This window comes from Bufo bufo, chromosome 3 (genome assembly GCF_905171765.1).
Source record: "Bufo bufo chromosome 3, aBufBuf1.1, whole genome shotgun sequence".
Classification (NCBI taxonomy): domain Eukaryota; kingdom Metazoa; phylum Chordata; class Amphibia; order Anura; family Bufonidae; genus Bufo; species Bufo bufo.
Window position 1 is genome coordinate 685,318,945 of NC_053391.1, and position 144,179 is coordinate 685,463,123.

The 144,179-nt window shown below is 45.1% G+C and overlaps 1 protein-coding gene across 1 annotated transcript; it reads left to right on the forward strand.

Moving 5' to 3' along the window:
- Positions 1 to 43,463: 43,463 nt before the first annotated feature.
- On the forward strand, positions 43,464 to 86,847 carry LOC120996528 (P2Y purinoceptor 2-like). Its single transcript, XM_040426487.1, has 2 exons — positions 43,464 to 43,672; positions 84,390 to 86,847. Exon 2 carries the CDS (start codon positions 84,413 to 84,415, stop codon positions 85,460 to 85,462), a length of 1,050 nt encoding a protein of 349 aa, XP_040282421.1. The 5' UTR covers positions 43,464 to 43,672; positions 84,390 to 84,412; the 3' UTR covers positions 85,463 to 86,847.
- The last annotated feature ends 57,332 nt before the right edge of the window (positions 86,848 to 144,179 follow it).

Below are 144,179 nucleotides of genomic sequence, written 5' to 3' on the forward strand. Positions count from 1 at the left end.
AATGTGCATGTGTCTGCTCAAACAGTCAGAAACAGACTCCATGAGGGTGATATGAGGGCCCGACGTCCACAGGTGGGGGTTGTGCTTACAGCCCAACACCGTGCAGGACGTTTGGCATTTGCCAGAAAACACCAAGATTGGCAAATTCGCCACTGGCGCTCTGTGCTCTTCACAGATGAAAGCAGGTTCACACTGAGCACATGTGACAGACGTGACAGAGTCTGGAGACGCCGTGGAGAACGTTCTGCTGCCTGCAACATCCTCCAGCATGACCGGTTTGGCATTGGGTCAGTAATGGTGTGGGGTGGCATTTCGTTGGAGGGCCGCACAGCCCTCCATGTGCTCGCCAGAGGTAGCCTGACTGCCATTAGGTACCGAGATGAAATCCTCAGACCCCTTGTGAGACCATATGCTGGTGCGGTTGGCCCTGGGTTCCTCCTAATGCAAGACAATGCTAGACCTCATGTGGCTGGAGTGTGTCAGCAGTTCCTGCAAGACGAAGGCATTGATGCTATGGACTGGCCCGCCCGTTCCCCAGACCTGAATCCAATTGAGCACATCTGGGACATCACATCTCGCTCTATCCACCAACGTCACGTTGCACCACAGACTGTCCAGGAGTTGGCAGATGCTTTAGTCCAGGTCTGGGAGGAAATCCCTCAGGAGACCGTCCGCCACCTCATCAGGAGCATGCACAGGCGTTGTAGGGAGGTCATACAGGCACGTGGAGGCCACACACACTACTGAGCCTCATTTTGACTTGTTTTAAGGACATTACATCAAAGTTGGATCAGCCTGTAGTGTGTTTTTCCACTTTAATTTTGAGGGTGACTCCAAATCCAGACCTCCATGGGTTAAAAAATTTGATTTCCATATTTTTTTTTTTTGTGTGATTTTGTTGTCAGCACATTCAACTATGTAAAGAACAAAGTATTTCAGAAGAATATTTAATTAATTCAGATCTAGGAAGTGTTATTTTTGTGTTCCCTTTATTTTTTTGAGCATTGTATATATATTGCAGTTGCCTGCCCGTGTGTGAGAGGCCACAGGCCCACAGACTGTACTGTGTGCACACCACTCACATAGGGTGTCACAGTACCTTGCAGATAAAAAAAAGTCCAATATATATATATATTTTTATATAATCGCAGTTGCCAGACAGTGAGAGGCTGCAGGCTTACAGACTGTACTGTGTGCACATCATTCATACAGGGTGTCACAATACCTTGCAGATAAAACTAAAGTCAATTTATTTTTTCTCTGTAATAAATATAATCGCAGTTGCAAGCCAGTGAGTGTCTGGCCCACAGACTGTACTGTGGCCACTGGCCAGGCCACCACTCATACCGTTACAGGGTGTCACAATACCTTGCAGATAAAACTAAAGTCTATTTATTTTTTATCTGTGATATAATCTGTCAGGCCCACACAGACTGTACAGTGCCCACTGCCCACCACTTATATAGGGTGGCACAGTACCTTGCACGCATAGTACCACTTATCTAAAAAAAAATGACAGGCAGAGGCAGGCCACCCCGCAGGGGCCGTCGTGGTCGTGGTGCTGTGATTTCCACTGGCCCTGGAATAATGCCCAGTGTTCAGAGGCCACGTACCCTGAACCCGAAAAACTCTGAGGACATAGTTGACTGGCTTACACAGGACACCCAATCTTCAACAGCTTCCGCTAAGAACCTTGACGCACCATCCTCCTCCAGCTCAGCTTCGGTCACCTGCTCTCAAGTTACCACTCTTCCGCCCGCCGCCACCACCACCACTACCACCACAGCCACCACAGCCGCTTCACTTGATCCCTCAGAGGAGTTATTTACACATCAGTTGGATGAAATTAGTGATGTGCAACCATTATTGCCATAGGATGGAGATAACGGGGATATGTCTCAGTCAGACAGCATTACACACATGGACGTACAGTGTGATGATGATGATGATGTTGTACCCGCTGCTGCTTCCTTTGCTGAGGTGTCAGATACAAGTGAAGTGGTTGATGATGACGATGTGTCCGTGGATGCCACGTGGGTGCCCGCTCGAAGAGAAGAAGAAGAGGGGGAAAGTTCAGAAGGGGAGACAGAAAGAAGGAGGAGACGAGTTGGAAGCAGGGGGAGGTCATCGCAAGGAGCTAGTGGCACAGTCAGACAGCATGTATCGGCACCCGGGGTCAGCCAGACAGCACGCCAATCAACACATGCTGTTGCCACCACCAGAATGCCGTCATTACAAAGCTCAGCAGTGTGGCATTTTTTTGTGTGTTTGCCTCTGATAACAGCAATGCCATTTGCAACCTGTGCCAAAAGAAACTGAGTCGTTGGAAGTCCAACACCCACCTAGGTACAACTGCTTTGCGAAGGCACATGATCTCACATCACAAACGCCAATGGGATCAACACATGAGTACAAGCGGCACACAAACTCAAAGCCACCATCCTCCTCCTGGTCCAGCATCTTCAGCCACGTCAACCACTGCTGTCCTCTTTGCCCCCTCTCAACCACCCGCCACTCCACCTCTCACCTTCAGCAGTTCCATCTCATCTGCCCACAGTCAGGTGTCTGTCAAGGAAATGTTTGAGCGTAAGAAGCCAATGTCACAGAGTCACCCCCTTGCCTGGCGTCTGACAGCTGGCTTGACGGAAGTCTTAGCCCGCCAGCTTTTACCATACCAGCTGGTGGAGTCTGAGGCCTTCAAAAAATTTGTCGCTATTGGGACACCACAGTGGAAGGTACCCGTACGAATTTTTTTTTCAAAAAAGGCAATCCCAAACCTCTACTCTGTTATTAAAAAGGAAGTCATGGCATCTCTGGCATACAGTGTTGGGGCAAGGGTCCATCTGACCACTGATACCTGGTCTGCAAAGCACGGTCAGGGCAGGTATATCACGTACACTGCGCATTGGGTCAGCCTACTGACGGCTGACAAGCATGGAATGCGTGGCTCTGCAGCGGCTTGCAGGCAGGCCTACTGCCACCTCCTCTACTCCTCCTACTCCATCCTCTTTGATAACCTCCTCGGCTGAGTCCTCTTCTGCTGCGGCGTCTGGCTGCACATCAACTGAATCCCTCCAGCTCCCCAGGGGCTATTCCACATCCCGGATACGACAGTGTCACGCTGTCTTGGGGTTGACTTGCCTGAAAGCAGAGAGCCACACCGGACCAGCACTCCTGTCCGCCACCCTGAACGCACAGGTGGATCAGTGGCTGACCCCGCACCAACTGGAGATCGGCAAAGTGGTGTGTGACAATGGAAGCAATTTGTTGGCAGCATTGAATTTGGGCAAGTTGTCACATGTGCCGTGCATGGCACACGTGTTGAATCTCATCGTACAACGCTTTTTTTCTAAGTACCCAGGCTTACAGGACATCCTCCTGCGGCAACGCTGGAAGAGGAGTGTGAGGAAGAAGAGTCAGAGGAGGAATGTGGCTTTGAGGAGGAGGAAGACCAACCACAGCAGGAATCCCAGGGTGCTCGTTGTTGTCACGTATCTGGGACCCGTGGTGTTGTACGTGGCTGGGGGGGAAGAACAGACCGTCAATGACATCAGTGAGGACGAGGAACGGGAAATGAGTAGCTCGGCATCCAACCTTGTGCAAATGGGGTCTTTCATGCTGTCATGTCTGTTGAGGGACCCTCATATAAAAAGGATGAAGGAGAACGACCTGTACTGGGTGGCCACGCTACTAGACCCCCGTATAAGCAGAAAGTGGCGGAAATGTTACCAAATTACCAAAAGTCGGAAAGGATGCAGCAGTTCAAAATCAAACTAAAAAATATGCTTTACACAGCTTATAAGGGGGATGTCACAGCACAACGGGAATCTAACTGGGGAAGAGGTGAAAGTAATCCTCCTCCTACCACGGCAGCAAGGACAGGACACTTTACAGATGTGTTGTTGATGGAGGACATGCAGAGCTTTTTCAGTCCTACACATCGCCACAGCCCTTTGGGATCCAGCCTTAGAGAACGACTTGACCGACAGGTAGCAGACTACCTTGCCTTAACTGCAGATATCGACACTCTGAGGAGCGATGAACCCCTTGACTACTGGGTGTGCAGGCTTGACCTGTGGCCTGAGCTATCCCAGTTTGTGATAGAACTTCTGGCCTGCCCCGCTTCAAGTGTCCTGTCAGAAAGGACCTTCAGCGCAGCAGGAGGCATTGTCACTGACAAGAGAAGTCGCCTTGGTCAAAAAAGTGTTGATTACCTCACCTTCATTAAGATGAATGAGGCATGGATCCCGAAGGGACTGACAGTGGGGATACGTTTGACTAACAAAAGGCCTGATGACATGCCTTGGCCTCAAAATGGTCCCCATGCTGCTGTATTTAATGTCTGCATACCGGATGACTTTCGTGAATTCTCCGCCACCAACTAGGGTTCAAGCCGCAATGTTTTAGTCACCTTTCTGCCTGGAAAACATCAATTTTTCCGGCCGCTGCTACAACAGCGGCTGCAACAATAACATTATTTTTCAGGCATGTGTACATGCCTAATTTTTCTGGCCTCTGGTGCTGCACTGTGGCTGCAAAAACAAAACAAAACAAAAAAGGCACATACATGTGTCAATTCCCCTTCGTGATCGTTACCTTGTTGTGGTGAAGGGGCTTGCGTATCACAATGAAGCGATCATCACCTCTATGAGTGTGTTGGCAATGTTGCCACACCCCAGATGATAAGGCCGTTGCTTCATTATGATCAGACCAAAAGCGATCGGCTGGATAATTTTTCATAGAAAAAACATAAATTTCTTTATTTTTTAATTTTTTAAGTTGTATGGGTTTTTAATACATAAAATAAAAAAATCATAATAAAGTCTCTTAATAGTTTATTAGAAATAATGCAGACAATTTAAAAAATCCCCATCAATTCCAATACAAAGCAAGTACAGAGCTCAGAACAAAATTATTTCAGGATGTCGTAATGGTTCGTTAATTCGACAATGGTTAATCAATTCGACACACGTCCCCGTACAGGGGACGTAACAGGGATTAAACTGATAGGAATAGTACTAGTTAAGACACCACTCATATAGGGTGTCACAGCACATTGCTCTGTGCACGCGCAGTGCCCCAACTTGGAAGTAAGAGGACCGACCAAGCTGCTTTTTCCATCTCCCGGTTCCTAAAATCAATTCAGTTTGGTGTATCAGAGTTTGGTCTGTCACTGTGAAGGCAGTCGAAGGTACCCGGCCTAAAAATTTTTTCACAAAAGGCAATCCCTGCTATGGGACGTAACAGGGATTAAACTGATAGGAATAGTACTAGTTAAGACACCTCTCATATAGGGTGTCACAGCACATTGCTCTGTGCACGCGCAGTGCCCCAACTTGGGAGTAAGAGGACCGACCAAGCGGCTTTTTCCATCTCCCGGTTGCTAAAATCAATTCAACACAAGTCCCTGGATAGGGGACGTAACAGGGATTAAACTGATAAGAATAGTACTAGTTAACACACCACTCATACCGTGTGGCAGAGTACATTGCACGGCGCACGCGCAGTGCCCCAAATTGGAAGTAACAAGAAGGACGCACACAGATAAATCACATTTCTGCAAGGAGTTTGTCAACTTTTGAGAACTGTTTGCGGTAGTCTAAAATCCATTCAATACACGTCCTGATAGGGGACGTAACAGGGATTAAACTGATGAGAATAGTACTACAGAAAATACCACTCATATCGGGTGTGAGAGTAAATTTCACGGTGCAGACGCAGTGACCGTGGATTCAAGCAAAGGGGAGGGAGCCAGCGTTTTTTTAACCATCTCCCCGTTCGAAAAATCAATTTAATAAATGGACCCCAGATTGGGGACGTAACAGGGATCAAACTGATGAGAAGAGAACTACAGAAAATAACACTCATATCGGGTGTGACAGTAAATTTAGGATTGTTAGGTGATTTATGCCCTTTATGGATTAAAACCCAACTCTGCGTCAACTATGTAATTTTCCATGGGAGTTTTGCCATGGATCCCCCTCCGGCATGCCACAGTCCAGGTGTTAGTCCCCTTGAAACAAATTTTCCATCACTACTGTGGCTAGAAAGAGTCCCTGTGGGTTTTAAAATTCGCCTGCCTATTGAAGTCTATGGCGGTTCGCCCGTTCGCGAACATTTGAGGAAATTCGCGTTCGCCGTTTGCGAACTGAAAATTTTATGTTCGCGACATCTCTACCTGTGGTCCCTATGTACTATTGCATAGGGACTGCAGGTAGTATAAGTACATAGGGGATGCTAGGAGTTTCAGCACCTAGGACTGCTACTCCTAGCATCCCCTATGTACCTATACTACAAGCAGTCCCTATGAACTATTGTATTGGGACTGCAGGTAGAATAAGTACATAGGGGATAGTTTAACAACAAATGTATTTTCATTGTCGTTGTGGCTAGATCAATTAAATAGTGAACCATTTTTGATGTCTCAAAAATCATGTATTTTAACCCCTTCCTGACCAGCGCCGTAATTGTACGGTGCAGCGGGACGTGACTTGCCACCCAGCGCCGCACTATTACGCCACGCTGATCGGAGCTGCGCCTGCCCGATCTGCGGCGAGGTCCAGCAGTCACTGATAGCCGGAACCCTGCTGTGTGCGCCGGCATGGTGAAAACACTGATGCCGGCGCATTAACCCTTGATGTGCCACGGTCAACGCTGACCGCGGCACGTGCGATGTCCAGCGCGGGGATCGGAGCAGCCATCGGGTCCCCGCGCTGCTGTGACGGGGACCCAATGGCAGGGAAGACAGCACGATGCCTTCCTTAGGCATCGTGGCTGCCTTCCCTGACAGCCTGTGAGACCCAGCCCCCTGTATTACAGTCTATAATACACTTACAGGCAATGCATCACAATATAGAAGTATTGTCATGCATTGTAAAGGGGATCAGACCCCCAAAAGGTGAAGTCCCAGAGTGGGACAAAAAATAAAGTGAAAAAAGAAGTAAAAAAGAATAAAGTAAAAAAAAAAAAATTCAAGTTCAAGTAAAAAAAAAAGCTCAGTGGGTGAGGAACAATCATCTCCCATGCCTAAAGTATGCAAGACTTCAGCCAAAGACAAAATGGAGAAGGTGAGGATTGATAGTAAGCAGCTGTTGGTGGGCGATTCCATCATAAGAGGTGTGAAGTTTGAGGAAAATGGTTTTGTGAGATGTCTCCCTGGTGCTACTGCTAGCAGGGACAGACAACGAATCCTTAATATTGTTAGGCAAGCAAAGCAGGAAAGGGAGGTGTCCATCTTGGGACAAATGATCTGGCTTGCAATGAGGTTTCAAAGGTGAAGGAAGCTTTTCACACACTTGGAAATTATATACGGGAGGTTGCATCAACTGTTTTATTCTCTGCAGTTTTTCCTGTGCATAACCTTCAGCATGACAGGAAGATGCGCATTAAGGAATTCAATGTATGGCTTGGTGAACCAAGGGTTTGGCTTTGTGTCTCATGTTAGCTCTCGTTGGAATGGAAAAGGACTGTACAAGAAAGATGGTTTGCATCTTTCTCTCAAGGGAACGAATGTCCTCACTGAACAGTTCAAAGTTTTGTTGCTAAGGAGCATTTAAACTAGGAAAGGGGGGCAAAAGAGTGATAATCCAGCAGTCTGACTGCCCCCCGAACAATGCCAGAAGATACCAGTAGCACATAGGTTAAGAAATTACAAGCTCAGAGTCTTGTCTACAAATGCTCGCAGTTTAGGGAATAAGATCAATAAACTTGAGTCTATAATGGCATCTGAGAATATAGATTTACTGGCTGTTACTGAGATATGGTTCAATGGGAGTAATGACTGGGATATAACAATACCAGGGTTCTCTCTATATAGGAAAGACAGAGAAGGCAAGAAAGGGGGAGGGATGGCCCTGTATGTGAAAGATATCATAAAATCGAATTTAATACAAGTTAGCGAGACCAATTTAGAGTCAGTTTGGGTTACGTTGCAGCTTGATAATCATAAGGTAACTCGTGTAGGTGTGATATATAGACCACCTAGCCAAGTCAAAGAATTAGATGATCTACTAGTTGAAGAAATAGCTAAAATGACATTGAAAGGGGAAGTTATCATTATGGGAGACTTTAATCTTCCTGATGTAAACTGGAAAACCAAAATAGCTAGTTCTGCCAGGAGTACAGATATTCTAAATTCCCTACTGGGATTATCTCTACAGCAAGTAGTTGAGGAGCCAACCCGGAAGGAGGTCATTTTAGATTTAGTATTCACAAATGGGAATTTGGAATCTGATATTACTGTAGGGGTAAGCTTGGGATCTAGTGATCACCAGTCAGTGTGGTTTACTATAAGTACAGTGACTGAGTCACACCACACAAAAAGAAAAGTTTTAGATTTGAGAAAAACTGACTTTTCTAAAATTAGATTAGTGATATACAAGTCCCTATCAGATTGGAACAGTTTCAATGGAGTCCAGGAGAAATGGGACTACTTAAAAGTGGCAGTATTGAAGGCAACAGATAGTTGCATTAGGCTTGTCAGTAAAAGCAAAAAAAGGAAGAGACCACTGTGGTACTCAGCAGAAGTGGCCAAAATCATTAAAAACAAAAAGATAGCATTTAGTAATTTATATATATATATATATAAAAAAAAAAAAATAGGATGACAGGCAAATTTATAAGATTAGGCAGAGAGAGGCCAAACAAGTTATAGGACCTTCTAAAGCACAGGCAGAAGAGAAATTAGCTCAGTCAGGGAAAAAAGGCGATAAGACATTCTTCAGATACATAACTGAAAAAAGGAAACTAAAACAAGGAATTACAAAATTACAAACAAAAGAAGGAAGGTATATGGAAGAAGATAAAGAACTAGCTGACTGCCTCAAAGAATACTTCTGTTCAGTTTTTACAAAGGAAAATGAAGGAAAAAGACCTCAGTTGGGAAAGAAGACTAATGAATCCTTTGATGCATGTGTCTTTACAGAGGAAGAGGAAGTCAGCTGTCTAAAGTTAATACAAATAAGTCACAGGGGCTTGATGGGATACACCCAAAGCTATTAAAAGAGCTCAGCGGTGAACTAGCAAAACCATTAACAGATTTATTTAACCAAATCACTGGCAACAGGAGTCGTCCCAGAAGATTGGAAATTAGCAAATGTTGTGCCCATTCACAAGAAAGGTAGTAAGGAGGAATCGGGCAACTATAGGCCAGTAAGCCTGACATCAATAGTGGGGAAATTAATGGAAACCATACTTAAGGAGAGAATTGTGGAACATCTAAAATCCCATGGATTGAAAGATGAAAAACAGCATGGGTTTACTTCAGGGAGATCATGTCAAACTAATCTTATAGATTTTTTGATTGGGTGGCTAAAATAATAGATGGCGGAGGTGCAGTAGACATATGCAGTAGACATCGCTTATCTGGACTTTAGTAAGGCTTTTGATACTGTCCCACATAGAAGGCTTATCAATAAATTGCAGTCTTTGGGCTTGGACTCCCATATTGTTGAATGGATTAGGCAGTGGCTGAGGGACAGACAACAGAGGGTTGTAGTCAATGGAGTATATTCAGACCATGGTCTTGTTACCAGTGAGATACCTCAGGGATCTGTTCTGGGACCCATATTGTTTAATATCTTTATCAGCGAAATTGCAGAAAGCCTCAATGGTAAGGTGAGTCTTTTTGCTGATAACACAAAAAGATTTGTAACAGGGTTGATGTTCCTGGAGGGATACACCAAATGGAAAAGGATTTAGGAAAACTAGAGGAATAGTCAAAAATTGATAAGTGCAAGATAATGCACCTGGGGCGTAAAAAACCCAAGAGCAGAATATACAATCAGTGATGCAGTCCTAACCTCAGTATCTGAGGAAAGGGATTTAGGGGTCATTAGTTCAGAAGACTTAAAGGTAGGCAGACAGTGTCATAGAGCAGCAGGAGATGCTAGCAGAATGCTTGGGTGTATAGGGAGAGGCATTACCAGTAGACAGAGGGAGGCGCTCATGCCGCTCTACAGAGCACTAGTGAGACCTCATTTGGAGTATTGTGCGCAGTACTGGAGACCATATCTCCAGAAGGATATTGATACTTTGGAGAGAGTTCAGAGAAGAGCTACTAAACTGGTACATGGATTGCAGGACAAAACTTACCAGGAAAGATTAAAGGACCTTAACATGTATAGCTTGGAAGAAAGACGAGACAGAAAGGATATGATAGAAACTTTTAAATACATAAAGGGAATCAACAAGGTAAAAGAGTAGAGAATATTTAGAAGAAGAAAAACTGCTACAAGAGGACATATACAAACTGAAAAGAATGGCGTGGTATTAAACAGGCAGGAAGTGCTCAAACCCACATGCAGTTGTGCATATATATACAGGGGAGCCAATCCTGCACTTGTGGCCCGTTGCTAATGACGATCCCCAGCAAAAATGCATACGGTGGAGGATGCCTGCAGCGAACCACAAGTACCACAATAGACATCCTACACAAGATAGCAATTATGTGGATGTGATAATCAATATAACAATATAACAAAATAACAAAGACAGGTGCACTCTGCGGTCTCACTAAACCCTCAAACTGATTTTAAAATTTAGAGATTAGCCAACATGTCCTACGGTGTAGAACATGTCTGAGCCCGAGCACCGCGCCAAGGTTTCTCAAGTAGCTCAAGAGGACATAGTTTTAAATTAGAAGGGCAAAGGTTTAAAAGTAATATCAGGAAGTATTACTTTACTGAGAGAGTAGTGGATGCATGGAATAGCCTTCCTGCAGAAGTGGTAGCTGCAAATACAGTGAAGGGGTTTAAGCATGCATGGGATAGGCATAAGGCCATCCTTCATATAAGATAGGGCCAGGGGCTATTCATAGTATTCAGTATATTGGGCAGACTAGATGGGCCAAATGGTTCTTATCTGCCGACACATTCTGTGTTTCTGTTTCTCAAAATAAAGTTAAGAGAAATTGGAAAAAATAGGGAAAAAAAGAAAAGTAGACATTTTGGGTATCGCGGCGTCTGTATAGACCGGCTCTATAAAAATATCACATGACCTGAACGCCGTCAAAAAAATAAAATAAAAACTGTGCTAAAAAAAAATCTTTTTTTTGTTACCTTACATCACTAAAAGTGCAACACCAAGCGATCAAAAAGGCGTATGCTGTTAAAGGAAATATTAATTATTCATATTTATGCAAATCTCAATAATTAATATTCATAAATAGGCGTGAGTCGTCTAGTAATACCTCAGCCTATTTATACCAAATAATCAAACACTACTGATTACCTTACTCTACACTGAACTACCTGCGGCTATTGCTGAGGCGCCTTACTACTACAAAAGACTACACACTGTGCTTAAAAGGTATTTATGACACACTACACGTTACAGTCTAATATTTGCTTATAATTATATATATCTATATCAATGGAATAGATATATATATATTTAGAGCAGCACACAGCAATATAAGTAAACACACTATAACAACACACTAATACGGTCCTAACTACGCTAACACAGTCCCAAGTCCTCCCCAGGATCTAACTACAATTACACTTATATACACATCAACAGCCCACCCAACGTGGCTCTAAGCTGTCCCTAATGGAGTAACGAGGGGTTAACACACACTCACTGCTGCTGGGGCAGGCAGAGCAGCAGTGAAGGGGTATCAAGGGATACCAGGGGATCAGGGGTAGATGACGGGGAGATATAGCAGGGGATGCCAGGGGAGGTATTACAGGGGTTAAACAGGGGAGAATTCAGGGGAGCAGCGGTTAACTGTGCAGGGGGTACCAGGGAGATGCAGGGGTGAATTAGGGTAAATACAGGGGTGTTGGTGGTATAGGGTAGGGGAATGATAAGGGTTAAATGCAGGGGAATAATGCAGGAGAATCATTGGTGGTATGGAGGGAATAATAAGGGTTAATGCAGGGGAATCGTTGGTGGTATAGGGGGAATAATAAGGGTTAATGCAGGGGAATACAACGTTGGTGGTATAGGGATATGGGGACCAAAAGGGTTAATACAACGTTGGTGGTATAGGGATATGGGGACCAAAAGGGGTTAATAATACTCAGCCGATATTAATGCTCGTTGTCCAGGGGATGCTCGTTTCTCCAGGGGCTGATCCTCTCCGGCTGGCACATAATGGGGAGGCTGATATTACTGGCACATAATGGGGGGGGGGGGGGGGGGTCTGTTATTACTGGCACATAATGGGGAGGCTGTTATTACTGGCACATAATGGGGGGGCTGTTATTACTGGCACATAATGGGGGGGGCTATTATTACTGACACATAATGGGGAGGATGTTATTACTGGCACATAATGGGGGGCTGTTATTACTGGCACATAATGGGGGGGATGTTATTACTGGCACATAATGGGGAGGCTGTTATTACTGGCACATAATGGGGGGAGGCTGTTATTACTGGCACATAATGGGGGGGCTGTTATTACTGTCACATAATGGGGGGGCTGTTATTACTGGCACATAATGGGGAGGCTGTTTTTACTGGCACATAATGGGAGGGGCTGTTATTACTGGCACATAATGGGGGGGCTGCTATTACTGGCACATAATGGGGGGGCTGTTATTACTGGCACATAATGGGGAGGCTGTTATTACTGGCACATAATGGGGGGGGCTGTTATTATTGGCACATAATGGGGCGCTGTTATTACTGGCATATAATGGGGGGCTGTTATTACTAGGGGGCTGTTATTACTGGCACATGATTGGGGGGGTTGCTCTTGTTACTGGCACATTATTGGGGGCACTATAGGGGCATCTACTGAGGCCACAAAGAAGGGGTATTTTATATGGGGGGCTCTGTACAGTAGAATTTTATACTGGGACACATTATGGTGGGTACTATGGGAAAGGGGGGAGAGGAGTACTATGGGGTCATCTACGGGGGGCACTAAAAAGGGGTATTTTATACTTGCAAATTATGGGGGACACTGAGGGCATCTACTGGGGCATTTTATACTGGTACATTATGGGGGGCACTAGGAGGAAGGGGGGAGAGGAGCACTATGGGGGCATTTACTGGGGCACTATATAGGGGTATTTTATACTGGGACATAATGGGGGCACTATGGGGACATTAGCTCAACTGGGGGCATTACAAGGGGGTATTTTTTTCACTGTCACATTATAAGGATAATTATTTCTACTGGGGGGGCATTATGGTGGGCTTTATTACTCCCCCATGGTATGACCCCCTAGTAGCAGCACCAGCCTCTCCCCGCTCTGCTATCCCTCTGCCCCTTCTCCAAATCCTTATTATGAAATCTTTCTCATTAGGATAAAACACAACATCAGCTCCGCCGAGCCCCCGGCCAAAGTGTGGAAGTGGTGTCTGAGATCCCAAGGGCCAAGACAAGTAATTGTAAGTTTTCATATGAAATATGTTTATGTTATACACATATAGCATATAGAGATGTCGCGAACATAAAATTTTCCATTCGCGAAAGGTGAACGCGAATTTCCGCAAATGCTCGCGAACGGGAGAACCGGGCGAACCGCCATAGACTTCAATAGACAGGCAAATTTTAAAACCCACAGGGACTCTTTCTGGCCACAATAGTGATGGAAAAGTTGTTTCAAGGGGACTAACACCTGGACTGTGGCATGCCGGAGGGGGATCCATGGCAAAACTCCCATGGAAAATTACGTAGTTGACGCAGAGTGTGGTAAGTTAAATTCGCAATGCAATTAATATAACCTGTATTAATCGCATTGCGTTTACAACTTAGATCCAGTGGCGTTGCGAGGGGGGTGCGGTGGGTATGGGCCGCACCGGGTGACACCAGTCTGATGGGGAGTCACCCCCGCCCCGCCGGCGCAGGAGTTCTCACTCACAAGTTCAACTTCTAAACTTCGCAAGCAAGGAAGCACGTCGCGCCGTCACGTGGTAAAGGGGGAAGGGGGGTGTGACTCAATGAAGCCTGGTGAGTGGTGGGGCGCCGCGGCAGCTGCCCTGCAGGAGTCTCTGGTGCCGGGAGGAGGAGGTAGGTAGAGCGGCTCTGACTTTATAGACCAAATTATTTTAATAATACCCCAATAATAATAAATTAATAACCTAACTCCATTCATAAATTACTGTGGATTATTATAGAGACGGCCCCAGGCCAGGAGACATAAGGGGTTGGGTTGAACTGTGGGCTGGGGCCACCCGGCCACATTTACTAATCTTTGCTCAGGGGGGCCCTCATAAATATAGACCCACATGGTGTGGACTGGTCATTTTTACTAAGGAACATACAAACCGGATTCCAAAAAAGTTGGGACACTAAACAAATTGTGAATAAAAACTGAATGCAATGATGTGGAGATGGCAAATGTCAATATTTTATTTGTAATAGAACGTAGATGACAGATCAAACGTTTAATCCGAGTAAATGTATCATTTTAAAGGAAAAATACGTTGATTCCAATTTTCACGGTGTCAACAAATCCCCAAAAAGTTGGGACAAGTAGCAATAAGAGGCTGGAAAAAGTACATTTGAACATAACGAAGAGCTGGAAGACCAATTAACACTAATTAGGTCAATTGGCAACATGATTGGGTATAAAAAGAGCTTCTCAGAGTGGCAGTGTCTCTCAGAAGCCAAGATGGGTAGAGGATCACCAATTCCCACAATGTTGCGCAGAAAGATAGTGGAGCAATATCAGAAAGGTGTTACCCAGCGAAAAATTGCAAAGACTTTGCATCTATCATCATCAACTGTGCATAACATCATCCGAAGATTCAGAGAATCTGGAACAATCTCTGTGCGTAAGGGTCAAGGCCGTAAAACCATACTGGATGCCCGTGATCTCCGGGCCCTTAAACGACACTGCACCACAAACAGGAATGCTACTGTAAAGGAAATCACAGAATGGGCTCAGGAATACTTCCAGAAACCATTGTCAGTGAACACAATCCACCGTGCCATCCGCCGTTGCCAGCTGAAACTCTACAGTGCAAAGAAGAAGCCATTTCTAAGCAAGATCCACAAGCTCAGGCGTTTTCACTGGGCCAGGGATCATTTAAAATGGAGTGTGGCAAAATGGAAGACTGTTCTGTGGTCAGACGAGTCACGATTCGAAGTTCTTTTTGGAAATCTGGGACGCCATGTCATCCGGACCAAAGAGGACAAGGACAACCCAAGTTTTACAGCAAGACACGGAGGCTCCTATTGCTATCTCCTTCTTTACTTTTCCACCAATAGCAGCAAAGAAGAAATTTACATAATCATAACAATAAAGGCCCCTCCCCTGACAGATCCTATAATAAGCAGTGTCCTCTTCAGTATCTTCCTCTTTCTTTGCTGCTTCCACCAAGATAAGTAACATCTATTCAGTATATTTTTGTGGCATGATTGCTGTGATTTAAGGGTTAAGCTCTGAGCTTCTGCTTGCTCAGACTGCTGTATGTCAGACTGTGTCTCTTAATTGAATTTATTCCCCTTATATATATTTGTATATTGTTTCTAGGCCTTCATATCTTAGGGATTCATTCTAGGCCCCTTTTACCTTGCTTGGGGGTTCTTCCCCCCCTTTTTCTTATTGTTACCCGATTTGTTTTTCCCTGTATTATTTTCCGTTTGCGATTATGGGCTTCCGATTCCCACCCTTATTCTGTCCGTTACCTGCGGTCTGCTCCTGCGTCCGGAGGTGTTCCTCCACTCTTTTCTCTCTTCTCCTTGATGCCCCGTTCACCATCTCTCTCCGGCGCCGGCTCTGCTTATTTCCCGCGGGTCGCGAGATCTCGCGAGATCTCGGCAGCCATTTTGGGAGCTCCTGCGCGTGTTCTCGCGGGATTTCGGCACTGCCTCTACACCGGCCGGTCTCGGCTCCTTCTCTGCGGCTCCTGGGGTGATTAACCCCTCGTTTTGGTTAGTTGGGGGGTTGTTAGGCTAGCACTTGCCATTTTAGCTCCCCCTTACCTGCAGCTGTAGACCTGATTTATTATTTACCATTATTACCTGAATAGACCAAGCATGTCATCCGACCGATCCCCATCTGGGACTACCCCCCTCCATCTGGGGAGCCCAGAAGGTCTGAGATGAACGCACAGGCCCTGGAGTTGCAGTGCTCAGTATCTAGCGCAATAATTGAAGCCATGGTATCCATGTCTTCCATGATATCCCAGACCATCTCCCAGGCTTTGTCTGCCCATGCCCCTGGCCCCTCTAGTCAGACGCCTGCTATACCTCATCTGCAGCCTGCCGTTTATGATACTCCTAATATACAGGAGAACCTGACTGGTGTGATTTCAGCCACCCTTGATAGCGTGCATAGATCATGCAAAAGAGCCTTACCGCGCCAGGCAGAAAGGGCGCGCACGTGGAAATGTGCTAGAGCACAAACTAGCGATGTGGAATCAGAATTGGATTCTGATACGGAGGCTAATGCGGAGGCGAGCTGCCATTCCGAGGAGGAGATGGAATATGATATTCCAGGCACTACTGGCCCTGTGCCTTTCACCTCTGGGTCTATGGGTCCTGCCTCCACCGCCCCTAATGCGGCATCTGCCCTGGTGGATCCCTCTGGCACCCCCTTATTCGACCCTGATGCCCTCCACCACCCTAGGTCAGCGGAGTGGCTGCCGATAGCTCATGTGAGCGATTATTTAGAGCATTGGGTGCGCCGTCCTCTGAGCAAAGAGGCGCGCAGCAAGCTCAGATCTGAGTGCCAAAGACCATTGATCCCCAACAAGGTCTGTGAAACGCCGGCAGTTGATCCCAAGATCACACAGTTCTTGGCGAAATCCGGCTGAAACCCCCGTAAGGGGTTGGATTCGGCAATTAAGAGCTGCCAGGACAAGCTCCTTGACATTTTTGGCCCCCTTGCCAAAATATTTGAAATGGCCGAATCGGCCAGAGCGGACGGCTCTCCGATAGATCCGGAGGAGCTTACTGGCTGGATACAGAGAGCCATTTGTATTGTGGGCAGAACCAACTCCTCCCTGGCCATTGAACGGCGTAAAGCCATACTATTCAAAATAGATCCTAAATTGGCCAACCTGGCACTTACTGAGGCAGGTAAGGATGCACAGGGTCTGCTTTTCGGGGATTCCTTTATCAAGGACCTCAGCAGATATGTGGGAGCATTTACTGCCCTGGACAAGGCCCAGTCCTCTATGCGTAGGGTTTTTCAGGGACGGGTCTCCACTAGGGCTGGCAGTAGTAGGGGCCGTCTGTCCGGCCGTTCCAGTTTCCAGGCCCGCAGCTCGGGCAGAGGCTCCTTCACCCAAAGACCTCCCTTCCTGGACCAAAGGAATCCTCCTCCATTCTTCCCGGCCAGAGGCGGCCAATGGCGTTCAAGATCCGTTAGAGGGAATCCGAATTTCCGAAAATCCTTCGGTAAGTCTTTCCCCAGTGGGGACTTCTTTGGTTCCTTGTGTCGGGGGCAGACTCCGTCTTTGTTCCCACGTTTGGTCCAACATTACATCAGACCCATGGGTGCTGACCACTGTGCAGGGGTTCCACATAGAACTTACGGAATCGCCAGATCTTATCCCTTCTACGCCACCACTTCCTCTGGCATTACCAGACAGGGAGCTCGTGGATCTAGAACTGTATTCCCTTTTTCAAAAAAGGGCGATAGAAAGGGCCCCTCCTACTCCGGAGGGTGTACTCAGCAACATTTTTCTAGTGCAGAAAAAGGGTGGACAGATGCGTCCGGTGATAAATCTCCGTGCCCTGAACGCTGTGGTGCGCTATCGCCACTTCAAGATGGAGGGAATTCACCTCCTTCGGGACTTGCTGATTCCGGGGGACTGGATGGTGAAGCTGGACCTCAAAGATGCCTATCTGACGGTCCCAATTGCCTCCTCGTCCAGGGATCTCCTGCGCTTCCTGTGGAGGGGCAAAGTGTGGCGCTTCACTTGCCTGCCGTTCGGCCTTTCTTCGGCGCCTTGGTGCTTTACCAAGCTTCTGCGCCCGGTCATGGCCTGGTTACGGAGTCGAGGTGTGCGTCTAGTCATCTATCTAGACGACATCCTCATTATGCATCAATGTCAGTCGACGCTGCTACAACACCTTCAGTGGACCTCGAACCTCCTTACGGCTCTTGGTTTTCTGCTCAACCCCGAGAAATTCTGCCTCACGCCGTCTCGACGGATGGAGTTCCTGGGCTTCACGGTGGACTCTGTTGCGGAATCTCTCAGTCTTCCGTCAGAGAAGTTGCGGACGATACGCAAGGAATTGAGACATGCCCTCTCAGCTACCTCCCTATCCCTACACCACCTGGCTCGCATCATTGGCCTGCTGGCCTCCTCTATACAGGCGGTGTTCCCCGCTCCTCTCCATTATCGGGCCCTACAGCGCCTGAAGATTGCCCACCTTCGTGCCGGGGCCTCGTTCGCGGACGCGGTGGTTCTGGACCAGGAAGCGCGGGAGGAACTTCGTTGGTGGATATGCAACTTGGAAGCCTGGAACGGCAGAGCAATCTTCGGATTTCAACCGGAATTCACGGTGGAGTCGGACGCGAGTCTCCAAGGCTGGGGTGCCCACTGCGAGGGTATTTCCACAGGGGGTCGATGGTCGGAGGCCGAGACCCAACTTCACATCAACGCTCTGGAACTCCTGGCGGGCTCGTTTGCCATCCGGAGTTTTACCAATGGCATCGCACATGCATGCATCCGATTACACATGGACAATGTGTCGGCGGTCCGCTATGTCAATCACCTGGGCGGCACCCAATCGGCTACCTTGGCCCGACTGGCGAAAGAGTTCTGGTCCTACTGTCTTTCCAGGGACATCATGATACAAGCGGAGTACCTTCCGGGTCTACACAACTACCGAGCGGATCGGAGTTCCAGATGCTTCACGGACGGCAGCGACTGGAGGCTCGCACCAGAGATGTTCTCCATGATCTCGGACACCTGGGGTCCTTGCGCCATAGACCTCTTTGCGTCACGGCTCAATACTCACCTTCCCAGGTTCTTCAGCTGGCGCCCAGATCCGGAGGCGGAGGCGGTGGACGCGTTTCTCCAGGACTGGTCATCAGCTCTACATTACGCGTTTCCACCTTTTACCATGATCCCGAGGATGCTGCTACAGACTCGTCGTCAGGATGCGGAATTGGTGGTGGTGATCCCCTTCTGGGGGACTCAAGCCTGGTGCCCGATCCTCCTGGAACTCCTGGTGGATGTACCGCTCCTTCTTCCGGATCGAACGGATCTCCTCCAGGACCCTCTGGGTGCTCCACATCCCCTGCTGGTCGACGGCTCCCTTCAACTTCTGGCGTGCCGAATCTCAGGACTCCCGGAGAGGTCGAGGGAATTTCGGAGGCAACTAGACGCCTCCTGGACAACGCTTGGGCTCCCGGCACCCGAAAGTCTTACCGGGCAGCTTGGGGATCTTGGGTTAGCTTGTGCGTGGAACGGGACCTGGATCCCATTTCGGCGCCTGTGACCCATTTGTTACAATTCCTTACGTCTCTTTTTAAAGCAGGAAAATCTTATCGGACCATTAATTTCTTCCGTTCAGCGATTTCTTCTACTCATCAGGGTTTTGATGGTGTTCCGGCGGGTCAACACCCTTCGGTATCACGCCTTCTACGTGGCTCACGCTTGGCTCGGCCTCCTCGGCCACGCTTCACCACTACGTGGGATGTTTCCCTGGTCCTGTCTTTCCTCTCTGCTTGGCCGGAAAACGCGGCTCTTTCCCTCCGTCAGCTTTCAGCCAAGTTGCTGACCCTCTTTTGCCTCATTTCCTGTAAGAGGGTTTCCGATGTCAGGGCTCTGGATCATGATGCGAGATCCTTTTCTCCCGAAGGCGTCACATTTAACATTACGCGGCGCACCAAGACCAATATTCGGTCCGTGTCTTATCCCTGTTTCCCGTCTTCTCCGGCGCTCTGTCCCGTAGCCTGCTTGCGGGAGTATGAGTTGCGTACTCGGACTCACCGCTCTGCGGACATCCCACAGCTGTTCCTCTCTATTCGCCATCCTTTTGGCCTGGTGACTAGTCCCACTTTGGCGCGTTGGAGGAAGTGGGTCATGTCCCTTTCGGGGATTGATACGGCGGTCTTTACCGCTCATTCGGCCAGGGGCGCGGCTGCCACTGCCCTGGCTGTTTCGGGGGCTCGTTTGGAAGACATTTTGCGTTTGGCTGACTAGTCTAGAGCCACGACGTTCAGAGAATTTTATTTTCGTCCGCCCCCTCATGTGTTTTCATCTATTATTGATCAGCTTTGAACTTGCAATATGAGCCTCCGTGTCTTGCTGTAAAACTAAATGATTTTCCTATTCCATGACGTAAAGTCATAGTTTTATTAAAGACACGGAGGCGAGTATTGCCCGCCCTGGGTTTTTCCTGCCCGCCCTTTTACTGTGTGATTATTATTGGACTGTTTACATTGTCTTTTATTGTTATTTATTACGTATATTTATATTACTGAATATTTATGGTTCTGTTTATCAGCGACCTTACAGTGTACGACCGTTTCCAGGGTCGATCTTGTTCAGTTTCTGCCTGATTCTTACACTGGCTATATTATTTGCTCTGTTTCAGGTTGAAGTTTCCACGGCGTATGGAATTCTACGTTGTTCCAGGTTTCCTGAAGTGTTAGCCAAGTTGGCTTGAATTCTACAGTTTGATGGACCAGAATGGTTGTCGTTTCTCGGGTCCAGTTCCAGTTTCCGGTTACGGTTCCAGTTACGGTTATGCGGTTGGTGTCGCGGATACAAAGAAAGAGGAAGTTACTGAAGAGGACACTGCTTATTATAGGATCTGTCAGGGGAGGGTCCTTTATTGTTATGATTATGTAAATTTCTTCTTTGCTGCTATTGGTGGAAAAGTAAAGAAGGAGATAGCAATACTCGCCTCCGTGTCTTTAATAAAACTATGACTTTACGTCATGGAATAGGAAAATCATTTAGTTGTTATCAACGCTCAGTTCAGAAGCCTACATCTCTGATAGTATGGGGTTGCATGAGTGCGTGTGGCATGGGCAGCTGGCATGTCTGGAAAGGCACCATCAATGCAAAAAAATATATTCAGGTTCTAGAACAACATATGCTCCCACCCTGACGTCATCTCTTTCAGGGAAGACCCTGCATTTTTCAACAAGATAATGCCAGACCACATTCTGCATCAATCACAACATCATGGCTGCGTAGGAGAAGGATCCGGGTACTGAAATGGCCAGTCTGCAGTCCAGATCTTTCACCTATAGAGAACATTTGGCGCATCATAAAGAGGAAGGTGCAACAAAGAAGGCCCAAGACGATTGAACAGTTAGAGGCCTGTATTAGACAAGAATGGGAGAGCATTCCTATTTCTAAACTTGAGAAACTGGTCTCCTCGGTCCCCAGACGTCTGTTGAGTGTTGTAAGAAGAAGGGGAGATGCCACACAGTGGTGAAAATGGCCTTGTCCCAACTTTTTGGGGATTTGTTGACATCATGAAATTCTGATTCAACATATTTTTCCCTTGAAATGGTACATTTTCTCAGTTTAAACTTTTGTTCCGTGATTTATGTTCTATTCTGAATAAAATATTAGAAGTTGGCACCTCCACATCATTGCATTCAGTTTTTATTCACGATTTGTATAGTGTTCCAACTTTTTTGGAATCCGGTTTGTAGTTTAAACGTTTATGTGCAAAAGAGAAAATAAGAAGTCCGCTCCAATCAGACGAAGACTCTGGGTCTATGCAGATATCTGATTGGAGCTGACTTAGTGACTTCTTTTTTCCCCTCTTTATCTCTTTATTATGGCTTGGGGGGGGGAGGGGCAGGGGTGACACCATTTTCTTCCGCACCGGGTGACACCAGCCATGGCAACGCCAACCATTAGGAACCCAGCTCTAAGTTGAATTCTCAATGCAATTAATATAGCCTGTATTATTCGCAATGCGATTACAACTTAGTCAAATTTGTGACACAGCAGCTTCAGAATGAATCGAAGATGGATGCTGTCCAGGAGGTGGGAGGGTCTGGGAGGGAGGGTCTGCTGCTGATTGGCTGGAATGTGTCTGCTGACTGTGAGGTACAGGGTCAAAGTTTGCACAATGATCATGTATAGGGGGGCGGACCAAACATCGCATATGTTTGCCCGCCGTGGCGAACGCAAACAAGCTATGTTCACCGGGAACTGTTCGCCGGCGAATAGTTCGGGACATCTCTAATAGCATACACTGTGCCACACAATATACAGTATACCTCTACACTGTGCCCCACAATATACAGTATACCTCTACACTGTGACCACACAATATACAGTATACCTCTACACTGTGCCCACACAATATACAGTATACCGCTACACTGTGCCACACAATATACAGTATACCTCTACACTGTGCCCCACAATATACAGTATACCTCTACACTGTGCCACACAATATACAGTATACCTCTACACTGTCCCACGCAATATACAGTATACCTCTACACTGTGCCACACAATATACAGTATACCTCTACACTGTGCCCCACAATATACAGTATACCTCTACACTGTGCCCCACAATATACAGTATACCTCTACACTGTGCGACACAATATACAGTATACCTCTACACTGTGCCCCACAATATACAGTATACCTCTACACTGTGCCCCACAATATACAGTATACCTCTACACTGTGCCACACAATATACAGTATACCTCTACACTGTGCCCCACAATATACAGTATACCTCTACACTGTGCCCCACAATATACAGTATACCTCTACACTGCCACACAATATACAGTATACCGCTACACTGTGCCACACAATATACAGTATACCTCTACACTGTGCCCCACAATATATAGTTTACCTCTACACTGTGCCCCACAATATACAGTATACCGCTACACTGTGCCCCACAATATACAGTATACCGCTACACTGTGCCACACAATATACAGTATACCTCTACACTGTGCCACACAATATACAGTATACCGCTACACTGTGCCACACAATATACAGTATACCTCTACACTGTGCCCCACAATATACAGTATACCTCTACACTGTGCCCCACAATATACAGTATACCGCTACACTGTGACCACACAATATACAGTATACCGCTACACTGTGCCACACAATATACAGTATACCTCTACACTGTGCGACACAATATACCTCTACACTGTGCCCCACAATATACAGTATACCTCTACACTGTGCCCCACAATATACAGTATACCTCTACACTGTGCCACACAATATACAGTATACCTCTACATTGTGCCCCACAATATACAGTATATCTCTACACTGTGCCCCACTATATACAGTATACCTCTACACTGTGCCCCACAATATACAGTATACCTCTACACTGTGCCCCACAATATACAGTATACCGCTACACTGTGCCACACAATATACAGTATACCTCTACACTGTGCCCCACAATATACAGTATACCTCTACACTGTGCTCCACAATATACAGTATACCTCTACACTGTGCCACACAATATACAGTATACCTCTACACTGTGCTCCACAATATACAGTATACCTCTACACTGTGCCCCACAATATACAGTATACCTCTACACTGTGCCCCACAATATACAGTATACCTCTACACTGTGCCCCACAATATACAGTATACCTTTACACTGTGCCACACAATGTACAGTATATCTCTACACTGTGCCACACAATATACAGTATACCTCTACACTGTGCCACACAATATACAGTATACCGCTACACTGTGTAGTCTGTTCTATAAGCACCATAGTTTTGTGGCGGCGGACAGAAAATAATCTGGAAGTGCCCCTCCCGAGAGCAGGCTCTGGATCCGCTACTGTACCCAAGATGGTCAGATCACAAGTGAGTAAGGATACTTTACTCTTAGTAGATGCGGGCCGCTGATCCAGTGATCTGTATCTAACCTCCCAGTGATCTGTATCTAACCTCCCAGTGATCTGTATCTAACCTACATCAATGGGAGGTTAGATACAGATCACTGGATCAGCGGCCCGCAGAGTGGAGTAACCTTACTCACTGGTGATCTGACCATCTTGGGTAGAATTCCGGGCACGCAAGTATCACTGATATGATTATTAATACAATGCGAGGCATGCAAGATATGGATGTAATACAGTGTATCTGAATTGTTGACACACGCAATTGAACTGATGTGATGCGTGGAATACACTGGATTTATTATTCTTTGTGTATCTAGATTAGGCCACATTATCAACTATAGGCCACCCCAAAAGGGTGCGCCGGTATCATCTGGTTTCAGGGCCTTCCTAGGGTATATAGGAGGTTCCTAGGGTATATAGGAGGTTCCTGAATACGGGGCGACCATTCCGTTTTGTAGGAAGGGACCCAAGTTTAGGGTGAATAGTAGGGAGAGAGCCCCAAGTTAAGACCGCCTATGAAATTGCCCCTTCCTATATCACGGAAGACTGACGACCATAGAGTCCCGACTATATGTATTATTTGTTGTTTTGTTCAATATGTGCTATATGTGGGGTTATTTTAATATAATAGTATAATAAAGGATACGTTTTATACTATAGTGGTACTCTGTAATAGTGATACTTATAATTACACCACTATAAGGATATTTCCCCTTTGACGGGTTACTGTCCTAGCTGTGATTTTGGCTCAAATTTATGACTATCATGAAGTACAATGTGTCACGAGAAAACAATCTCTGAATGGCCTGGATAAGTAAAAGTGTTCCAAAGTCATTACCACGTAAAGTGACACATGTCAGATTTGCAAAAAATGGCCTGGGCAGGAAGATGAAAACTGCCCTGGGATAGAAAGGGTAAACCGCTTGCCGTCACACTAACGCCGATAAGCGTCAGTGCGGCGGCAATCTCAGGTCTCAGCGACGCCTATTGGCGTCATCTCGTGAGACCCGAGATTTCCTGTGAACGCGCGCTCACAGGAGCGCACGTTCACAGGATCGCGCAGTTCACAAGTTTAACTACAGCCTGCCGGCGCTGATCATTGGCTGGAAGACTGTATATTTTTTAAATAACCAATCAAAGAGGTATGTCAGACGCTATTTTGTAAATAGCGTCTAATATACCTGCTACCTGGTCCTCTGGTGGTCCCTTTTGCTTGGATCGACCACCAGAGGACACAGGCAGCTCTGTAAGTAGCACCAAGCACCACACTACACTACACCCCCCCTGTCACTTATTAACCCCTTTTTAACCCCTGATCACCCCATATAGACTCCCTGATCCCCCCCCTGTCACCCCCCTGTCATTGATCACCCCCCTGTAAGGGTCCCTTATCACCGCCAGTTCGTTAGCCACTTGTTAGGTAGTTAGCGCCCACCGCACCGCAGTCACTGATTAGTCGCTGATTAGCGTCATCGCTGTCGCTAATCAGCACTAGTACTATATAGTATCTGTAAGTGATCAAGACTGATCGCAATCAGATCTATATCAGTACATTAGGGTCACCTTAGGCTCTACAAAAAACGCAGTGTTTGCCCGATCAGGCTTGATCTTGTGTGCACACTTGCGTTCAGTCCGCCCCACCGCAGTGCCAGAATTTTTTTTTTTCTGATCACTGCAAAAACACCGTAAAATCGCTGCGGCGCTATAAAGATCACTTTTGAGCTTTTTGGATCTTTATTAACGATCGCAGCTTTACTTCGCAAGCACTCCTTTTTACTAGGCAGGTGTGCTCTTTTTCCTGGGTAGTCTCAGAGGAATACCCCCTAAATTTAGTTAGTCCAAAATGTCAAAAAAGGGGCATTTTTATGCATTTGGATTCCAAACTACTTCTCACGCTTTAGGGCCCCTAAAATGCCAGGGCAGTATAAATATCCCACAAGTGACCCCATTTTGGAAAGAAGACACCCCAAGGTATTCCGTGAGGGGCATGACGAGTTCATAGAAGATCAGTTTTTTTGGCACAAGTTAGCGGAAATTGATTTTTTTTTCTTTTTTTTTCTTACAAAGTCTCATGTTGCACTAACTTGTGACAATTTATTTTTCTTATATGAACTCACCATACCCCTCACGGAATACCTTGGGGTGTCTTCTTTCTAAAATGGGGTCACTTGTGGGGTATTTATACTGCCCTGGCATTTTAGGGGCCCTAAAGCGTGAGAAGTGCCTGTGAAATCCTAAAAGTACTCATTGGAATTTGGGCCCCTTTGCGCACCTAGGCTGCAAAAAAGTGGTCACACATGTGGTCACACATTTTTGCAGCCTAGATGCGCAAAGGGGCCCAAATTCCAATGAGTACTTTTAGGATTTCACAGGGCATTTTTTACGCATTTGGATTCCAAACTACTTCTCACGCTTTAGGGCCCCTAAAATGCCAGGGCAGTATAAATACCCCACAAGTGACCCCATTTTAGAAAGAAGACACCCCAAGGTATTCCGTGAGGGGTATGGTGAGTACATGTAAAATTTTATTTTTTGTCACAAGTTAGTGGAATATGAGACTTTGTAAAAAAAAAAAAAAAAAATCAATTTCCGCTAACTTGTGCCAAAAAAATAAATCTTCTATGAACTCGCCATGCCCCTCACGAAATACCTTGGGGTGTCTTCTTTCCAAAATGGGGTCACTTGTGGGGTATTTATACTGCCCTGGAATTTTAGGGGCCCTAAAGCGTGAGAAGTATTTTGGAATCCAAATGCGTAAAAATGCCCTGTGAAATCCTAAAGGTACTCATTGGAATTTGGGCCCCTTTGCGCACCTAGGCTGCAAAAAAGTGTCACACATGTGGTATCGCGGTACTCAGGAGAAGTAGGGCAATGTGTTTTGGTGTGTATTTTTACATATACCCATGCTGGGTGAGAGAAATATCTCTGTAAATGACAATTTTTTAATTTTTTTTATACAAAGTTGTCAATTTACAGAGATATTTCTCTCACCCAGCATGGGTATATGTAAAAATACACCCCAAAACACATTGCCCTACTTCTCCTGAGTACGGCAATACCACATGTGTGACACTTTTTTGCAGCCTAGGTCCGCAAAGGGGCCGAAGGTCCAACGAGTACCTTTAGGCTTTACAGGGTTGCTCACAATTTAGCCCCGCCCAAAATGCCAGAACAGTAAACACACCCCACAAATGACCCCATTTCGGAAAGTAGACACCCCAAGGTATTTGCTGAGGGGCATAGTGAGTCCGTGGGAGATTTTTTTTTTTTGCCAGAAGCTAGCAGAAATGGAAACTTTATTATTTATTTATTTTTCTCAGAAAGTGTCATTTTCCGTTAACTTGTGAAAAAAAATTAAATCCTACATAAACTCACCATGCCCCTCCGCGAATACTTTGGGGTGTTTTCTTTCTAAAATGGGGTCATTTGGGGGGTATTTATACTATCCTGGCATTCTAGCACCTCAGGAAACATGACAGGTGCTCAGAAAGTCAGAGCTGCTTCAAAATGCGGAAATTCACATTTTTGTACCATAGTTTGTAAACGCTATAACTTTTGCGCAAACCAATAAATATACACTTATTGGATTTTTTTTTATCAAAGACATGTAGCACAATAAATTCTGACACAAACTTGTATAGAAATGTAATTATATTTGAACAATTTTACCAGAAAAAGTTAAAAATACACTTTTTTTGAGAAAATTGCGGTCTATTTTGATTAATATCAGAAAAACGAAAAATCTCGGCAGCAATCAAATACCACCAAAAGAAAGCTGTATTTGTGAGAAGAAAAGGAGGTAAAATTAATTTGGGTGCCAAGTTGCATGACCGAGCAATAAACCGTTAAAGTTGTGAAGTGCCGATTTGTAAAAAAAGGCCTGGTCACTAGGGGGGTATAAACCTGTGGTCCTTAAGTGGTTAAAGACTAACCTTTATTTATTTATTTAGTTTGTTTTCCAGGGGTAACAATCATGGTTCGGTGGCGGTCCATCAGGGACTGCTACAAGAAAGATTACAACTAGGAACTTCAGGCCCCGAGTGGTTCGTGAGCAAACTCAAGGCTGGACTATCGCTATCATTCCGCCTTGGGGTTCCTACGAAGAACCCTAGAGCTGCGAAGGTAAGAGATTATGTTTATAGAGATTCTGAATTATGTTCTACAATCTATGTGTATGGCCCAGGCAGACTGTCATTTGGTACTCTGTCTTGGACATCCACATAGTATTTTATGGAGTAGAGATGAGCAAAGCGTGCTTTAGATTATACATCTGAAGTTGCTTTCCAAAAAAAAAAGGCCTTACTGTTTTACATAGACACTTCTCTGTACACTAATATAATGTATGGGCTCTATTTATGTACACTATTTGTATGAAATTTTTTTGCAATGCAACTTCCTATGTAGCATCAGAAGTCGCTTTGCTCACCTCTATCCAGAAGTTCTCCACCAAAATCCTATTGCTAATTTCTGTTATTTTTTTTCTTTGCTTTACAGAACATCAAGCATTAGTCAGGCGCCCGAGGTTCCTCAGGAGGCGGTCCGTGATGAGTCGGCCACCGCGGGTCCCTCTCGTCCTGCTCAATCAACTGGTCAGGACTCCGATGTTCCCCTACCTCCGCCCTCTGGCGACGCAACGATGGACCGATTAGCCCCATTATTTGAGGCCATCATGCATCGCCAGAGGTCAGGTAGGCAGTGGCGTCTCTAGCTTTCAAATTTTGGGGGGGCACACTGGGGGCCAGGACAAAAGTAGGGGGGGCAGCTATAACAACGATACATTTACACAAGTACGCTTAGAAATGCTGCGATACTTTACCCAATACCTAAAACCGCAACAGGGAAGAAAAGTCCAGCTGTCTGTGGATGACACTTTTATAGAGAGGGGGATCTGTGGATGACACTGCTATGGGGGGGATCTGTGGATGCCACATACCGTATATAGCATCTTATGCTATATGTGTCATCCACAGATCCACCCCATGACAGTGTCATCCCCATTTCCCCCTCCATAACAGTGTCATCCACAGATCTCCCTCCCTATAACAGTGTCATCCACAGATCTCCCTCCCCGCCTCTCACAGGAGTGTACAGATATAAAATAAACATATTTCACATGAACACTTACAGTTACTTGGCTTGGCCCTTGGGGATCTCAGACGCCACTTCAACACTTTGGCCGGGGGCTCTGCGGAGCTGATGTTGTGTTTTATCCTAATGAGAAAGATTTCATAATAAGGATTTGGAGAAGGGGCAGAGGGATAGCAGAGCAGGGAGAGGCTGGTGCTGCTACTAGGGGGTCATACCATGGGGGAGTAATAAAACCCACCATAATGCCCCCCCAGTAGAAATAATTCTCCTTATAATGTGTAAAACATACCCCCTTATGCCCCCAGTTGAGCTAATGTCCCCCATAATGTGCCAGTATAAAATACCCCTATATAGTGCACCAGTAAATGCCTCCATAGTGCTCCTCTCCCCCCCTCCTGCTAGTGCCCCCCATAATGTACCAGTATAAAATGTCCCATATATCGTGCCCCAGTAGATGCCGTCAGTGTCCCTCATAATTTGCAAGTATAAAATACCCCTTCTTAGTGCCCCCCGTAGATGACTCCATAGTACTCCTTGTGGCGAAACCAACCTCGCCACTGGGTTTTGGAGAGGCAGTCGGTCTCCCCCTCCAACAACCAGACTCTAAGCCAGGGAGCAACACAGAGACCGGGAGTACTAGCTTCCAACATAACCTTGGTGGACTCACTGGACAGAGACAGGCTACCAAATGCAACAGGTCCAGTATTGGGTTGTGGGTGGGCTGCCAGACTAACTCAGGTAACGACCAGCGTGAGGTCAGGTATCTGGTTAGTCTTCCCTGGGGGGGGGAGATGTGTGGCGAAACCAACCTCGCCACTGGGTTTTGGAGAGGCCTGTTTATCAGCCTCTTGCCTCAGGATTATGGCCCATACTAACTTTTAAACCCCTGAACCTATTCAAGTGAATTTTGGATAGGTTTGTCCCCAAGTTATACTGTTTAAATTGATGTAAGTTATATGTATGGCCAATGTAAACTCACAAAGTTGTAACAATTTATAATAAGTGTAACTTGTCAGCTTGGGAGGAATATGCTGGGTGTGTTTCTATTGTGCCATTGTCCCATTGTGTGTTTAAATGGTGATGTCTGTCCTGTTATATCCACATGTGTATTGGTGATTTCTCTTTGTCTTGAGAGACAATTGGATTACGCCTCGGGTGTCTCCAGGGCAGAGAGGAGGAAACCATGATGCATTGTGGGGATGTATTGTCTCTGTGTATCCTACAGTGCTGCATATCTGTCCTATGTCACAGTCTTCATTCTGGTCCCCTAGGGGCGTGTACACCAGATGGGCTTGGTTGTTTTATACCTCCCTGTGGGCGGACCTGTATTTGCAAACAACTGTAATAAAAACCAGGCTGGGTGTGCCAGCACCTCAGACCACTGCTTGACCCTCAACACGGAGCCTTGTCTCGTTATTGGGGGGATCCGCTGTATGCTGTTAGAGACTGATTGCCAGGAGTGTAAGCTGATTCCTGTTCGTCTGCTAGCAGCTATTCGTGAGGTTCCAGTTTGGAGTGCTACTTTGTATCCAGTTCGGGAGTTTGGTGTTCTGCAGTAGCTGTGCCTGTCTCTCAGAAAGGGGCACATCGCCTAAATGGATTTTAACCCCTTGTCTGCTGAAACGGTCCTTTACACTCCTCTCTCCCCTTCTCCATAGTACCCACCATAATGTGTCCCAGTATAAAATGCTACTGTACAGAGCCCCCCATATAAAACACCCCTTCTTTGTGGCCTCAGTAGATGCCCCTATAGTGCCCACCAATAATGTGCCAGTAATAAGTGCCCTCAATAACGTGCCAGTAACAAGAGCCCCCCAATGTGCCAGTAATAAGCCCCCATCACGTGCCAGTAACAAGAGCCCCCATCATGTGCCAGTAATAAGCCCCCCATCACGTGCCAGTAATAAGCCCCCATCATGTGCCAGTAATAAGCCCCCCATCACGTGCCAGTAATAAGCCCCCCATCACGTGCCAGTATTAAGCCCCCCCATGTTCCAGTATTAAGTCCCCCCATCATCATGTGCCAGTATTAAGTCCCCCCATCATCATGTGCCAGTATTAAGTCCCCCATCATCATGTGCCAGTATTAAGTCCCCCCCCATCATCATGTGCCAGTATTAAGTCCCCCCATCATGTGCCAGTATTAAGTCCCCCCCAACATGTGCCAGTATTAAGTCCCCCCCCATCATGTGCCAGTATTAAGTCCCCCCATCATCATGTGCCAGTATTAAGTCCCCCCATCATCATGTGCCAGTATTAAGTCCCCCCCATCATGTGCCAGTATTAAGTCCCCTCCATCATGTGCCAGTATTAAGTCCCCCCATCATGTGCCAGTATTAAGTCCCCCCATCATCATGTGCCAGTATTAAGTCCCCCCCATCATCATGTGCCAGTATTAAGTCCCCCCATCATCATGTGCCAGTATTAAGTCCCCCCATCATCATGTGCCAGTATTAAGTCCCCCCCATCATCATGTGCCAGTATTAAGTCCCCCCCATCATCATGTGCCAGTATTAAGTCCCCCCATGATCATGTGCCAGTATTAAGTCCCCCCATCATCATGTGCCAGTATTAAGTCCCCCCATCATCATGTGCCAGTATTAAGTCCCCCCATCATCATGTGCCAGTATTAAGTCCCCCCCATCATCATGTGCCAGTATTAAGTCCCCCCCATCATCATGTGCCAGTATTAAGTCCCCCCATCATCATGTACCAGTATTAAGTCCCCCCCATCATCATGTGCCAGTATAAAGTCCCCCCCATCATCATGTGCCAGTATTGTAATAAGCCCCCCAATGTGCCAGTAACACTATTGTAAAAAACAACAACAACAAAAAAAACGTATACTTACCTCAGTGTCAGCGATGCGATGCAGCCTCTTCCTGTGTCCCACGCTGTAATGTAAGGCTCAGGCGGCGCGATGACGTCATTGCGCCGGCCTTTGATAGGCTGCCGGCCTAGTGCCTGCAGCCAGGGGCGTACATAAAAATCACTGGGCCCCATAGCAGGAATCTAAATTGGGCCCCCATTCCCCTTTTATAGCCCCTCCCTTTGTTCCATGAACTATTCTTGCTGCTGCGTTTTATAATTTATGCCATCAGGGCCGGATTGGGATTACAAAACAGCCCTGGCACACAAAAGAGGTATAATAGATGCAGATGTATATTATATACAGCAGTGTACAGTTATGTGAGGTACGCGGTATAATATATGCAGTGTGTACAGGTATATAGTATATTCCCTAGTGTTCTGATATGTGAGGTACAGGGTATAATAGATGCAGTGTGTACAGGTATACAGTATATATAGCAGTGTACTGATATGTGAGGTACGGGGTATAATATATGCAGTGTATACAGTAGTGTAATATGTGAGGTACGAGGTATAATAGATGCAGTGTGTACAGGTATATAGTATATACAGCAATGTACTGATATGTGAGGTACGGGGTATAATATATGCAGTGTATACAGTAGTGTAATATGTGAGGTACGAGGTATAATAGATGCAGTGTGTACAGGTATATAGTAAATACAGCAGTGTATTGACACCTCGTACCTCAGATATCAGTACTCCGCTGTATATACTATATATCTGTACACACTGCATCTATTATACCTCGTACCTCACATATATAGTATATACAGCAGTGTACTGATATCTGTACACACTGCATCTATTATACCTCGTACCTCACATATCAGTGCACTGCTGTATATATTATATATCTGTACACACTGCATCTATTATACCTCATACCTCACATATATAGTATATACAGAAGTGTACTGATATCTGTACATATTGCATGTATAATACTGTGTAATATATGCAGTGTGTGTGCATGTATGTGTGTGTATCTATATATATATATATTACACACAGAGCAGTGTAGTGATGTGACACATAGAAGGTATAATACTGTAGATGCAGTGTTTACAGAAATATGTGGTCAGTTATACATTATGGTCACTGTGTGTGTGAGGTACATGAGGTAGTGGTCACTGTAACTGTCTGAAGTATTATACATGAGTGAGCAATGAGTAAAAACAGGGCATGGAGGGGGGGGGGGTAAATGATGAGAAGTGGAGGACCTCCTCTTACCTCTCCATTCCAGTCTGTATGGATCAATGCAGAGTTGCTTGTGAACTTCTAATACTTGCTGTTAGGGGTTGAAGGACCTGTGATGATGTCATCACAGGTCCTGGCAGATATACCTTTGAAACCTAGGAACTACACCATTTTTGGTGCAGTTCCTTTGCTAGATTCTGCAGGACCTGTGATGTTGAAGATGATGTCATCACAGGTCCTGGCAGATGCACTGTTCTAACCTGGGAACTACACTTTACACTGTGCAGTTCCCTTACAGGACCTGTGATGACATCATCAAAGGTCCTTTAGCTTTAGAAAGATAAACAGGAGCAATTAGGGGGCGGGGCCTCTCCTCCAGTTTGGGGCCTGCCTGCAGCCTATCAGAGGAAGGGGAAGGGACACGCCTCTCCCTCCCTTGCACCTCCGCTGGCACAGGCAGTTTACAATGGAGATGAGCGCAATGGAAGCGCTCATCTCCCTGTGCCCGGCGGCGGCGGCTCACTTGGGGGGGGCATTTTAGTTGGGGGGGCACATGGGGGGGCACAGCATGATGTAGGGGGGGCCGTGGCCCCCTCTGGACCCCCCCTGGCGACGCCACTGCAGGTAGGAGCCGTCAGGCGGACTACGAGGATCTCACGAGGCTCGTTTACGAGTCCTTGATGGGATTCACAAATAGAGTTGCCAGATTGGAGGATAATTTGTGTCGTCTTCAGGAGGGGGTGGTGTTGACGTCGCAAATGAGTCCGATGCAACTTGATTTGAATTCGTTAGTCCCCGTGATGGAACAGTTTGCGCCTGACCAATTGTTTGAGGCCAGAAGACAAGTGGACTGCGCCTGGTGGCAAGTTCAACACCTACCCACATCCTTTCCCCCGCCGCCCCAGCCCTATCCCCATCCCACACCTTTGCTCCGCTTTAATCCGCTGCTGCAATAAGGTTTAATTAGATTGCCACACATCTGAAACGCTTCGTCACCAAACAACACGAAGGGCATGGGGGGAGCATCAGAACCTGGTAGAGGTTGAGGTGGTGGGAAATCAAATCGTCTCTTGTATAGCCTTCGCCCCATGTCAGAATTTTTTAAGACCATGGAATCATTGGTTCGGCCATAAGCCCCAACATCGATTGCCACAAAATGGTACTGGACATCAGCGATGGCCATTAATATAATTGAAAAATATTTTTTGTAGTTAAAGTACTCTGAACCAGTGCCTTGGGGCTTGATAATACGTACAGTACAGACCAAAAGTTTGGACACACCTTCTCATTCAAAGAGTTTTCTTTATTTTCATGACTATGAAAATTGTAGATTCACACTGAAGGCATCAAAACTATGAATTAACACATGTGGAATTATATACATAACAAACAAGTGTGAAACAACTGAAAATATGTCATATTCTAGGTTCTTCAAAGTAGCCACCTTTTGCTTTGATTACTGCTTTGCACACTCTTGGCATTCTCTTGATGAGATTCAAGAGGTAGTCCCCTGAAATGGTCTTCAAACAGTCTTGAAGGAGTTCCCAGAGATGCTTAGCACTTGTTGGCCCTTTTGCCTTCACTCTGCAGTCCAGCTCACCCGAAACCATCTCGATTGGGTTCAGGTCCGGTGACTGTGGAGGCCAGGTCATCTGGCGCAGCACCCCATCACTCTCCTTCATGGTCAAATAGCCCTTACTTTCAAAGTTTTCCCAATTTTTCGGCTGACTGACTGACCTTCATTTCTTAAAGTAATCATGGCCACTCGTTTTTCTTTACTTAGCTGCTTTTTTCTTGCCATAATACAAATTCTAACAGTCTATTCAGTAGGACTATCAGCTGTGTATCCACCTGACTTCTCCTCAACGCAACTGATGGTCCCAACCCCATTTATAAGGCAAGAAATCCCACTTATTAAACCTGACAGAGCACACCTGTGAAGTGAAAACCATTTCAGGGGACTACCTCTTGAAGCTCATCAAGAGAATGCCAAGAGTGTGCAAAGGAGTAATTAAAGCAAAAGGTGGCTACTTTGAAGAACCTAGAATATGACATATTTTCAGTTGTTTCACACTTGTTTGTTATGTATATAATTCCACATGTGTTAATTCATAGTTTTGATGCCTTCATAGTCATGAAAATAAAGAAAACTCTTTGAATGAGAAGGTGTGTCCAAACTTTTGGTCTGTACTGTATATGTTTCCAGTCCACTGCCCCAAGACAGTTAAGAAACTGGCACGCCTCCCAAAATTTTGGGAAGTTTCGACCCACTATTGCCTACTTGGATGTGGTATAAATTCTGCTCCCACAAAGCATGGCACGTATCCTTAATCAAGGAAACTGTGGATATTCCTAGATGAAACTGATAATGGAGGGACGTCAAACTTTCTCCTGTTGCCAGAAATCTATCAGAAGAAAATTAAAGAAGAGTGTAAATGAAAATGAGCAAATATGTAAAAAAAAAAAAAATCACAAAAAACAATACAAGCTATATCATTTGGCTGGTCTTGTTTGAGACCTTAAACTGGCCATGGCACTGTTAAATGCTCCAATGCTTTCCTTTGTTCTATGGTCATTCTCACAGGGCAAAGGACATTCTTTGGAAATCCAGTGATGGAACGGGCTCTCCATGGAGAACGATCTGCGTACGCTTCTTGCTAGCATTGCTCACGGTGAAGTCAACGTCTCTAATGGTCGAGATAAGGGGTAGAGCCTGACCATAGGCGCCGGTGAAGTCACAGTGAACAATACTAATGCAGCACCTCCATAGCACTTGGCCTGCGCAATCAAGAGCTGCGCTAGGTAGAGTACAGTATCAAATACAGAAAATCTTCGTACCATGGGGTAGGGAAATATGTCTGGGTTCAGCTTTGAACCCGGAAAAGCTATGCTAAAAAATTATACAAACAGTTACTAGCAAAATATAAACATTTTAAAAAATGAATAATTACCTTATGGTAAGCGTTAACCGTTCTGCAGGTGAAATACTTTGACGGAAAGTGGTGTCCTGTCTTTCGATACGATGTAGCAGATCGTCCAAACTGCAGACACTCATCCGTAGGTAGTTAAGAAACTTGTCCGGATAATTCCGCAGTTCGGGAAACCGAACTTCAAATGCTCCCCTTCTCATTCTGGCAGAAGTGATCGGATGCACCCAATAGCGACGGCGCCGTCCGGCTCGAAAGGCGTCTCCTCCAGCGGGAAACAAGGATTAGAGCCTGAAATCCAAACCGAATGTGGTCCGGCATCATCTTTGCTATCTTCTGAGGGCAGCATCTGAGGGGTAAGTGACCTTCGGTTGTCTTTTATAGCCACTGTACAATTTGCATCTGAAATTGGTTCTTTTGATCTTTGAAAAATTTTAATACATTCCGTATGTGTTTCGTTTTTTTGCGGACCCATTGACTTGAATGGAGCCATGGAACGTGATTTGCGGGCAATAATAGGACATGTTCTATCTTTCAAAGGAACGGAAAAAAGGAAATACAGAAAACGGAATGCATACGGAGGACAGTTTTTTTTTTGCGGAACCATTGAAATGAATGGTTCCGTATATGGAACGCAAAAAACGATTGTGTGCATGAGCCCTTAGCCATTTTGTTTTCCGAAGCTCTGGATGCTGCTTGCAGTGTAAAGAATGGAGGTCCTGTCCTATGGATACACACTTTATCCTCCTGTACACATTAGATATACTACGAAAAACATAGGCTATATTCATGTATGAAAAGTCTGATAGCCTATACATAGTAACCAGAATGAAAACCTCCATTCTTTACACTACTGGCTGCATCCAGAACACTGGCTTAGTAGGTTTCCATTGTCATATCTGTAGGGGGGTCCAGTTGCCGGACATTGGGTTGTGTCTGGCCTTGCAGCTCAGCTCTATTTACATGAATGTGGTTGTGGACAGGTTTGTCACCATTTATGGATGAAAGCAGCTGTTTTTCTCATCCTGGAGAGTCTTCTAGAGGAGTTATCATATTTGTCATTTTTTACACTAAAAGTGATGAAATACTGCTAATTTGTCGTAATTTTAACATTAGCATAAAAAAAAATCTGAATCATTTGGTTTTAAACATCCTCTTTGGTGCTGCTGGAGCCTGACTCTGGGCTGAATCAGTCTTCTTCCCCTTCTGACAGCTGACAATAGCTCCTTTTTGCTTCCACTGCAGAACGTCTCTTCCCAGCTATAATAGCACGCTCCTGCAGAGGTTTTGCTCCTCTTCTGAGCGGACAGCTATTTCTGTTGGTCCTTCTGAAGTCTTCTTCTCTCTGGAGGCAAATTTGTGATCAGTGGGTGAACATTTAAAGGAACACTAGACCTAGAAGTGAAGAATAAAAGTAAACAAGAGACCTAGTTACAGTTTTGTCAGTCTGTCCAAAGGTTAATCTCCAGCTGATCTGTCTTCGGCTGGTGGCCAGATGTAGGGTGGGGCTTAGTAAAGGTGGCAGGTCTCAACAATATTTTTGTTTTCCTGCAGACAAGGCAGAGGGATGGGAGAGGTTTCTGCTGCAGCCAGTTGTTTTACAGCCAGACCAGGACAGTGGGAGGAGGAGGGAGGATATGGCTGTTAGGTGGAGAAAGAGGCAATTGTTCTTACATATCAGTTTTACTACTGATTCATGAAAAGTTGTTTATAATCAGAGATACACTTTAAAGGGGTGTCACAGGTTGAAAATGTCTTACCAAAGGCTCAGAATGGTTTAAAAAAGTAAGAATGTTCCCACGCTGCTCCCATTCTGACATTTTTCAGGTCCCTGCTGGTCTCTCATTCTCATCCCCCTCGACACACATCACCACTGTTTTCTCTTTCTGGTCCCCCTCAATAGACAGGTCCCTACTGGTCTCTCCTCCTTGTCCTCCTTGATAGTCAGGTCACCACCGGTCTCTTCTACTAGTCCCCCTCAATGACAGGTCCCCACCTGTCTATCCTTCTGGTCCCCCTCAACAGTAAGGTTCCCACCTCCCTCTCCTCCTGGTTTTCCTCGACACACGTCTCCATTGCTTTCACTAACTGGCCCCCTTTAATAGAAAGGTCCCCACAGGTCTCTTCTTCTGGTCCCCCTCAACAGTCAGGATCCCACTGGTCTCTCCTCCTGGTCTCACAGGTCTCTCCTCCTGGTCCCTCTCAACAGACAGGTGCCTACTGGTCTCTCCTCCTGGCCTCCCTTGACACACAGGTCCCTAGTGGTTTCACCTTCTGGCCCCCTGTAAATAAAAAGGTCCAGTGACGTAACTACAAATGACTGTGCCCCACAGTACATTTTTGAACGGTGCTCCCACCCTGCAACTTCTTTGCAACTGCCACTCCCATGGCTAGTCAAGATCACATTCTCAGATCAGGCCGGGCAGCCGCTCTGTCCATTTCCTCCTCCTGCTCTCACTTGATAGACAGGTGCCCACTGGTGTCTCCTTCTGGTTCCATTCAACAGACAGGTCCCCAATAGTATTTCTTCCTGGTCCCCACTGATAGCCAGGTGCCCACTGGTATCTCCTTCTGATTCCCCTCAACAGACAGGTCCCCAATAGTATTTCTTCGTGGTCCCCCTTGATAGACAGGTGCCCACTGGTATCTCCTTCTGGTTCCCCTCAACAGAGAGGTCCCCAATAGTATTTCTTCCTGGTCCCCCTTGATAGACAGGTGCCCACTGGTATCTCCTTCTGGTTCCCCTCAAAAGACTGGTTCTCGATGGTTTCTCTTCCTGGTCCCCCTTGATAGACAGGTGCCCACTGGTATCTCCTTCTGGTTCCCCTCAAAAGACTGGTTCTCGAGGGTTTCTCTTCCTGGATAGACAGGAAATGACTACCTAGCCAATCACTGGCTGCAATGGTGGCCTACCTCCTTAGTCACTGATTGGCCGGGCAGGCAATTGCTGTTTGTTAAGAGGGACCAGGAAAACCAGTAAAGTAAAATTCCATTCTGTAACCTCGTCAGCAGGTAATAGCAAAAGGAGCCCTGGCCAGGCATGTGAAGACGACAATTAGAAGAGGAGACAAAAAGTCTCTGAGTAGAAAAAACTCATAGCAGAAGCTTTGTAAGGGTTGTCTAATTTACAAGACCTTCACATGTACGACAATGACATCATCGGCACAAGGATTTAAAGGGTCAGTTCATCATTCTTCTAGCCAGAGTATTAACGTTAAGACCCAGTGAAGATGGAGAAGAAGGCAAAATCACCGCAACCCAGTGAGACAGACTGCGTAATTCGGAAAGGCTTTTAATGTCAGCGGTCTGCTGTGCCTATCAGTGCACGTCCTCGTCTATCTGGTGTAATGGGTCTGCATATTTGTTAAGTACATGTTCAAATACAGCATCACAAAGGGGGGAGGAAGGGCGTTAAACCGATTCCATTTGTACATTTCTTTTCTTTGTTTTTATGTTTGTTTTCAGTATATTTTATCGCTCTCATCTAGAAGAACAAAAAACAAATGTGAGAAACCTGCAAAGTGTGAATACAAGTGTATAAACATATGTAAATAATAAAGAATTTAACCACTTCACATCTGGGCCATTTGCCCCCTTCCTGACCAGGCCTAATTTTGCAAATCTGACCTATCTCACTTTATGTGGTAATAACTTTGGAACGCTTTTACTTATCCAAGCCATTCAGAGATTGTTTTCTCGTGACACATTGTACTTCATGGTAGTCATAAATTTGAGTCAATATATTTCACCTTTATTTATGAAAAAATCTCAAATTTACCAAAAATTGTGAAAAATTTGCAATTTTCTAAATTTACATTTCTCTGCTTTTAAAACAGAAATTGATACCTCATAAAATATTTATTACTTAACATTCCCCATATATCTACTTTATGTTGGCATCAATTTGTAAATGTCATTTTATTTTTTTAGGACGTTAGAAGGCTTAGAAGTTTAGAAGCAAATTTTTAAATCTTTAAGAAAATTGCCAAAACCCACTTTTTAAGGACCAGTTCAGGTCTGAAGTCACTTTGTGGGGCCTACATAGTGGATACCCCCATAAATGACTCCATTGTAGACATTACACCCCTCAAGTTACTTAAAACCGATTTTACAAACTTTGTTAACCCTTTAGGCGTTACACAAGAATTAAAGGAAATTGGAGATCAAATTTTTAAATTTCACTTTTTTGGCAGATTTTCCATTTTAATCCAATTTTTTATTTAACACATTGATGGTTAACAGCCAAACAAAACTCAATATTTATTACCCAGATTCTGCGGTTTACAGAAACACCCCACATGTGGTCATAAACTGCTGTATGGGCACACGGCAGGGCGCAGAAGAAAAGGAGCGCCACATGGTTTTTAGATGCCATGTCCTATTTGAAGCCCCCCTGATGCACTCTTACAGAAGAAACTCCCAAGAAGTGACCCCATTTTGGAAACTAGGGGATAAGCACAGTTTTTATTTATTTATTTTTACAGCATTCACCTGAGGGGTTCAGTCATGTGACATTTTTATAGAGCAGATCGTTACGGACGTGGCTATACCTAATATGTATACTTTTTCTTATGTATTAAAGTTTTACACAATAATAGCATTTTTGAAACAAAAAAATTATGTTTTAATGTGTCCATGTTCTGAGAGCTATATTTATTTATATTTTTGAACGATTTTCTTATGTAGGGGCTCATTTTTTCCTGGGATAAGGTGACGGTTTTATTGGTACTATTTTGTGGGACATCCGCCTTTTTGATCACTTGGTGTTTCACTTTTTGTAATGTAAGGTGACAAAAATTGCTTTTTTTGACACCGTTTTTTTTTTTTATGGTGTTTATCGAACTGGGTCGATTATGTGATATATTTATAAAGCCGACCGTCACGGATGCGGCAATACCAAATATGTCTATTTTTTATTTTTTTTATATATTTTTACATTAAATTTTTTATTCCTTACTTGTATTTTTTTTGTTTACATGTGAAACTTTTTATTTTTTTAACACTTTTTATTTTTTATTTTTTTATTTCACACTTTTCATCCCCCATAAGGTCATACAAGACCTCTGGGGGACATTTAACTTCACTTTATTTTTTAAAGTAGTTATATTCTTGCACATAGAAGACAGTATTATAGTAGTTATATTCTTGTACATAGGAGGCAGTATTATAGTAGTTATATTCTTGTACATAGGAGGCAGTATTATAGTAGTTATATTCTTGTACATAGGAGCAGTATTATAGTAGTTATATTCTTGCACATAGGAGGCAGTATTATAGTAGTTATATTCTTGTATATAGGAGGCAGTATTATAGTAGTTATATTCTTGTACATAAGGGGCAGTATTATAGTAGTTATATTCTTGTACATAGGAGCAGTATTATAGTAGTTATATTCTTGTACATAGGAGGCAGTATTATAGTAGTTATATTCTTGTACATAGGAGCAGTATTATAGTAGTTATATTCTTGTATATAGGAGACAGTATTAAAGTAGTTATATTCTTGTATTTAGGAGCAGTATTATAGTAGTTATATTCTTGTACATAAGGGGCAGTATTATAGTAGTTATATTCTTGTACATAGGAGGCAGTATTATAGTAGTTATATTCTTTTATTTAGGAGCAGTATTATAGTAGTTATGTTCTTGTACATAAGGGGCAGTATTATAGTAGTTATATTCTTGTACATAGGAGCAGTATTATAGTAGTTATATTCTTGTACATAGTGAGCAGTATTATAGTAGTTATATTCTTGTACATAGGAGGCAGTATTATAGTAGTTATATTCTTGTATATAGGAGGCAGTATTATAGTAGTTATATTCTTGTATTTAGGAGCAGTATTATAGTAGTTATATTCTTGTACATAAGGGGCAGTATTATAGTAGTTATATTCTTGTACATAGGAGGCAGTATTATAGTAGTTATATTCTTTTATTTAGGAGCAGTATTATAGTAGTTATGTTCTTGTACACAAGGGGCAATATTATAGTAGTTATATTCTTGTACATAGGAGCAGTATTATAGTAGATATATTCTTGTACATAGGAGCAGTATTATAGTAGTTATATTCTTGTACATAGGAGCAGTATTATAGTAGTTATATTCTTGTACATAGGAGCAGTATTATAGTAGTTATATTCTTGTACATAGGAGCAGTACTATAGTAGTTATATTCTTGTACATAGGAGCAGTATTATAGTAGTTATATTCTTGTACATAGGAGCAGTATTATAGTAGTTATATTCTTGTACATAGGGAGCATTATTATAGTAGTTATATTCTTGTACATAGGGAGCAGTATTATAGTAGTTATATTCTTGTACATAGGAGGCAGTATTATAGTAGTTGTATTCTTGTACATAGGAGCAGTATTATAGTAGTTATATTCTTGTACATGGATGGCAGTATTATAGTAGTTATATTCTTGTACATAGGTCAGTATTATAGTAGTTATATACTTGTACATAGGAGCAGTATTATAGTAGTTATATTCTTGTACATAGTGAGCAGTATTATAGTAGTTATATTCTTGTACATAGGAGGCAGTATTATAGTAGTTATATTCTTGTATATAGGAGGCAGTATTATAGTAGTTATATTCTTGTATTTAGGAGCAGTATTATAGTAGTTATATTCTTGTACATAAGGGGCAGTATTATAGTAGTTATATTCTTGTACATAGGAGGCAGTATTATAGTAGTTATATTCTTTTATTTAGGAGCAGTATTATAGTAGTTATGTTCTTGTACACAAGGGGCAATATTATAGTAGTTATATTCTTGTACATAGGAGCAGTATTATAGTAGATATATTCTTGTACATAGGAGCAGTATTATAGTAGTTATATTCTTGTACATAGGAGCAGTATTATAGTAGTTATATTCTTGTACATAGGAGCAGTATTATAGTAGTTATATTCTTGTACATAGGAGCAGTACTATAGTAGTTATATTCTTGTACATAGGAGCAGTATTATAGTAGTTATATTCTTGTACATAGGAGCAGTATTATAGTAGTTATATTCTTGTACATAGGGAGCATTATTATAGTAGTTATATTCTTGTACATAGGGAGCAGTATTATAGTAGTTATATTCTTGTACATAGGAGGCAGTATTATAGTAGTTGTATTCTTGTACATAGGAGCAGTATTATAGTAGTTATATTCTTGTACATGGATGGCAGTATTATAGTAGTTATATTCTTGTACATAGGTCAGTATTATAGTAGTTATATACTTGTACATAGGAGCAGTATTATAGTAGTTATATTCTTGTACATAGGAGAAGTATTATAGTACTTTTATTCTTGTACATAGGAGCAGTATTATAGTAGTTTTATTCTTGTACATAGGAGCAGTATTATAGTAGTTATATTCTTGTACATGGATGGCAGTATTATGGTATTATCTCTCATGTTTTTGTGCTGTCATCTTATAATGAAGTCAATGAACGTGACTAATCTAATCCTGAATCAGATCTGAAATGTAACATTGACTATTGACTTTGATCGTGCACACATTCTGTCCCTTGCCCTGGCTAGCTATCCTGAGCACTGTGCGGTGCTGTACATGTTTATTGCGTGCCTGGTGAATAGTGAGTCTCACCCAGTCACTCCCAGCTCCTCTTCCTCCCTCCTACAGACTTTTACTAGGTATTCAGCTCTAGTGAGAGGAGGGGATTGAGCCTGGGCTTCTGGTGAAGTCTATGCTTCTCCTGTAGACTTTGTATGCTGGGCTTAGTCACACTTCCCTGTGAAGACATGTCTTCTACTGAGGTCTAGTCCTCAACGCTTCCTGGATCAAACTTGGGTGAGTCTTTGCCCTGTGTACTCTATATATCAGGGTCTCTGATAGAAGTTGGAGTGGGGGGTTCTTGTTATTTCATGTATTTTTAGGTGTTTTTAATAAGGGACTACTCTTCTCATCATGCAGTACTACTACTACTACTCTCAAAGTTATATGTGTGTCCAACTGTGATTTTCATTGTATTAATGGTTAATACATTTCCACTATTTTTCTGAGTTTTTGCTGGAAACAGAACTTTTTACAACTGCAGTGCCATGAGTTTCCCATGCGCTGTATCTGGCTGGAAAGAATTGCTGGGACTTGTAGTCCCACTGCTGATTCATAACCTTTTCCTATGGGTTGGACAGTCTGAGAAATTAGCTGTTTGCTGAGTGTAAATCGGTATGTGCGCCTTTATTTGCTTTTCATGGGATCAAGAGATCAGAGTGAGTTTGGCGCATTCAGGAGATATTGTGCTCAGGAGCTTACAATCTAGAAGGCGACCCAGGCTGGACCGCAGGGCTAAAAGGGTCACTTTCCTCAAGTGTGCACCATTGAGTGACCTCCATCTCCTCTCTGCAACTCCACATTCAGTCTACTCCATCTAGGCTCCAGATATTGTTCATATGGGCACTATATAGCAATTGTGTTTGTGGACTGTAGGATTATGATAGGACTTCAGTGTATGACTGTATTATGTATAGCAGCATTACACAAGCACTGTATGGCGGTACAGTTTATGTACAGTATAACTGTCTTTAATTGGCATTGCGTATTTTTCATACAGTGTGGCAGCATTACATGAGCATTGTATAGTGGCATAATTAACCAACTGTACGGCAGCATACATTGTATAATGGTATAATTTAAATACAGTGTGGCAGTATTACATGGCATTGTATGGCGGTATAATAAAATACAGTGTGGCAGTATTACATGGCATTGTATGGTGGTATAATAAAATACAGTGTGGCAGTATAACATGGCATTGTATGGTGGTATATTAAAATACAGTGTGACAGTATAACATGGCATTGTATGGCGGTATAATAAAATACAGTGTGGCAGTATAACATGGCATTGTATGGCAGTATAATAAAATACAGTGTGGCAGTATTACATGGCATTGTATGGCGGTATAATAAAATACAGTGTGGCAGTATAACATGGCATTGTATGGCGGTATAATAAAATACAGTGTGGCAGTATAACAGGGCATTGTCTGGCGGTATATTAAAATACAGTGTGGCAGTATTACATGGCATTGTATGGCGGTATAATAAAATAGTGTGGCAGTATAACATGGCATTGTATGGCGGTATAATAAAATACAGTGTGGCAGTATAACATGGCATTGTCTGGCGGTATATTAAAATACAGTGTGGCAGTATAACATGGCATTGTATGGTGGTATAATAAAATACAGTGTGGCAGTATTACATGGCATTGTATGGTGGTATAATAAAATACAGTGTGGCAGTATAACATAGCATTGTATGGTGGTATAATAAAATACAATGTGGCAGTATAACATGGCATTGTATGGCGGTATGATTTATGTACAGTATGACAGATATTTTACTGGTATTGTGTAACGGTATAATTTACATGCAGTGTGGAAGCAATGTATACTGGTTTAATTTACCTATAATATGGCATTGCATAGTGGTATAATTTACCTGCTGATTGGTAGTATAACATGGCATTGTATAAATGTACATCATGGCAGTATTACATTTCCATTGTGAAGTATTATAATTTACATACAGTATGGCAGTATTACATTACAGTATAATTTATTTATCAGAGTTGTCAGGAAGCAGTTGTTGCTCACATTGGTGACCGATTGAGTGCTTGACATGAATTAATGTTTTTTTTTTTTACTGGGCCTAATGACGTCACTGGTTCCAGTCTGGGGGACCAGTTCGGATAGCAGCCCCCTTCTCTTATTAAACCTGCAGGACTTGCCAAGATTACACAAACTGACGCCCAGTCCGCATGTAATCATTATAATGTCCTGTAGGAAAATAGAGGCTGCCTCATTGTTGATTGGCTGCTTAGTGATAATTAATTGTATGCCCTCCTGTGTCAGTCTAGACTGCAATTGTGGCATGCTATTCAGACAGTGATCTGAAAAGAGATGTATGTACTTCCCAAATAGAGTCCTTCAGTGTAAGGAATAGTGGGCAAAAGATGAATGAAAATAATATAATGGCTACATTATATAAAACACACGTTAATAGCATCAAGTGACCAGTCCTGGGTAGTGACATGTTGTGTTGTCTGGGTGGATGTTTGTTTTGTAGTCAATACCTGAGAAATCCAATTATTTCTGATTCTGATGAGATGTGTATTATAACACCAGGATTTATGATCTTCTGGGCGGCTGTTTGGGGATAATATAGGATGAATGGTGGAGATTATCATAGAGCATGGCCAAACCTGCAAGACAATGAGGGTCAAAGGAGGTCACTGTTTACAAAACAAATCCAGTCTTCCCACCATTAATACCGTCTGCTGCTCCGGCTGGATTTACTGTACATTCTCCACAGGTGACCTCCCTGATACTGTAAGACCTGAAGAAGGAGGAGGCCACCATAGGATTATCTATCTATCTCCTATCTATTGTCTATCTATCTATTATCTATCTATTATCTATCTATTATCTATTATCTATCTATCTTTATATCTATCTATCTGGAAGTATTTAGAGATGAAGACACATATCGTCCTGTCATTCCTATGTCCTGCCACATATCACGCCTCAAATGTGCTGAGTTTTCTGCAGGATCCATCCCAAACCATTATTATTTATTATTCTCTAAGGATGATTATGATGAAGCTTCTTTATAGCAATTGAGGAAGTCTCTCTAAGGATACTTTCACACTAGCAAACGGATACCATTTGTTTCCGGATCCGGTTGCGGATCCGTTTGACAAATGCATTGTAATACCGGATCCGTCACTCCGGTGTCATACCGGATCCGTTTTTCCCGAACACTTGGTACTGGATCCGGCATTAATACATTTCAATGGAAAATAATGCCGGCATTCCGGCAAATGTTCTGGAATTTTGGCCGGAGAAAATACCGCAGCATGCTGCAGTATTTTCTCCGGCCAAATACCGTAAAAGTGACTGAACTGAAGACATCCTGATGCATACTGAACGGAATGATTTCCATTCAGAATGCATTAAGACAAAACTGAAGTGTTTTTTTCCTGGTATAGAGCCCCTAGGACGAAATTCAATACCAGTAAAAACTTTAACGCTAGTGTGAAATTACCTAATCTACAAAAATGTCACCTGAATAGTAATGTAAATTGTATGGCCCAGCAAGAGCAGCAGGGATAAGGAGGTGACAAACAGCTACATATACAGTACAGACAAAAGTTTGGACACACCTTCTCATTCAAAGAGTTTTCTTTATTTTCATGACTATGAAGGCATCAAAACTATGAATTAACACATGTGGAATTATATACATAACAAACAAGTGTGAAACAACTGAAAATATGTCATATTCTAGGTTCTTCAAAGTAGCCACCTTTTGCTTTGATTACTGCTTTGCACACTCTTGGCATTCTCTTGATGAGCTTCAAGAGGTAGTCCCCTGAAATGGTCTTCCAACAGTCTTGAAGGAGTTCCCAGAGATGCTTAGCACTTGTTGGCCCTTTTGCCTTAATTCTGCGGTCCAGCTCACCCCAAACCATCTCGATTGGGTTCAGGTCCGGTGACTGTGGAGGCCAGGTCATCTGGCACAGCACCCCATCACTCTCCTTCATGGTCAAATAACCCTTACTTTCAAAGTTTTCCCAATTTTTCGGCTGACTGACTAACCTTCATTTCTTAAAGTAATGATGGCCACTCGTTTTTCTTTACTTAGCTGCTTTTTTCAGTCTATTCAGTAGGACTATCAGATGTGTATCCACCTGACTTCTCCTCAACGCAACTGATGGTCCCAACCCCATTTATAAGGCAAGAAATCCCACTTATTAAACCTTACAGGGCACACCTGTGAAGTGAAAACCATTTCAGGGGACTACCTCTTGAAGCTCATCAAGAGAATGCCAGGAATATAACTACTATAATACTGCTCCTATGTACAAGAATATAACTACTATAATACTGCCTCCTATGTACAAGAATATAACTACTGTAATACTGCTCCTATGTACAAGAATATAACTACTATAATACTGTATCCTATGTACAAGAATATAACTACTATAATACTGCTCCTATGTACAAGAATATAACTGCTATAATACTGCTCCTATATACAAGAATATAACTACTATAATACTGCCCCTCTGTACAAGAATATAACTGCTATAATACTGCTCCTATATACAAGAATATAACTGCAATAATACTGCCTCCTATTTACTGGAATATAACTACTATAATACTGCCTCCTATGTACAAGAATATAACTACTATAACACTGCTCCTATGTACAAGAATATAACTACTATAATACTGCTCCTATGTACAAGAATATAACTACTATAATACTGCTCCTATGTACAAGAATATAACTACTATAATACTGCTCCTATGTACAAGAATATAACTACTATAATACTGCCTCCTATGTACAAGAATATAACTACTATAATACTGCTCCTATGTACAAGAATATAACTACTATAATACTGCTCCTATGTACAAGAATATAACTACTATAATACTGCCTCCTATGTACAAGAATATAACTACTATAATACTGCCTCCTATGTACAAGAATATAACTACTATAATACTGCCCCCTATGTACAAGAATATAACTACTATAATACTGCTCCTATGTACAAGAATATAACTACTATAATACTGCCTCCTATGTACAAGAATATAACTACTATAATACTGCCTCCTATGTGCAAGAATATAACTACTATAATACTGCTCCTAAGTACAAGAATATAACTACTATAATACTGCTCCTATGTACAAGAATATAACTACTATAATACTGCCTCCTATGTACAAGAATATAACTACTATAATACTGCCTCCTATGTACAAGAATATAACTACTATAATACTGCCTCCTATGTACAAGAATATAACTACTATAATACTGCCTCCTATGTACAAGAATATAACTACTATAATACTGCCTCCAATGTACAAGAATATAACTACTATAATACTGCTCCTATGTACAAGAATATAACTACTATAATACTGCTCCTATGTACAAGAATATAACTACTATAATACTGCTCCTATGTACAAGAATATAACTACTATAATACTGCTCCTAAGTACAAGAATATAACTACTATAATACTGCCCCTATGTACAAGAATATAACTACTATAATACTCCCTCCTATGTACAAGAATATAACTACTATAAGGCTACTTTCATACTAGCGGCATTCTGTTCCGGCGGGTGAACAGCCTGCTGGATCTGTGCTGCCGCTAGTGCACGCGTGCCTCCGGAGGTCTGCTCCGGTTCCATTGACTGTAATGGGGGCTGGCTGGAGTCTCGGCGGCAGCACGGAAAACATGTCAAGAGGCGGCCGGAATAAAACTACGACATGAGAGTGAATATATGTCGCCAAAACAACCCCATTCAGAAACTGCAACACAATCTGCTACAAGTGAAGGCACCTTAAGACAATCACTGGTGCTCCCCCCCCCCCCACAGCATGCTGCCTTACAGTCAGATCCTGCAGCAGCATCTCCCTCCTCTCCCCTCTTCATTATTCTTTACTGTTGTACTGATATAATAAAATACAGTGTGGCAGTATAACATGGCATTGTATGGTGGTATAATTTATGTACAGTATGACAGATATTTTACTGGCATTGTGTAACGGTATAATTTACATGCAGTATGGAAGCAATGAATACTGGGTAAGGCTGTGTTCACATCTCTGTTTTGGTATTTCGGCATTCTGTTCCAGCAGAGTAGCCGGCTGTGCCATATCTGGTATAGCCGGACAACGCTTGAACCCCATTCAGTATAATGGGCTCCAGCAGTTATCTGGCGGGTTTCAGCAGTATTTTTTCCAGTAGAAAGCCAGTATTTATGTTGGATCTCATTGTAGTGAATGGGAGTCCGGCGGTGTCCAGAATTTCAAAACGTAGATGTTACCCTAGCCTTAAACTGAAAAGCACTTAAGAATTTTAGCAATCGGTGCCAGGCAGATGCTGCCAAGGGGCAATAAGATCTTGGGGCGCATTAAAAGGGGCATAGGGGGGCGTGAATAAAACATGGTTCTGCCACTTTACAAATCCTTAAACCGCACATGGACTACATGCAATAATGATTGCGCAGCATCTTTTGCTAGAACTCTATGTCATGACATTGCTCTATTATTCCTTCTATAAATTTATGAAGAAATCTGCAGCTCAGCGTATCCAGTCTCACACTGTACAACCAGACCATGCAGGGAAACACCCTACTAGTAGCAGTTGGTTATAATCTTCTAGTAGGAAGTATAGAGGAATGGCGCCGCAAGATGCTCCAAAATTGTTATTACATGTGAAATGCAATTATTTCCTACAGATACATGTGAGGAGAGGAGGGGGTCCACCGATCCTGAGAATGGGGTCTGATGGGGCTGCAGGTCCATCCATTCTCTGTGGGACTGCTGGTGCTCGCCCCCGCCATTCTCTGCTTTCAGATGGGGTGGTGCCATGTGTCTCCTGGGCCCTGGTGCCCACAGCTCTGTATCTAATGGCTGGGATGAGATGTGATCCATGATTCATCCTCCTGGAATGTGCAGCCGGAATAATCACTTTTGTGGGAATACGATCCTCTGCTCGGCTTTGTTGGGACAAGAGTGTAAACCGTATAGACCTACACATACGATCTACAGTTTGTATCACGCTTTATCCTCCAATCACACCCAAAGCTGCATTCCAAACCCTGCGGACTTCCTGTTAGAATATTCAACAACGCAATGTACGGTAGGTGGCCGTCCCAAAAAATGATAGACTTTGCTAAATCGTACATATGAGTGCACTTGGCCCTTTAATGATCAGCGTCCCGTGAAAGGACGGCGCCGCTGATCTCCTCAGCTGCTTTCGCCTTTATCTAAATAAGTTGCTCATCGCCCGTAGACGAGTTTGGACCATCTGCCAGTCCTATAGATAAGTGTCCCGATGACGTACCGCGCCCCCTGGACGCCGCTTCTCACACCTGTCGGCCCTCGGGTTAATGCGGATCTGGAAGGATGTGAGCGAAGCAGAGGTGGCGATTGCCTCCCACACACAGAGGATGTCCGCGAAGCAGAGGTGGCGATTGCCTCCCACACACAGAGGATGTCCGCGAAGCAGAGGTGGCGATTGCCTCCCACACACAGAGGATGTCCGCGAAGCAGAGGTGGCGATTGCCTCCCACACACAGAGGATGTCCGCGAAGCAGAGGTGGCGATTGCCTCCCACACACAGAGGAAATTGCGGTATTTAGAATTTATCACCAGGAAGAAATTACAGAATGGGTTTTATGGAGAAGTCCACCTTAAGAGAATCGAGCATTTCCACCTTAAAAGAAGACGCGCTACGAGTCGTGTGTGCGAGGTCTATGCCCGGTGACAACCACTGGTGGCCGCCATTACCAGCCCCACTGGGCTTGTCATCTAAACCACAGTGGCTTCTCCCCTCTCTTATCCTGCACATAGGACTATAGGGGCCCCTGAAGCACTAGGGGCCCATACACTTCTACTTACAGCTCCTCTCCAAGATGCCTAACTGAAAGTCTGACAACTCCTGCTGGGATGTGTTCCTGACTCCTGCGGAACACTTCTTGTTACAATGTATCAGTCTGCAGTCCAGGCTGGTGGCTTCACAGAGGATCGTCTGGACCTGATACAATTGTATCCACTTCCCAGGTGAGAAGTATCAGGTTATAAACCAGTTCCCGCTTATTGACAGCAAGCAGAGATCTGTAAATGGGGGAAGAATTCAAGCACAGAACAGATTGGAAAGCTGCGGAACTTCATTCTACAATCATTAAAGGGCTATTTGGTGACATATATACCGCTAGGAGATGCCCTCAGTGTCAGATAGGTGGGAACGGGCCCCTCAGAGTGAAGGGGCCCCTCAGCCCATTGTGATGCCCCGCTCGTTCTCTATTGTCCAGTCACCACGGCTATTTTCGGAACTCGCATAGCGGTGAGTGGAGGGTGGCGACCCATGTGCGGCTGCTCTCCCTGCACATCAGGAGCCTTGTGTTGGAGATAGGTGCAGGTCCTACTTCTGGGACGTCGTGCCCCTTGTAAACACATCTTACAGAAGATCACCCATCTCACCGGACTTAGGATACCTGCGTTGTTGTTTGCCGGATCTCAATACCGGGGAAAAAAACGTTTCCGCTTAGTCCTCGTGCATTGTGAATGGAAAGAGATCGGTTCAGGATGCACCAAGAAGTCTTCTGTTCCATTAGTATTCCGTTTTGTGTCTAGTCATAAAAAAGGAAAAAAATGGATCCGTTTTTTTCCCCATTTGATTTAACACAACCGCATCCTAACGGAACGGACGCATCCTGATGTGCAAAATCAAAATGGATCTGTTTAATTCCGGTGTTGAGATCCTCTGCCAGATCTCAATACCGGAATTACAAACACAAGTGTGAAAGTAGCACCTCAATACACGGGCACCGTTCCGTTGTCTTTCCGCATCACGGATGCGGACCCATTCATTTCAATGGGTCCGAAAAATCCGGAGATGCGGAATGGAAGCATGGAACGAAACACTACGGAGTGCTTTCTGGGGTTCCGTTTCTTGCCTCTGCACCGCAAAAAGATAGAACATGCTCTATCTTTTTGTGGAACGGAGGGATCGCGGACCCCATTCAAGTGAATGGGTCTGCGATCCCCATGCTCCTGCCAGACGGAAGGTGCCCGTGCATTGCGGATCGCAATTTGCGGTTCACAGCACGGGCACGGGACACCCACGGTCGTGTGAACGAGTCCTAACTCTGTCCCATAAATATCTATACACGCCCAATTCCACCCAGTCCCCTTAGTGCCCTCTCACAGTAGTAATGTCCACACTGTGCCCCCTCACAATAGTTATGCCCACTTTATGCCCCCCTTTCAGTAGTGCCACCTACATTAATAAAATAAAAAAAAAACACTAAATACTCACCTAGGCCGTACCCCTGATAATCGGGCACATCCTGCGCTCACCAGCAGGCATGTAGCGGTCACGCATTGCGATGCGGGGCTGTGTAGGAGTAACAGAGGCTGATTCCCCGGGCCGATAGCACAATGTATGTGTGACCGCTATGTGCCTGCTGGGGTGCGCCCGTAGCTGAGCTGCATGGTGAAGTGGGGAGCGGACATCTCTCCACCAACATTTCAATCAACTGTCTCCGCGCCCTCAGTATAGGTCATCACTATCAGTTCGGCGGGGGTCCGACTTCCAGAAACCCCACCGATCAGCTGTTGAAGAGATAATGGAGCTCCTGTGAGCGCTGCAGCGTCCAAGAAGCTTACCAAGCACAGCGCCGTCCCTTGGATAGTGGCTGCGGAACGGACTGAGCTGGGCCTAGACTCCTAGACAGCCCCTTTAAGAAACAAACTTTCTTCTTGAAGGTTCTTTCAACTTTGCTTGATGTGCAAAATCAAAACTGATCCGTTTAATTCTGGTATTGAGATCCTCTGAAGGATCAGAAATGTCAGTGACCGGAGGAACATTCACACTGCTCAGTACAATGGCTGACGTGAGGAGGACTCCACTCCTGGCGGAAACGTCAGCGCCATCTCTGGACAGTAAATGTTTACTTCTGATATCTGAACTCCAGGACTGAGCAAACAGGGAAATGTTCCCTCACATATCTATCTACTTATATCTATCTATCTATCTATCTATTTATCTATCTATCTCTATCTATCTATCTATTTATATCTATCTATCTATCTATTATCTATCTATTATCTATTATCTATCTATCTATCTATCATCTATCTCCTATCTATCTATCTATTATCTATCTATTATCTATCTATCTATCTATTATCTATCTATCTATTATCTATCTATTATCTATCTATCTATCTATCTATTATCTATCTATCTATTATCTATCTATTATCTATCTATCTATTATCTATCTATTATCTATCTATCTATCTATTATCTATCTATCTATTATCTATCTATTATCTATCTATCTGTCATCTATCTATCTATCTATCTATCTATCTATTATCTATCTATCTATTATCTATCTATCTATCTATTATCTATCTATTATCTATCTATCTATTATCTATCTATTATCTATCTATCTATTATCTATCTATTATCTATCTATTATCTATCTATATCTATCTATTATCTATCTATCTATTATCTATCTATTATCTATCTATCTATTATCTATCTATCTATTATCTATCTATTATCTATCTATCTATTATCTATCTATCTATTATCTATCTATTATCTATCTATCTATTATCTATCTATCTATTTATCTATCTATTATCTATCTATCTATCTATCTATCTATCTATCTATTATCTATCTATCTATTTATCTATCTATCTATCTATATCTATCTATTATCTATCTATCTATCTCCTATCTATCTATTATCTATCTATCTATCTATCTATCTATTATCTATCTATCTATTATCTATTATCTATCTATCTATTATCTATCTATTATCTATCTATCTATCTATCATCTATCTCCTATCTATCTATCTATCTATCTATCTATTTATCTATCTATCTATTATCTATCTATTATCTATCTATTATCTATCTATCTATTTATCTATCTATCTATTATCTATCTATTATCTATCTATCTATTATCTCTCTATCTATATCTATTATCTATTATCTATCTATCTATCTATCTATCTATCTATTATCTATCTATCTATTATCTATCTATTATCTATTTATCTATCATCTATCTATCTATTATCTATCTTCTATCTATTATCTATCTATCTATCTATTATCTATCTTCTATCTATCTATCTATCTCCTATCTATCTATTATCTATCTGTCTATATCTATCTATTATCTATCTATTATCTATCTATTATCTATCTATTATCTATCTATCTATTATCTATCTATCTATCTATTATCTATCTATCTATTATCTATCTATCTATTATCTATCTATTATCTATCTATTATCTATCTATCTATCTATTATCTATCTATCTATTATCTATCTATTATCTATCTATATCTATCTATTATCTATCTATCTATTATCTATCTATCTATTATCTATCTATCTATTATCTATCTATTATCTATCTATATCTATCTATTATCTATCTATCTATTATCTATCTATCTATTATCTATCTATCTATTATCTATCTATCTATCTATCTATCTATCTATCTATCTATCTATCTATCTCTTATATTTCCTTCACACACAGTATGTCACCTGCTGTTCGCGGTGAATCTTCATATAACCCGAGGGAATTCACCTGAACAGTACGTTGCTTATTTCCATCGTTTCCGCATGTTTCTAGTTCCCATCGATCTGTTCTATTCATCTAGGAACTTTCTATGCTCATCAGCCGCAGTTATTGTGAACCACACAATTCTTCCATCCAGTAACTGGAGAATGGAGATCCGATGTCACTTTCTCTTCTCCTTTCAGATCACATCGTGAGGACATTTGTTCTTGTAGTTATGAAAAGACTTTACCTAAAATAACTCGATCTTCCTGTTACTTCACCATTTTTACAGTTTGACAATGAAACTAATTGTATAGAAATGCCTTCCCTAGAGATGAGCGAATTTTTCAAAAATTCGATTCGGACGGTTCGCCGAATTTAAAAAAATTATTTGATCCGAATTTGTTTGCGGCGAATCGCGTTAAAAACAGCTATTTACCCGACAGAGTGGAGAGGGGGTCAGCAGTAAGTTCGTGTTAGGTCACTGATTATTTTGCCCTTCCTCTGATCCGTCAGAACAATAACCCAATAATAACGGATCCTGTCTGTGGAGCATCCGCCTTCACTCGGTCAGCATTTGCTCAATAATCCATCAATATTGCTAAAGGCAAAAAAAAAAACAGGAGTGGATCCAAAACAGAGTTGACACATGAATGGAATATTTTCATGTCTTCTGTGTTTTGTACCCACTCCTGCTTTTAGCTACCAAATCACAAGCCAATTCTGATGGGACCATACAGGCCTTACAGCTGCTACACAGACAGGATACGTTGTGCGTCTCATTTTTCCTTCCTTCTGACAGATCAGTAGGGTCAAATAAATGGTGATGTCAACCAGGCCGAAAGGCAAAATAGTGGCCCAGTCATGAAGTGGGAAGGGGGGGCACAGCATGAGAAGTAGGGCTGCCACCTTTCCCAACAAAAAATACTGGGCAAGTTAAGCCACACCCCAAAGGGGGTGTGGTTGTGGGGGCGTGGCTTAGCACGGGGTGTGAAGTTGCTTTCATAATGTGGATCCCCAGGAATATTAAAGCCCCCATTAGCGCCCCCGGTAATAGTAATGCACCCAGTAATAGTAATGCCCCCTCAGTAATAGTAATGCCCTAATTAATGTGCCCCAGTAAGAGTAATGGCCCTATTAGTGCGCCCCAGAATGAATAATGCCCCCCAGTAAGAGTAATGCCCCCCTTAGTGCCACCCATTAAGAATAATGCCCCCATTAGTGACCCCCAGTTACCGTAAAGTGGCCCTCATCCCCCTGGAACCGTCACTCGGGGTCGGCACACTGACTGTAGAGTGTTGTGTGAGAGTTCGGCAGCTTTCCTGGGCCTGGTAACGGAGACTGGGGGAGAGGGGAGGTGTTGTGATAGGAAAGGAGCGCAGCAGAAGAGCCTGGGACGGGGGGAGCGCAGGCCCGCGGCTCGTCTCATTGTTATCTGGCCTGATCTGGGAGTGAGAGCAGCTCAGTCCCGGCGCGGCCGCCATTCTGTGGGGCGAGGGTTTGCTGCTCTTCTTCAGCAGCATCTTCGTGCTCCTGACCACCCGCAGCACCCAGCTCTCCGGCTTCCAATCCATCCTGACCGGCGGCTTCGTCCTCTTCAGGTTCGAGCAGGTCCCGGAGGGCCGGCCGCTCACAGCTCGCCGCCGCTCACTCAACGCCAGCTGTCAGGACCGTGAGCGAGCAAGTCAGAGTCTGCACTGCAGTTTGAAATTAATCCTGTGTCCGGGTCTGAGAAAGGCTTGTACCCAGGCACAGGATTACAAACCCGGACTGTCCGGGTCAATCCCGTACAGGTGGCAACCCTAATGAGAAGTCCACTGAGTGGCCTTTTGACATAGTGGTGAGGTGGAAGCAGCATGAGGAGACCACAGAGTGGCCCAATGACAGGGTCTGGAGGTGGAAGCAGCATCAGGAGGAGGCCACAGAGTGACCTGGTGACAGAGTGGGGAGGTGGGTGGCAATAACAGTACCCGCTGACGATGGTGGGTGTAAGAAGGAGCACTTGGCATCAGATTTGTGGCATCAGGCAGGTGGCAGCATCAGAATAGTAGCTGAGGCAGGTAGCCAGAAGAAACAAGTCTCTTTTGTCAAAGTGTTGGTGTGGCACCATGGATGATCTAGTCTGATGCATTAGGCATTGGTGAGTGGAAATCCTGGATGATCCACGCCTGATTCATCTTGACAAAGGTCAGTCTCTCCACATCTTGGGTGTACAGGCGAGTTCTCCTTGGGGTAACTATGGCCCCTGCCGCACTAAACACCCACTCTGATGCCACACTACTGGCCGGGAAGGACAGCTTTTCCAGGGCAAACTCGACCAGTTGAGGCCACAAATCCAGTTTGGCTGCCCAGTAGTCCAGCGGATCTTCGATGATGGGTGGCAGGGTGCACTCCAAGTATGCCACCACCTGCTGGGTCAGGTCCTGCTCCAGGTCTACCTGCTGCTGCTGGTGAGTAGTTTCTTCACTATGCGGGTGAAGAAAGCTACTCATTAGCGACTCTAGACTCAGGCTGCTGCTGATGGAGCTATAACGGCTCCAGCCACCCCCCCCCTCAGCAGCCATGACAGAGGAACGTGAGCGCAGAGGGCCCCCTGGTCATACCTGCGAGAGGATGGACGATAGCGCAGATAGGCAGTGGCCAACTGACTACATAGGATGTCTCTATAGTAGTTCAGTTTGTCCTCCCTCTCAGCGGGTGTAAAAAAGGCCCCCATTTTGGACCGGTAGCGAGGGTCTAACAAGGTGGAGAGCCAGAAATCATTCCTCTGCCGAATGGTGAAAATTCGGCTGTCACTACGCAAGCAATGAGCATGCATCGGGCCACTTGTGCAAGTGACTCGGAGGGACTCCCTGCCTCCATCTCCACTGCATACTGCCATGGTGTGCCTGGGTCATCTGCCTCGTCTTCTTCATCTCCCTCTTGCTCCTCTTGCTGCTCCTGCTGCTCCTCTCCTGTCACCTGTGTAGAAAAACCACCCTTTTCGCTACACATTGCTTGTACTCCAATGTCCTCCTTCCCCTCCTCCTCCTCCTCTTCCAGTTCAGCCCCCACAGGGCTCATGTGGCCTTGAGATGTAGACGCCACATCTCCAGTCCCCTGACCAGCCAGATTTATCAGCATCTGTTCCAGGACATGAATCAGTGGAATGACGTTGTTCATCCCGTAGTCCTGGCGACTGAAAAATAAAGTGGCCTCCTCAAAGGGCCTGAGCAAACAACAGGTGTCACACATGAGCTGCCACTGGCTGACATCAAAGTTACACAGGGGAGTACCTCTGTCCACCTGTATCATCAAGAAATTGTTTATGGCCTCTCTCTGTTCATACAGTCGGTCCAACATATGGAGGGTGGAATTCCAACGGGTGGAAACGTTGCATATCAGCCTATGTTGGAGGATGCTGTTCTGCTGCTGCAGCTCAAGCAGGGTGTGGTTGGCGGTGTACGAGTAGCTGAAGTGCATGCAAAGTTTCCTGCCCATTTTTATGATGTCTTGCAGATGGGTGTAAGACTTCAGGAACCGCTTGACAACCAGATTGAACACGTGCGCCATGCAGCACGCATGGCTCAGCCCTCCTTGACGCACCGCCGACACCATGTTCTTCCCGTTGTCGGTCATCGTGTTTCTGATTTTGAGTTGTCGCGGAGAAAGCCAGGATTCGATTTCTTGATGAAGGACACGGAGCAGTTCCTCCCCTGTGTGACTCCATTCACCCAGGCAAACGAGGTGTAGAACAGCGTGACACCGCCGTGCCCTGCACATGTGGTATGCTGGAGGGGCACTGTGAATTGTCCCTGCACTGGAGGCTGAGGACACAGTGGTGGATGAGGAGGCAGAGGCGAACATTGTTGCAGGACAACGATGTGAGAACGTGGAGGCGGAAGCGGCGTCACCTGGCCAAGTTGCTGGTGTGGCTGTGCAGGAACCACATTCAGCCAGTGGGCCGTAAAGGACATGTATTGTCCCTGACCGTAGGTACAGCTACCGACCAATTTTCCCAAAAAAGGCTGTATCACAAACAAATTTCACCACTAAATGGCTAATCGACGCAATTACTCAGTCCCTACAGAAGAAAGTCTACATTCACCGACCAATTTTCCCAAAAAAGGCTGTATCACAAAAAAAATTACCACTGAATGACAATGTAAATTCACCGCAGAACGGCTAATAACACCTACTTATTTTTCCCATTAATACCACCCAACAATGGCTGTATAACAATGTCGGTTTACTATAGACCGGTTAATAAGACGTATTCTTTTTCCTATTAATACACCCCAAAAATATAAATATAACAATCACAATTCACCGCAGAACGTCTAATAGGACGTACGTATCTATCCTATTAATACACCCCTTAACGTCTGTAGTACAATGGAACTTCGCCGCTGAGCGGCAAATAACATTTTTTTGGCACTAATACACACCAAAAAGGGCTGTAATTTTCGCACTTCACCACACAAAAGCTAATAAGCCCTTTTTTCCCACTAATACATGCCAAAAAAGCTTTAGAAACATATAACTGCACCGCTGAATGGCAAATATTTTTCTTTTGCCAGAAAATCTATCTATCTATCTATCTATCTCATATCCAGTGGCGTAGCAATAGGGGTCACAGTGGTCGCAATTGTGACAGGGCTCTAAGCCCACAGGGACCCCTTGCCAGAAATGCACTGCCACATTGCACAGTGCATCTTATAAAGCGAATACTAGTGAGCGCTTCCATTAGTTAAGCACTGTAGTAATCATAGGCAATGTTAAATTATAGAATTCCTCTCCAATCCAGGCTTTAGTACTTACTACTAACTTCCATAGCAGACAGGAGGCCGTGCGCTGGCAGCGTAACTCACTACGTCACGCGCCGCCTGCTTCATTCATAAAGTGGGAGGAGCAGGCGCGTGACGTAGAGAGTTACGCTGCCGCCTCGCACCCACCCGCCCGCCCAGCCTCCTGCCTGCTACGGAAGATTGTAGTAAGTACTACAGGCTGGATTGGAGAGTAATTCTACAGTTTAACATTGCCTATATGATTACTACAGTGAGCGGGGCCCAGTGTAATAGAACACAGTGACTGCATCGGGCCCCGCTGCCATTACAAAACAGCAGCGCGGCGGCGGTGTATCAGTGTAAATTGCAGCATTCGCCCCATAAGATGCAGTGCTATTTTCCCCCCACTTTTGGGGGGTAAAAAAATGCGTCTTATAGGGTGAAAAATACGGTATCTATCTATCTATTATCTATCTATCTATCTATCTATCTATCTATCTATTATCTATCTATCTGATTTATCGACTAGTGGGGTCTTAGCACCTGGACTCAAAACTTCTGACATGTCAAAAATGTTATAAAATGACAGATACACTGTATCATAAATCATCTGCAGGGAGGTCGTACAAGTAGATTTTCCAGTTTCAGACATAATAAGACGTTGATCAGTGTTTATGTATTGTTGCTAGGTGTAGTAAGAGCTTGTGTATACTCTGTTGTATATATGGTATTATATACTGTTTACTTACAGCAGTAGTGTGACCCAGGGCGGCACTACATACACATAATAAAACACCCATACTGTACCCCTAACGGGATGGGGAGTATAATACAGGATGTAACTCAGGATCAGTACAGGATAAGTAATGTATGTACACAGTGACTGCACCAGCAGAATAGTGAGTGCAGCTCTGGAGTATAATACAGGATGTAACTCAGGATCAGTACAGGATAAGTAATGTATGTACACAGTGACTGCACCAGCAGAATAGTGAGTGCAGCTCTGGAGTATAATACAGGATGTAACTCAGGATCAGTACAGGATAAGTAATGTATGTACACAGTGACTGCACCAGCAGAATAGTGAGTGCAGCTCTGGAGTATAATACAGGATGTAACTCAGGATCAGTACAGGATAAGTAATGTATGTACACAGTGACTGCACCAGCAAAATAGTGAGTGCAGCTCTGGAGTATAATACAGGATGTAACTCAGGATCAGTACAGGATAAATAATGTATGTACACAGTGACTGCACCAGCAGAATAGTGAGTGCAGCTCTGGAGTATAATACAGGATGTAACTCAGGATCAGTACAGGATAAGTAATGTATGTACACAGTGACTGCACCAGCAGAATAGTGAGTGCAGCTCTGGAGTATAATACAGGATGTAACTCAGGATCAGTACAGGATAAATAATGTATGTACACAGTGACTGCACCAGCAGAATAGTGAGTGCAGCTCTGGAGTATAATACAGGATGTAACTCAGGATCAGTACAGGATAAGTAATGTATGTACACAGTGACTGCACCAGCAGAATAGTGAGTGCAGCTCTGGAGTATAATACAGGATGTAACTCAGGATCAGTACAGGATAAGTAATGTAATGTATGTACACAGTGACTGCACCAGCAGAATAGTGAGTGCAGCTCTGGAGTATAATACAGGATGTAACTCAGGATTAGTACAGGATAAGTAATGTAATGTGTGTACACAGTGACTGCACCAGCAGAATAGTGAGTGCAGCTCTGGAGTATAATACAGGATGTAACTCAGGATCAGTACAGGATAAGTAATGTATGTACACAGTGACTGCACCAGCAGAATAGTGAGTGCAGCTCTGGAGTATAATACAGGATGTAACTCAGGATCAGTACAGGATAAGTAATGTATGTACACAGTGACTGCACCAGCAAAATAGTGAGTGCAGCTCTGGAGTATAATACAGGATGTAACTCAGGATCAGTACAGGATAAATAATGTATGTACACAGTGACTGCACCAGCAGAATAGTGAGTGCAGCTCTGGAGTATAATACAGGATGTAACTCAGGATCAGTACAGGATAAGTAATGTATGTACACAGTGACTGCACCAGCAGAATAGTGAGTGCAGCTCTGGAGTATAATACAGGATGTAACTCAGGATCAGTACAGGATAAATAATGTATGTACACAGTGACTGCACCAGCAGAATAGTGAGTGCAGCTCTGGAGTATAATACAGGATGTAACTCAGGATCAGTACAGGATAAGTAATGTATGTACACAGTGACTGCACCAGCAGAATAGTGAGTGCAGCTCTGGAGTATAATACAGGATGTAACTCAGGATCAGTACAGGATAAGTAATGTAATGTATGTACACAGTGACTGCACCAGCAGAATAGTGAGTGCAGCTCTGGAGTATAATACAGGATGTAACTCAGGATTAGTACAGGATAAGTAATGTAATGTGTGTACACAGTGACTGCACCAGCAGAATAGTGAGTGCAGCTCTGGAGTATAATACAGGATGTAACTCAGGATCAGTACAGGATAAGTAATGTATGTACACAGTGACTGCACCAGCAGAATAGTGAGTGCAGCTCTGGAGTATAATACAGGATGTAACTCAGGATCAGTACAGGATAAGTAATGTATGTACACAGTGACTGCACCAGCAAAATAGTGAGTGCAGCTCTGGAGTATAATACAGGATGTAACTCAGGATCAGTACAGGATAAATAATGTATGTACACAGTGACTGCACCAGCAGAATAGTGAGTGCAGCTCTGGAGTATAATACAGGATGTAACTCAGGATCAGTACAGGATAAGTAATGTATGTACACAGTGACTGCACCAGCAGAATAGTGAGTGCAGCTCTGGAGTATAATACAGGATGTAACTCAGGATCAGTACAGGATAAATAATGTATGTACACAGTGACTGCACCAGCAGAATAGTGAGTGCAGCTCTGGAGTATAATACAGGATGTAACTCAGGATCAGTACAGGATAAGTAATGTATGTACACAGTGACTGCACCAGCAGAATAGTGAGTGCAGCTCTGGAGTATAATACAGGATGTAACTCAGGATCAGTACAGGATAAGTAATGTAATGTATGTACACAGTGACTGCACCAGCAGAATAGTGAGTGCAGCTCTGGAGTATAATACAGGATGTAACTCAGGATTAGTACAGGATAAGTAATGTAATGTGTGTACACAGTGACTGCACCAGCAGAATAGTGAGTGCAGCTCTGGAGTATAATACAGGATGTAACTCAGGATCAGTACAGGATAAGTAATGTATGTACACAGTGACTGCACCAGCAGAATAGTGAGTGCAGCTCTGGAGTATAATACAGGATGTAACTCAGGATCAGTACAGGATAAGTAATGTATGTACACAGTGACTGCACCAGCAAAATAGTGAGTGCAGCTCTGGAGTATAATACAGGATGTAACTCAGGATCAGTACAGGATAAATAATGTATGTACACAGTGACTGCACCAGCAGAATAGTGAGTGCAGCTCTGGAGTATAATACAGGATGTAACTCAGGATCAGTACAGGATAAGTAATGTATGTACACAGTGACTGCACCAGCAGAATAGTGAGTGCAGCTCTGGAGTATAATACAGGATGTAACTCAGGATCAGTACAGGATAAATAATGTATGTACACAGTGACTGCACCAGCAGAATAGTGAGTGCAGCTCTGGAGTATAATACAGGATGTAACTCAGGATCAGTACAGGATAAGTAATGTATGTACACAGTGACTGCACCAGCAGAATAGTGAGTGCAGCTCTGGAGTATAATACAGGATGTAACTCAGGATCAGTACAGGATAAGTAATGTAATGTATGTACACAGTGACTGCACCAGCAGAATAGTGAGTGCAGCTCTGGAGTATAATACAGGATGTAACTCAGGATTAGTACAGGATAAGTAATGTAATGTGTGTACACAGTGACTGCACCAGCAGAATAGTGAGTGCAGCTCTGGAGTATAATACAGGATGTAACTCAGCATCAGTACAGGATAAGTAATGTATGTACACAGTGACTGCACCAGCAGAATAGTGAGTGCAGCTCTGGAGTATAATACAGGATGTAACTCAGCATCAGTACAGGATAAGAAATGTATGTACACAGTGACTGCACCAGCAGAATAGTGAGTGCAGCTCTGGAGTATAATACAGGATGTAACTCAGGATCAGTACAGGATAAGTAATGTAATGTATGTACACAGTGACTGCACCAGCAGAATAGTGAGTGCAGCTCTGGAGTATAATACAGGATGTAACTCAGGATCAGTACAGGATAAGTAATGTAATGTATGTACACAGTGACTCCACCAGCAGAATAGTGAGTGCAGCTCTGGAGTATAATACAGGATGTAACTCAGGATCAGTACAGGATAAGTAATGTAATGTATGTACACAGTGACTGCACCAGCAGAATAGTGAGTGCAGCTCTGGAGTATAATACAGGATGTAACTCAGGATCAGTACAGGATAAGTAATGTATGTACACAGTGACCGCACCAGCAGAATAGTGAGTGCAGCTCTGGAGTATAATACAGGATGTAACTCAGGATCAGTACAGGATAAGTAATGTCTGTACACAGTGACTGCACCAGCAGAAGAGTGAGTGCAGCTCTGGAGTATAATACAGGATGTAACTCAGGATCAGTACAGGATAAGTAATGTATGTACACAGTGACTGCACCAGCAGAATAGTGAGTACAGCTCTCGAGTATAATACAGGATGTAACTCAGGATCAGTACAGGATAAGTAATGTAATGTATGTACACAGTGACTGCACCAGCAGAATAGTGAGTGCAGCTCTGGAGTATAATACAGGATGTAACTCAGGATCAGTACAGGATAAGTAATGTATGTACACAGTGACTCCACCAGCAGAATAGTGAGTGCAGCTCTGGAGTATAATACAGGATGTAACTCAGGATCAGTACAGGATAAGTAATGTATGTACATAGTGACTGCACCAGCAGAATAGTGAGTGCAGCTCTGGAGTATAATACAGGATGTAACTCAGGATCAGTACAGGATAAGTAATGTATGTACACAGTGACTGCACCAGCGGAATAGTGAGTGCAGCTCTGGAGGATAATACAGATAATAATGTCATATATATATATTATAAAGTCACAGTGTAATAACCATATACTGCTAGTTATGTGACACAAATAATGTGTTTTACATGTCCTTCTCGTGGTGATAAGCTCCTCTTGTTGGTTGCACGATCATTAAGTCTTTTTCTGTGAATGGAACAATGAAAAATGCTCTTATGTCATGAGGCTAATCAGTAATGTGATGTTACTAAGGCCGGACTGGTTGCTCAAGTCTTACTGGTTGTTGGTCAAGAATTGTAACCAGGAATTTTTGCCCTAAGGTCCCGGCAGAACTACACTGAGCAAAAATATAAACTCAACACTTTCGGTTTTGCTCTCATTTTGCATGAGCTGAACTCAAAGATCTGAAACATTTTCTACAGACACAAAAGACCCATTACTCTCAAATATCGTTCACAAATCTGTCTAGATCTGTGTTAGTGAGCACTTCTCCTTTGCTGAGATAATCCATGCCACCTCACAGGTGTGGCATATCAAGGTGCTGATTAGACAGCATGAATATTGCACAGGTGTGCCTTAGACTGTCCACAATAAAAGGCCACTCTGAAATGTGCAGTTTGATCGCACAGCACAATGTCACAGATGTTGCAATGTTTGAGGGAGCGTGCAGTTGCATGCTGACTGCAGGAATGTCTACCAGAGCTGTTGCCCGTGCAATGAATGTTCATTTCTCTACCATAAACCGTCTCCAAAGGCGTTTCAGAGAATTTGGCAGTACATCCAACCGGCCTCACAACCGCAGACCACGTGTAACCACACCAGCCCAGGACCTCCACATCCAGCATGTTCACCTCCACGATCGTCTGAGACCAGCCACCCGGACAGCTGCAGCAACAATCGGTTTCCATAACCAAAGAAAACTGTCAGACACCGTCTCAGGGAAGCTCATCTGCATGATCGTCGTCCTCATCGGGGTCTGGACCTGACTGCAGTTCGTCGTAGTGGGCAAATGCTCACATTCAATGGCGTCTGGCACGTTGCAGAGGCGTTCTGATTACGGATGAGTCCCGGTTTTCACTGTTCAGTGCAGATGGCAGACGGCGTGTGTGGCGTCGTGTGGGTGAGCGGTTTGCTGACGCCAACGTTGTGGATGGAGTGGCCCATGGTGGCGGTGGGGTTATGGTATGGGCAGGCGTATGTTATGGACAACGAACACAGGTGCATTTTATTGATGGCATTTTGAATGCACAGAGACACTGTGACGAGATCCTGAGGCCCATGTGTCATCCACGACCATCACCTCATGTTGCAGCAGGATAATGCACAGCCCCAGATTGCAAGGATCTGGACGCAATCCCTGGAAGCTGAAAACATCCCAGTTCTTGCATGGCCAGCATACTCACCGGACATGTCACCCATGGAGCATGTTTGGGATGCTCTGGATCGGCGTATACGACAGCGCGTTCCAGTTCCTGACAATATTCTGCAACTTCGCACAGAAGAAGAGGAGTCGGCCAACATCCCACAGGCCACAATCAACAACCTGATCAACTCTATGCCACGGAGATGTGTTACACTGCATGAGGCAAATGGTGGCCACACCAGATACTGACTGGTTTTCTGCCCCCCCCCCCCTTCCCCAGTAAGGCAAAACTGTGCACATTTCAGAGTGGCCTTTTATTGTGGGCAGTCTAAGGCACACCTGTGCAATATTCATGCTGTCTAATCAGCACCTACTGCAGCTTAGTCCTATTTGAATTGATGGGACTGATCTATAGTACCAAGTACGAACACTTGGTAAGGCCCCTTTCACACTTGCGTTGTTGGATTCCGGCAGGCAGTTCCGTTGCCGGAGATCATGCAAACGGATATCATTTGTTTACGGATCTGGATCCGTCTGACAAATGCTTTGAAATACCGGATCCGTCTCTCCGGTGTCATCCAGAAAAACGGATCTGCTTTTTATTTTTTTCACATATTTTAAGGTCTGCACATGCGCAGACCGGAAGACCGGATCCGTCAATGCGGAGATTTTAATGCCGGATCCGGCACTAATACATTTTTATGGAAATTAATGCCGGCATTCCGGCAAGTGTTCTGTGGTATTCTGCGGTATTTTCTCCGGACAAATACCGTAAGAGGGACGGAACGGAAGACATCCTGATGCATACTGAACGGATTGCTTTCCATTCAGAATGCATTCTGATGCGGTTTTTTTTTCCGATATTGAGCCCCTATGACGGAACTCAATACCGGAAAACGTTAACGCTAGTGTGAAAGTACCCTAAAGTGGAAGGAGGCACAGCAAGCACTAAACACCGCTCCCCCTTCATAATGTAGCTCAGCGGTGCATCGAGCCCATCCTTTCCAGATCAGACATTTATCCTAAGGACAGGCCATCAATTTTCTAGTCTTTGAAAGCCTCTCTAATGTTGACACTTGTATAATATCTATTTTTTTTCAGGATCTCTGCTTGCTGTCAGTGTACTCTTGCTTCCTTTCAGAGGCTTTAAACCTGTCCACAGCTCGTCCTGCTCTCAGCTGAGAAGTGGATACAATTGTATCCAGTCCAGACAATGCTCTGTGAGCTAACAGCCTCCAGACTGATACATTGTAGCAAACCTGCAGAGAGATCTGTGAAGCTGCTGCTGATGGGTTCAGGCTACTTTCACACTGGCGTTTTTACTGGATCCGGCAGGGTTCAGCAAAAACGCTTCCGTTACTGATAATACAACCGTCTGCACCCGTTATGAACGGATCCGGTTGTATTATCTTTAACATTGCCAAGACGGATCCGTTTTATATTGTGTCACATTGTGTCAAAGAAAACGGATCCAACCCCATTGACTTGCATTGTGGATCATGACGTCTTGCTCCGCATCCCAGGACGGAAAGCAAACCGCAGCATGGTGCTGCTCTCCGGTATAAGAACGGAACGGAATACATTTCGGAGCGCTCCGTTCTGTTCAGTTGCGTTTTCTCCCCATTGACAATGAATGCGGACAAAACGGAAGCGTTTTTTTTCCCCAGTATTGAGACCGTATGACGGATCTCAATGCCGGAACATATTAACGCTAGTGTGAAAGTAGCCTCTGCTCACAGAGCGTTGTTTGGAGTGTGAGTACTTTTTCGCCACACCATCTGGGTGGTTCCTTCAAATTAGGACTTTTCGCAAGTCCTTGACGTCTGTATGAAGATCTGTCATCGTATAAGATTCTTTATGATCAATTCTTTTTTTTCATCATGGACAATCCTTGTGTTCTCGGTGGCGGCCGCTCTTATCGCGAGTCATGTGCCCTCAGCAGCGTGATAAAACCGCACGCCTAATCCTCTCCTGCGACGTTGATTACTAATGGCCGCCCAATCTGCTGCGTCTTTTGTACAGTTTTCCGTGCTGGTGATGGATCACTTGTCAGCAGTGTAAACAGGAGAACGACTTGTAGGAAGAACCCGGACGGCGAGTGTCAATAAGACAGCGCCACGTAAACTGGCGGAGGCCAAGTCCGACCAAGCCCTCTGTACTCAGGTCACCCCTTTGTGCCCTGTTGTTGTTTTTTCCCAATACACCCTGCTCCTTAAAAACAGACCACACCCCCTAGTAACATATCAAGTGCCTCCAATAACAGTGCCAGTGAGTGCCCTCAAAAACAGTGCCCTCCCAGCACGCTGCCCCACAAAGTGATGTCAGTGCCCATCAACAACAGCAAGGTAATTTAAGAGCAAGAGTGGGTTAATCCTGCTGATCAAGATGATCAAGCATTCCCTAAAAAAAAAATATATATATATATATTTTTATGCCAGTGAGGGCTTCTGTGCACTGAAGGGTGGGCCAGCACAATACAGGTGTCATTGTAATCACCAGGATCAACCCTACCAGGTGATAAGGCAGGTCTAATAAGGTTGACAGTGCTGACGGGTCCTTTTTAATAAAGAAGTTTGGCTGCCTACACCCGCCACTAGGTGGAGCTCACTAAACACTGTCAATGGAAGCAATGTAAACACATTTGCTGAGTGTAACTTAGGACCCCCGGGGCCCCCCAATGTAGTATGTACTATGTATAATACTGGTCTCTTCTCTTGACGCATCAAAGTCCTGGAAGGACAGCTCCCTCTGCATCCTGCGCCTAGACGGTGCTCCATCAGTCCCATAGAAGTGAATAGAGCGGTGGACCAACTGTGTACACTAGTGCTCCGTTCAGAGAGGTGACTTGGGGACCAGGATCACTGGGGGTCAAGTGGTCCTTTGTATGGGACTTTCATGGGATAATCCCTTAATTGCTCACTGGGAGGAGCAAAAACAAGTCTGTGAAGGCCGGAGAGGCGGTCTGACGTACAACATTCCTTTAAACTCTACATGGTCTAAATGATGGTCACTCAGGTCATAAGTCAAGTGGCCGTCATACAGCCTATAATAACGTACAAGCAGATCACACCAAAGAGGTGGAGCTAGTGGAGAAGGAAAGTCCCGCTGAAGACTACACCATCTTTTTGGATTTGACCATCACTTTGGCCTCCTGATAGGCCCTTTTCGCTTCCCATGTGGCATCTATATCCTAGAATACCTTAGTTCCACATCTGGGCAGTACTAGGACATGAACAATTCAGACCTGGTCACCAAAACATTTGGGGTTATTTTACGGTCAGCTTATATGGCAATTCTTGGCTGGTGACCAAAAAAGTCAAGCTGGCTCCTAAAGTGTCTGCCTTGTCCAAAAAACCCACCCAGTCATGTTTCCTGCACCCAAGTGGCCTCTGAAGTCACTTCCATCGCTGTGTCCTGTGGGAACGTGTGGTGTCTCACAGAATTCCCGACCCTTATAAGGACAGCCTTGTGCCGGTACAGTCAGAACTTCAGCAGACACGAATTATGACCTGTACGTAACCCTACTGATTGGGAAATTTCCTCCATGGTCTTTTCAAGATGTCTTTGAAATTTTTAGCTCTCACGATGAATCGCATCACTCATCTTGAAAACACATTTTTTGGTCTTGTCTTTTGGTTGGTGCTGATGTCATTACTTCTCTTAACCACGTTCGTATCTTTCCTCAAATTGGATTTAGCATTTTATTTGCTTTTTGTTTTGCATTGGGTGCCTTAAGATTTTTTTTGCTTTTATACTGTTTTATTAGGTTGGTGCTGATAGGGTATGGATTTTGTATTCTTGACTTTTTTTTATTGTAGGGTAAGGATTACCTTTCTATGCTTTTGCTTTTATTGGGTTGATGGGATGAGGAACAGATTTTGAAGTTGGCTTCGTTCTGGGTTATTTTTTGTGTGTGTTTTTACTTTTTATTGGGTTGAGTGGGTAAGGATCAGAGTTTGTGTTGTTTTTTTGTTGGATTGTTGTTGTACATTGATGTTTTTTGTTGTCCTGGGTCAGGATTTTCTTACATATTTTGTTTTTTTATTTATTTTTTTCTTGTTTGGGGTTTGTGTGGGTCAGGGTTATTTATTTATATTTGCTGCTGTTTTTTTTTTATATAGGGTTGGGCTTAAAGGTTTTTTGGAGTAGAGCGTTGATGAGTTAGGGCTCATGCACACGAACGTATTTTCTTTTCGTGTCCTTTCCGTTTTTTTTTTGTGGAACCATTCACTTCAATGTGTCCACAAAAAAAAAAAACAGAAGTTACTCCGTGTGCATTCCATTTCCGTATATTCGTATTTCCATTCCGCAAAAAAATTGAACATGTCCTATTATTGTCCACATTATGGACAAGGATAGTACTGTTCTATTAGGTTAAACATATTCCTTTTTAGATTTTTTTTTAAAAATGTCCTTATTATTCACTGCTCAAAAAAATAAAGGGAACACAAAAATAACACATCCTAGATCTGAGTTAATTAAATATTCTTCTGAAATACTTTGTTCTTTACATAGTTGAATGTGCTGACAACAAAATCACACAAAAATTTTAAAATAGAAATCAAATTTTTCAACCCATGGAGGTCTGGATTTGGAGTCACACTCAAAATTAAAGTGGAAAAACACACTACAGGCTGATCCAACTTTGATGTAATGTCCTTAAACCAAGTCAAAATGAGGCTCAGTAGTGTGTGTGGCCTCCACATGCCTGTATGACCTCCCTACAACGCCTGTGCATGCTCCTGATGAGGTGGCGGACGGTCTCCTGAGGGATCTCCTCCCAGACCTGGACTAAAGCATCTGCCAACTCCTGGACAGTCTGTGGTGCAACGTGACGTTGGTGGATAGAGCGAGACATGATGTCCCAGATGTGCTCAATTGGATTCAGGTCTGGGGAACGGGCGGGCCAGTCCATAGCATCAATTCCTTCGTCTTGCAGGAACTGCTGACACACTCTAGCCACATGAGGTCTAGCATTGTCTTGCATTAGGAGGAACCCAGGGCCAACCGCACCTGCATATGGTCTCACAAGGGGTCTGAGGATCTCATCTCGGTACCTAATGGCAGTCAGGCTACCTCTGGCGAGCACATGGAGGGCTGTGCGGCCCTCCAAAGAAATGCCACCCCACACCATTACTGACCTAATGCCAAACCGGTCATGCTGGAGGATGTTGCAGGCAGCAGAACGTTCTCCACGGCGTCTCCAGACTCTGTCACGTCTGTCACATGTGCTCAGTGTGAACCTGCTTTCATCTGTGAAGAGCACAGGGCGCCAGTGGCGAATTTGCCAATCTTGGTGTTCTCTGGCAAATGCCAAACGTCCTGCACGGTGTTGGGCTGTAAGCACAACCCCCACCTGTGGACGTCAGGCCCTCATATCACCCTCATGGAGTCTGTTTCTGACCGTTTGAGCAGACACATGCACATTTGTGGCCTGCTGGAGGTCATTTTGCAGGGCTCTGGCAGTGCTCCTCCTGTTCCTCCTTGCACAAATGCGGAGGTAGCGGTCCTGCTGGTGGGTTGTTGCCCTCCTACGGCCTCCTCCACGTCTCCTGATGTACTGGCCTGTCTCCTGGTAGCGCCTCCATGCTCTGGACACTACGCTGACAGACACAGCAAACCTTCTTGCCACAGCTCGCATTGATGTGCCATCCTGGATAAGCTGCACTACCTGAGCCACTTGTGTGGGTTGTAGACTCCGTCTCATGCTACCACTAGAGTGAAAGCACCGCCAGCATTCAAAAGTGACCAAAACATCAGCCAGGAAGCATAGGAACTGAGAAGTGGTCTGGGGTCACCACCTGCAGAACCACTCCTTTATTGGGGGTGTCTTGCTAATTGCCTATAATTTCCACCTGTTGTCTATCCCATTTGCCCAACAGCATGTGAAATTGATTGTCAATCAGTGTTGCTTCCTAAGTGGACAGTTTGATTTCACAGAAGTGTGATTGACTTGGAGTTACATTGTGTTGTTTAAGTGTTCCCTTTATTTTTTTGAGCAGTGTATTTTAAAAATTTAAATCATGAAATTCTGCAATTTTCACAATGGCCACTAAACCTAATAATTTGTCGAGACTTCCTGTTCTGTTAAAAATCACTTCTTAGCAGTCTTCTCATTATCATCACAGGCAGAATTCCAATGACAGGTAACATAACACAGGATCCACCATTTACAATAGGCGAGGTTACATCTTATCTATTTCCCCTCCCTGCATGATGACCTATGCAGAGGTCACAGAGCATGCCCACAACACTCTCCCATTAGAAGTCAATGAGTTCTCTTCAGACTGCAGATTCTTTTGGGCCAAGTGGATGCTGTAAAGCAAATCTCTAAATGCGGTTTCGCTGTTCAGGCAAGAAAGTGTACCCCCCCCCAACATCAAGCGCATACACAAAAAAAAAATTATTTTTTAAAAAGTTTTAAAAAAACTACAATCAGAAAATAAAAACAGATTAGGAATGTGAATATATATCAGCACCTGATTTTAATTTTTGAAAACATTAAAGGTGGTAGTTGCACTTTAAAGGGGTTGTCCATGGATGCCCTGGTCCCGGACCCGCTACTGGGTGACTGGCACCGGCTCCTCATGGCATTTAACAGCCGAATAACTTGCATAACTGCAGTCAGGTCTGTAGCTGGGATCAAGGACAGTCTCGCTAGATTGTGATCTCACTTTACGAGGCCGGTATCAGTGTCACATGATTAATAATTTATGGGGTTTACACCGCCGTTTTCTTGTGTTTGTCACATAGGTCCACCACCTCACTGCCGGCCTCTCCCTCCAGTACAAGTAGAGGCATTGCTGACTGTCACCATAGTCTAGTTAAATCCTTAAGATCAGTCCGACTCTGAGTCCAGCGTACATCAACATAACTGGGAATCCTAATGAAATCCGTGTAATCTAGACAACAACCCTAGAGATTTTGATCAGTTTCGGACATGGAAACCATCAGCAAGCAGGCTTCATGATGTTGTTGGATTCTTTCTTTATGTCCTGGCTCTAGAAACAAAACCATGCGGATAATCTAATCGATATATATATGTTTGTGCTGTGTATTCATATGGGGTGGGGGGGGGGGGTATTAAGGGGTTAATGGGGCTGCGCATAATTGTGCTATAGAAAGGTACCTAATTTTGACTATGCACATTTGGAAAGTTGTTGGGATTCACCAGAACATTGATGTGAATAGGGACAGTCTGTCTCCCGACATCTGTCCTCAGCAGCAGCTTGCTGATGGTTTCTACCAGTTTAAAGTATTGGGACGAAAGAAATTAAATGCGTAATTGGTTATGGGGGAACCATGACACCACCGAGCCGGAGTCTGATCAGAGGCTGTGTAGGTGTCTCAAACACATATTAGCTTTCTAGAGATAAGCGTCGTAAAGTGGGGCGCGTCCGGGATCACGAGGCGCTTTATCACACACGGTCAACACAAGTCTTTCTCCTTTGTAAATATGGGTAAAATAAACAGCTTAATTATTTGTGTGCGGAGGAGCAGATGTGACCCCAGGGCGATTATCCGGCTATAAAGTTTCATGTGAATGTCAGAAAGTGGCGGCATGGAGTCGTGTACAATCCGGCGCGGGTTTTTGCAAGCCCTCTGCCAGCACATGGCATTCCGCCCCATGACAAACCTTCTGGAACATCTCTATATGGCTGCGCGGCAGGGGTCGCCCCCATCAGTCCTACATAAATATATAGACAATGAAAAGTTATGCACAGTTCTATACAAAAACAAAAACATTGTGTTCCAGTTCCTCACCATTGTCAAGATCACTGCTTGATGTCAGTGAATAGGGGCATTCAGAGGCTAAGAATCTGTCCTGATCAATTTCAACTAACGCAAATGCAGGGCACTGGTATGTGATATGGTGAATGTGATTGTTATGGGGGCACTGTGGATGTCACTGTTATGGGGGCTCTGTGGATGTCACTCTTATGGGGGCACTGTGGATGTCACTGTTATGGGGGCACTGTGGATGCCACTGTTATGGGAGCGCCGTGGATGTCACTGTTATGGGGGCACTGTGGATGTCACTGTGGCGAAACCAACCTCGCCACTGGGTTTTGGAGAGGACTGGCTGCTGGCCTCTTGCCCCTGGATTATGGGCCATATACTAACTTTTAAACCCCTGAACCTATTCAAGTGAATTTTGGATAGGTTTGTCCCAAAGTTATACTGTTTAAATTGATGTAAGTTATATGTATGACCACTGTTTGACCCTTAACACGGAGCCTTGTCTCGTTATTGGGGGGATTCACTGTATGCTGTTAGAAGACCGATTGCCAGAAGTGTAAGCTGATCCCTGTTCGTCTGCTAGCAGCTATTCGTGAGGTTCCAGTTTGGAGTGCTATTTTGTATCCAGTTCGGGAGTTTGGTGTCCTACAGTAGCTGTGCCTGTCTCTCAGAAAGGGGCTTATCGCCTAAACGGATTTTAACCCCTGGTCTGCTGAAACGGTCCGTTACATTGGTGGCAAGCAGCGGGATCGTTCCTACAGCCAGAAGGACAGCTACAGGAGACACCATTTCTGTGGATTCTACAATTTAAGGACAACGCATGTCCCAGTACAGCGTCCCTGACAGCAGCAGGATGGAACCAGCAGTGTTATACGAGGAGGAGGACCTGGATGGCCGGGATGCATTAAGGAAAGGCATCTGGTACCAGGCCCTGGATAATCTACAATACCAGCGGGGTGAGAGTCTCCCCAGTGAAGAGCAGCGGTTGCAGAAGCAAGTGGCCCTGTGGATGCCCTTCCTGGGAGAGCAGCCCCTGGAGGAATGGGTGAAGGAACTAGAGCACCGGGTATGGCAGGAGCTATGGCTGGAGGATGCCTACCAGGCGCTTTGGTGGTATATGGCACAGTATATACCCTGGACAGCCGAACATGACAAGCCAGAGGGAGAGGAGTTTTATGGTCCTGGCTTGTTATGGGAGTCCTTTGCAGAGCCTGACTTCGGGAGCCCTGTACAGTCCAGACTTCAGGACATTTTCTATGAGAGGGAGGCTAGGCATGAGTGGGATGACCCCCATGAGGTAGAGCAAGACCTGGCTCACCTAGCAACCCTGGAGTGGGAACTGGAGCAGGACTACCGAGATCTCTTCCACTCCATTGAGAAGGCTCAGCAGGACGGTAAGGTGACAGACCCAGATCCAGACCCATTCAGCTGGGCAGATATTGTAGAGTGTTACTGGGAAGGACCCCAGGTGGCCGGTAGAGATGGGACCGAGGTCGCTCCACCGGTCCAGCAGGGAATTGGGAGCCCCGTCTCCATTCCCCAGCGGCAGGCGGAGTTACAGGGGGCAGAGGTAGTTGTTCCTGCCCCCCAGCAGCAGAGTGATATGCCAGGAAGGCAGTGTGAAATGCAGGGAGAGGAGAGCAGTGTCCTCCCTCCCCAGCGGCAGTGTGAAGTGCAGGGAGAGGAGAGCAGCGTCCTCCCTCCCCAGCGGCAGGCTGAGTTACAGGGGGCAGAGGTAGTTGTTCCTGCCCCCCAGCAGCAGAGTGATATGCCGGGAAGGCAGTGTGAAATGCAGGGAGAGGAGAGCAGCGTCCTCCCTCCCCAGCGGCAGGCTGAGTTACAGGGGGCAGAGACAGTCGGTCCTGTCCCCCAGCGGCAGAATGTCCAGCAGGGAATAGAGAGCCCAGTCTCCTTTCCCCAGCAGCAGGATACTGTATTGGGAGCGGAGACGGTCGGTCGCCCTCCCCAGCGGCTAGAAGTATGTATGGGAGAGGAGCTTGTTACCCCCTCTCCCCAGCGGCAGCTTAACGCACCAGGGGGAGACAGTAACCCCCACAACAATGCAGATGGGACCGTGGTCTCTGCACTTACAGCACAGGGGGTAGAGACAGTCGGTCTACCCCTCCAACAACCAGGCTCCAACGAGGCTTCTTCCGTGGTAGCGCTGGCACCAGGGCAGAGTACCGCTGATACCTGCCCACAAAGCAACCTCCACTCCAAGCCAGGGAGCAATACAGAGACCGGGAGTACCAGCTTCCAACATAACCTTGGTGGACTCACTGGACAGAGACAGGCTACTAAAGTCAACAGGTCCAGTATTTGGTTGTGGGTGGGCTGCCAGACTAACTCAGGTACCGACCGGCGTGAGGTCAGGTATCTGGTTAGTCTTCCCTGGGGGAAGGGGAGATGTGTGGCGAAACCAACCTCGCCACTGGGTTTTGGAGAGGACTGGCTGCTGGCCTATTGCCCAGGATTATGGGCCATATACTAACTTTTAAACCCCTGAACCTATTCAAGTGAATTTTGGATAGGTTTGTCCCAAAGTTATACTGTTTAAATTGATGTAAGTTATATGTATGACCACTGTTTGACCCTTAACACGGAGCCTTGTTTCGTTATTGGGGGGATTCACTGTATGCTGTTAGAAGACCGATTGCCAGAAGTGTAAGCTGATCCCTGTTCGTCTGCTAGCAGCTATTCGTGAGGTTCCAGTTTGGAGTGCTATTTTGTATCCAGTTCGGGAGTTTGGTGTCCTACAGTAGCTGTGCCTGTCTCTCAGAAAGGGGCTTATCGCCTAAACGGATTTTAACCCCTGGTCTGCTGAAACGGTCCGTTACAGTCACTGTTATGGGGACACTGTGGATGTCACTGTTATGGGGGCACTGTGGATGTCACTCTTATGGGGGCTCTATGGATGTCACTGTTATGGGAGCACTGTGGATGTCACTCTTATGGGGGCACTGTGGATGTCACTGTTATGGGAGCGCCGTGGATGTCACTGTTATGGGGGTCACTATGGATGTCACTGTTATGAGAGCACTGTGGATGTCACTCTTGTGGGGGCACTGTGGATGTCACTGTTATAAGGGCACTGTGGATGTCACTGTTTTGGGGGCACTGTGGATGTCACTGTTATGGGGGCACTGTGGATGTCACTGTTATAAGGGCACTGTGGATGTCACTGTTTTGGGGGCACTGTGGATGTCACTGTTATGGGGGCACTGTGAATGTCACTCATATGGGGGGTACTGTAGATGTTACTGGTATGGGGGCACTGTAGATGTCACTATTATGGGGGGCACTGTAGATGTCACTGTTATGTGGGCACTGCAGATGTCACTGTTATGGGGCACTGTAGATGTCACTGTTATGGGGGCACTGTGGATGTCACTGTTATGGGGGCTCTGTGGATGTCACTCTTGTAGGGGCACTGTGGATGACACTGTTACAGGGCACTGTAGATGTCACTGTTATGGGGGTTCTGTGGATGTCACTGTTATGGGGGCACTGTGGATGTCACTGTTATGGGAGTGTCGTGGATGTCACTGTTATGGGGGCTCTGTGGATGTCACTCTTGTGGGGGCACTGTGGATGTCACTGTTATGGGGGCTCTTTGGGTGTAACTCTTATGGGGGCTCTGTGGATGTCACTCTTGTAGGGGCACTGTGGATGACACTGTTACAGGGCACTGTGGATTTCACTGTTATGGGGGCTCTGTGGATGACACTGTTACAGGGCACTGTGGATTTCACTGTTATGGGGGCTCTGTGGATGTCACTGTTATGGGGGCACTGTGGATGACACTGTTACAGGGCACTGTGGATTTCACTGTTATGGGGGCTCTGTGGATGTCACTGTTATGGGGGCTCTGTGGATGTCACTCTTGTAGGGGCACTGTGGATGTCACTGTTGTGGGGGCTCTTTGGGTGTCACTGTTATGGGGGCTCTGTGGATGTCACTCTTGTGGGGGCATTGTGGATGTCACTATTATGGGGCACTGTGGATGTAACTCTTGTGGGGGCACTGTGGATGTCACTGTTATGGGGGCACTCTGGATGTCACTGTTATGGGGGCACTGTGGTTGTCATTCATATGGGGGGCACTGTGGATGTCACTGGTATGGGGGCACTGTAGATGTCACTGTTATGGGAGCACTGTGGATGTCACTGTTATTGGGGGCACTGTAGATGTCACTGTTATGGGAGCAATGCGGATGTCACTGTTATGGGGACACTGTGGATGTCACTGTTGTGGGGGCACTGTGGATTTCACTGTTATGGGGGCACTGTGGATGTCACTCTTATGGGGGCACTGTGGATGTCACTTTTATGGGGGCACGGTGGATGTCACTGTTATGGGGTCACTGTGGATGTCACTGTTATATGGGGCACTGTGGATGTCACTGTTATGGGGGCACTGTGGATGTCACTGTTATATGGGCACTGTGGATGTCACTGTTATGGGAGCAATGTGGATGTCACTGTTTTGGGGGCACTGTGGATGTCACTCCTATGGGGGGCACTGTCGGTGTCACTGTTATGGGGGCACTGTGGATATCACTGTTATGGGGGCAATGTGGATGTCACTGTTATGGGGCACTGTGGATGTCATTGTTATGGGGGCACTGTGGACGTCACTGTTATGGGGGCACTGTGGACGTCACTGTTATGGGGGGCACTGTGGACGTCACTGTTATGGGGGCACTGTGGACGTCACTGTTATAGGGGGCACTGTGGACGTCACTGTTATGGGGCACTGTGGACGTCACTGTTATGGGGGCACTGTGGATGTCACTGTTATGGGGGCACTGTGGATGTCACTGTTATGGGAGCAATGTGGATGTCACTGTTATGAGGAACTGTGAATGTCACTGTTATGGGAGCGTTGTGGATGTCACTGTTATTGGGGGCACTGTAGATGTCACTGTTATGGGAGCAATGCGGATGTCACTGTTATGGGGACACTGTGGATGTCACTGTTGTGGGGGCACTGTGGATTTCACTGTTATGGGGGCACTGTGGATGTCACTCTTATGGGGGCACTGTGGATGTCACTTTTATGGGGGCACGGTGGATGTCACTGTTATGGGGTCACTGTGGATGTCACTGTTATATGGGGCACTGTGGATGTCACTGTTATGGGGGCACTGTGGATGTCACTGTTATATGGGCACTGTGGATGTCACTGTTATGGGAGCAATGTGGATGTCACTGTTTTGGGGGCACTGTGGATGTCACTCCTATGGGGGGCACTGTCGGTGTCACTGTTATGGGGGCACTGTGGATATCACTGTTATGGGGGCAATGTGGATGTCACTGTTATGGGGCACTGTGGATGTCATTGTTATGGGGGCACTGTGGACGTCACTGTTATGGGGGCACTGTGGACGTCACTGTTATGGGGGGCACTGTGGACGTCACTGTTATGGGGGCACTGTGGACGTCACTGTTATAGGGGGCACTGTGGACGTCACTGTTATGGGGCACTGTGGACGTCACTGTTATGGGGGCACTGTGGATGTCACTGTTATGGGGGCACTGTGGATGTCACTGTTATGGGAGCAATGTGGATGTCACTGTTATGAGGAACTGTGAATGTCACTGTTATGGGAGCGTTGTGGATGTCACTGTTATGGGGGTCACTATGGATTTCACTCTTGTGGGGGCACTGTGGATGTCACTGTTATGGGGGCACTGTGGATGTCACTGTTATGGGACACTGTGGATGTCACTGGTATGGGGCACTGTGGATGTCACTGTTTTGGGGGCACTATGGATGTCATTGTTATGTGGGCACTGTAAACGTCACTCATATGGGGGGCACTGTAGATGTCACTGTTATGGGGGCTCTGTGGATGTCACTCTTGTAGGGGCACTTTGGATGTCACTGTTATGGGTGCACTGTGGATGTCACTGTTATGGGGGCACTGTGGATGTCACTGTTATGGGAGTGTCGTGGATGTCACTGTTATGGGGGCTCTGTGGATGTCACTGTTTTGGGGGCACTGTGGATGTCACTGTTATGGGGCACTTCGGATGTCACTCATATGGGGGGCACTGTGGATGTCACTCATATGGGGGGCACTGTGAATGTCACTGTTATTGGGGGAACTTAGATGTCACTGTTATGGGGGCACTGTGGATGTCACTGTTATGGGGGCACTGTTGATGTCACTGTTATGGGGGCACTGTGGATGTCACTATTTTGGGGGCACTGTGGATGTCACTATTTGGGGGGCACTGTGGTGTTATAAGGATGCTATGGAGGTTAATGTGAGGCACCATGGCTGTGACTTATGTGAACTTACTGTGGGGCAACTAACACTCATGGGAAAATCAAAAGCATGGGGGTGTGGCCAGATATGAGGGTGGGGCTTATACAGGGAATTTGCACCGCCCACTCTCACATTCTTTCTTATAAGTAAGCAGCAGTTGATGAAATGTCAGTAAAGCGCCCCCTACACACACATGATATCGGTCATTTCCAGACAGGCGGCAGGTAGTAACAATTTATAATAACTGATCTTCAGACTAAAAACAGGAAACAGGAGCAATTATCAGATACAAACTGAGAGGAAGTCTTGACCCTGGAGACACCTCAGGACTCTATTTATAGCTGACGTTTCCTGGGTTTGCCTCTGTTTTGGGGGCTTGAGGACAATAAAACAGTTCACATATGTGGAGCAGGTACTGAATGTCACATCTAGTAAAATACAATCCATCTGGAGGATGTCTATTCATTGAAGGGCTGGCTTTGCTTCATTTTCCCTCTAATTATGGACATTTAAACTAAAAATGGCAAGTTAAAGAAAAGAAGACATGCCCTTTAAGAGTTAAAGGGACAGTACCCTCTGTTTTTCCTTTACTATTTTCTTGTATGGTTAGAATAATACTGTAAACTATGTATCCATATATAGAGAGCGGTGTCCAGTTTTTCCCTTTAACTCAATCTGTAGTTCATACAGTTTTGAGGAGCGCTATTAATGAAGGTCTCAGTTAGATTACTAGGATTGGTTCTATGCTTGTGACAGCACAGGGCGCGTTCAGTCACCAGGTTCATCTGTTATCTACATGGATGGTGAAATCTGATAAGGAGGTCATAGAGTCATTAGGAACTGAGCAGAGATATCGGTGGGAAAATATTTCCTGCAATAATAGCTCTGTTTTCTGTGAAAAGCTTTTTTTTTTTTTATTTAACTTTAGGCGATATTACACCAACAGATTATCTGACCAATCTATATCCAAACAAACCAATAGTTGGTGTGTATAACAAAAGATCTGTGTGTGTAAATGACCATCTGACCAATCATTGTCTGTTGGTGTAATACAGTCCTAAGCAGTCATTACTACAGTCACCATTAGAAAGAGCTCAGGAGCTTAATTTATGTGATGTATACAGCCACCCCTATAGAGAGCTCAGGAGTTTACTGCATGTGATTTACACAGTCACCACTAGAGGGAGCTCAGGAGTTTACCACATGTGATTTATACAGTCACCACTAGAGGGAGCTCAGGAGTTTACTGCATGTGATTTATACAGTCACCACTAGAGGGAGCTCAGGAGCTTAATTTATGTGATGTATACAGCCACCACTAGAGGGAGCTCAGGAGTTTACCGCATGTGATTTATACAGTCACCATTAGAGGGAGCTCAGGAGTTTACTGCATGTGATTTATACAGTCACCACTAGAGGGAGCTCAGGAGCTTAATTTATGTGATGTATACAGCCACCACTAGAGGGAGCTCAGGAGCTTAATTTATGTGATGTATACAGCCACCAGGAGAGGGAGCTCAGGAGTTTACTGCATGTGATTTATACAGTCACCACTAGAGGGAGCTCAGGAGTTTACTGCATGTGATTTATACAGTCACCACTAGAAGGAGCTCAGGAGCTTAATTTATGTGATGTATACAGCCACCACTAGAGGGGGCTCATGAGCTTAATGTATGTGATTTATACAGCCACCACTAGAGGGAGCGCAGGGGCTTACTACATGTGATTTATACAGCCACCACTATGAGAGCTCAGGAGCTCACTGCATGTGATTTATACAGTCACCACTAGAAGGAGCTCAGGAGCTTAATTTATGTGATGTATACAGCCATCAGGAGAGGGAGCTCAGGAGTTTACTGCATGTGATTTATACAGTCACCACTAGAGGGAGCTCAGGAGTTTACTGCATGTGATTTATACAGTCACCACTAGAGGGAGCTCAGGAGCTTAATTTATGTTATGTATACAGCCATCAGGAGAGGGAGCTCAGGAGTTTACTGCATGTGATTTATACAGCCACCACTAGAGGGAGCGCAGGGGTTTACTACATGTGATTTATACAGCCACCACTATGAGAGCTCAGGAGCTCACTGCATGTGATTTATACAGCCACCACTAGAGTGAGCTTAGGAGCTTACTGCATGTGATGTATACAGCCACCACTAGAGGGGGCTCCTGAGCTTAATGCATGTGATTTATATAGGCACCACTAGAGGGAGCTCCGGGGCTTAATGCATGTGATTTATACAGTCACCACTATGAAAGCTCAGGGGCTCACTGCATGTGATTTATACAGCCACCACTAGAGTGAGCTCAGGAGCTTACTGCATGTGATTTATACAGCCACCACTAGAGTGAGCTCAGGAGCTTACTGCATGTGATTTATACAGCCACCACTAGAGGGCGCTCAGGAGCTTAGTGTGTTTGATTTATACAGCCACCACTAGAGGGTTCGCAGGAGCTTACTACATGTGATTTATACAGCCACCACTAGAGGGAGTGCAGGAGCTTACTGTATGTGATTTATACAGCCACCACTAGAGGGAGCTCAGGAGCTTATTGGAGTTATGGCTTTTAAAATACAGGGAGGAAAAAACGAAAAATGAAAATTGTTTATAGTGCCAATGGTTTACATAAAAAAAAAAAAAAAGTCCAATTTGTCATGAAAAAAAAAAAAAAAAAAAAAAAAAAAAATATATATATATATATATATATATATATATAGTTGTTTGATCCGTACATGCAAGGTCAAGAATGGATCCTGGGGGAAAGGGGTTAATGCAGGAACAAGTGCCAGATTTTCGGATTATCAGATACTGGATTCATTGAATTTCATTGCACTAAGGACCACAGTTTGGCCCCTCCAGGAGCCAGTTTTACCTTTTTGTTGGGCTGCTAGTAAATATCAGTAAAATCGCGTTACTTTTTTGTAACTTTTGGTGCAGTGTTTGTCCCAGTGACCTATTGATCGCTATGGGAGTGCTGACCGTCTGGACAATTTATAGGTCATTTTTGTTGGGTTCATCTTGGTGGATGCAAGTTACATGTTTCTTAGCCTGAAATGTGTTGAAGATGGTGGGCAGAATATATTACTCACCTTGTCTTATCACACAAGGAAAAATAATAAGACGCCAATTAAGATGTTTTTGGAAGAAGCTGAGGTACAAGGAGGCAATATGTATTGTTGCCCTGGCCAGACACGAACCCAGAGACTCCAATGCTGCAAGATGACATTATCTAAGTTTTGTGTGCATTATGCATCTGGGCACAGTATGGCACTGTCTGAGAACTGTATGCACTATTTACCTGAACACAGTATGGCACTATCTGAGAACTGTATGCACTATTTATCTGGGCACAGTATGGCACTGTCTGAGAAATGTATACAGCATTTATCTGGGCACAGTGTGGCACCATCTGAAAACTCTATGCACTATGCATCCAGATGCAGTGTGACTATCTCTGAACTATAAGTGTTATTGATCAGGGCACAATGTGGCACTGTCTGAGAACTATATGCACTATTTATCTGGGCACAGTATGACATTGTCTTAGAAGTGTAGGCATTATTTATCTGGGCACAGTATGGCACCATCTGAGAACTGTATACACTATATATCTGGGCACAGTGTGATGCCATCTGAGAACTGTATGCATTATTTATCTGGGCACAGTGTGGCACCATCTGAGAACTGTATGCACTATTTATCTGGGCACAGTGTGGTACCATCTGAGAAGTGTATGCACCATTTATCTAGGCACAGTGTGATGCCATCTGAGAACTGTATGCACTATTGACACCATCTGAGAACTGTATGCACGTTTTATCTGGGCACAGTGTGACATTGTTTTAGAAGTGTATGCATTTTTAATCCGGGCACAGTGTGGCACCATCTGAGAATGGTATGCACTATTTATCGAGGCACAGTGTGACAGCATCTGAGAACTGTATGCATTATTTATCTGGGCACAGTGTGACATTGTCCTACAAGTATATGCACTATTTATCTGGGTACAGTGTGGCACTGTGGCATTGCTTATTTGAGAACTATACATGTGTTCTGTTACAAGACATCCTTAAAAAATATTATTTTTTTTCTATTCCAGAAGAGCAACCACTTGAGTGAACCATGAGTAATACAGATAATTCTACGTACAAGTGTAAATTCGATGAGGATTTCAAATATATTCTACTACCAGTGTCTTATGGGATTGTGTTCTGTGTCGGCCTTATTCTAAACGTTTCGGCTCTTTACATTTTTCTTTTCCGGATCAGACCTTGGAATGCATCCACCACCTACATGTTCAACTTGGCCATCTCAGACATGTTGTACATCATCTCACTACCGCTCCTGGTATATTATTACTCTCAAGGTGACAACTGGCCGTTTGGAGTGGCATTGTGTAAGATTGTCAAATTTTTGTTTTACACCAACTTGTACTGTAGCATCTTCTTCCTGCTCTGCATCAGTATCCACCGGTTTCTTGGCATCTGTTACCCAATGAAGTCACTCGGTTGGCTCAAGGTTCGAAATGCCCGGATTATATCGGTCATAGTGTGGGTGGTAGTAGCCGCTTTCCAGTCTCCTGTATTATACTTTGTGACCACCAGCACTAATGGGGAAAACACAATTTGCCACGACACTTCAAGTGCAGATTTGTTTGATACATTTGTGGTATACAGCTCGGTGAATTTAGCCTTGCTCTTCTGTGTCCCTTTTGTCATCATCATCGTGTGCTATGTATTGATGACCCGAGCTCTTCTGAGGCCATCAGCAGCCTCTTCACAGACCTCCAATTCCAGGAAGAAGTCGATAAAAATGATCATAATTGTATTATTTGTCTTTATCATTTGTTTTTTACCTTTTCATGTGAACCGGACTCTTTATTATTACTTTCGAAAGCTGGACCTTGACTGTTTTACTTTAAATGCTATCAACATTGCCTACAAAGTCACAAGGCCACTAGCCAGTGCCAACAGTTGCTTCGACCCAATCTTATACTTTCTAGCTGGTCAAAACGTTCGAAGGAATATTACTCTAAGGTCTGGAATGACAAAAGTCAAAAACAAATTTACAAGTTATGTGAAAGAAAATAATTGGAGTTCCGTTACGAATGAAAATGTTGGTGACAGTACCTCAAACCCTAGCCCATGTCCTACAGTAATCACTAGGATGTGAATGCCACAAAGTTGTGAGTCCAAAGACTAACGGGTGAAGACCTTATAAGTTGAAAATTCAAGGAGGTGACCTTGGCTTACTTTTATCAGCATTTTATGGACGTTCCTTCTCCCATTAGAAAATCTGAGATGTCAATGATTGGGTAGAACATTCCCTGTTTGATTGAGTGCAAGGTCTGCCATGATTATCTTAACTCCCCTTGAGGTAACTTTGTATATTTGGAGAAGCTAAACTTGGACATGTGACTTCATGGTCATTAACAGTAGAACATTTTTTAGACGTTGAACTTGAAAGACTTGTGTCTTCAAGGTCATTAGCAGTAGAACTTGATGGTAGTGGTTGAACTTGACCCACACTTGTGAAAATGTTGGTCGATATGAGTGATTAGTGCTGAGGGATACCATAAAGCTATCCTCCAGAAAGAATGCTACCTATAGGAGACTAGAATGTAAGACAATGTCTAATCCCCTAAGGAGCCTTAAAAATAAGTTACCATCTAAACCAGAACCAACCATTGGTAGACATCAGTGTTTCCGAGTTGTAGTTTCTATGTAGGTTCCTGGTTCTCTTGAGGAAAGGACCTTAAACTTTATAGGTTTATAGGCTCAGTCTTTGAGTGACTGAGGTTGCTGAAGATGAGTCTTTGAGTTTTCAACGGGTTGACTGGTTGAGCTAAATGAGCTTAACTATGACGTTGTTTAGGTTTGTCTTGAGAAAAGGACCTATTTTGACACAAAAAGAGACTTTATAAAAAAAAATCCCAACTCACATACTTCATATCTTTACCAATCCCAGTAAACCTGCAGTAGTGCCAGTTACAGTGTCCCAATAACAGTGCCAGTAAAAGTGCACAGTAACAGAGCCAGCTATTGTGCCCCCATAAGCGTGCCAGTCACAGCTGCCAGTTTTACGATCCTATCAGGGTGTAATATGGATGCTCTAAGCCATATATATATGTATATACTGTATAGATATATGTACCTACAGTTTTATATGTCGCCATGTGGTGTACATTTTTTTCCAGTATCAGGCTGTAAAGAAAATAGTGGCAGTTGGGCAAAGAGAAGATACTTACTGGTGGATGCCAAAAATACTCTCTTTTGTCAGGGTAGGTGCCGAACATACATCACTGAGCACAGTGTGAACAAGGCCTTATTCTGAGATCCTGACCTGTGGCGATCCTGTAACTATTCATGTATATGTGTCTTGTTAAAGGGATGTACGATCTGTAAACTGTGGTGAAACTAGAACTCTCAGCATGTCACAGGTTGCAGAGCACTATATAAAAAGGTATGTCTAACAAATACTGATATTTACCTAACAATGCCCTCGGCTGATACTTTTTGTTTCCTGTTGTATCAAGAATAAACTGGTTCTCTTCTGAACCTGTGTTACAATGTGTTTGTCTGAATAACTTTCCATGGGGCCCATGTAGAGAGGGGGCCCAGCCCTGGTTAGTCCCGTCCTCTTTGGGTGGAGAAAATTTGTGCAAGACTCTCCACCCCCGAGGAACTTACCTTGTAAAAAAAAATTGGGGGTGGTAAGAATTGGCCTAAGGTTCAAAAAAAGGTGGTGGAGGGGGAAAGAGACACCAGACCATTCTGTCCTCGGTGGAAAAAACACCATAATGAGCCTCTTTTGTGATCTTTGTTATATAAAGTCTACGACCTCTAATTACTAGAATAAAGGTGCCCAGTCCTGAGTTACGGACCTCTGACTCTTTGAGCTGAGAATTGATTGTATGTAGAAAAACTTTTGAGCCAAAGGTAATTTGAGCATCGACTCTTCTGAGACGGGAAGCACTCTGAGATAAAATTCAAAAGGGAACAGTTAAGAAGCCGCTTTATTCCAATATTTATGGTGGATCTCCCAGTCCAGTGAAAACTCCTATCATGTAGGAGAGGTTTACCAGATGTGTTAGAAAAGTTTTTTTTTTAATTAAGTACTGATTGGTTTAACCCTTTAGGTATTATATTATCTTTTAGATTCCTTGTAATGTAGTGAGTTAGGGATAGTTGACCTCCAGGCCACATTCCAGAGTTTTGAACTTCTAGGACATGCATACTACTTACTGAACATCTTGGGAGTAGGGGCTGAAATGTATAAACTTTTGTGCACAAAGACAAAGAACTGAGCTCTAAAGAGAACATCATCCAGGTAGGATTTTCTCTCTCTTGTATAACCATGAGGCTTTGGCCATTAGCTAGATTAGTAGCGTGGCAACGGGATCTCCCCTATTGTGTTGCAGACCAGGTGATTGTTATTTACCTTTACTACTATTTTTTTAGTTACATTTTGTGAATATATTTATTCACTTAGTATGTGTAAGCTTATTCTATTCTCGAATCTTCGAATTTATGTTAAAACAATAAGGTCATTTGGCCAAAACCCCCCTTCTCCATGAGAGATTTGAGCCATAGAGTGGTTTATATTCTCCACTTTTTGATCTTTGCTATAAGGCCATCTCTCTCTCAATCAATAAAATGAAGGTGCCCACCTCCGAGCTTTGTGGCACTGAGTACCCATCTCCAAAGATTTCTCAGATAGATAGTGTCCAGTCCCAGTCCAATGAAACCTCCTAGGCTGTCCAGTGGGTCTCTAGAAGTGGTTTACCGGGTCATTTGGCCCAAATCTCCTTCTCTATGAGAGGTATGAGCCTTAAAAGGTTTTCCATTCTTCCCTGTTTTAATGTTTTCTTTCAGGCCACCTCTCCCTCGATCTCTAGAATTAAGGTGCCCTGTTTTGAGCTTGATGCCCTCCTCTGTGCTCATCTCCAAAGATTTCTGGAGCTAAATATTGATAGAGCATGGACTCTGTTTGGATATGGCCTCTACATTTTAGTGCTTAGTAGAGGTCCTATTCGATGGACCTTGTTGATGAAAGCTTCAGTACTAAATCGAAACTCAAGCTTTATCCTATATGCTTACTGTTTTGCATAGATACACATACCCTACGACCATTCCTGCAGTTGTCATGTAGCATTAGGAGAGGTTAACTAGTCCAGTAGGCCCAAATATCTTCCATGAGAGGTATGAGTCTTAGTGGGACACCAACAACTTTTAGATCATTGCTATGGAGCTCCCTGTCTACTAGAATGAAGACTCCCTGATTCCATGCCCAGTTGTTTTTTGCTTTGAGAACCTCACATCGCCAAAGATCTCGAACAACACATTTATAGGATATGGACTCTTCGGAGATGTAGAGACCGAAAAGATAAAAGTAAAAAAGGAGCAGTGCTTGAATGAAACCCCTTCACTCCAGTGCTTGGTGGAGCTCCCAGTCTCTGGACCTCATCAATAAAACTTCTGCCTTTTCTGATATGGCCCTAGGAGAGGTTAACCAGGTCAGTTGGGCCAAAACGTATTTGCCATGCTCCCATTCTCCAAATTTTTTTTTTTGCTATGGACCACCTCTTCCCCTATTCACTGCAACAAAAATGTCCTGTTCTGAGCTCCATGCCCCACACTGTGCCCATCTTCAAAGATTCCAAAAATATATGTTGATTGAACATCTCCAAGCCAAGTTCAATGGGATGTGGTTGGGATAGGACCCCTTATTTCTAATGCTCCCAGTTCATGGTCCTCATTAATAAAGCCTTCTGACTTGTCCGGTGTGGCCATAGGAGATCTTTGCCAGGTCAATTTGCCCAAATCTAATTTTCCATGATTGGTATGAGCCTTAGTAAGACTTCTGTTCTCCACAGCAACTCAACATTTGCAAATGTGTGATGTAGAACCATTCCAAGAGTGAAATGTTCTTCATCAGGCCACCCCATGAGGTCACCTTAGGAAGGTTTCTCTGCTCTATGTACTGTATGGTCCTCTTTGTATTTTGATGGATAGACATAGTTTGGCCCCAAAAGTAAAGATAGAAGGTCAAGTACCCTTCTTCAAAGTGCAACCATTGCGTAAGTGGAGACTTTAGAATAAGATGCCGAACAACCGGTAATACAGGACTGAGACTAGTTCTTCAGAAGTTCTGTGTATACTGCAGTGATTGATGACGAGAGTTCTCTCGATTCTCCTTAAGTCTTTATGATGCCATTGGTTGCCGGTAATGGCTAAGTCAATACGATGACTAAGATCCTGATTTCTTCCTTTCATTTAATTATGACACGCTAGAATCTCAAGGTTCATATACATATGTAGTCTCAGACTAGTTGTCCAGGACTAGAAAGGGGACAGCTTTCATCCCGTTTCAGCTCCACAATGTGTTTGGTATTGCAACTCAGCGCTAGTGAAGTGAACTGCACTGAGCTGCAATACCGTACATAACCTGTGCACAGGCGTGGCGCTGTCTTGGGTAGAAAGCAGCTATGTTTTTATGATTGGACATTCCTTTTAATTGAGCTAATCCCAAAGTCTGAGATGACGAAACTGGAGGAGCAGAGGAAACCACATGAGAACAGGCAGGATATACGAGCATCTTTACTCCAATGGGTAGAGAGACGAGCGGCTTTCACGCTCTGACAGCCTCTTATCTAGAAAGAGTGAAGTGCTTATGCCGCTGTACAGAACACTGGTGAGACCTCACTTGGAGTATTGTGCGCAGTACTGGAGGCCATATCTCCAGAAGTATATAGATACTCTAGAGAGAGTTCAGAGAAGAGCTACTAAACTAGTACATGGATTGCAGGATAAAACTTACCAGGAAAGGTTAAAGGACCTTAACATGTATAGCTTGGAAGAAAGAAGAGACAGAGGGGATATGAGAGAAACTGCTAAATACATAAAGGGAATGAACTCGGTAAAGGAGGAGAGCATATTTAAAAGAAGAAAAACTACCACAAGAGGACACAGTTTTAAATTAGAGGGGCAAAGGTTTAAAAGTAATATCAGGAAGTATTACTTTACTGAGAGAGTAGTGGATGCATGGAATAGCCTTCCTGCAGAAGTGGTAGCTGCAAATACAGTGAAGGGGTTTAAGCATGTATGGGATAGGCATAAGGCTATCCTTCATATAAGATAGGGCCAGGGGCTATCCATAGTATTCAGTATATTGGGCAGACTAGATGGGCCAAATGGTTCTTATCTGCCGACACATTCTATGTTTCTATGTTTCTATCTCCCATGTGAACAAAGGATTGGGCATGTTACAAATCAAACATGTCTGATCATTACTTCCATGGTTGGGGGACTGTCAGAAGGACACACATTGGATTATTGGCTGATCCCTCCTAAAGTCAGCAGCTCCAGCAGGTGGGCCTATAACGCAATGCATTATGGGAAAAAACTATTTGTCAGTTTGGTGACACAATGTTGCAAAGTCCTAGCCGCGCATTCTTAGGGTCCATTCACACGTCCGTAGTGTATTGCGGATCCGCAATACACCCGGCCGGCACCCCCATAGAACTGCCTATTCTTGTCCGCAATTGCAGACAAGAATAGAACATGTTCTATTTTTTTCGGGAGCCGCGGACCGAAAGATCGGACCGCGGACGGGAAGACTGTGCGCTGTCCGCATCTCTTCTGGCCCCAAAGAGAATGAATGGGTCGGGATTTATTCGGAACAGATCCGGACCCATTGTACGGACGTGTGAATGGACCCTTAAAGGGGTCTTCCTAGACCTAGGACTTCAATATTGAAGACCTGTCCTTAGGATGTCATCAATTTCAGACTAATAAGGGTCCATCACCTGATCCTCCACCGATCTAGCAGGAGCCGTGGCCATTGTAAGTAACACGGTATATGAAGCTGGAGGCAGACGGCTCCGTCACTGTGTAGTGGGCGCGCCAGGTTACTTCTAGAGAAGGTCATCTATATCGAAGTCCTTGACCTGTCACCTCTCCTGACCTGTCTATTTTCCCCAGTCGTCTCCAACACAGAGAGGTTAAAACCCCCACCCCCTCCTCACATCACCAGTGTTTTTCCTGTCCCATCAGGATAGGAAGCAGGAGAGGTGCACGGAGCTCGTTTGGGCTCACCTGGAGTTATTATTCATCTGCAGGCCGAGGTCGGATCTGCAGTGCAGCTCTCCCTCCTCCGTTCGGTTAGGCCTGGGCTCGGGCGCATAGGTAGTGCCCCTGCGAAGATTCCCTCTGCGGCGGTCCCGGAGGGCTTGATGCAGAGGGAAGGAGGAACACGGCGGATCGGCATTGTGATGTGTCCCTTCCGGCCGGCAGGCGGATGACGTCAGACGCCGGGGGCGGAGCTAAGCGCGCTGACGTCATCAACATGCGCCACAGGTCCTGCAGCATGAGAAGCACATGGAGACGCTATAAAAACGCTCAGGACCTGTGTAACGGCGCCCTGCATAGCGCGGCTCTCACATTTGGTGAAGCATCTCTGAAGCGGTCGGGAGTCAGGATGAGCACCCCCCTTACGCCGGAACCGAGCCTGCATCAAACCCTGGGACAGTGAGTAACCTGTTCTCAGGTACATGCTTTGTATGGTGGGTTCAGTCTGCTCATCCTTTCCTCCCTTACCATTTCAGGGAGAAAAGGATTCGGCTTCTGCAGCTAAAAAAACTAGAAAATGTGGTATTTGCTGCAAAAGATTGTCTAACACTGGATCCAAGCCCCTGTGTAAAGAATGTACCGCCAATGTCATCAAGGCCAAGTCTTCTAGTTTAATTGAAGACATTAGAAAAGTGGTAAAAGAAGAGGTTCAGCTAGCCTTAACTACCAGAGAACCTACTCCCCCCAAAGTTCCCCCCACTCAGGACTCCCGTAGTGTTAAATCACTTATCCTGGATTCCGACTCTGAGGGGCTGGCGGTCTCAGACTCCGAATCTGTCCAAAAACACCCGGCATCTTCAGATGAAGAGGGTGAATATAAGCGCTTCCTGTTCAATCCTGAAGATATTGATGAACTTATCAGGGCCATCAGGGCCACCATTCAGATGGAGATGCCTAAAGCTCCTAAGTCTACCCAGCAAGAAATTTTTGGGGGTCTAGGTGAAAGGAAGAAGGCTGTTTTTCCAGTCCCTGATAGTGTCCAGAAATTAATTCGGTCAGAATGGGAAAAACCGGATAAAGGATCCTTTATCCCAAGGGGAATTAAGAGACGCTACCCCTTTAGCCAAGAGGACTGTACGGATTGGGAGACCATTCCAAAAGTAGACGCGCCAGTGGCCAAGGTAGCAAAACATACGGCCCTGCCGTTTGAAGACTCAGCACAGTTGAAAGATCCTCTAGACAGGAAAGCGGAGAGTCTCTTGCGAAAGACCTGGGAGACTACGGCGGCCCTTCTCAAACCAGGCGTTGCCTCTACATGTGTGGCCAGAACACTAAACCTTTGGCTAGACCAGCTGGAGATACATCTGGTCAATAAGACACCACGGGATCAAATTCTAGAGAGCTTGCCTCTATTAAAGATGGCAACCTCCTTTCTAGCAGACGCAGCAGCTGAATCAGTTAAACTATCCGCCCGTACAGCTGTTCTCTCAAATACAGCGAGAAGGGCACTATGGCTTAAAGCGTGGTCAGGAGATATCACATCTAAAAATAAATTAATCGCACTCCCCTTCCACGGTCAGTACGTTTTCGGAGAAGATTTAGACAAAATCCTAGACAACGCGACAAATAAAAAAAGGGGGTTTCCAGAGGAACGATATAAGCAAAAAAGACAGTCCTTTCGTGACCGATTTTTTCAGCCCGAGAATAAAAAAGATAAAGGGAAGACTGGGAGGTGGAGCTATGCGAAGGGAGGCAGAGGGAGAAGTTTCCTCTTCAACCCAAATCGGGCTGAAGCCTCCTCAAACAGTAAACAATGACGCCATACCAGTGGGGGGAAGACTCAGCTCCTTTCTAAGATCTTGGGAGCACGTAACAAACAGCCGGTGGATCTTAAGTATTATACAAGAGGGTTATCTGATAGATCTTCTCTCTTCCCCTCCACAGAAATATGTGATCACTACCCTTCCCCCATCTCAAACTACGACCTTAAAAAACAACATAAAAAACCTATTAACCTTGGCCGCCATAGAGCCCGTTCCAAAAAATCAGACAGGACTGGGATTCTATTCCCGCCTCTTTATTATAAAGAAACCAAACGGGAAATCCAGGGTAATTATAAATCTGAAACATCTAAACAAATATGTAAGATATCAAAAATTCTAAATGGAGACCCTGAAGTCAGCAGTGAAGCTCTTAAAGAAGGATGCAGTGATGGCCACAATAGATTTAAGCGACTCCTATTATCACGTCCCAATTCACAAGTCGTCAAGGGAGTTCCTAAGGTTCGCGATAGAATTGGAGGGAAACATTCAGCATTTCCAGTTCAGGTGTCTCCCCTTCGGGATCTCGTCTGCCCCAAGGGTTTTCACCAAAATAATGGCGGAAGCCTTGACAACCTTGAGAGAAAAGGCAATTTGTGTGATCCCCTATCTGGACGACCTACTGGTAGTGGCAGACAACATAGAGACCATGGAAATCCATCTCGGGTTAGTCCTGGATCATCTACAGAACCTAGGTTGGCTCATCAATTGGGGAAAATCAGATTTAATCCCATCCAAACGGAAGGTTTTTCTGGGCATAACTTTAGACACAGTCTCCCAAAGATCCTTTTTGCCACCTCAAAAGATAGTAAAACTTCAAACAGCTTTGAGGAAGTTCAAGAAGGAGAAATTCTGTTCAATAAGACAGGCCATGAAGGTGTTAGGAAGTCTGTCTTCTTGCATTCCAGCAGTAGCCTGGGCACAGTTCCATCTAAGACCACTCCAGAAGTTCGTCTTAGACAAATGGAACAGATCGCAACTAACCCTAGAAAGAAAAATATTCTTGGATGCAGAGACCAAAAAATCACTAACTTGGTGGCTCAGCAAATCCAACCTAGAAAATGGGATTTTCTGGGCACAAGATCTCCCTCTAGTCATCACAACAGACGCCAGCCTCCATGGTTGGGGAGCGGTCGTCCAGGGAAACTCCTACCAGGGAACATGGGGGAACTACGTGAGTCAGCAATCCTCAAATTTCAAGGAGCTGAGGGCAGTGTGGGAAGCACTGAAACACACGAGTCAGCTGGCAGAGGGTCGTCACGTCCTAGTCTACTCGGACAACGCTACAGCCGTGGCCTTCATCCAACACCAGGGAGGCACAAGCCATCGCCTGCTACAGAACCTGGCAAACAAAATCTTTTCCTGGGCAGAAGGCAACATCCAATCTCTTTCAGCGGTTCATCTGAAGGGAGTTTTAAACATTCAGGCCGATTACCTAAGCCGGCACAGACTAGACCCAGGGGAATGGAGGTTAGCTCCAGAAGCCTTCCACTTAATCACAAAGAAATGGGGCAGGCCGACGATAGACCTGTTTGCGTCCAGGAGAAATCATCAGCTAAACCAGTTCTTCTCCCTCAACCCCAGGGATCATCCTCGGGCAGTAGACGCCTTCAACCAGAGTTGGACAACAAACTTAGTCTACGCTTTCCCCCCATTTCCGCTTATCCCCAGAGTGTTACAGAAGTTCCTAAAAGAAAATTGTACACTAATCCTGATAACCCCCTTCTGGCCCAAGAGAAGTTGGTTCTCCCTATTGAAAGCCCTCAGCGTGGAAGCTCCTCTCCTTCTACCTCAGAGGCCGGACCTTCTAAGTCAGGGGCCCATCACTCACCCAGACCTGAAAATACTAAAGTTAACAGCCTGGATTCTGAAGAATCAAACTTATTAAACTTTTGTTTATCAAAAAAAGTAGTAAACACCTTACTTCTTAGCAGGAAGCAGAGTACCAACGACAAGTACCAAAAAATATGGAAGAAATTTGCGGACTGGTCCGGAACCTCCTTCAACCAGTTTAGAGCCAACATCTCACTAATCCTGGATTTTCTTCAAGAAGGGCTAGATTTAGGTCTATCCCCCAATACCCTTAGGGTCCAGGTATCGGCTTTAGGAGCCCTGTATAATACCAAGCTAACGGAACATCCCTGGATATCTAGATTCCTTAAGGCAGCAGATAGGATCAGACCTACGATTAGAAACATGGTGCCACCATGGAACCTTAATACGGTACTAGGGGGTCTAACCTCCGATCCATTCGAACCTCTGGACTCTATTCACATCAGATGGCTTACCATTAAAACGATTTTTCTGGTGGCAATAACCTCAGCCAGAAGGGTCTGTGAGCTGCAGGCCTTGTCCATCCAAGAACCATTCCTTGCAATATTTGAGGACAAATTAATTTTCAAATTAGATCCGACTTTCCTCCCCAAGGTAGTCTCGACCTTCCATAGGTCTCAGGACATTGTTCTCCCCTCGTTCTTTGACGATCCGAAAAACGATCAGGAAATCACTTACCACACATTAGATGTCCGGAGAGCGGTCTTAAAGTACCTGGAAGCTACTAGCCTTTGGAGAATAGACAAAAATCTGTTTGTCCAATTTTCAGGTCCTAACAAAGGGAAGAAAGCGGCAAAAAGTTCCATCTCCAGATGGATTAAGATGGCAATCTCCGAAGCATATAAAGCTCAGGGAAAAGACGTCCCTGCTTCCCTAAAAGCACATTCTACGAGAGGCATGGCTGCCTCCTGGGCGGAAAAAGCCTCAGCCTCCTTACAACAGATTTGCAGGGCAGCAACATGGAAAAGAGTTCATACTTTCACTAAGCACTACAGACTAGATGTAGCTGCTAATGATGACCTAAGATTTGGACGTAAGGTCCTGTCGGTAGTCGTCCCCCCTAATTGTATCTTTGATATTGTCTCAGGACTTGGTGTCATGGAGACGACTGGGGAAAAGAGTATTACACTCACCGGTAATCCGGTTTCCTGGAAGTCTCCATGACACCACATATATCCCACCCTTTTTTTTCTGCTATTAGCTATTATCCTTTCATCCTGGGGTTCTTCGTTAAAATACACTGGTGATGTGAGGAGGGGGTGGGGGTTTTAACCTCTCTGTGTTTTTCCTGTCCAATCAGAAGGAAGTCAATCTCAGGACTTGGTGTCATGGAGACTTCCAGGAAACCGGATTACCGGTGAGTGTAATACTCTTTTTACTGCTCACATTCCTCAGGTAATAACAGTTGTGGAGCATCTATTCTTATGACTCTATGTTGTGCCATTCCTCTATTATTCCTTCTAGAAGTTTATGAATGAATTCCAAGCAATCAGCAATAAAGGTCTAGATGGGTGTGACCAGTTGGGGGGATTCCTGATTGGATAATGTCAGACAGTGCAGGGACAACCCCTCCATCCTCTTCCCAACTGGTAACACCCAGTTAGGCATTCATTCATAAACTTCTAGTAGGAATAATAGAGGAATGTCCCAAAATAGAGTCATAACAATAGATGCTCACACACAAATCTCTGCAGGGAGGACCCCGGGGCACAAAAATCCCCTTTTACAGAGAGCAGAGGTCGTGTGCTCACAGGAAGAGACCGTTGTATCACACCGGGAAGAAGTGACTCACTGAATGGCGAAAACAGTCAAAAAATTATCCAAATCATCATATCCCAGCGAGACGCTCTGCAGGAAATGAAAACTCAGGAGACAGATAACATTCCTGGTGGTCTAGAGCAGTGAAGAAGACAGATAACATTCCTGGTGGTCTAGAGCAGTGAAGAAGACAGATAACATTCCTGGTGGTCTAGAGCAGTGAAGAAGACAGATAACATTCCTGGTGGTCTAGAGCAGTGAAGGAGACAGATAACATTCCTGGTGGTCTAGAGCAGTGAAGGAGACAGATAACATTCCTGGTGGTCTAGAGCAGTGAAGAAGACAGATAACATTCCTGGTGGTCTAGAGCAGTGAAGGAGACAGATAACATTCCTGGTGGTCTAGAGCAGTGAAGGAGACAGATAACATTCCTGGTGGTCTAGAGCAGTGAAGAAGACAGATAACATTCCTGGTGGTCTAGAGCAGTGAAGAAGACAGATAACATTCCTGGTGGTCTAGAGCAGTGAAGAAGACAGATAACATTCCTGGTGGTCTAGAGCAGTGAAGGAGACAGATAACATTCCTGGTGGTCTAGAGCAGTGAAGAAGACAGATAACATTCCTGGTGGTCTAGAGCAGTGAAGAAGACAGATAACATTCCTGGTGGTCTAGAGCAGTGAAGAAGACAGATAACATTCCTGGTGGTCTAGAGCAGTGAAGGAGACGGATAACATTCCTGGTGGTCTAGAGCAGTGAAGGAGATAATAACATCCATGGGGGCCTCGGGCAGTAAAAGGTTTACTACCTGTACTAATAGCTGCAGAAGTCCTTTCTTTTGCTCCTCCATCTGACAGAGGACTGCTCAGAAACTCCGATCCTGCGTTGGAGCATCTGCTGGAGAGTATCTGCTGGAGTAACTGCTGGAGAATTTTTCACAAGGTGTAAATGTCCGTGCCGTGAAAACCTCAAACTCTAGTAAGAGTTAAAAATTTGGGTATTTCTTAAAGGGCACTTACCAATATTTCCACCACTGCTGCTCACATCCTGCTAACCACTAAGTGGCGCATCTCTTGATGCAACATCCTTGTAGTCACAACATGACACACATATCAACCAGCAGATGAGGCTCATCATCCTTGCCCCCTGTGTTTACAGTATCCAGAGGTCTCTCATGAATTACACAGATAATGCATCATCTCCATCAGCCAATCGCAGGGCTCAACGACCGTCAGAGCTGCTCTGTGATTGGCTGATTGAGAACAACGCAGGATCGGAGTATCTGAGCAGTCCTCTGTCAGATGGAGGAGCAAAAGAAAGGACTTCTGCAGCTATTAGTACAGGTAGTAAACCTTTTACTGCCCGAGGCCCCCATGGATGTTATTATCTCCTTCACTGCTCTAGACCACCAGGAATGTTATCTGTCTCCTTCACCGCTCTAGACCACCAGGAATGTTATCTGTCTCCTTCACCACTCTAGACCACCAGGAATGTTTTCTGTCTCCTTCACTGTTATAGATCACCAGGAATGTTATCTCTCTCCTTCACCGCTCTAGACCACCAGGAATGTTATCTGTCTCCTTCATTGCTCTAGACCACCAGGAATGTTATCTGTCTCCTTCACTTCTGTAGACCACCAGGAATGTTATCTGTCTCCTTCACTGCTCTAGAACACCAGGAATGTTATCTATCTCCTTCACTGCTCTAAACCACCAGGAATGTTATCGGTCTTCTTCACTGCTCTAGACCACCAGAAATGTTATCTGTCTCTTTCACTTCTGTAGGCCACCAGGAATGTTATCTATCTCCTTCACTGCTCTAGACCACCAGGAATGTTATCTGTCTCCTTCACTGCTCTAGACCACCAGGAATGTTATCCGTCTCCTTCACTGCTCTAGACCACCAGGAATGTTATCTGTCTCCTTCACTGCTCTAGACCACCAGGAATGTTATCCGTCTCCTTCACTGCTCTAGACCACCAGGAATGTTATCTATCTCCTTCACCGCTCTAGACCACCAGAAATTTTATCTCTCTCCTTCACCGCTGTAGACCACCAGGAATATTATTTATCTCCTTCACTGCTCTAGACCACCAGGAAAGTTATCTGTCTCCTTCACTGCTCTAGAACATCAGGAATATTATTTATGTCCGTCACTGCTCTAGACCACCAGGAATGTTATAATTAAATAATTCACTGCTCCAGAAACCAGATATTGTATAATTAACCCATTTGCTGTACTGGGCCACTAGGGATGTTATTATGAGCCCTTTCCTTTCCCAATTAACCCTTTAATTGCCCTAAACTGACAAGAGTGTTTTAAATAACTGTTTTACTGCTCTGGTCCACCAAGGATGCAATTTTTAACCCACCCATTGTCCCATTAACTCTTTAATTGCCATAAACTGCCAGAGCTGTTTTTAACAATGAACTTCTACAAAATACAAGGGATATTATAATTAACCACGTCAATGCAATAGCCCATCAAGAATGTTATGATGAATCTCTTCACTACCTTAGATGGCCATAAATGTTATCATTAGCCCTTTCACTTCCCTAGACCACCGGGGGTGTATCCCGTTGCTTGCAGGGGACATTGAGACTATTCAGATGTTTTAAAATAAGATAGTTATAGGATAGTTTGGGGGGCATTTTTCAGTCATTTGAGAATAAAACTGATAGGTAGACCTTAAAGGATAACTGTCATTTTTTTTATTTATTTGCTAGTTTATTAGAGCTAGGCATGTATACCTGAGTTAGTCTGTCAATGATTGTCAGAAGATCTGTAATTACCTTATAATAACAGCTTTCATTAATGTCCTCTGTCCCTTTCCACTGCTCTGGCTAGGAAGACAGAGGGGCGGTCCTTCACACTGCATGCCTGCATTAGGCTTCAGAGTGAGGAGGCGTGTCTCTCAGTAATCCAATCTGATTGGCTGGCAGGAAGCTGCTGGCTACAGCAAGTTTGTATGTGACCTGAGGGAATGCAGTTTTGGCCTCAGAGAACTGGCAGAGGAGCCATCTTGAGAAGATCCTCATAATGTAGGATTCAAAACAGCCGTAACTAAGGGGGAAAACTCAAGGAAAACAGTGGTAAGTGAAGAAACCAAAGATTGCTTCATGCATAATGCTGCTGCAGCAGTAACATATGCTAAAATAGATTTTTTTAATGAAAATATGACAGTTATCCTTTAAAGAGTATTTCTGCTGAAAATTAAGACAGACCTGAAGACCTCAAGAAATATTTAAAAAAAAATTGACAGTAAATACGTTAGTATCACCAGAGTAACAAAATGTGAATGATTTGCAGCTGATGCGTTAGAGATCCCAGAATATAAAACCCATGTTTATTTTTTATTTTTTTTAAAGGGCATCTGTCCGCAGATTTGTCCCTATGACACTGGCTGACCTGTTACATGTGCGCTTGGCAGCTGACAGCATTTTTGTGTTGGTCCCATGTTCATATGTTCAAATAGAGAAAAGGAATATCCCACGGCGCAAAAAACATCCAGTGGTTGGATTAGAATGAGGGTTCTTTTTATTGAGCAAGCGGTACAACGTGTTTCGGGGATATAGCCCTTCTTCAGGTACAATTGACTTGCATGTTCATATGTGGCCGCATTGCTGAGAAAAAAAATGATGTTTAGGTATATGCAAATGAGCCTCTAGGAGCAACGGGGGAGTTGCCGTTACACCTAGAGGCTCTGCTCTCTCTGAAACTGCCGCGCCCCCTGCAGTTTGATTGAAAGGGCCAAGTGTGATGATGTTTTCGCTGCCTGTGTCACGGTGGGGAGTGGGGGAAACCCCCCACATATACTGAGAACTGATACTAGGCCACAAAACAGGGATAGGGAGCAGGTCACCTCCTATAGCCGCCCTAATCCTGACCCTGATCTCCTGACCATATGAGCGCCCCCTGAAAGTGAGAGGGCTCATACACTCGAACCTGGGCCCTACTGACCCTATCGGTCCCTGCAATATGGAAGTCAGGAATAAGAGACGGCCGATTCATCCACGACACGGATAAATTGGAGTCTCCCACAGGCCTAGTAACAGAAGGGAAAAAACCAAATGCAGCAACTGGACGGCAGGTAAGTACACAGTGCAACAACAGAACACTAGCAACAACCAACACTTACCTGCCGCAGCAAAGATGGAAATACGGCGCCAAACATCTACCCAGACCTCCGTGCGAACACCAGATGCATGGAAGCTCCAGGCAGCGCTGCATACAGGCTAATGGTTCAACAACAGACTGGGGAAAATATCAATCATCCATGCAGATCACAACACCAAACTGACCTGACATGGAACACCAGACATGACATAAACCACACCAAACAACGTAACAGGTGAGGAGGGGAAAGGAGACAAAGGGAGACGAACGATGTCCAACTAGGATACCCTCACACAGGTAAGATGACACATCCAGAAAAGAGCAGAGCTCCTACACATATACAGGCAAACAACCAACTGGCCTTCAGGCTCACAACACAGTATAAGAAGAGCCAGAGGCCACGACCAGCTCCACCAAGCACACATCTTAACCCTGAACACACCAGGATGGGAAGGGACACACAACTTAAAGGGGAAGTGTCAAAACATGCAAAACAACATGTTGCCACCAGCAACAAGCATGCACGGCAAAAGTGTCATGGTCCACTACACCAGACCATGACACAGCCGTGGTCCTGTCAATAAAAGTGCAGAGGACAAGGCAGCTGCAGAGAGAGCACAGCCTCTTGGTGTAATGGTAACGCCCCCGTTGCTCCTAGAGGCTCATTTGCATATATTAAAACATCTTTTTTCTCTGCAACGCAGCCACATATGAACATGGAACCAACACAGATGCCTTCAGCTGCGGAGCGCACATATAACAGGTCAGCCAATAAAAATCCATGAAATTGAATTAGAAAGGATTTTTTTTTTGACCAGAACCAGAACCTGATTTACTATGCTAGGGGGAGATAAGAAAATCAGACAGCTATGCTGCGCTCTATTGGAGATGTCAGGTCCTGTCACCTGGCAGTTGTGTAATAAGGTGGGAATATGAGGAGGAAATTCTGTTATCAGCAGTTTATAATCAGAAGTGTTACACTGTGTAAAGTCCAGCCGCTATATATCATGAATGTCTGCAGATATACAATGGAGGTGACGGGCAAATGTGTACAATGGGGGGGTTTGTCTTGCTTGCGTACAGAACACAGGAAGAAACCAATAGAGAACCACCACCCAAAAGGAACGGAGTAAGTAAAACAAACTAAATTGTTCCCCTCACCCACCCCAGCATCTGACAAAGCTAAGCTTCCTATAGCTATTAAATGTAATATAATGTTAACAAGGGAAGTGGAGAAAAGCGGCCACCAGACCTCTGATGCCACTTATCCTGCAATCAAACCTTCTACATGTCTGTATGTCAGTCTTCATAGATGGCAGTAGGGATCTCGGTATGCAGAGGCTGCAGTCGTACCGGGCCATGGTGCCTGATGGGGTCCAGAGGTCTCTCTATTGTATAAAGTACCGGTATAATAAATGGAACATGATAGATGGATACAGTTGTATCCAGTGGAGAAACTGCCTAGACATTTTAGGCTGATACATTGTAGCAAACTAGCAGTTAGGTTTGTGCAGCTGCTGCTGATGTACAGTATTTAGCTCACAGAGCATTGTCTGGACAGGATACAATTGTATCCACTTCTCAGCTGAGAACAGGGCTCTCTATCTAGGGGTTTGCTGAGGATTTGTTACAATTGTATCCAGTCTAGACAATTCTCTAAAATATCAGCAGTGCACATCTCTTTCCTATGGGCATAGTTTGTTACAATGTTTTATTCCAGGTAAAATGTATTAGTCTGGAGTCCAGGGCGTTTACCTCACAGAGGATTGTTTTAGGGAGAGTTCACATCACTCTTTCATTCTCCGTTCTTCTGATCCATCAGAAGAACAGAAAAACAGAACAGGATCCTGTAAAAAAAAATAAAAAAAATGGATCCTCTGCATCAGTCATGCACATTTGGGATCCATTTAAGCCTTTTTCAGCTCCGATCCATTTTGAGATTAGATGAGATGACTCTGCTGACCCTGCCCTCTAAAGATAATGAGATGACTCTGCGGATCCTGCCCACTAATGTCTGCAAAATAACTCTGCTCATCCTGCCATCTAATAATAATGGGAAGCCTCTGCTGAACTCAGCCTATAATGATAATGAGATGACTCTTTTGATCATTGCCTTCTAAAAGTATGAAAAAACTCTGCTCATTCTATCCCAGTCTACACAACTAAGTTTAAAAGGGAGCCACAGAAATCAGGAATTGCCTGCATGTTTTATCTACTCCAGTGGGCATACTGAAAACTTTAACAATTTAACATTTTTATTTTATAGATAAGGCTACTTTCACACTAGCGTTTTTTGCGGATCCGTCATGGATCTGCAAAAACGCTTCCGTTGCAATAATATAACCGCATGCATCCGTCATGAACTGATCCGGTTGCATTATGTCTTCTATAGCCATAATGGATCCATCTTGCTTCATTAGCATATTGATTAAAGTGGATTTTATGAAGCTATAAAGTGAGCTCCAAGGAAAAAGAAAAACATATGGAAAGAAGCTATGAAGTGCTGGAAGGACATACTTTTGGTTTAATATCGAGTATCTAGGTGACAGGTTCCCTTTAATAAATATTTAATTATCCTTAGTGACTTCAGGTCTTGGTAAGTCTCCATCTTCCTCATGTAGTGCCCTGGAGAAGGGGTACTTTGAAGTCTGGACATTTGTGGACATTTGCCCCTGTTTCCCCTATGCAAAGCTATAAACTTCTTACTTTCTGTCACTTGCACCGTTTAATACTGTGTAATTACATTTTAGATGTATGTTGTTATATATATCTTGTTAATTTGCCCTGTATTTTTGAGGCTCTGTGGAAAGGGTCAATGGATACTGAGAGACTTTTGGGACTTTGAATGAGAAGCTGGTAATTTTCCACAGCTGCCAAGGGGTTTAAAGAAGAGCATCTTTTGGAGGGAAAAAGCCAGACGTTGTTTACCACCAAAATCAGACAGACTGACCTTGTGACTGTCTGGTTTAGTTCTGTTGTTATGTCTGGAAACTTATTTTTGTCAGGAAAAACTGCTGTGTCATTGCCACTGAGTATCATTGAAATTCTAATGTAAGTCTATGACAGACAGGGGTTGAAACAATGTATCTGTTTGTGCTGAGTTTTTCCATTCTACCCCTCTCATTAGAAGGTTCCAGTCTAGATAGAAATGGTATATAGTAGTCAGAGCCCCTAGTGTTTTGCAGTTAGGGACCCGTGCTTGGAGGAGAAGACTCATGGCAGTCTGTATGAGTGACCAGAAGAAGACGCTGAGATGGGGAGGCTGAGCCACCAACCATGGGTCGCTAGCCCTGTGACCAAGGAGCCACCCGGACTACTGAGCTACAGACTGTGGACCTCCAGCCTTTGGCCAGGGTACCAGCCTTCTGAGAGAGAGAGAGGGACAGCTAGCTCAGGCCTTTCCTTTGCATCAAACCCTTCTTCTGCCAGGGAGGAGACTGGAGAAGCCGGCCCTATGCCTCGCCTGTATTGTTTTGCACCTGAATTTCTCCAGTAAAGAAGCACACTGGTTTACTGCAGACTCTGACTGTCTGGACTTATTGCCCATTGAGGTGCACCAGCCTTACCATCCCTTCTGGAGAGCAGCAACATGTGGTGACACATAGGGGATCCAGCATAGCTTTGGGGCCAACCCGAACTCGGTCACTGCACTCATACCTTTGGTACCAGGACATTCACCACAGCGACTCTTCCAGCACCTGGATTAGTTGTGACAGAGACTCTAAGAGGTAATTAGCTTCCCTGTGTACTCAGCTCACTACTGCAAATATTGACTGGTGAGGATCACACTTACAGTAATGGGCGCTGACGATCATATGTGAAAAGCCAAATAAACACCTGATGACCCCACAACCCAGAATAATAGGAATATTCAAAATATCCATGGAAAATCCATTCCAACCCTCACCCATAGACTAACCTGTTCTAATGGTAATGTTCCATGTAAACTTCCATGGGTCGTCCACACAGGGAGACTTCAGAGCTTCTTGTGATTAGATAGATAGATAGATATTAGATAGATATGAGATAGATAGATAGATAGATAGATAATAGATAGATAGATAGATAGATAATAGATAGATAGATAGATAGATATTAGATAGATATGAGATAGATAGATAGATAGATAGATAGATAATAGATAGATAGATAGATAGATAATAGATAGATAGATAGATAGATAATAGATAGATAGATAGATAGATAGATAATAGATAGATAGATAGATAGATAGATAGATACAGACAGGCTCGGACTGGCCCACAGGGGTACAGGGGAATCCCCCGGTGGGCCCCTGATCAAGGTGGGTCCTAGTCTCCCACCCCCTGCACAAGTGGAACATAACACATTAGATTTACTGCACTACATACATATATTCAATGTACAGCACCTCAACAAGCCTATGTTCATTTAAAAAACTTGTTAAATTATTTATTATATTTGAATGTATCCGTACGGTGGGCCCCCAAAATAAATTTTACTGGTGGACCCTAGGTACCCCAGTCCGACACTGGATACAGATAGATAGATATTAGATAGATAATAGATAGATAGATAATGAGATATATAGATAAATAGATAAATAGATGATAGATTGTAAAGGGGGAATAGTAATCACCAATATTTATGTAAATATCAATAATTAATATTCATAAATAGGAGGAACCGTCTATTGATGACTCCGCCCATTTATACCTTTATATAACAATACAATATTTTCACTATACTTTACGCTAATCACTATGCTAGCTGCATGCGCCTTACTAAACTAACTATCGCTAATAACCACACATTACACAGATAGTTATATATAAAACACAGTATTTATTAACACCTAATACACTAAGCACGTAATGCACTAACAATACAGCACTAAATATACAGTACTAAACTACACTACACATTCCCAAATTCCACCCATAAACTATCTATACGGTTCACACATACATAGTATTATCGGTAACCCACCCGTCTGGCTACTCACTGTCCCTACGGGGTTACAAGAGGGTTAATCACACAATTGTGGGACTGCAGGGGTTAATGCCTGCAGGCCAAGGCACACATGGTTATGTCAATGGAAGGGATCAGGGTCACCACCATGTAATATCAGGCAGTGAAGGGGTTACCAGAGGTGTAGGGGTATGTGGGTAGATAGGGGTGAGGTCCATGCAAGGGTTAATACCCTGCAAGTGATGTAGGGGATATGGGAGGAGGTAGAGGGTGTCAATGGAAGGGATCATTGGTGGGATAGGGGATATGGGCCAATAGGGGTTAATAGGGGGCGATACTTAATGTTTCTGCTCATTGTCCAGGGTGATTCTCTCCAACAGGGGGGAGACCGCTCCGTCCCCCTGAGCGCCGATCGCGTTCTCCTCCTGAGCGCCGATCGTGCTCTCATCTCTAAGGGGGGGGTGGGGGGTCCGGTTGGTTTTCTCTTGTGTGCAGGGCTGCCGGACTTTATACCCTGCAGCCCGCACTCCCGGGCCGCCGCGCCTGCGCTGTGCGCGCGCGCCTATTCAGGCCACGTGGACCGGCGCGGCGATATGACATCACCGCGCCAGCCCGCGCATCCCTGCACGCGCACAGCGGGGCCGCGCTTCCAGCAGACAGGCGGGAGAAGCCTTTGATCTCCCGCCTGCAGCACCTGGCATTCCGGACAGCGCGATAGTAATCACACTTTCGGAATGTGCATAATGGAAGGAGGGGAGGTTTCTCCTTCCCTTCCAACGTGCATAATCATCTCCAGCGGCGCTGGAGATAATTAGGACAAAGGCCTCAGATTCTGTTGAATCTGAGCTCTTTGTATCCATCAGGATGACCTGACCCTTGTCCGGTCATTCTGATGCAATTAGCCAGATTGCATCGGTGTGAATGCTTGGGGCCCATTCACACCGATGCACCTGGTTACAGATATATAATATACATGTGTATGGATGCTTGGGGCACATCCATACACATGTATACATACATCAGGGGGCATATATGTTGTGAAGGGGGATGTAAGGGGACATAGTTTCATCCTATAAGGGGGCACAGCCCCTATACTATAAGAGGGCAAAGCCTCTACACTATAAGGGGGCACAGCCCCTATCTTATAAGGGGGCACAGATCTCCCACAGGGGTCACCATGAGCCCCTGTGGGCCACCAAGGGCAGATGTGCGCAGATGTTTGGCACATCTGCGCACATCACCCTATAGAGTGACCATTAATGCATGCATATATATCATATATGCATGCACGTGTTTGCATGCATATATGTATATATATGCATGTGTCTCAACCCTTCCTCAACAATCCCCCTGTTGTCAAAATTTTACGACAATATCTTGGGGGAAAAGGGTTGAGATATTTGCCCCCCCCCTCAACCCCATCCTTGGTGGAAGTTCAGGAAGAACTGTAGTGCACACTGATCTTTAGGTACTTAGACATCCCTCATCCAGCTTCCTCCGACCTGTCCTTCACCGTACCCTACTCCTCCGTCCACAGGATACACCGTCTTCGGGAACTTTCTTGACATCTTTAGAGTCTTCCAGTGTCGGCGACTCCCCACATTTGGAGTGGCCACACACCCACAGCCTCTCGGTAGTTGCCGATCTTCAGGTGTCGCCCCCCCCCCCCCCAAATCTGGAGCGGGTTCACCCTTGCAGTCTTTAACTGGCCTTTCTTTAACAGTCTTTTAGTGTCGGCCACCCCCACTTTGGAGTGACCACACCCCCACAGTCTCTCGGTACTTCTGCCGATCTTCAGGTATGGCCCGCCTCCAAGGAATCTGGAGCGGGTTCACCCTCACAACCTCAGTCCCAACTTTCTTTAATCACGACTTTCGTCCAACATCTGTTTCCATCTTGACGGGTGCGGTTCTCCCGTGGACAGATAAATAGGTCTTTACAAGGCAGGTCAGACTATTAAGCGGTGATGTCATAGTACCTAAATTCTACTGCGGAGAACACCTCTGCCACACTACACATCCAGCCCTTCCCTTAAGAACTTCACCGTTCCAGGGTTCAAGGTGGCAAATGGCAAACAAAGGATGCCTGTCCCTATCGTGTCCTAATCTTATCCCCATTCACACAAAACCAGGCCACATCCCTCCCAACACAACCAAATTCCATTATATGTATGTGTACCCATAGAGACTCATGCAACCTGGCATCTCTACCCCTCCAAAGACACAGGTAGGTCACAGACCCCCGTGTCAATGGGAAATGACTATAGGATGCAAATGTGTACAGCCAATTAATAACTCACCACCGTGTGTTGGGCGAGTTTCCCTGGGTGTGGGCTGTCACACATTTGTACCTAGAGTGCCTATGGGTACACCATCGACCGACAAACAAAATCAATAAATGTACAATGTGCTATGGGGTTTCAGGGTAGTACAAGTTATACGTCCCGAACCCTCATAGGAAACAAAGTGTGTCCATACAATATTTGGCTACAGGAACAATGTTTTAGTTAGGTCCTGAGCCTCCTCCTTCGGTTAGTTCGGTAAAGTTCTGTCTGGTTCTGGTGAATTTGGTCAATAAGTCCCTTGACCCTCCGATACACAGTCTAATGTAGATGACGATGACCAAAACCAGAAGAAGTTTCACTGGGTGAAACAAGTGAAAATAAGCCCTTCCACCCGAACGTCTCCAAGTCTTCCTGCAGAGCCTGAGATAATGCTCCCGCTGGATTGTGGCACAGTCTTCCATCTCTAGAACACCTCTAGACAGAGGTCGCTTGATTGCCAAAAACCAGTGGGATCCTCTGGAGCCTCACAAGAGTGTCAGGGGGAATAGCTGGTCTCTTCTGTGGCATCTCCTGGGTTTTTCTTCCGCTTCATATTAAACACACCTATGGCAGAAGAAAATACCAGGCGCTCCCGGGGGAATCTCTCCCCTCACAGTGCAATTAAATGTCATAAATTCCCAGCACCAATACCTTTGATCGCGTCCTCTGCTACACATCCCTCTGCGCCAACAGATAAGGATGGCCATCCTACTAGGTTAGGATAACTGAAGTGCTGTGGACAAAGCACCATCTTGTTATTGATGGCACCGTATCCCCGTCCACTCATGTGTACCCAGGCTGATTTCCCCCTGTGATCCCGTCTTGTGGAGGCCCGCAGAACCAATGGCATAGTCATGCCCTGGCTCCCCAGGACCCCACAACACAAGAACACAGTCCACACTCTGCTGCCAAACACTCTGCGTCCAATCCCTATCAGAGCTGTGCTACCTGACCGGACTAGAATTAAGTGCGCAGCACAACATTACACCAATGTTGTCTGTCCGCCCCAGTCCCCAGTGCAACACAGCCCTACCGAAATTTGCAGATGGTTCTCTGATCATACTTGGAGGTGACTTCAACCTAGTGATGGACCCGCTGTTGGATTCCTCATCTGGTAGGTCGTCAATCTCCCCGAGTTCTTTGCGCAGATTCAAATCTGAGCTCATGGCACTCCGCCTAGTGGACTTATGGCACATTTTGCATCCAGGTGTCAGGGATTATAGCTTCCACTCCCCAATCCACAACAGTTATAGTAGACTCGACCATATCTTTATATCTCAACAACTGTTGGACTCTGGGCCTAAATGCTCTATTGACACTCGCCTATGGTCTGATCATGCACCGGTGTGTGGCATTATCTCTTCCCAACCCTCCTGTCCCCGGCCCTTCTCATGGAGACTGAATGATAACCTGCTCTCAGACATAGCCTGCTTAGCAGACATCCGGAAAGCTATTACTGACTTTACTAACGACCATCTAACGGATTTGACTGCCCCCCCCCCATTAAATGGGAAGCCCTCAAATGCGTGCTTAGGGGGGTATTTATTTCACATGGCTCCAGACTGAAAAAAGAACGCTCCCACAAATTGAAATCTCTTTTATCTGATCTTGCCATAAAAGAAAATTTAAACAAAAATTCCCCTACTGACACTCTAAAATCAGACATTTCTTTAGTTCAGCATCAAATACTGCAGATCTTAGACCAAAAGGCCTTATGTTTTAGAGATAAAATTAGACACGGGTTCTTTGAATATGGTAATAAATGTGGTAGCTGGTTAGCTAGGGCCTTACATCCCCGAACTGCTCTGATCCATGTTCCATCAATTAATACAGGTACAGGAGGTTCCGTATATAACCCGGTAGATATCACTGCGGAGTTTCAATCCTTTTATGCATCCTTATATAATCTCCCAGCATCTGCTCTCCCACGGGAATCTTTTGGTGATGAATCTCGTGAATATCTAGCCCAATTTTGCCCCACCCCCATATCTGACAAAGATGCAGCCACATTGGAAGATGATTTTACCCTCCCTGAACTAGAATCAGTGATCAAGAATCTGAAGAATGGGAAATCCCCAGGCCCTGATGGATTGACCTCTCGGTTCTATAAAATCCTCCGAGAGGATCTTACACCCTTATTGGTTGAAACTTTTAATTCCATCTCACCGGATTGTCCATTTACACGGCAAGCTCTTCAGGCACATATCACAGTTATTCCTAAGCCAGGCAGGGACCCAGCTTCGTGCTCTAATTACAGGCCTATTTCCTTGCTCAATGTGGATCTCAAAATGTAAGCTTTTGGCTCTGAGGATCCATCCCCACATCTCAGGTTGTATCCACAAAGAGCAAGTAGGATTTGTACCAGGACGGGAAGCCCGAGATAATACACTTAAAACGCTAGGGCTGATAGCGAGGGCACAACAAACCAAAATCCCGCTATGCCTTCTCGCTGTAGACGCTGAGAAGACGTTTGATAGGGTAAGTTGGCGGTTCTTGGAGGAAACCCTGCGCCACATTGGCTTAGGAGACAAAATGATTCATAGGATATTAGCTCTTTACTCCTCCCCTTCAGCCTGTGTTCGTGTTAATGGACTTTTGTCTGCCCCTTTTGAGATTCGGAAAGGAACACGTCAAGGGTGTCCCTTGTCACCCTTTTTATACACTCTTGTGATGGAATCCCTTGCTAATGCTCTTCAGGCAAATCCTTCCATCTCGGGTCTAAAACTTGGTAATACAGAGCACAAACTGTCCCTGTTCGCAGATGACCTGCTTATATATTTGACCTCTCCCAGGATTGGCTTGCCCTCGATTCTTCGTGAATTTGATCTCTTTGGGCGCCTTAGTAACTTTAAGGTCAATGTGCAGAAATCAGAGATTTTAAACATAAACATGCCCCAACGGGAAGCAGATTTTTTAAAGGACTCTTTCTCCTTTAAGTGGACCTCCCAACACATTAAATACTTAGGAGTATACATACCAGCAAACTTGACACATGTTTTTAAACTTAACTATTTACCCTTGCTTAGAGCTATTGAATCCAGTTTCCATAAATGGACTCCACTCCAGATCTCTTGGTTTGGGAGGATTAATGTGGTGAAAATGGACATTTTACCGCGCCTCCTATATTTGTTCCAGACGATCCCATGTAAAATTCCCTTAACATATTTTGCTAGGATCAGGAGAATGGTATCGGTCTTTGTATGGAAAGCACCCAGGGCTAGACTTAGTTATAGCTTAATATCTCGTTCTAAAGCTTTGGGAGGTACGGGACTACCAAATTTCATCTCATATTATAGAGCGACAGTCATGAATTGTGTGCTTGATTTATGTCACAACCGCTCTACTAAACTATGGGTGGAAATTGAGCATGAAATGGCACCGCATTTGGCCACTGGAGTCTTTTGGCTGTCCCCTACTTCCTTGAATTTATTACCTAACTCGCAATCCCCGATGCTTCTATATACCTTGGCTAGGCTCTGGGCTAAATTTGCGGTCAAACTTAGCCTTGTACATTCTCCTGGTCCTCTCATGACACTCACGGGCCATGCAGATCTTCCCACAGGTTTGAGTCAGCTCCCAGCTCTGGGAGACCAGAATAGACATCCTATTAAATTGATAGACGTCTATAAGCAGAATGGTCTACTCCCTTTGGATGACCTCTCCCACATTATTCCTTCGGGCCCTGGACGCTGACTCCTCTACTTTCAGTTGCGAAGCTTTATTAAATCCCTGATGCCTGGATTGCGGTCATGTCTCCCCTTAACTGAATTTGAAAAAATGTGCACAGCTAGGTCAGCTCCTGATCATGCTATATCTCTGCTATATGCCATGTTGAACTCTGGGGAGAAAGAGGATTCTTCCACAGGTACTCAAGGAACTAAACTCAAGTTCATGTCTGATTGGGAATCGGAACTGGGATCCACCTTCTCAGCAGACCAATGGTCTAGATCAATTCTTTTCACTCATAAATTAACTGTGTCTTGTAATTTACAGGAACTTAACTATAAAATCCTTAGCAGATGGTATAGGACCCCAGTGCGATTACGCCAATTTTATCCTCAGGTTCCTGATACATGCTGGAGGTGTCTTAATGCAAGGGGCTCCATGACACATATATGGTGGGACTGTCCGGGTGTGGCCACCTGTGGCGGGAGATCTTTGACTTATATAATCTCTTATACAAAGCTACGGTCATGCCCTCACCTGCGATAGCTCTTCTATCCATGTTCTCAGGGCAGATTTCGCAGATTAAGAAGGGTGCCCTTCGCTTGTTTATCTTAGCTTTGAGACAGATAATTCCCCGTCAATGGAGGTCTTCAGAGAGTCTTTCTAGAGTGACCTGGTCTAACGCTCTAGATTCACTAGTTCATATGGAAGAGTTAGGCGCTGTGGACTCAGGATCTGCTTCGGCCTTCTGGAGGATTTGGGACCCATGGAATCAGTTTCGCACCTCCACATCTTTCCATGATTGGTTGACAACAGGTATTATTCCGGGTAATGGCTCCTAAATATTACACTAAGCAGGGCCTTCTATCCTATACCCCTCCTTCCCCCTTCCTTTTGTTTATGTCTTGTCTTGGTCTGTCTCGTCTTGTGATGTTTTTCCTTGTCCTATGTGGTTGTTGGTCTAGAATTTAGAGAATATATACAATATGTGCTCTTAGATTCATTTCCAGAAGCCCCCACGGGCTTGTTACTTGAAAATAATGTTCTGTACTGCTAATTATAGAATGTACTACTACCTCAGATTTATTTATATGACCAGTTGTCGACCTTTGTATTTTTTATGTTTATGTATACGTATTGGATATATTTATACATTACTCATTTATACGCTTTAATAAAATAATGATTGAACCGCAAAACACGAAATGAATTCTTAATGAAAATCACCCACCTTTAAATGAATGTCCTGCACCATTTGTGGTGACAAACATTTCTGTGTGAGTGGAGCAGAATCAATTGCAAACACTGAAATATTGTTGTCTAATGCACTTGTTGTTAACCCCTGAATACGCATGAACTGACCATCAACTAGGTTAACCACTGCCCCACTGTCAATGAACACTTCAGGTCCCACAGTTTTGGAATCTAGCGCCACCTCGGCAGACAGGAGAAATCGGGTACTACCGGCAAATGACAAAATTAAATTCTCAGATTCCCCACCCACACCACCAAGAGTGAGATGAGGACTAAACATCTTTTTTTCTTTTTCACCTTGATGCTGAACAAAAGGACATACGTTAACAAAATGTCCCCTTCTTCCACAGAAAGAGCAGAGTCTCTTCTTAAGCCTAAATTTTTTATCACCAGGTCCAGGGGTAGCTCCCCCCAGCTGCATTGGCTCATCACCAGACATGAGCTCAAGAGTCTCTTTACCCAAAGTGTCGGAGAAGGCCGCCACCCCATATCATAGTACGTCCTGAGTGTGAGGAACCTTAGATCTCTCCCTCAGGTGTATATCAATACGTACAGCAAGAGACATGGCAGCTTCCAATGACTCGTGAAATGATATTCGTGAAACGCCAACATGTCCTTCAGGCTCTCGGATAACCCTTGACAGAATTGACTATGGAGAGCTGGATCATTCCACTCCGTATCCGTAGCCCATCTCCTAAATTCAGAGCAATAGGTCTCCGCAGAACGCCCTCCCTGCCGTAAGCCACGCAACTTAGTCTCGGCCAGGGAGATCAGATCTGGGTCATCGTAGAAAAATTAATCTACTCAGATCACAGTCCCTCCGGTTGGCTACGAAAAAGCCCAAGACTGAGCGTCACCTTTAAGTAACAAAATGATTATACCCACTCTTTGACTTGCGTCCCCAGAAGAGTTAGGACGTAGTCTAAAATATAATTTGCACGACTCCCTGAAACGAACAAAGTTGTCACTTCCCCCGGAAAATATATCCGGGAGAGCGACCTTAGGTTCAGGACAGGCCTGGTGGTCAAGCCCTGTGAGACGGTCGTGCGGAGGTCAGCTACCTCCAAAGACAGCCCCTGAAGTTGTCCGACCAGTGCAGAAATAGTATCCATCACTGCACTGACACAAACAAAATGGCGTTTATTTGGGTGGTTGATAATGTCACGAAGTAAGGGGAGGCGAGGAACACCAGAATGACAACAAAAGAAAAATGATCAGACGCTAGTCTTCAAGGCTAGGGAAAGGGAAACGGTAACCACCTATGAAAACCCTAAACCTAGCTCTGACTCCTGTCAGTATGAATAGACTCTGAAGGTGGGAATATTCATACAATGGAAACCTAGGCCCTAGTAACCCTGAATATCCCTAGGAGCAGTGACAGGGTCTGAGACTACTGGTTCCTTCCCAGATGAACGAACCAGCATCTCTCAGAGGCCTAGTAAACAACGAGCAAATGGGAACAACAAAATACAATGAGAATTACACTTATCTTCAATAGAAAATTAATGATCATGTACTCAGATGAGGACCACACACCAGCTCTTCCAACTCCAGGCAGAGAATATCAACTGCATGGTATGAAGTGCTAGAGTCCAGACTAAATAGAGGAGCAGTAATGACCACAAGCTGCACCTGAGACAAGAGGTGTGGTCATTACCAACAACAACACTGCAACAAGTGAAAACAGAGAGACTGTCAGATAACCTCACGTGCAGCCAGTCTCTCAGATCTTCTAACCTCTGTCATGGGAGGGATCGTAACACATATCTACTGTGGGGGCACAATGTGGCCATATCTACTGTGGGGGCACAATGTAATCTACTGTGGGGGCACAATGTGGACATATCTACTGTGGGGGCACAATGTGGACACATCTACTGAGGGGGCACAAATGGGCATATCTACTGTGGGGGCACAATTGGGACATATCTACTGTGGGGGCCCAATGTGGACATATCTACTGTGGGGGCACAATGTAGGCATATCTACATCGGGGGCACAATGTAGACTTATCTACAGTGAGGCCACAATATGAACATATTTAGTGTGGGGGCACAATGTGGGCATATCTACTGTGGGGGCACTATCTGGACATATCTAATGTGGGGGCACTATGTGGACATATCTACTGTGGGAGCACAATGTGGACATATCTACAGTGGGGGCACAATGTGGACATATTGTCACAGATGTACCGAGACATACGGACGTCCCCACGACACGAGTCAGTGGCAGGAGATCTTTGAGACTAGCAACACATGGTTTGGTTTGACATTTTTACCTTGTGGATCAATAGGCATCCTTGTTGTTTCTTGTACTGGCCACACCCTTAGCCTCCAGGTGTTGCTTTTGTGGTCATTTAACATTCCCTATTTATAGTTGTCTCTCCCACAATGCTGTTCGGTTTATAGCTTCAGTTGGACCTGTGGATAGCTGTTGTTTGGATCACAGCTGAGTTCCTGGTGCTGCCATAGCTTCTTGAAAGTTAAGTGTTACCTTTCCCTTTGTATTTTGCCTTTTCTGTGTGTTGCATTTCTTTGTTGCTTTGTATTAGGCCTTAGGGAGACTCCCGTTCATCCTTCCTTTTGGAAGAACAGGATGTCTCATTCATGTCATTAGTACCAGGGTCCTTTAGGGTTAGATAGGACTTTAGGTATTCCTGTGTAATAACTTACCTACCTCTGGAGTCTGTTCATACTGGTAGTCAGTCAGGGCTTTGATTAGGGTTTTCACTAGGAGGTGTCCATCTTCCTTCCCTAGTTTTCAGGCCTTATTTCCTTTTCCCTCCTATGTTCAGTGTGGGGGTTTCCCTCCTACACTAGAGCGTGACATTATAAACTGCCCAAACCGTAATTTTTTGTTTGTTTGAGTGCAGCCATGGATCCAATAGCTGCACTGGCAGGACAGTTGCAAGGGCTGTCTTTGGAAGTAGCCAATCTCCGCACGACCGTCTCGTGGATTTAGAGACCACAGGCTGTTGGTCCTGGTGGTGTTGGTGAAAACCAGGCCTATCTGGAGCGTAAAATTGCCCTCCCAGACAGATTCTCTGGGGGACGTGATAATTTCATTTTGTTTGGGGAGGCGTGCAAACTGTATTTTAAGCTACGTCCACACTCATCTGGGGATGAGAAACAGCGAGTTGGTGTGGTTATTTCATTGCTTAAGGGGGATGTGCAGTCATGGGCTTTTTCTCTGCCAACCGGATCGCAGTCTCTCCGGTCGGTGGATTAATTTTTTGAAGCTTTGGGTCTTATCTATGATGATCCAGATCAGACATCCCTGGTCTAAACCAAGCAGCGTTGCCTTTGTCAGGGAGATCGTTCTGCTGAGATCTATTTCTCTGAGTTTAGGAGGTGGGCTACGGATGCTGAGTGGAATGATCTGGCTCCCCGTAGTCAGTTTTTTCAGGGATTATCAGAGAGGCTGAAGGATGCTTTGGCCTTTCATGAGAATCCTGAGTCTCTGGAAGCCGCTATGTCTCTTGCAGTACACAAGACGCCTGAGAAAAAGATCTAGGGGCCCCACTCTCAGGAAGTACATGATGTAGCTTCCTCCCCTGACACTTTGGGTGAAGATACTCCTGAGTTTAGGTCTGGGGACGAACCCATGCAGTTAGGAGGAGCTACTCCTGGATCCGCTTTTAAGCATACTGGTCTTAAGAAGGAAGTGTGTTTTTTTCTGCGGACAGGAGGGACATTTTATCGGAGTTTTATCTCCCTGCTCCGGTGGTTTTGGGTTTGCCATGGTTGAGCAAGCACAATCCAACCATCGATTGGCAAGCTAGACAGATTCTGGATTGGTGTGATTATTGCATTGACAATTGTCTGAATACATCTTTTTATGTTTTAACTACTAAGACATTACCCTCTTTTATATTTTGCCGATGTATTTTTTGAGAGTGGATGCCGGATGTACCTCCGCATTGGGAATATGATTGTTCTATCAACCTTATTCCCAGAGCTAAATTGCCCAAATCTAGGTTGTATAACCTTTCTGGACCTGAAAGACTGGCCATGAGAGAGTATATTATCGAGAGTTTGGCTAAAGGACACATAAGACCTTCCAAGTCTCCAGTGGCAGCAGTTTTTTTTTTGTTAAAAAAAGACGGAGGTCTTCGGCCATGTCTGGATTACCATGAACTCAATCGGATTTTATTACAAGACCCGGAGGCTAGTATTGCTATTCTCCTTCTTTACTCTGACCAATAGCAGCAAAGAAAAATATTGAAACATGTGATCAGCCCCTCCCCATAGTCCCAGTATAACAGGCCACTCCGCCTGCAAAACCTCCTCTTTCTTTGCTGCTGACCGCAGAGATAAGTACTTGTGATTGATGTCTGATTGACTGTTCTCTTTTATATAGTTTTTTCCCTTTACTGGGTCTGGTATTCTGTTGTCTTCACAGGTATTTTATTGGGTTTTTTCTCCCTGATTACCTTGTGCCTGTTTTACTTCTATAGGCACATCTCTGGTGACCCTGTTTCAGGGGAACCTCTATTCCTAGGTGACTAGTTGTATATCTATTTTTAGTTGGTAATTTTTGGCTTGCTGGGCTGGGTTTTCAGTCCGCTCGCTCCCCCCTCTGTTCCCCCCCTCCCTGGTGTTCATTCCCGCCGCGGCTCACCTTTCATCTCGCCGCCGGCTGTCTTGCCTGCTGCTGCTTCGCGCCGCCCGAGATCTCGCGAGATCTCGGGCACTTCCGCTTCCGGTCCTTTCAGTGCGGCGCTCCGGAGCTCGGCGGCCTCTGCTCTGCCTGGGATTTTTTCTTTTGCAGGTTTTCTCTTGTCCCCATCTGGTTGTTACTCCCTCGCTGGGGAAAATACCTCTTGCCAGTGGAGTCAGTAGGGTTATAATTCAGGTGTGGTTAACCCTTGCCTTACCTACATTATTGTGGTTAACCCTTGCATTACCTACTTTATTATTAGAGGCAGGCTGCGGCAGATCTCATTATGCCCAATACAGATTACAGTGGGCAGGGCCCAGTTGAGGAGGATATTCCCCAAGTTGAATTAACCCCTTCTGGGGATGATTGTCAGACAGTGATGGCCCCTGCGGATCAATCCCTGGCCTTTCAAACATCATTGTCTAATGCTATTGCTGCGGCTATGGGATCAATGACTTCGGTCATATCCCAGTCCATTGCCCAGGCCCTTGCTACCCATCCAGCTGCCTCACCTACCCCGCAGCCCGCTATGGTTTCTAAACCAGCCGGGCCAGGGCCATCTGCCTCCAGAAAACGTTTGACTGGTGACGATGTTTCCACCAATGTTGGCGCGCTAGGTCCGCGCAAAAGAGCCTGTACGCGTCAGGCAGAACGTACACGAAATTGGAAATGTGCTAGAGCACAGCAGGATGCGGGTTCTGACTCTGAGGTCGGATCCGATGAGGAGGCTATAGATGACGCCTTTGAGGAGGCAGAGGAGGACCCCTCAGGGGTCATAGATTCTAACCCCTTACCCGGGTGCAGTTCTCTGGTTACGGCGGCAGATGTATTTCCTGTTTGACCCGGATTCTCTCCACCACCCTCGGTCGGCGGAGTGGTTGCCATTGGATCATGTATCCAAATACTTGGAGGCTCGCGTGCGTTGCCCCCTCTCCAAAGAGGCACGCAACAAGCTCAGGGCAGAATGCCCCAGACCCATAGTTCCCAATAGGGTTTGTGAGACTCCGGCAGTAGACCCCAAAATGACCCAGTTCCTCACCAAATCCGGGTGGAATCTGAGAAAGGGTCTGGAGTCGGCTTTGCGCTCTTGTCAGGACAAGCTCCTCGACATATTTGGCCCCCTGGCAAATATATTCGATTTGGCTGAGGCTGCCAAGGCTGAGGATAGGCAGGTAGATCCTCTTGAGCTGCGCGAGTGGGTTCAGCGCGCAATTTGCATAGCGGGAAACGTTAATACGTCCCTGGCTATTGAGCGGCGCAAGGCCATATTATTTAAGATAGAGCCTAAACTGTCCAACTTGGCGCTTACAGAAGCTGGTAAGGAGGCCCAGGGCCTGTTGTTTGGCGAGTCCTTTATAAAGGACCTAGGACGGTTTGTCGGTGCTTTCACAGCACTCGATAAAGCCCAGAGTTCTATGAAGCGGGTGTTTCACGGTAAGGTCTCTACCAGGGCTGGCAGTTTCAGGGGCCGTCTGTCCGGCCACGCCCATTTTCAATCCCGTGGTACGGGCCGAGGCTCCTTCTCCCAGAGACCTGCATTCCAGGAGCAAAGACGAGAGGCACCATCTTTTTTCCCTTCCCGGGGAGGATCCTGGCGGTCTAGAGGCTACAGAGGAAACCCTGGTTCCAGACGACATTACGGTAAGGCTGCTGCCTCATTTCAATTCTTTAACTGTTTGTGTAGGGGGCAGACTCCGGCTCTTTTCTCGAGCTTGGTCACGCATCACCTCGGACCAATGGGTTCTCTCCACGGTCGAGGGTTTCCATATCGAGCTTACAACGTTCCCGTTGCCCATTCTGCCTCCACACCCTGGGGTGATGTCAGCAGAGAGCCAGAGGCTGGTAGACGCCGAGTTGTCGGATCTCTTCCGCAAGGGAGCCATAGAGCCAACCCGGGGATCCGTGTTCGGGATAATCAGCAACATATTTCTGGTGGCAAAGAAAGGGGGCCAGATGCGGCCCGTCATCAATTTACGCGCCCTAAACGCGTTTGTCAGGTACCACCACTTCAAGATGGAGGGCATCCATCTTCTGCGGGATTTACTACAGATGAGCGACTGGATGGTCAAGCTAGACCTAAAGGATGCTTATCTGACGGTCCCGGTGGAGGACGCGTCCAGGGACCTCCTCTGTTTCTGCTGGAAAGACAGGATTTGGAGGTTTACGTGCCTCCCGTTCGGTCTCTCATCGGCTCCATGGTGCTTTACCAAGTTGATGCGCCCGGCCATGGCCTGGTTGCGCAGCCGGGGTGTTCGCCTCATCATGTACCTGGACGATATTCTGATCATGGCGCAGGATCGTTCGGTATTGCTGGAACACCTTTGCTGGACCATGAATCTTCTATCCGGCCTGGGTTTCCTACTGAATCAGGAGAAGTCGTGCCTCATCCCGGCTCGCAAGTTGGAGTTCCTCGGGTTTATGGTGGATTCCACGGCAGGTGCCCTCAGCCTACCATCGACCAAGATTCGGTCTATTCGGAAGGAGTTACACAGAGCGAGGTCTTCTACCCAGATCCCACTGCGTCAGCTGGCAAGGATAATTGGTCTCCTGGCCTCGTCTATCCAGGCGGTGTTTCCAGCCCCGCTCCACTACAGAGCGCTGCAACGTCTGAAAATTTCTCACCTTCGGACAGGAGCCTCATATGCGGATTGGATCTCCTTGGACGAGGAGACCAAGGAAGAGCTATCCTGGTGGATCCACAACTTACAGGCCTGGAACGGCAAGGCTATTTTCGGTCATCGTCCGGATTTCACGTTGGATTCGGATGCCAGCCTGTCGGGCTGGGGAGCACACTGCGAGGGGGTCACAACCGGTGGCGGCTGGTCGGAGACCGAAGCGGGATTCCACATCAATGCGCTGGAGCTGTTGGCGGGCTCGTTCGCAATCAAGAGTTTCACGAGGGACACGGCCAGAGCGTGCATTCAACTACGCATGGACAATGTGTCGGCGGTGCGTTACATCAACGGCATGGGAGGAACCCGGTCCACCATATTATCGCGATTGGCGAAGGACTTCTGGGACTATTGCCTATCCAGGGATTTGATTGTCTTGGCGGAGTATCTTCCGGGCGTCCACAACATTCACGCGGATTGGAGCTCTCGCTATCTTTCGGACTCCAGCGATTGGCAGTTAGATCCAACAGTTTTCCTATCCTTAACGTCGATTTGGGGACCTTTCTGTATCGACCTGTTTGCCTCCTGTCTGAACACGCAGCTGCCGCGGTTTTACAGTTGGTGCCCGGACCCGGAAGCCGAAGCGGTGGACGCATTTTTACAGGATTGGTCCAAGGGTCTTCTCTATGTGTTTCCTCCGTTCCAGCTGATCCCTCGAACCCTGATTCAAGTCCGCCGTCAGGTTGCAGATCTGCTTCTTCTGGTACCGTTTTGGAACTCCCAGTCGTGGTTTCCCCACCTTCTGGAGATGATGATAGAGATCCCGCTGCTGCTCCCGACGTCTCAGACTCTCCTCCGCGGCCCGCTTCACCAGCCACATCCTCTGATCTTGGATGGGTCCCTGCGCCTGTTGGCATGTCGGATTTCCGGGGACCGTGGAGGTCCCGGGAGTTTCGGGAACAGCTAGAGTCCTTTTGGAGAACGCATGGGCTCCAGGAACCAGGAGATCTTATAGATCAGCCTGGGGGTCCTGGGCTGGCTGGTGCTTGGCTAGGAACTTGGATCCCGTTTCAGCACCTGTGACGGAGATTTTGCACTTCCTATTTTCCCTCTTCGACCAGGGCAGCCTTTTCAGATCGGCCATCTCAGCGTCTCATCAAGGTTTTGACGGCACTCCTGCGGGTCAACATCCTTTGGTCTGCCGTCTCTTACGCGGCTCTCGTATGTCTCGACCTCCGAGGCCTAGGTTTTCTGCCACTTGGGATGTGTCTTGTGTCCTTTCATTTTTGTCTTCTTGGCCTCAGAATGCAGACCTTTCCCTAAGGCAACTGTCGGCGAAGCTTGTCACCCTTTTCTGTCTGATTTCCTGCAAGCGGGTGTCAGACGTCCGGGCTTTGGATTATGAGGCCCGCTCGTACACTCCGGATGGGGTCTCCTTTGACATCTCTAGGAGGACTAAGACCCACATACGTTCGGTCGCTTACCCTGCTTTCCCGGCCTCGCCTTCACTCTGTCCCGGGGCTTGCCTCAAGGAATATGAAGCTCGCACTTCTCTTCATCGGTTTAGGGAGTTTCCGCAGCTCTTCCTTTCTACTATTCGGCCTTTTGCCCCAGTGACCACTCCCACGCTGGCTAGGTGGATGAAGTGGGTCATGGAATTGGCGGGCGTGGACACTTCTCTTTTTTCAGCGCATTCCTCTAGGGGTATATCTGCTACCTCTTTGGCGGTTTCTGGCGCCAGACTGGAGGACATTTTGAAGTTGGCAGATTGGTCCAGAGTCTCCACATTCAGAGAATTTTATTTTAGGCCAGGTCCTCATGTTTTCTCATCAATCATTGATAATTTGTCTTAGCTTTAAACTTGCAATACTCGCCTCCGGGTCTTGTAATAAAATCAGGTGATTTTCCTATTTCATGACGTAAAGTCATGATTTTATTAAAGACGCGGAGGCGAGTATTGCCCACCCTATGTTTCCCCTCCCTATGTATATGTTTATTACTATGGATGATATTGATTTGTTTGTCATGCGCATATTGATTTTAACTCTATGAGTTTTTCCTGAGTAGGTTTGTCGCAACCATTTGATTTTGGATACCATGTCCCAATTTGTTTCTATCATTCTCTGTTTTCACCTTTTCAGGTTGAGACCGGCCTGGTGTGCTGTATCCATTGGTCTAAGTCGTGGTTCGGAAGGTCGGCAGTTCTGTTCCAGCCGATCGTTTGATGTGGACAGGACGAGGAGCATCCTTCAGCGTTGTTTACAGTTGTTCCCGGTTCGCTTCCGGATGGAAGGCGTTTTTTTCCCATGATGTTCTGGGACTCTTGGTTTCCGGTTCAGTTGGACTTTCGGACTCGGTTTACAAAGATAGAGGAGGTTTTGCAGGCGGAGTGTCCTGTTATACTGGGACTATGGGGAGGGGCTGATCACATGTTTCAATATTTTTCTTTGCTGCTATTGGTCAGAGTAAAGAAGGAAAATAGCAATACTCGCCTCCGTGTCTTTAATAAAATCATGACTTTACGTCATGAAATAGGAAAAATCACCTGATTACTGTCCGTGATCCTTACCCCCTTCCTTTGATTCCTTATTTGTTTAACCAGATTGTTGGTGCCAAGGTGTTCTCCAAGTTGGAGTTAAGGGTGGCATATAATCTGGTCAGGATTAAGGAAGGGGATGAATGGAAGACGGCTTTTAATACTCCCGAAGGGTCACTTTGAGAACCTGGTCATGTCTTTTGGGTTGACCAATGCTCCTGCGGTTTTCCAGTGGGGAGGTTTGTAGTCGTGTATTTGGATGACATACTAATTTATTCTCCAGACGTGGAGATACATCAGGATCACATTAGACAGGTGTTACAGATCCTAAGAGATAATAAATTGTACGCAAAATTAGAGAAGTGTGTTTTTGCTGTACACGAGGTGCAATTTTTGGGTCGTCTTTGGGTTTTCGAATGGATCTGGATAAAGTCTGTGCTGTATTGGACTCGGAACGATCTGAAAATCTGAAGGCTCTTATGCGGTTTTTGGGGTTCACCCATTATTACTGAAAATGTATTCAGAACTATTCGAAAGTGGTGAAACCATTAACTGACATGACTAAGAAAGGGACGGATGTGGTATGATTCTGCATTGCAAGCTCTTTCTGAGGTTAAGGAATGCTTCTCTTCTCTTCTGCCCACCTCCTAGAGGTGGACATATAAAACACCTTAAAAAGAGATTGTTGTTAATTTAATTATGTTGTACAATCAGTAAAATAAGGTACAAGCGTCTATGCAAAAATATAAATAATTTATTATACAATAGTTTAAAATGCAATCAAAGCTTAATGAATGTAAAACTCAATAATATGCAATAACACACAGTGATATGCAGTACCCAAAATTCGCCACTAGATAGCTCTAACATGACTACCAGTGTTTCATATCACCTCTTAAACATGAAAATGTAATACCAGCGTCTCAACGACAATTATGAGATATACACAATAGTGATGGACGAACAATGGCCGGGACGATTTGCGAACATGATCGTGCGAGCTCGATCAAATGTTCGCGAACTGCAAGTTCGCAGCGGGCCCCATTCACTTTAATGGCAGGCGAACCTCATATTTGCAGCCACCAAATACTTACTAGAAGTGCACAAATAGTCCCACAACATGGGCCGTGACATTCCATATGCATTATGCGAATTTGCGATCTTCATTCATTATTGTTTTCATTGCAAAATATCGGCAATGTAATTTCCGTGTATGCGCATGCGCAAAATAAGCGTGGCCTACTACAGCAACTGGTTTCCACCAACCCGAATTTGGATGCGATCAGAAAAGATTGTTGGCAGCAATTTTTGTGACGTTAAGGAAGAACTCCTGATCACTGTAAGTAATTTGACATTACAGCAGTGTATTTGAGAACAATCGCTTTATAGAGTGTTTAAAAAAATACGCCATTGTGAAAATCTTTAATGATGTGATTTTTTCCCCGTAGTACACACAACTTCACATTTTATAAGGTCTTAGTAGATATTAGTGATTGGTGCACTAATTATTGTTGTAACATCACAGCACTATGTCTGTAGCATGTACGTATGGACAGCAGAGAAATATCTCTCACATGCACATTGCACATCCATTTTCCTGCCGCACACTATATACCGCACACACACACACACAAACACAGTCTATAGATTAGAGTTTGTGATCTGTTGCTCAGGACTCAGGAGAAGCTTTCTTTGTCAGACCGCCAGTAATTGCTGGTTCATTTAGAGTTACCCAGGGTGCACCACGGAGAGGCGAACCAGTTTTACACCCCATACCGTACCGTCCCTTCACTAGATACATCTCTGCTCAGCTGGACAATATCCGATTGCTCACTCAGACCCCACACACATACAATCGCAATACAATCCGATCTTCTAACAGTAAATCTAATATTTCCCCTTCAAAGACTTAAATACGTTTTAATGTTTTGTTGAGGCGAGGATATCATCTGACCTGGGCCCATGCTGAAAAACAGCAGACAGTCCGTGAACTAGGCGACGAGCTGTTGCGGAAGTTCAAAGTTAAGCACCACAGAATGGCCCTTATAAAAAAAATGGTCCGATTTAAAGAGGAGGAATCCAGAGCGGATCAAAGAGATCCAAGACTGAACATGCCCAGGTACAATGCGTACATTACTTTTGTATCTCTCGCCAACACTCTGTAATGTATATATACAGTTATGCAAATAAGTATTTCATCCCTTTACAAATGATTACTTACTACCTGATGTGACACGTAGCAAATCAGCCGGTTACATCATACATCTCTACTTCGCCATGAGTATATATATATTTATACACACAGCGAGGTAGAGATTTATGATGTAACCGGCTGATTTCGTACATCCCCCACTTAATTTGCATGGGATTATAGATTATTATATATATATACAGTACAGACCAAAAGTTTGGACACACCTTCTCATTCAAAGAGTTTTCTTTATTTCCATGACTATGAATGCATCAAAACTATGAATTAACACATGTGGAATTATATACATAACAAACAAGTGTGAAACAACTGAAAAAATGTCATATTCTAGGTTCTTCAAAGTAGCCACCTTTTGTTTTGATTACTGCTTTGCACACTCTTGGCATTCTCTTGATGAGCTTCAAGAGGTAGTCCCCTGAAATGGTCTTCCAACAGTCTTGATGGAGTTCCTAGAGATGCTTAGCACTTGTTGGCCCTTTTGCCTTCAATCTGCGGTCCAGCTCACCCCAAACCATCTCGATTGGGTTCAGGTCCAGTGACTGTGGAGGCCAGGTCATCTGGCGCAGCACCCCATCACTCTCCTTCATGGTCAAATAGCCCTTACTTTCAAAGTTTTCCCAATTTTTCGGCTGACTGACTGACCTTCATTTCTTAAAGTAATGATGGCCACTCGTTTTTCTTTACTTAGCTGCTTTTTTCTTGCCATAATACAAATTCTAACAGTCTATTCAGTAGGAGTATCAGCTGTGTATCCACCTGACTTCTCCTCAACGCAACTGATGGTCCCAACCTCATTTATAAGGCAAGAAATCCCACTTATTAAACCTGACAGGGCACACCTGTGAAGTGAAAACCATTTCAGTGGACTACCTCTTGAAGCTCATCCAGAGAATGCCAAGAGTGTGCAAAGCAGTAATCAAAGCAAAAGGTGGCTACTTTGAAGAACCTAGAATATGACATATTTTCAGTTGTTTCACACTTGTTTGTTATGTATATAATTCCACATGTGTTAATTCATAGTTTTGATGCCTTCAGTGTGAATCTACAATTTTCATAGTCATGAAAATAAAGAAAACTCTTTGAATGAGAAGGTGTGTCCAAACTTTTGGTCTGTACTGTACATATAACCAAAGAAAAGAATAGCACCTCCAAACAGAATCGCAGGTGCAAGCTACCAAAGCAACAATGTATAAAAACACGAAAAAAGTAGCAGCACACTACTAAATGCACTAAGATTGGGTGAACAGGTGAATGTGTGAACAGGGTCAAATACATGGTTATATGTACATATAGTAGAGGAATAAGGCGTCCTCTGTTGAACTTAGCACTCCCCGTCCACCCCCTGGTGCTTCTAGTCAGAGTAACAATGGAGCTGGACACTCCGTGTTAGAGTAGGTCCCATCTGATTAGAAGCCACCTTGATGTCTGGTAGATGGGCCCGACATATTTTTGATCAATTACAGTCAGGTCCATAAATATTGGGACATCGACACAATTCTAACATTTTTGGCTATATACACCACCACAATGGATTTGAAATGAAACTAACAAGATGTGCTTTAACTGCAGACTGTCAGCTTTAATTTGAGGGTATTTACATCCAAATCAGGTGAACGGTGTAGGAATTACAACAGTTTGCATATGTGCCTCCCACTTGTCAAGGGACCAGAAGTAATGGGACAATTGGCTTCTCACCTGTTCCATGGCCAGGTGTGTGTTATTCCCTCATTATCCCAATTACATTGGTCAAATAGCCCTTACTTTCAAAGTTTTCCCAATTTTTCGGCTGACTGACTGACCTTCATTTCTTAAAGTAATGATGGCCACTCGTTTTTCTTTACTTAGCTGCTTTTTTCTTGCCATAATACAAATTCTAACAGTCTATTCAGTAGGACTATCAGCTGTGTATCCACCTGACTTCTCCTCAACGCCACTGATGGTCCCAACCCCATTTATAAGGCAAGAAATCCCACTTATTAAACCTGACAGGGCACACCTGTGAAGTGAAAACCATTTCAGGGGACTACCTCTTGAAGCTCATCAAGAGAATGCCAAGAGTGTGCAAAGCAGTAATCAAAGCAAAAGGTGGCTACTTTGAAGAACCTAGAATATGACATATTTTCAGTTGTTTCACACTTGTTTGTTATGTATATAATTCCACATGTGTTAATTCATAGTTTTGATGCCTTCAGTGTAAATCTACAATTTTCATAGTCATGAAAATAAAGAAAACTCTTTGAATGAGAAGGTGTGTCCAAACTTTTGGTCTGTACTGTATATATATATATATATATATATATATGCACACACACCCTAGTAACTTAACCTCATAAAACAATAATAAAATAAGAAACATGGATACATTCCATAAAACATATTAACCACTGAATAGACCAGCCATAAGCTTTGAAAAAATACCATAAAAACATTTAGTTCGCTCGCCACCTATCGGCAAGCGACTTTATCCCTCCTTCTAATAAAGTGACCGTGACAAAAAAATCAACAGGGAGGGCGGGCAGCCGATCTTCAAAATACCGCTTGGCAGACAGCATAACGCTGGAAGCCACTGCAATTATATACCCACCATAACACCACCCAATAACCCCTTATCCAATGTCCTTATTGTTTCTGGGGTCCCCTAAACTTCAATAACCCAACAACAGTACACTATAGGACACCTTCCTAGCCAATCCCCTGCTACCTCATCCTACCTAGTAACAGGCCATTTTTAGCCATCTTTAACACTTGTTTTGGTAGGTAATTTACTTCCAAAACCAGCCTAAACCCCCATTGGGATAATCCTAATCCCATGCAGATCCTTCCATATTGTAATTTCTGGATATTTAAAGTAGTTATGATTTCTGAATTTGTCTAATTTCTTAACATTGTGTGCTTACAGATGTTCCCATTCCCTCAGTCAGCTGCAGGCCTTCCACCGAGGATTTGGAGGTGGTGGAGGTCTCCGCGGAGGAGGAGGGAGAGGAGGCCAGACCCTCCCATCATGTGGATGCGCCACCCCCACTAGATATTGGCTAAATAGTGGAGATGGAGGCAGAAAACTGCGGGACCCTCCAGCACCGCTCCAGCTCAGGATGAGAAGGAGAAGAGGCAGGACGTGGAGCGCCGGGAGTGTGGCTTTGTGGGTTCTGACGGCGTTGCTCCCACTGGGCTCGGTGATGGGAGACCAGGTGCCTTCTTAAGGCGGTCATCCCTAGGTGCGTGTTTGGCTTACTGCGACTTATGCGTTGACAGCACAGGCTGCAGATGGCAACACTATTATCAGTAGACACGTTAAAAAAAGCCCACACTGCAGAGACATGTGCCGGAATCCTGGGAGCACAAGATGTGACCGTGCATGGTGGATGGCTCGCTCCAGATACATTTGCAGTCTGCTTCTCCTCCTTTTCCTCCCTATCTGCTGCTCCATCTCTCCCTCTGAACTCCCCTCCTCTTCCTCTTTTGTGGGCACCCACGTGACGTTCATCAACACGTCATCATCGTCACCTTCACCACCACTGACATTAGAGATCTCGGAGTAGGCAGAAACAGCAGGGACCACCCTGCTAGGGTCAATCTGGGTACTGTCATCAGACCGCTGGGAGGAGGCCGTTGCTACCTCCTCTTCCTCATCCGATGCAAAGAATGGCTGCGCATCGGTAAGGTCTGGGCAAATAATTCCTCTGACTCGAGTGGAGGGGCTATGGTGGTGGTGTCTTTGGGGGTGCACACAGCAGAGCGTGAGGAGGGTGCAGATACAGAGGATGAGGAGGGTGCAGATACAGAGAATGAGGAGGGTGCAGAAGTGGAAGGCTGAGTGAGCCACTCAACCAACTCTGGTGCGCCCTTTGAAGTTATCACATGCTCCTTCTCCAACTTCCCACTTAGGCTCTGGCCTGGTGCACCTGCCCGACCTCTAACATCCCTGCGGAACGGTCTGCCTCTTCCTCTGCCTGTCATTTTCTCTGCCTAAGTCCGTAGAGAAAAGCAGTATTTGTGGAAGAAGATATATCGCAGCGCTTAATCAGTATGCGGAGGAAACAGGTATATAGCACCCCTCAATCAGTATTTGGCGGAAACAGGTATATAGCAGCCCTCAATCAGTATTTGGCGGAAACAGGTATAAAGCACCCCTCAATCAGTATTTGGCGGAAACAGGTATACGGCACCCCTCAATCAGTATTTTGTGGAAGCAGGTGTATTGCACCCCTCAATCAGGATTTTGTGGAAGAAGGTATATTGCAGCCCTCAACCAGTTTTTTGAGGGGCAACAGGTATATCACACCCGTTGCAATTAGTTACTCCAATAGCGTTTGTCCCTCTATCTAGCTGTGGTATCGCAGCAGAACCGCACACAACTGCTGCACAATACAAATACACTATAATATAATTTCTATGTTAGAAAGTATATTATAAGTATATCACACCCCTCTATATCACACCTATCGATAGCACACCTATACCAGTCCTTAAAAGGACTTTTGTGGCCCTATTAGCTAGCGTTTGGTGTCCCTAACTGTCCCTGCTCCAAAATGCAACCTCTCTCTACACTGACAAAACACATAATGTAAAATAGCTGCCAGATCGGGTTCTGTTATAGGGTTGGGGGTGTGTCCATTTGCTGAAACGTCTCAATTGGCTGTCCTGTCCCACCTGCTAGATTTGTCATGGGTCAAAGTTCGGCGCTATGCAAAAAAAATGGCGCTTGCGAATATAACAATATGTTTGCATGTTCGGCGAACGAGCAAAGTTCGCCGCTAAACGACCACCGGGTGAACCGCAAAGCCATCTCTAATACACAATAGTGATAAGGCCAGATACGAACCCTTGCTCTGCTCAAACTATGACTAATCTCGGATATTGGGTAGTATTGCTACATAAGTTATAAATTATCAAGCCTGATATGACTATGCAATGAATATTCCAATCAGAGATTCCCTCTGATATCAATATTCGATCTTTTATTCAGTAATATGCATCTTTACTGAATAGTGATAATATTGATGTACTACATCTAACATTACACATCTGTAATATAGCGGGGATTTTCCTAAATATCAAGCCAATTAATTCAATCAATACTACACCTAATAAAGTTATACGTTACCCGGGAATGCAGATGATATGCAGAGTTTAAGGGAAGTCATTGGGATTTTTCTCCTGGGGTCTCTCCTTTCTTTCCTTGTTTCTCTGTGCTCTGTGTTGCTCCCTGTTGTTGTTTCTTTCCCTTCATGTGTGTGTGGTTTATGATCACAATCTTATCAGTTAGACACACCTTCCTAACTTGGAGTTTTCCAATCATTGTCGGTTAGGCGTGTATATATGATAATGACTGTGATGTCACTATATCACCCAGAATGCATTTCAGCTGGTGGTGAAATGTTGCCTATTCATACCTAGGTGGCACTATTGCATAAGCTGCTAGGGACGCATGACGTACTGGTACGGCATGTTTCCCGAGTCCTTAAGAACCCATGATGTACCGGTACATCATGGGTTTAAAATGCGATTGCGGCGCAGCGGGGGTTAATCGGAACAGGATGCCCACTGAAATCATTCAGCGGGCATCCTGTCACAAGGCCGGGGGGTCCCCCCCGTATCGTCGATCGCAGAAAACCGCAGGTCAATTCAGATTTTGCTGCGTTTCCGGTCCATTCGGGTCTCCGGTGACCCGATGAACCGGAAAAAGACTGTGATCGGTGGTGTGATTACACACCACCAATCACAGTACAAACATTTGGGAGAGGCGGTGCTGGCCATGGTGCTGATGCCTGCTGTCCAGGGTGCTGATTGGTGCAGGGAGACAAGCAAGAGATTCAAACTTCCAGCGCTCCTCTCTCCCCTCCTCTTCCTGTTCAGCACCTGCACCCTGCAGCACCTTCCTCACCAGGCTCCTGCGATCCCCCCCATCGGCACCCATCACCCTCCTGCACCCATCACCCCCCAGGTAGGAAAAAAAAAAAAAAACACTTTATCTAAACTTATTATTTTCTAGCTTTGAGACCCTAGACCCCCCCTGCCACTTGCCCCTCCCCCAATCCACGGTAACAGCACCACCCCCGTCTCTGTGCGAGGTACCGTGGCAATGATCCTCAAGCCCGATTGTATCGTCGACTACAATCGGTATATGGGAGGAGTTGATCTCTCTGATCAAGTCCTCAAGCCATATAACGCCATGCGCAAAACCCAGGCATGGTACAAAAAAGTTGCGGTCTACTTGGTACAGGTTGCCTTGTACAACTCTTTTGTACTATCCCGAAGCGCTGGCAGCACAGGGACATTCCTCCAATTCTATGAGGCAGTCCTCAAGGACCTGATTTTTTCAGACCGGGAAAGAGCAGTCCGGAGTACCTCGGGAATTGGAGGCGCCCGGATCGTCCACCCAAAAAAGATGCAGAGTGTGTCACAAGAGGGGGATACGGAAGGACACCACCACTCAATGTGACACTTGCCCCGATCATTCGGGCCTCTGCGTTATCGATTGCTTCAGGAAGTATCACACTTCCATGGAGTACTACATTTTTATAATCCCCAACAGTCCCCTAGAGCAGCGGTCCCCAACCGCCGGGCCGCGGCCCAGGACCGGGCCGCGGCCCAGGACCGGGCCGTGGAGGATTGTTAGCCGGGCCGCGGCGATCAGGGCAGTCTTTAACTCTGTACTAATGAAGCGCTTCCATTATGGAAGCGCTTCATTAGTACAGAAGGACCAGGAAGCGGTGAAGGATCTGTACTCACCGCTTCCTGGTCCTCGGCTCGGCTATCGGCTGTGCATGTCTGCGCACAGCGTGAGGTCTCTCTGTGACCTCACGCTGTGCGCCGCTATACACAGCCAGCCGACAGCAGAATGAAGAGGATCGCGATGGTGACCAGGAGCAGGAGAGGTAAGTGTTTTTTTTATTTTATTTTATTTGCACTGATGGCTGACCTGGGGGACATGGGGCTGACATGGGGGGCTTATGGGCTGGCTGACATGGGGGGCTTATGGGCTGGCTGACATGGGGGGCTTATTGGCTGGCTGACATGGGGGGCTTATGGGCTGGCTGACATGAGGAGTTAATGGGGGGGCTTATGGCTGACATGTGGGGCTAATGGGGGGCTTATGGCTGAAATGAAGGGCTAATGGGGGCTTATGGCTGACATGAAGGGCTAATGGGGGGCTTATGGCTGACATGAGGGGCTAATGGGGGCTTATGGCTGACATGAAGGGCTAATGGGCGCTTATGGCTGACATGAGGGGCTAATGGGGGGGCTTATGGCTGACATGAAGGGCTAATGGGGGCTTATGGCTGACATGAGGAGCTAATAGGGGCTTATGGCTGACATGAGGGGCTAATGGGGGGCTTATGGCTGACATGAGGGGCTAATGGCTGACATGAAGGGCTAATGGGGGGCTTATGGCTGACATAAATGGCTAATGGGGGGCTTATGGCTGACATGAAGGGCTAATGGAGGGCTTATGGCTGACATGAAGGGCTAATGGGGGCTTATGGCTGACATGAGGGGCTAATGGGGGGCTTATGGCTGACATGAGGGGCTAATGGGGGGCTTATGGCTGACATGAAGGGCTAATGGGGGCTTATGGCTGACATGAGGGGCTAATGGGGGGCTTATGGCTGACATGAAGGGCTAATGGGGGGCTTATGGCTGACATGAAGGGCTAATGGGGGCTTATGGCTGACATGAGGGGCTAATGGGGGGCTTATGGCTGACATGAGGGGCTAATGGGGGGCTTATGGCTGACATGGGGGGCTTATGGCTGACATGAGGGGCTAATGGGGGGCTTATGGCTGACATGAGGGGCTAATGGGGGGCTTATGGCTGACATTGGGGGGGGTTTATGGCTGACATTGGGGGGGGTGTATGGCTGACATTGGGGGCTGATAGATGGCTAAAGGTTTGGTGGTTGATCTGAGCCATTGGGGGTCTAATCTGAGGTCTGATTAACATTGGGGGTCTGATTGCTGGTCTGACCTGAGGTGTAATGAAAAATATTTTTTTCTTATTGTTCTCCTCTAAAACCTAGGTGCATCTTATAGGGCGAAAAATACGGTACAGTGCAGCAGAGACCAGTGCAGCAGAGACCAGTGCAGCAGAGACCATAGTCAGTTTATATAGTCATTATATAGTGTTATATATTTTAATATGCACCTTTGTGTTTTGTTATGCGCGTGAATCAGTCGACCCCGTCCACCCCCTAAGCCCCGCCCAAGAACCCCGCCCCCTTCCCCCCCCAACCGGTCCCTGGGAAAATTGTCTTGCATGAAACCGGTCCTTGGTGCAAAAAAGGTTGGGGACCACTGCCCTAGAGAACATAAAAAACTATGGCTCTCAGACTTTGGAGAACGGGACCATTTTTTCCCCCAATAAATATTAGTTTTATTGCAGACATCCTCAAACTGCGGCCCTCCAGATGTTGTAAAACTATAACTCCCAGCATGCCCAGACAACCTACAGCCCTCAGCAGGGCATGGTGGGAATTGTAGTTTTACAACATCTGGAGGGCCACACTGCTTAGTGTCTCCAAAGTCTGAGAGCCATACATATTGGGCATCGCTGCGTCCGTAAAAATCTTCTCTATAAAAATAACATGTAACCCCACCCCCGGATGAACAGCGTTAAAAAAAAAAAAAGAAAACGTGTAAAACAAGCCTTTTTTTGTCACATAACATCACAAAAAGTGTAATAGCGAGCGATCAAAATGTCATATGCACCCTCAATTAGTGCCATCTCATCCCGCAAAAAATGAGCCCCTACATTAGATAGTCGCCCAGCAAAAAAAAAAAACTGTAGCTCCCATTTTTTTGGGTTCCTAAAATGATAATATAGTGTAAAATCTAAAAAAAAATTAAAAAAATGTGCCAAAACAGCCATTTTTTGGCAAAATTTTCATTTGAATCCTTTTTTTCTGGTAATAAAGCAAGGGTTAACAGCCAAACAAAACTAAATATTTATTGCCCTGATTCTGTAGTTTGCAGAAACACCCCATATGTGGTCCCCTCCTTCTATGTCCTCCCGTTTGGCCAAACAGTAGTTTATGACCACATATGGGGTGTTTTTGCAAACTACAGAATCAGTGCAATCCATATTGAGTTTTGTTTGGCAGTTAACCCTTACTTTATTTCTGGAAAAAATGGGTTAAAATGGAAAATTTTCCAAAAAATAGAAATTTCTAAATTGTTTCTCCATCTGCCATTAACTCTTGTGGAACACCTAAAGGGTTAACAAAGTTTGTAAACCCAGTTTTGAATACCTTGAGGGGTGTACTTTCTTAGATGGAGTCACTTTTTTGAAATTTCTATTCTAGGGGTGCAAAGGGGGGCTTGAAATGGGACATGATATAAACAAAACCAGTCCTGCAAAATCTGCCTTGCAAAAACCATATGGCGTGCCCCTCCTTCTATGTCCTCCCGTTTGACCAAACAGTAGTTTACGACCACATATGGGGTGTTTCTGCAAACTACAGAATCAGGGCAACCCATATTGAGTTTTGTTTGGCAGTTACCCCTTGCTTTTTTCCTGTAAAAAATTTATTATATTGGAAAATTTTCCAAAAAATCGAAATTCTTAAATTTTATGTCCATTTGCCATGAAGTCTTGTGGAAGACCTAAAGGGTTAACAAAGTTTGTAAAATCAGTTTTGAATACCTTGAGGGGTGTAGTTTCTAAAATGGGGTCATTTTGGATGGTTTCTATTATGTAAGCCTCGCAAAGTGACTTCAGACCTGAACTGGTCCATAAAAAGTGGGATTTGGAAAATTTCAGAAAAATTTCAGAATTTGCTTCTAAACTTCTAAGCTATGTAACATCCCCAAAAAATAAAATATCATTCCCAAAATGATACAAACATGAAGTAGACATATGGGGAATGTAAAGTCATCACAATTTTTGGCAGTATTACTATGTATTAAAGAAGTAGAGAAACTGAAACTTTGAAATTTGCTAAATTTTCCAAATTTTTGGTAAATTTTGTATTTTTTTATGCAAAAAGATTACATTTTTGGACCCAATTTTAGCAGTGTCATGAAGTACAATATGTGACGAAAAAACAATCTCAGAACGGCCTGGGTAAGTAAAAGTGTTTTAAAGTTATCAGCACTTAAAGTGACACTGGTCAGATTTGCAAAAAAGTCCTTAAGGTGAAATAGGGCTGAGTCCTTAAGGGGTTAAGGGTTAACTGTCCAGGTCTGATTTCTCTTACATTCTATACACATAATATATGGAATCCTAAATCAGAGCTAAGGGATTAATTTTGACACAAAAACCATAAGGCATAGACTTTGTGGTACCATTTAGACTTTTCCCATACTCTCAAATTTATGTATCGATAAGAATATAATGGACCTTGTACTCTCACAGACATGTGTGTATCCTCTGTTACTCCAACGGTTGATTGACTGTTAGTTAAAATAACACCATCTTCCCTGAACGAGGACTCATTAACACAGTCTACACTTTAAACTCTTCTCATCATGCTTTAGGAGTCTATGCCTTCCTAGTGAGAAATATATAAGATAATAGATGCATTGACGTCCTTCATAATATTCAATAATATAAAATGATACATATGTCATATTGATCATCTTATACTAAAAACATAATGTTCATTATACATATACATGTATGTATGTACACTCTGAGATTTTGCAAGTTCTCCCACTTAGAAATCATGGAGGGGTCTGAAATTCACATTGTAGGTGCATTCCTACTCTGAGAGACAGAATAAAAAAAAAAAAAGAAAATCACATTGTATGGTTTTTAAAGAATTTCTTTGTCTTGCACTGCTGAACATAAGTATTTGAACACCTGAGAAAATCAGTGTTAATATTTGGTACAGAAGCCTTTGTTTACAATTACAGAGGTCAAACATTTCCTGTAGTTCTTGATCAGGTTTGCACACACTGCAACAGGGATTTTGGCCCACTCCTCCACGCAGATCTCCTCTAGATCTGTCAGGTTTCGGGGCTGTCGCTGAGCAACACAGAGTTTCAGCTCCCTCCAAAGATGTTCTATTGGATTTAGGTCTGGAGACTGGCTAGGCCACTCCAGAACCTTGATATGCTTCTTACGAAGCGACTCTTTGGTTATCCTGGCTGTGTGCTTCGGGTCGTTGTCATGTTGGAAGACCCAGCCACGACCCATCTTCAATGCTCTGACTGAGGGAATGTAATGACCGGCGTCACGCACAGGGAGGGAAAAGGGAAAGCCCTGCCCAAGGGAGAGGGTAAGGTGGTGACCCCTGACTCACCTTGCAGCTGGCACCTGACTGCCCTGACGTCCCTAGACGGGTTCCTCACCCGTGCGGCGATCACGTGCCTAAACCCTGGCTTTCCCTGAAATGAGCCCTAGATAGTGAACGGGCCGGTGGGATCGCTAGTCCGCACCACTGAACTAGAGGGAAACACCAGGGAGAGGACAGACAACACAGACAAACACATACACCCAGGTGGGCGACCACAGCAGTCCACAAAGGTCCAACAGGGATCCGGAGGGTAGCGTTCTGGATCAACAACCAGAGAACGCAGTAACACAGCTCCAGAGGGTCAGAATAGATGTCCAGGCAGGAAGCTCTATATCTTGCAACCAGAGAAGTGTGAGAGGGGAATATAAGGAGGTTTGGGAGTGCTGGACAAGGAACAGCTGAGGAGAAGGAGCTACGGATCCCTGAGTGAGCCAAAAGGGTTTGCAAAGCAAACCCAGAAAGCTACAATAAGGAAACAGCCCTATCTTACATAGAGCGCGCAGCCAACCGCTGCGACCTCCTGACCCCGGGTACAACGGAGTCAGGCGTGGCTCTTGACACCCTCGTGACAGGGAAAGATGTTGCTGCTCAAAATCTCACAATAAATTGCCCCATTCATCCTCTCCTTAATACAATGCAGTCGTCCTGTCCCCTTCGCAGAAAAGCACCTCCAAAGCATGATGTTACCACCCCATTCTTCACAGTAGGGATGGTGTTCTGAAGATGCAACTCATCCTTCTTTTTCCTTCAAACACGACGAGTGAAGTTTAGACCGAAAAGTTCTACTTTGGTCTCATCTGACCACATGACTTTCTCCCATGCCTCCTCTGGATCATCCAGATGGTCATTGGCAAACTTCAGACAGGCCTGGACATGTGATGACTTGAGCAGGGGAACCTTCCATGCAATGCATGATTTGAAACCATGACGGCGTAGAGTTCTACCGACAGTGACCTCTGAAACTGTGGTCCCAGCTCTCTTTATGTCATTGACCAGCTCCTCCCTTATAGTTCTGGGCTGATTCCTCACCTTTCTTATCATCAGTGATACCCCACGAGGTGAGGTCTTGCATGGAGACCCAGTCCGAGGGAAACTGACAGTAGTCTTTAGCCTCTTCCATTTTCTAACAATTGCTCCAACAGTTGATCTATTTTCACCAAGCTGCTTGACAATTGCCCCATAGCCCTTTCCAGCCTTGTGGAGGTCCACAATTTTGTCTCTGGTGTCTTTTGACAGCTTTTTCGTTTTGCCCATGGTAGAAGTTGGCGTCTGACTGACTGTCGGGTGGACAGGGGTCTTTAAAGAGCTCAGACAGGTGCCACTAAGTTAGATTAATTAGTGGAGTAGAGGTGGACTTTTTAAAGGCACAGTAACAGGTCATTGAAAGCCAGAATTCTTACTGTTTCTCAGGTGTTCAAATACTGATGTTCAGCAGTGCAAGACAAATAAATTCTTGCAAAATCGCAGTGTTCAAATACTTCTGTTCCTCACTGTACATCACAGATTTTCTGCTTCATCAACTGACATTTAACCATGGGGGTAATTAGCACCAGATGCATCTAGAAAATATCCTTATCTCTGTCATAAATCCGTAAGGAGATAAGAATGACTCTTCTCAAATTGATACATCTACAGAGAAAAAAACTACATGAACTGTGTCCTTTCCATGAACCTCTTTCGGCCTACCTTAAAATACATACACAATGGTGAACATAACACAATATGGCCTATTATATATCAAATCCACTATAATTAGGATACTTTGATATAAATGTTATATACCTATTGTGGTAATGTGAACAGTGCTGGAAGGTGTGTTGTCCCACTTCAGGTACCTCAGATGGGTGAGACAGATAAAATCCAGAGAGTGGCAGTAGTCTCAGCAAAGCATAGTTTGCTGAGACATTTTAGTATACATTTTCTGGGCTGGATTTTACTTGAACTGGTGGCTAGGCTTGGTAGAGGGAGTTGCCAGTCCACACCCTTCCAGTATGGGTTTTCCTTTCTACCTGAGGTGATCGCAGGTGAGGCCTGCTGTAATCAGGCTTGCATAAAGCGCCTCAGAGTAGGTCAGTCTGGGAGAAGGGAGAGTTTCTGTGATACTGGAGCAGAGGCTCTGTATGTGGTCTCAGTCAGGAGGACTGAGGGGCCAGAAGGCTATGCGAAGCCTGATCTCTCCCCTGTGTGGACTGATGCTTAATGATTGGAACCTGCTAAGGCTTGGAGCCTGAGACCCTGACACTAAGCTGTACTTAGAGGTGAGTCAGGGAAACCTATATGTTTAGGTAGAGCCCAGACGGGCAGGAGTTTATTTTTGGTTTATGTTTTGTGGTGCTGGACCTTAACCTTACCCAGTGAATCATAACTGGGGTTGCCTGTATTGCCGGAGTTTGATAAATAAAGCAACACTTGGACTGTAACCCTGTGGTCTGCAAGAGAATCTGTCATCGCCGCCCTACCTGAGAGTGTAACCCGTTACAATTGGTGGAGGATGCGGGCAAGCATCCCTGCTGAAACAGTCGGTTGCTAGGGGAAACAACAAGAGAAAGAGCAGTTGCTACAGAATCCTGCTGTGCTGGAGTTTAAAGGGCCGGAAGCCTGTTTATTTGGCAGGGGCTGCTCATGGTATTGTGGACTATTTTTGCTGTCGTGCAGAGATTTAAAGGGCCAGAAGCCCAGAAAAGAGACTGACCTGTCTGGAAAAAAAAAATATAAAAAAAAATAAAATAATTTTTTTTGTTTTTTGTTGTTGTGTTGCTAAAGGACTGTCTGTTGCTATGGGGTGGATGGAGGATTTCACCAAGCAGCTTATGCGGGCCAATCTGAAGGCTAGCCAAAGGCAAATGATGTGGCAACAGGAGCAGGAAAAGCTCATGTGCGGGTTGGACAAACAAAGAGACGTCCTAACCCAAGGCGTTTCCCATGGTAACCGCTGTGCGGAGGAACTGGGCAGTGACCTCGTGACCAGGAGCCAAGAACTGCAGGTTCTCAGGATGCAGAGGTGGTGTATGCCGTTGCCAAGGGCAACCAACGGGAAGAGAGTGAGATAGAGAGCAGTGCGGCTCTCAAGAGTTCAAGTGTTTTCTGCCAAGGTGTACAGAGTCCTAGAGAGGATGTGCGAAGATGCCGTAATGCTGTTGCTAAGAGCAACCAACCTCGACAGCATGCAGCTGTCCGGCAACAGAGAGAGTGTTGCTGGAGATGTCGCCAAGTGGGAAGGTGTGCACCTGATTGTCCTATGACCAGGAATCAAAGATGGGAGGTTCCCAACATCCCGGAGAAGGAAGATGACTGCTGTGGAGATGTGCGTACAGCACTTGGGAGCGCCAAACCAGTGACGGCTGTGGGTAAGAGCGTTCCAGTTGTTTCTTATACAGCAATTAAAGTGACAGGGAGCAGGGCTCTGGAGGTTGGGCATGTTGCTGACCTGTGCCCTAATGCCTCAGAAGCCCTGTGCTGTGGTATGAGCCGGCAGCAGTTGCTATCTGCCGAGCCAGTGGGTGTAAAAACACCAGGACTAGAGACTGCTACGCCAATGTGTGACCTTGTGGAGAAGGGCAGTCCAGTCCAGGCGTTATTGGACGCAGAGAGCCAGGTGATCCTGGTCAGTGGCGTCGCCAGGGGGGGGCCAGAGGGGGCCACGGCCCCCCCTACATCATGCTGTGCCCCCCCAACTAAAATGCCCCCCTAAGTGAGCCGCCAACGTCTTCACACAGCGTCCGGCTGCAGAGCAGAGTGAGGAGGGGAGAGGGGGCGGGGCATGCACGGCAGTTCCCGATAGGCTCCGCCCACCTCCCAGGCTGGAAAGGCAGTGCAGAGCCAGTAGCCTGAGCAAGAATGAAGATGCAGAACTGAAGTCCAGACTCCAGGCCAGGCAGTGATTCAAGTGACCCAGAGTGAGTGACAGTCTGAGTCAGTGACTGTCCCTGAGTGCAGAGTGCTGTGTAATTAGGTGAGAGGAGGGGAGAGGCGGCCATTATATTAATAACAAAGAGGGGGACATTATATTAATAATAAATAGGGGGCCAATGCATTAGTATTAATGTATGGGCCCCTCTTTATTATTAATATAATGGCCCCCTCTTTATTATTAATGTAATGGCCCCCTCTTTATTATTAATGTAATGGCCCCCTCTTTATTATTAATATAATGGCCCCCTCTTTATTATTAATATAATGGCCCCCTCTTTATTATTAATATAATAGCCCCCTCTTTATTATTAATGTAATGGCCCCCTCTTTATTATTAATGTAATGGCCCCCTCTTTAATAACAAAGAGGGGGCCATTATATTAATAACAAAGAGGGGGCCATTACATTAATAATAAAGAGGGGGCCATTATATTAATAACAAAGAGGGGGCCATTACATTAATAATAAAGAGGGGGCCATTACATTAATAATAAAGAGGGGGCTATTATATTAATAATAAAGAGGGGGCCATTATATTAATAACAAAGAGGGGCCATTATATTAATAACAAAGAGGGGGCTATTGTATTATTAACAAAGAGGGGGACATTATAATATACAGGGGAAATAATATTATGAGGAATGGGGGACTATCTGTCTGGCTCTAGCACAGTATTGGGGGGCAGCAGGATGAGTTGTTGAGACACCAGGAAGGAGAGGATGAGAGTAAAGTGAGGAACCGAAAAAAAATTCTGTGAAACTCTGCAGAGACGAGAAGCGGCTGAAAGAAAGTATCATGGCGGTCTTATCTCTGAATGAAGACGTCGAGGAGAGTCTACATCACAGGAGACGTCACTGGATGTAACAGGTATGGGGCGGTATTATACTGTAATAATAATGTCCATGCACATATCTGTTTCACAGTACGGTTGGGGGAGGAGATTGAGAATATGGCCCACCCTGCCGCATTCGGCCCCAGACTTCAGGTCACACTGTGTGTGTTCTGAATTCTGGGGGCTTACACCCATCTACTACATTATCTGTACTCAGAGTTATCACTGTGTTATCTGTGGTGTTACATAGGACTGCAGGTGATCTACTACAGTATCTGTTAAAAGGAGTGTGCCTGGGGTAGGGGGGGGGCGCAATTTTTGGCTTGCCCCGGGTGCTGGCAACCCACGCTACGCCACTGGGGGAGGGAGAGGCGTGTCCCTTCCTCTGATAGGCTGCCGGCCTAGTGCTTGCAGCCTATCAGAGGCCGGCGCAGGTGGCGCGATGACGTCATCGCGCCGCCTGAGCCTTACAGCGCGGGACACAAAGAGTCTGCATCGCATCGCTGACACTGAGGTAAGTATAAGTGTTATTTTTTTTTGTTTGTTTTTTTACAATAGTGTTACTGGCACATTATGGGGGCTTATTACAATGGGGGGGACTTAATACTGGCACATGATGATGGGGGGGACTTAATACTGGCACATGATGATGGGGGGACTTAATACTGGCACATGATGATGATGGGGACTTAATACTGGCACATGATGGGGGGACTTAATACTGGCACATGATGATGGGGGGACTTAATACTGGCACATGATGGGGGGGACTTAATACTGGCACATGATGATGGGGGGGACTTAATACTGGCACATGATGATGGGGGGACTTAATACTGGCACATGATGGGGGGACTTAATACTGGCACATGATGGGGGAATTAATACTGGCACATGATGGGGGGGCTTAATACTGGCACATGATGGGGGGGCTTAATACTGGCACGATGGGGGGGCTTAATACTGGAACATGGGGGGGCTTAATACTGGCACATGATGGGGGGCTTAATACTGGCACATGATGGGGGGCTTATTACTGGCACATTGGGGGGCTTATTACTGGCACGTGATGGGGGCTCTTGTTACTGGCACGTGATGGGGGCTCTTGTTACTGGCAGTGGCACGTTATTGAGGGCACTTATTACTGGCACATTATTGGTGGGCACTATAGCTGCATCTATTGAGGCCACAAAGAAGGGGTGTTTTATATAGGGGGCTCTGTACAGTAGCATTTTATACTGGGACACATTATGGTGGGTACTATGGAGAAGGGGAGACAGGAGTACTCTGGAGTCATCTACGGGGGGCAGTAAGAAAGGATATTTTTTACTTGCAAATTATGGGGGACACTGAGGGCATCTACTGGGGCACGATATATGGGGCATTTTATACTGGTACATTATGGGGGGCACTAGCAGGAAGGGGGGAGAGGAGCACTATGGAGGCATTTACTGGGGCACTATATAGTTTTTTTTTTATACTGGCACATTATGGGGGACATTAGCTCAACTGGGGGCATAAGGGGGTATGTTTTGCACATTATAAGGAGAATTATTTCTACTGGGGGGCATTATGGCGGGCTTTATTACTCCCCCATGGTATGACCCCCTAGTAGCAGCACCAGCCTCCCCCTGCTCTGCTATCCCTCTGCCCCTTCTCCAAATCCTTATTATGAAATCTTTCTCATTAGGATAAAACACAACATCAGCTCCACCGAGCCCCCGGCCAAAGTGTGGAAGTGGCGTCCGAGATCCCCAAGGGCCAAGCCAAGTAACTGTAAGTTTTCATGTGAAATATGTTTATTTTATATATGTACACTCCTGTGAGAGGCGGGGAGGGAGATCTGTGGATGACACTGTTATAGGGAGGGAGATCTGTGGATGACACTGTTATAAGGAGGGAGATCTGTGGATGACACTGTTATAGGGAGGGAGATCTGTGGAAGACACTGTTATAGGGAGGGAGATCTGTGGATGACACTGTTATGGAGGGGGAAATGGGGATGACACTGTCATGGGGTGGATCTGTGGATGACACATATAGCATAAGATGCTATATACGGTATGTGGCATCCACAGATCCCCCCCATAGCAGTGTCATCCACAGATCCCCCTCTCTATAAAAGTGTCATCCACAGACAGCTGGACTTTTCTTCCCTGTTGCGGTTTTAGGTATTGGGTAAAGTATTGCAGCATTTCTAAGCATACTTGTGTAAATGTATCGTTGTTATAGCTGCCCCCCCCTACTTTTGTCCTGGCCCCCAGTGTGCCCCCCCAAAATTTGAAAGCTAGAGACGCCACTGATCCTGGTACCTGCCAGCCGGGTGGCTGAGAACTATGTGCGGGACTTTCATGGAGTTAGCATGGACTGTCCGGTGGCTCTCCCTGAGTGTGAGACTCCAGTGCAATCTGGGACTTGTGAACTTCGTGATGCAGTTTCACGTATACATAATGTGTTATTGGGCCGTGATATCGTTTTGTTGTTGTGGGGTAAGGTAGACACTTCTGCAGATAGTGACAAAACTCCTGCAGAACCTGTACCTGTCCCTTTAAGTGAAGCTACATTTTGACTTCCATGGGGAAAGAATATTGACCATTGAAAACAATGGTGCTGGTAAAGTGCAAAGTGATGGTGACAAGAGTGCGGAAATGCATACTGAAAATATGATGTCATATGAAATATGTGGTGACAGTGATATACCTTTTCCGTTGCAGATTGTGGTCAGGGGAGAAGCGCCCCCTGGCGGTAAAAATGTAAATGTTAATGAAGCTTTATTTTCTGCATCTGCTATTTTTCAGGAAGATCTATATGACTTGATCAAAAGATTTGAAGAAATGCATATAAGTAGTGTGGAGCAAAGCACAGCTCCAGCTCAGTGTTTGAAGGTGCAGGGAAATATGATAGGGCTAGAGAGTGTACCGCACGTACCAGAGGTGGTTATGCAGTCTCCACAATGTTTGATTACTAAGGAAGTGTCCCAGGTGGGGATTAGCTCATCGGTGCCCCTAGAGGTCAGGAATGATAATGACCCGAGCAGTATATATGACGTATGTGCTGTGACCGATAGCAACTCAGAGAAAGAAGCTACCAGGTCAAGGTCTT

Excerpts from the sequence above, each read along its gene's own strand:
- LOC120996528 (XM_040426487.1), top strand. The coding sequence starts at position 84,413 with ATGAGTAATACAGATAATTCTACGTACAAGTGTAAATTCGATGAGGAT.